This window comes from Lutzomyia longipalpis, chromosome 2, assembly GCF_024334085.1.
Source record: "Lutzomyia longipalpis isolate SR_M1_2022 chromosome 2, ASM2433408v1".
Lineage (NCBI taxonomy): Eukaryota > Metazoa > Arthropoda > Insecta > Diptera > Psychodidae > Lutzomyia > Lutzomyia longipalpis.
In genome coordinates, this window is record NC_074708.1 from 24971076 (window position 1) to 25115254 (window position 144179).

The following is a 144179-nucleotide window of genomic DNA, read 5'->3' on the forward strand; positions in this document are numbered from 1 at the left end:
AGAATGTTAGCATTTGGAGACATCAGCATTGTGCGTGGTGACACGAACTATCCAGCAATCAGCAGCGCAAGATGGAACCAGAAAGATGCACAATCTCTGGGGGCTTGTTGGCAGGAAGATAACTCCCCATCATCAGTCATTGGTTGAGGGACTATCGCCCTCAGCATAACCCCCCCCCCAGCATGTTAACGCACTTTACGCACAAAATTTGACAAGCACCCGTCACAAAATAAATTACACACAACAACTCAAAGAAGAAGAAGAAGACGAAACAAAAACAAAAACATGCCATAACTGTCAGATTCACTTCCGGAAAAAACCACAAAGAAGACAAACGTGCCAACAAAAAAACAAAGTGAAAATTCCAAGTTTTCCTCCAATCCAGTGAATTTAGAAGGACGAAGAAGTTCAAAAATTTTATTGTCCTTCAACCCGGACACAACATACACATCCACACAATAATTACAGGTGACAACACAGCGCACACAACAGTCACACAACATAGATTCAACATACACTCCACACACTCATTACAGGTGACAACACAGCGCACACAACAGTCACACAACATAGATTCAACATACACTCCACACACTCATTACAGGTGACAACACAGCGCACACAACAGTCACACAACATAGATTCAACATACACTCCACACACTCATTACAGGTGACAACACAGCGCACACAACAGTCACACAACATAGATTCAACATACACTCCACACACTCATTACAGGTGAGTGGACATTACACATTTACCTTAACAACATGTTTTTAGGGGTAGATATTAATTAGTTTTGAATCCTTGTTTATCTACAATCATTTTATGAGTCATACTTTATAATAAAGTTTTTTTTGTATATAGTTGTAATTCGATGAAAAATAGGCCTGCCACGTGAATTGCATTTAATGCTGCAATGACAAATTTATAATGAATGATTGTTATGCTATTTCTATTATTTATTCAAAAATTTAATTAGGTGCTTCTCTCCATATCGCACCGTATAATTAACATAAGAATAATTCTGGTACAGTCTCTTACAAAGAGTATGATTTCATAGAATAGTTAACAATTTGGGAAAAAAGAAAAAAGAAAAATAATTACAAAGTTGACAATAGATTAAGGAGAAAAAAAAAAATTTAAGTTAGAAATTAAAGTTCATCAAATACTTCAATATATTTCAAAAATTTAATTACTTTTGAGCTATTAGCCTCAGAAAAATTTAGTAATTCAACAGGATTTTTATTACCAAAAAAAATTAGTCTTTGTGTTTTTAGTTTTGGGCAATCTTTTAGTATGTGTTCAATAGTCAAAAAGTTTTTACATGAGGGACATTTAGGAGGAGGGGAATCTTTAATAAATTTATAGGATTGCGTGAATCGAGAATGGCCACCCATGATTGCACTCAGCGAATCTGAGGCTACAATGTAGTGAGAATTCTGATTAAAAGGAGAATATAAATTTTTAATAAGATCAAGAGCTGACTTTATAGCATGGGCTTCCAAATCAAAGACTGTCAAGGATTCATGTCCTCTTGCACTAATCAAAGAATCTACTTCAGTTGTTACCGCAAACCCTTTATTCTCATTTTGGGCAGAACCATCACAATAAAGGACTAGATGATTTGAATTAATGTTTCTACAGACAAATTTAAAGAGATCAATTAGTTCATCTTCTGTCATTTCTTTGTACGCATATTCTAAAATAGTCGTGTTAATAGTAGATTGTTGTAGGTGCCATGGCGGGAGAAATTCTTGTACGTTAAGTTGGATAGTAAAATCACCAAGTATACCAGCTATAATTGGACCAGCCCAATAAAAAAGATTTCTGTGACTTTTTTTATTCTGGAACGATACAGCATCACTGTATCCTGGGGCGTTAGAATTTGCCAACATACGGGTAACAGATCTAAGTTTAATATCTTCAAAACGTTTTTTCAAGGGGGGAACTCCAGCTTCAGCAAGCAAACATTCAACCCGGGAAGTTTTAAAGGCACCAGTACTCAATCTATAACCTGCATTGTAAACGCTGTTTAGGGTATCTAATGTAGTTTTGTAGGCGGCAGAAGCATATACCTCGCTTCCATAAAACATTTTAGCTAGAATCATAGACTCATGTATCGCAAGAAGAGAATCTCTGTGCGAACCCCAGGTAAACCCAGACAAGCATCTAATGACATTGAGGCGAATTAAGCACGATTTTCTTGTTTCTTTTACATGATATTCAAATTTAAGCTTTGAATCCAACCAAATGCCCAAGTATTTGTACATTTCTACATATTCCAAAATTTTCCCATTGAGGCAAAAATTTCCCAGTTTCCCACAGAGACGCACACATTCTCTTTTATTACAAAAATGAAGAACTTTTGTTTTATTGGTAGAAAATCTAAATCCATTTTTAGAAGCCCATTTATCTACTTTATTTATGCAACTTTGAAGTTCAATATAGCTGGTAGAATTATCTAAAGTATCATTATAAATTACTATATCATCTGCATATACCAAAATTTTACAAGGATCATGAGGAAGAAAATGTGAAAAAATACCATTTATTGCAATCAGAAACAATGTTACGGAGAGAACTCCGCCTTGAGGCACCCCGTTCTCCATAAATTCTTCATTAGAGAGAAAATTATTAATTCTAACTTTAATGCTGCGTTTACTAAGGTAAAACTTTATAAAAGATAGCACATGATCATTGACTCCCCAGTCAATGAGTTGTTTTATGATGACAACATCCCAAACCCTGTCATATGCCTTTTCTAGATCGAAAAATACTGCTGTTGTATGAGATCCTCTACTAAAGGATTCTAATATGTCCCCACACAATTGAACTAATGCATTACTGGTGCATCTTCCCGGTCTGAATCCCACTTGATTGTCATTTAGGAATTTTCCCCTTTCTAGGTGCCAATTAAGACGAAAGTTTATCATACGTTCAAAGATTTTCAAGTCACAATTGCTCAAGGCAATTGGTCTATAGTCAATACTATCGCTACTTTTCGGAATGGGAATTAGAATAGAAGACTTCCAATCTGTTGGATATTCTTCTGTAGTCCAAATTCTATTATATAATGCAAGTAGATGGTTCAATGAACGTGGGGGCAAATTTTTAAGCATACTATAAGTGATAAAGTTTGGTCCACAAGATTTACCGGAACTCTTTCTTAGTGCTACTTTTAGTTCTGTCAAGGAAAATTCTGAGTTTAGATATGATGGTACTATTGGTATATCATTATTGGGCAAACTATCTGTTATATTTTGTTTAGCAACTAATTCTACAGGTGTAAGAGATGAATAAGCAGAAACACTAGAAAACTTCTTCGCTAGCAAATCGCACATTTCTTGTGGGTCTGTAGACGATCCAAAAGAACAATCTACTTTCTTTATGCCTGAATAATTGCACCCTCTAATCGCTTTAATTTTATCCCACATTTCTTTGGACGTAGTATTCATTGTAATATTTTGTGTAAAAATGCGCCATGATTCAACTTTTGCTTCATTAATTTTTTCTTTAGTTAAAGTAAGTAAAGTGATGTAATTATTTTTATTCTCGGGTGAAGGATGTTTTTTAAATTTTTTCAATGCCGTTTTCCTTTGTTTAATAAGTAACTTAATTTCGTCGCTCCACCAAGGAACCTTTCTCTTACCACTACTTGGACTACTAGTTGGGATTGATTCTTTGGCAGAATTAAAAATCAATTCCATAAATGCTTTATAATCTTCTGAAACTGAAGAAGACAAAGTAAATTCATTATTATTTATTAGATTAGTATAAAGAGTCCAATCAGCTGCAGATTCAATCCATTTTTCACATTTTAAGGTACTACTAGTGATTGAAGATTCTAAATCAAAGAGAAAGATGGGATAATGATCACTACCGTGTAGATCATCAGCCACTTCCCATAAAAATCTAGGTCCAAGTTGAGGTACCGTCAAGGTTAGATCAACGGCATTAAAGGTCCCATGAGCCAGCGACAAGTTAGTTTTAGTTCCATTATTCAAAATTATAAAGTTATTTTCAAGTAGGCATTTTTCTATCATACTTCCCCGATAGTTTGTTCTATTACTACCCCATTGTGGATTGCTAGCGTTGAAGTCGCCCATGAGAATAAAAGGTTGTGGTATTTCATTTAAAAAATTTTCAAATTGATTTTGAGTAATAAATTCATCTGGCTTAATATAGAGAGAAACTAGTGTTACAGGAAAATGCCAGTGAATTTTCACAGCAATAGCTTCTAGATTGGTATTCAAAGGAATAAACTCAGATTTCCAACCATTTTGAACAAATATCGAGACTCCTCCACTCATAGTAGGATTATCAGATTCATTTAAATGAAAAGCCTCATACCCTCTAAGTGAGGGTTTATTGATTTCTACTGGATTAATTTTTAGATGTGTTTCCTGAAGGCAGAGAGCCACAGGACTATAGGTAGAAATTAGAAGATCTATTTCAGGCTTTCGCGGCCAAAAACCGCGGCAATTCCATTGAATGAAAGAGGGAGACAGGATATTGGTTGGGTAATTAGAGTTTTTATTTATTCTTTGGGATGTATTAATCATATCAGTGACTTTAAAATCATTGCTCCATCTCTGAAGACAGAGCAGGTGACATTGGAATTTCCGTGTCTGAATCTAAGAAGTCGTCTGGTGAGTTATAATCGGGGGATGGGGAGAAAGGTGGGGAATCGGGATCAGGGGGGTCATTGGAATGGGGGAGGGGTGTGGATAGGGGAGGATGAAGGGAAGGTGGTGAGGGTGAATTGAAATCAAAACGATTTTGCAATTCATTGTAAAGAGAATTGGTGTTTCGTAGTTGTGAATTTATGTTTTGGTTAAGTTGCGTTGTGAGTGAATTTGTGGCAGAATTTGTGTTAGAAATTTGTGAGTTTGTGTTGTAAGTTGTGGGGGTGAGAGTTGTCATTTTTGCATTTTTAGAGTTATTTGTTACTTGTTTGTTAATTTCGATGCTGTTCATCACGCGTTTGAAAGATTTGTTAGTGACTTTTGGAATATTCTGAGTTGGAGGCTTAACATTTTGAGATTTAAATTTTGAGACTGCACCTTTAGATACCCGAATTATGTGCTGATTGTCCTCTTGGGATTTGATGATTTGTGCCAATGTTGTCTGTGAAGAACTTGGTTGGGCGAATGGTGTTGAAGATTGTGGTGTTGTGGATCCTTTCCTCTTTCTGAATTCTTCCCTCGCCAAGTTGTAGGGAATCCTCATCGTCACACGAATGGCGTTAATTTCCTTCTCCTCAATATACCTTGGGCACACCTTGCTGAAGCTTGGGTGACTAGCTTTGCAGTTTACACAGCGGGGTTGAGATTGATTTGGGCAAGGTCCTTCAGCATGTGATGGTTCAGCACAGAAGCCGCAAGTGGGAACATTTTTCTTCGAATCACATCTCTTCTTCGTGTGACCCAATTTCTGACAAACGACGCATCGGAAAGGTGAGGGGATGTAAATTTCCGTCTTGCACCACAAGTAGCCAACACGGATTTCAGCGGGGCAAACAGGTGAATTGAAGGTCAAGAGATGAGTGCTGGTATCTACCCATTGGTTGTCCACTTTCCGCTTGAGGCGCTGCACACTCACAACTCCCTGTGAGGCCAACTTTTTGCAAATTTTGTCGATTTCGACCTTCATGATCTGGCTGCATCGGATAATGGCATGAGATTGATTCAATACGCCGTTTTCAGAGACATCAACCGGTTTGTTATCAGGCCCAAAGGTTTTGAGATTTTTTAGAGCTTCAATTTGCTGGATTGTGGCCGTCTGCACAAGCACGTCTCCGCTATTCAACCTCGTGTATGTCTTAAAATCTTGCGCACTTATCTTTTCCAAGCTCTCTTGGACATCAAAGACGTCCATTTCCTTTACAGTAGCCCCACTGAGCACAAAATACTTCTCGGAGTCAGATGGGTGAGTGAAATAAGAGTGTTTGAGTGCTTTGTAACTCTTCTTCTGAGAATCAGTAACGGTAGGCATTTCCCCACGATGCAGCGTATTGTAGAGATTAAATGTATCAGGGGGGCCGGGGCCCCCCGATTTTTCACTCATTTTCGAGAAAAATCACTCACTCAGAACTTTCCAATAATCAAGAATAGAATTCACGTAGAGAAAATCAAAGATCAAAAGAGATCAAATATAAAAAAGTAAACCTTTTATGGATTAAGGAACTAAACCAATACAAATATCGCTCTGTGCACTCGAAACAGGTCTATCTTGCTTGAGAGTTAACACAGGACTGTTATGCTATTTCAATGGGGCATTTCCCATTTTTCCCACCCACACACACACTCACGCGGTTTATCATGGTTAAGCCTGTCAACGTTTCCACGTGCTAATGAAATTTTAACATTGAAATTATCACACAATTTGCATAAATCATCAAATGCATTAACATCAGTAAAACAGTTTTTTTCTTTTTATCTAACAATTAATAAATTCCACTAATATTTTAAAACAATAAAATTCGCAGCTTTATCAGAGACAATCAATAAATTAATACAATGTTAATTAACCCTTGGAGCGCAGTAATATGAAATTACATTCATTACATTGACTGGGATTGTGGGTAATTTATGCTTTTTTTATGCTCGTACGGGGAGGTTTCTCTATCGAATAATTTGCTGGAATTTTCAACCTTTTTCTGGCAAATTATGTATTTTAGATTAAACTTTATAACGGAAAAAAGATTTGTTTTAGAAAATTCTGTGAGAAAATATTTCGTTTGAGGCGGTAAAATATTTTTGGAATCAATGATAAAATATATATAATTTTAAAACCAACACAAAGAGATAATAAATAGTTCAGCAAAACAATACGCTAGTTTGCTACATATTTTCACATATCTTCCCAAAAATCAAAAACAATCGGATTATAAATTTCAATAAAATGCTGTTTTTGATCAATGTTTGTTTTATCCTTTTATGTGGAAAAATAGCGGATTTTAATTATATATATTTTTACTAGTGGCTGTGAAAAAAAATATTGAAGCCCATAAAAATTATTTTTTCGCATTATTGTTCCATTTTTTTTTGTTTTCTTGAAGAACATAAAATATATATCTATTTTTGTTTTTATTTGCAGATTGAATTTGAAGCTAAGGAAATTCATTTTTTTTTCTTAAATTCTAGCTATTTAAAAAAAAATGCAACATGTTTGGAAAATTTACAAAATCTTATTTGTTTGATTTGAGCTTTCGTTTTCATTTAGATTATTTTTAAAATGATAAAACTTAACGGATATATATACATACATATGTTATGTATGTATGTGTAGTTATGTATTATACTTATAAACTCCATAAAACTTCATTAGAAAACAACAAAAAATGTTGCATGAAAAATTACAACAGCACAAGTAGTTAAAAAATAAAATGATTCATAAATAAAGATTAAATAAAGAGCTTAAATACATACAATAAATTATGTTAAAAACAACGTGCTATATAGTTCTCTAAACAAATAAAATAGTACATATTTGTTTGAAATTTAAAACAATTTTGTTGTTTCTTGTAAATTCTCCGCAAATAACATTAACTTTAATATGTCTTCAACTTTTAGGGTTTTATTGAAATTGACTGTAATATAAAACTTTTATGCTGCTGTCATCTTTGCACAATATATCTGTAAATAGTTTTAGTACTATTTTTCCGCGAAAAGAGCACAACTAAGGGATGGTCACGTTATTTTGGAAACTCGGGGACTTTCAAGAGCGATTTTCAAGCTAATTTTGAAACCAAAAATTCGAAATTTGCTTGCACTCTTGTTAAATGGCCAAATATTGATAAGAATTCAGTATTTTCAATTTAGAAAATTAATTTTTGTGCTCAAAAAAATTATTTGAAATTCTCACATTTTGGCCATTTTGTTCCTGTAGAGTTTCCAAAATAACGTGACCATCCCTTAAATTCAACAACAATAAAATATTTTGTTTTCAGCATTTTTTTCTTCTTAGCTACAAAAGTGAATCAATAAATTGGCTCTGAGATTTATTGTGCGATTGATGGATCTCATACGGTCGTGTTATGTGTGCATCGCAACAATATCTTCGCACTAAGTTTTCTAATAGGTCTCGTCAGCAACTCAAGCTGGAACTGAGAGTGATTGCCTCTGGGTAAGGTGTGTGTATTGTATAACTAACTAAACTATATATAGTTGGTATGATGAAACTTTTCCAATATATCGCAAAATATATATAATATTGTACGTCCGTGCGGGAAAGTAGGATGCAGAGAAGTTACATTTGGAGCTTTCCCCACACACACACACACTCACTCGAATTCTCTTTCTCTTTAACAACTTGGTCTGCTTTTGGGTATGATATGGTGGTGATGGCGTCGTTTGGATATCGTCGTCGTGGGGAAATGTGGAACGAGGAAGGAAAATATCAAGGGGCGTAATTGAATACTAAGCACACACATGGCAAACATCCCCCTCCCAATACCACCCAACTACTCTTCGGCCGCCTCAATGATCACTTCCTGCACACTGTGGCTGATGGGGTAGGTACCGGGGGTGGTTTGCCCCTGTGCAGGGACGTGCGAAATTGGTATGGTGGCCACTGTGGAAGGTGTCGTGGACCCTAAGTGGGTGGTGGTCGCTGATGATTGCTCACCCTGCTTCCGTCTGACCACACCGACAATCTGGGTGGTTTCCGGCGGGGTGGCTGTCCGATTCAGAAGGTAGTCCAGGTCGTGTGAGATCCTGTCTAGCATTCCCTCGATGACATCCGCCCCTGCGGCTGCGTCCTCCTCGTGCGACGTCACCGTGATGATTGGGAGCGGTGGCTGGGGCGACGAGGGAATAATCACTGTGTCTGGGGCGTCTGGCAAGCGTGTGGTGTGGGTGCGATGGTGGTGGTAGTGATGTGAATGATGGTGCTGGTGACCCATGGATTCAGTCGAAATTCGTGCCCGGATGCCGACAATCGTATCTGTAGCGACAGATTTGTGTACAACAAACCCCCGCAACACCAAATGGACCATTTGCAATGGCCCCTCCATTCACTATACGACACTCATGTGTGCAATGAACTGCGTGTGCAATATTGCAATATTTCCCAAGGACTTTACACTCACACCGTGCCGCAACCTACATATGAAATTTATGAGCCCAAAACTGGGAGAGCATTTTGTCATAATTGTGGCTTTAACTGCATCGTTATGCAGTTGCTTTTATTGGATTAATTTTAAATTAATTTTCCTCAACTTTACTGCATTGGATTTTCCCTCCTCATCTTCTCTAATATGATTGTGTTCAATATAATGGTTAAAAGAGCTAACGAAATAAGGATAATACATAATAAAAAAGTTTCCTAACAAACTAAAAAGGAAACTTTTTAATCTCAAAAGAGATTTTTTTTCGAAAGCTCAATAGCTTTCCACGGAAGTAGGTAGAATTCAATCAATTCCATTTACTAAATCACCTTGAGTGTAGTTTTTTGTTGTTGATTTTTCTTCGAAAGAAAATCTTCGGAAAGGGGGTTAATTTACACAAGAAAAAGAAAATTCTTTGTAAACATTTATCTCTTTAAAGGAGTTTATTCATTTTAGAGCATTTTGTAATAACAGAAATTAATTTTAACGTTTAATGATACTTTCTTAACATTAGACGAAATTATGGATTTTTTAAAGAAAAAGTTTGAAAATTTTTGAATTTTTTGCCGTTATTTTTTAACACGAAAACAAAAGAAAATTAGTTACAATGTGGGCGTGGTTTTTGCATAATTCTTTTGCAAATAATTTCCAAATTTTCATAAGAAAAAAAATTTCTTAAGGTTTTTTTTTTAATGATTTTTGACACTCTTCAATTTTTTTTAGTATTTGGCTTTGTGAAATTCTTACAGTGAATATCTACTTTCTTAACATTAGACGAAATTATGGATTTTTTAAAGAAAAAGTTTGAAAATTTTTGAATTTTTTGCCGTTATTTTTTAACACGAAAACAAAAGAAAATTAGTTAGAACTCATAGAACTCATTCATAGACTCCTTTATCTTTTGGCCAGTAAAATCCTTAAAAAATTCTAAGTTTAAAATGCTTTAAGTTAATAAAATAAACCATGAAATGAAAAGACAAAGCCTTACTAATTTTTATATATTATTATTTCAGAGCTTTCTGCATCTTTTGAGCTTTTATCATGAGTCTACTGAAAGATTAAATACAGAACAAAAGACACTTTATCCATAATTTAGAGTGTTTAGAATTTTATTTTTTTTTCTTCTTGAAATATTTTTTGGCTCTTAATACAATGACTCTAAACTTTTAATTTTATTACATGAGAATTTTCTTTTTATTATCATTCCGAAGCAATCGAAAACTTTGAAAAATTGAACAAAATTTTATTTCAAATTAAATTTTGAAAGTTCCATAATAAATGGAGCAATATTGGCTGGATGTTTGCCGAAGAGAATTTTTTTACTTTTAATCACCTTGTCCTAGATCTTGTTACCTACAAAATTCTCAAGAATAATGTTCAATTTATTCCACCCACAATTAAATATTTTATGTGATTTCTAAATATAATTTCTTGCCATTGGGTTATGGATTTTTATTTTGGTTGCTTTCTCCCAAAAAAATATAAAAATGAAATAGAAAATGTAATAAATAAATAAATCGACTACAAGTAGCACAGCAGGAGGTCTTTTGGAATGGTCTGGGGGGTGTTGAATGGGCAGAGAAATATATATAACGAAAATGGTAATAAATCTGAGGAAGAATGGGACAATTGCTTTCAACATTTTCCAATTTAACTTAAAACAATAAACCCCAATTTGTTACACAATCGCCCACGAGGTTTGTGGCCAAAGGCAAAAATTCATTCGGTATGTAAAATATTTTTCCACTGCGAAATGGTCTGCGGCATAACTCAGTCCCCATACTGTTTGCTTATGAGAGAACAAAGGGGGGTTCGGAGGGGTGAATGGGGGGTGAGTTTGGTACTGTGAGTTTACGAATCAAATAGAGAGGGAGAACGTAGAGTAATTTTCACGTTTGCCGCAGTGCAACACGTGTTTTGTGTTGCACAAGAGGATTTTCTATTGCAAAACTTGGGGAAAATTGTTGGAAAAGGGTGCGGAGTTATTGCAAAAACGTAAGGGATGATGTTAGGGGGTAGAAGCTGCACACACACACATGTAAAGAAAGAGAGAGAAAATTCACACTTACCTGGTGCAACACCCTGTAGAATGTCCAACCCACCCACCCCAACGAATTCACTTGGTTCCTGACCGAAGCACTTTCCCGGGGAAACTTGATAATTTCCACAGGACGCGGGTGAGTGGGTTTGCAATTCAGCCGCTGCCACGGGAAACTTGCTATCGCACTTGAGCGACTTACCCGATTGTGGGTCAAAGTTGAGTGCTTTGCCATCGAGTGAGGGCAATGGGGAAAAACTACCCGCACCAATGAAAGTTTCTGCACTCTGTTGACTCATCGGGGCAAGGGGGCACCGTGGCTGTGATTGCGTCGATAGGATCGACATTGGAACCTTACCCGATGGCGGTAGACCTTCATTGTCCTGCTCCATGTCATGATTTGTGAAATCTGTATGAAAAAAAGATCAAAAAACCTTTTTTTTCTCTCAGAGCTTTCGCTACTTCAACCCCAAATCAAATTCCCATCATTCACAGGGAGTTTTTCACCCACCCAATCTGAAAGCTCGCACAAAACTCAAAAAACCGCGTCATGTGTACTTTCATGAACAGTCCATGAAAAAAAAAATAGGTCAGTACTAGGGGAATACGTATACTTACAGCTCAGTGGACTATTTATGGATCCACTGTAGTAATTCTCCTCTAGGCTGCCATTTTTTAGCTTCTGCATTGGCTCAAACTTGAGCTTCTCCTCGGCTTTTACAACAAAGCACAGCAAAATTGATGAACCCTGCAAGTGCACACAAATCTCCCTTTATTGAGCCATTTGCATAGGAGTTTCCGGGAACATAGAAAAAATTATGCATCATCCCCCAACCCCATTCTGAAGTGAAGCTCTCTCGTTTTTTTGGATCTGTCTGATGTTGACAATTTTAAATCTGTAGAAAAATTGTGGGGAATTTTGGAGAGCTTAACTGATTCCACTTGAAGAGAATTGAGCTTTTTGGCCAGATTATTTGGAACTGTTGATTTTATTTAAAATCCAGTCACGTAAAATTGAATAAATAGGGGATGGTTTGTAGGACTTTTACAAAAACAGAAATGAATTAAATATTTAGGAAATGATGTAAAATATAGGAAAATTGAGAAATGTTAAAGAAAAAGTTATTTTTCAGTCTAAAAAAAATTAATTTTGAGTTGTTTAAAATCAGGGTATCCTGCTTTAATTTTGTAAAGATTTTATTGTATGAAAATGTTAAAATTATGATGGAGGTTTTACTTAAAATTAAAAACTAATAATTAAATTTTTTACGTCAATATTTTATTTATTTAGATCGGATAGTCGATTTCGATTAAATTAAGTTCATCGGAAAAAATATAATTGGGCTCAAAGATTTATTTCTTACAGAAAAGTTTAAATGGTTTCTTAGCCGTTTTCTTTAAACTTACAAAAAAACTAAAAGTCTTTTAAAAATTCAGACAACTAAAAAAAGGTAGAATTTCAATTTAGAAAAGAAATGAGAAAATAATAAAATTACTTCTTCCTTCAATAGCCCACTAAAATGCTAAATAGGTAAGGAATAGCGTTAGAAAGAAGTGCAAATGAGCCTTTTAAACTTTCTTTTAAGCCAATTAAGCCAATACTAAAGCTCAAAAGTCTTTTACCCAAAATAGTGCATACAAAAGTATTAATATTTATTTAAATTTCATTATATCACCGTTGCAAACTAGAATGGAATTTTGTGTTGAAAATTCCTTGCATATATCTACTCACCAGTACAAAGCAGCATAGTCCAAATATGCAACTGTTAATAAATTCGTTATAATTTATGTATACGAGAAAGGAAACAACAGTGAGTAGCTTCACAATGTAGAGAAATGCTGATCTCACGAGAAGACCAATTCTGGAAAAGATATTCAGTGAGAATTGTGTTAATATCGTTTGCGATGCGCCTTTTGTCAACTCTCCCCCCATACAGCAGAAAGGGAGCCCCATCTCATATTTCAACCTCTGTGTTTTCACCAAAAAAGGGGGCTTGGGAGGTATTGTTTCCATGAAATGGGGCTGTTATTGCTGCATGAGAGACTTAATAAGGGAATGAGAGAGAGAGAGCAAAAGGGCTTTTACCTCCGCATAATCGATGAATTATGTTTGTCGCTCTTGCGACTTAAATACACGAGCTTCCTTATCAGGGTGAAGAATAAAAGGGCAAAGAGTATCACAAATAGGATTTCCGTTCCAACAAAAAGCATAAATCCGAAACTTCCGACTTCTTGCCACCAATTGTTGGGCCACATTTTCACGATGCTATGTACCATGGGGACGCACATTGCATATAAAATAGGTAGCAACCAACTCAGCCCAATGGCACCCCGTAGGCCCGATGAGAAGTTCACTGATTGAACACGCCGCAGCTGCTGTCCCACCTCGTATTGGACGATGAGAATTATGGCAATAAGAGTTGTGGATCCCATGAGTAAGAGGCCCGCTACTGTTGAACTAATCACACCAGACCAATCCTGCAAAACGAGGATACATATACATAATTCTCGATAGGGACAAATGCATACGATTTGGCATCTGGAGTGATGAATGTTGTTAATCGACGGTTGTTAAATTTTTTTAAAGGAGCAACAAACCGACTAACGAGATTCTTTAATATGTTATGTGTAGATCAAAACCGTTAAAAATAAATTTCTAAGTCTGATTTTGATAATTATTTTGGTGCTAAACCGAATTTGAAACAAATATTTATTTAAAAAATTTATTAAAATTTGTGAATTTGGCTCACTTTGCTGCTTTCTTTGCAAAATTAAACGGAATAATACGTAAATTGCGTACAAACACGTTATGCCGATACGATTTTGACCTATTTTCATTTTTAGATTTAATCTGAAACAATTTTGATTTAAAAAGTTTATTAGAATTATTAAAATTGTCTAAGAAGCTTTTTATCTAAAACTGTTTTAAACAAATTAAACTAAAACCGATCTTTATTTAACCGATTTAGACAAATTATCGTTTTTAGTTGAATTTCAAACGTATTTCTTTCATTAAAGTTTATGAGAATTGTTAAAATCATTCAAACTGATTCTTACTTTTATTGGAACAATCTCTCCACAAAAACTGCTAGATAATTAACCGATTTTGATAGATTCTTAACAAATTTAATAAAATAAAAGATTTTTTTTTGTTGAAAAAGCATAAGTTTGGAAAGTAGAATAAAAATTATTTCTTTCATAATTAAATAGAAACAAGTTTTCAAAGCCATTTTATGTAGCGATAATTATGCAATGCACGACTATTAACCCTTTTGCTGGTTGCACCCCTCTACACAGTAAAACTTACAGTGATTAAATCATTCATTTTAGTAGAGGGGAATTACTTTTAACGACAGTTTTATTGTGACATAGCATTTTATCCGAATTGTTTGTGTGCGAATGCAGTAAAACCCCGTGAAAATGGCACCATAAAAGCCAAAGTGTTTGGAAAATGTGGCGCTGTGGGGGGAGGGGAGGAGGAACACTATGTTGTGGATTGTATTCACGCCTCAATTGGATTTTATTAATTGATCCCAAGTTCTTGTTACGCCACATAACTAATGTATTCGTGGTTTGGCTCTCATAGTTTTTCGGATGGGCGGAATTATATTCAGAGCACACTGCAGCCAAATGATACCATTTTTCTTTTCCTTCTATATATACCCACCCACGCGCATTCATGAGCTCTCCACCGCCCCATTTGCGGGGGTGTGTGGGTGCACTTCATCCACCCCCATCCCGCTGAAAAGCGTATGTATCGTGAATGCAAAATGATTTTCGCATGCAATCCCGCGCGGAAGTGCAATGAGGCGGGAGAGGTGATATAAATGGGTGCATTATTAATCAGCTGTTGCGGGGATAAGGAGAGGGAGTGGGTGTGTGAGCAACATTATGGGTCTTGACTTACTTTTGGCAGAAGCTTCACGAGTCCCAGGGTAAAAATGGCCATCACAGTCGATGTGGTCGTACAAAATTGCATCTTCAAAAATGTTACGCTACATTTACGATGGTACAGCACCGGAAGCAGCACTGCGAATGCTGTACATGATTGAATGAAACAACAGCCGCAGCAGAGGATGACAAACATTGGTCGAGTTGTTGTTTGAACGGCGGAAGTCTACGAGAGAAAATGAAATCCGTGCTCAAGATACTTTTTTTTTATATAAAAATACAATTTATAACTATTCACGCTTGCCCGGAAAAACTTTTTCCACCCACCCCATCCCCCTTTACAACTCTGTCGTCTCGGAAATCGCAGTCGATGACACACGCTCAGGGGAAGGAAAGTTGGTAAAGAGAAGCAGCAGCAAAGAGTAATAATAAAAAAAAGGTTTCTGTAGTGAAGGGATAGTCGACATACCAAACACTGCTGATGGAATTTCATTGGCAACTTGAGGACTCTGCCAGCACTAGATAAGAGAGAGCAGCAAAAATGCCAAAACCCACCCTCTCGGGGCAGCCACCACTAAATAATTGATGTGCACACATTGTGGTGGGTGGAAAGAAAAACTATCACTTAAGCAAATTCCATCGAAGAACAAATAATCGAGTTAAATTTTATATATAAGAAAACGCACTCGTCAGCGAAAATGGGATAACTTTTCGAGGTGATACACAACTTTGATTGGATGTGACGTGGATGGATTTCACCATTAGTTTGTTATCACTTTTTGCACAGAAAGCGTCTGATTGAGAAATGTTATGTCGTCTTACACAACTTGATATCACAACATAAGATGAATTAGCATGACGAATTATATGGAGCAAGTTGAATTTGATTTATAAACCAAACTTTCTACATATCTACTAACAGTTTTTCCCTTTCTCCGCTGTAGAAGAACTTTTAATCAACGAGACGAAGTAGAATCAATAAAAAGCACTAAATTCCCAAGGACCACATACACTAGAGCTTCAAGGTAAAGCTCGGAGAGTTTGATGAGAGTTCTTTTTTCATAGAAATATTGCTCGGGAAATTATTATTTTTTAAACAATCAGAAAAGAGCTTTTCATCCCTCTAAAGAAAAGCTTCTCATCCCTCCAAAAAAAGCTTCTCAACCCTACAGAAAAGCACACAAACTTTTCTTTTCATTTTATATTAACTTTTCTCAATTACATAGCTTATGGGCTCTTTTGCAAATCCCAAGTGTAAATGCCAAAAAAGGTCTTTCATTTTCCGCACACAGGAAACCATAGGAAATTTCTTTCCTGGATGTGTGTAAACATTGTTAACCCTCCCTTCAGCGGGTAGTTTATACCCTTGAGACATACATAAGTGACCAAGTTTAGCAATAAATTGTTTCCCGGTGTATTTGTGACATGTTCTTGAGCTAATAGACAATAAATGATGGCCTCACAACAAGATATTCCAATAACAATTAATTATATACACGCCACTAAACAATCGTGCGAGTAATTAATGTAGCATCCGTGTATGATTTAAGGGGGAAATATATTTTATAAAAATACTGCAAGTTGCTTGACCATAAAAAAAACTTTTTGAGTAAATATTCTGAACACGAGGAGAATATATCACGAGAAAATATCTTCAATAAACAGTTAGAGTAGAGCGACAAATGGGAACTTCTGGGAAACTTTGAGAGCTTTCTCTTCAATCAATTTTCTTTCAAATTAATCCCGTTTAAAATCAATTTTAAACCTCTAAAAAATATCAACATTCAATTACTTATTTTTATTGCAAATATACATAAATAACTTTCTTTATAAATATTTGAAACAAAAGCTCCTTAGTCCCCAAAAATTTACCTCCATTCGGGTAAAAAAAAAAGAGAAAAAAAATTCTACGCAATAATTTCCAACTGCATGAGTACTCAATTTTCTTTTGACTCTCTTAACGTCGACTTAAGCAATTTTTGGTGAATTGTTGCGGGTCCTCCTCCCGTGATGGGGACACAATTCATAAAACAAGAATAATCCTATTTCGCAGTTGAAGTAACTTTCTATATGGCACTTTGGGTGTCCCTTTTGCGTACCGCCCCCGCACACCGAAAAAAAAAATCATGCATTCGTGGATCGTCGACCCTAACATCCCCCCGGAGGTTTTCTCGCTTCACCTTTTCCCCAATGCATCAATATTTTATGACTTTTTCTTTTTTTCTTTGCAGGATATTTTTTTTTTCGGGGAGGCACAGAAAAAAAAGAGAAATATGACGATGTCCCAGATACATACATATATATTTGTAAAAGCTCCAGAGAGGGTGCGGAGGAGCTTTGAGGGCTGTATACGTATACAATGGGATTCCGTTGAGAAGCAACGTGAATACGTGTTAATAAATAAAACATGAGAGGAGACAGGAAAGTTGATGTTAGACAACACGACTTACATTGTAATTCTGCCTGGCGAGAAGGACGACATATGTCCCGGAAATGGGGCAAATGCATCGCGTGATGTTCTCCAGGAGATTCTCCGTGAGGCACAGGTCAGTATTCCACGTTTCCTGATTGCTCGTCGATGAGTCAAAGCTGAATGTTGGGTGGGAAACGTGGTGAGGAAAAAAAAGTCATAAATCATTGGCTCTTCACTTCCATTCATTCGCACAATGCATAAATTGCCATTGAAACTATATACGTGGAGAGAAATTTAAAACTTTTCCTCCCCTATATAGGGGAGAGATCCTTTATCATGCTTTTTGTACAGCTGCTTCCGGGGGAGGTAGTGATGGGGAGCTGGTGGGATGGGGAAGAAAAGGATTGAGGGGGTGGTTCGACTATATAGTGGGTGGGTTGGGAAATGTTCAATGAATTTCTACTATATATGGAACACTCAATTACCCACACACAGGGACCCATTCAGGTGTCGGGGCATGACTGTGTTGCAGAATCATTTCAACACGTGCCGAATCGAATTCCATGGGGATGGTCTGCTGCCCAGTGGACGCATCTTGAAGTGATGATGATCGATTGGTCAGGAATAGTCATGAAGAAATAATCCGAGATGCTGGAATGTAATCAATGTTGATCCCTTGGCTGCAAAGAAATCGCATTATCGTTCATCATTGCATGTATATTTTTCATCTTTCTTTTCAATTTAATATTATTTTACAAAAAGGGTATCAATTGAAATTGAAATGGGAAAAATATTACTCGGAGAAGAAAATTGAAAAATTGATTTTTCTTTAGTTTAAGTAATATTTTATTGAGCTTTCGATTTGTTATTTGTTTTAAATTGAAATAAAGATCGTCTAAAAACTTTGTTTCTTACTGACAAAGCCAAGAATATTTTGGGAAAGCTTAAAAAAGCTCCCAAAAAAAAAACATTAATTTGTTAAAGAGAAATTTCAAAACAAAGCTCATTTGAGATTCATTGAAAAATTAGAAAATTCTTTTATGAATGGAAAACTGGTTCTTGTGCCTAAAAAAGGAATAAAAAAAAGGAGTCTTTGTGTCGTATATTCCCATTAAAAAAAAACAAAATTTTCATGAGCTTAACGTGTGTTGATTAATGTACATAGCTGAAAGCTCCATGATATGAATTTTTGAGGCACTACCTTGATGAAATAAATTAAATTTTCTTTTATTTTAGTGTTTAGAAAAACTCTCACGTTCCAAGAATTAGATTTTCAAAATTTTTGGAACATTTTCTTTCTAACTTTTCTTTTAGAATTCTGTGTACATAGCGTAGGCAACTATACATACATATTATGCACATACACTACCCGACAAAAGTTTCTGAGTGAACTTAACTCCTAATGTACTTTTTAAGGCATTTGATATTATTCGTTTAATTCGAACATAAATATACAGATTTTTCATATTTAACCCAAACACCGCGCAAAAATAGACGAATAAATAGAAATTTATTAAATTTGCTTCCACGTTTCAGCTGAAAGATTAACTGAGCATCGCGTATTGATCGTAACTGAATATCAATAACTTTCAATAAATCCATTTTCATGCATACTTATTTAAGGGTGTAGTGTAATCAAATTTCTTGCCATTTCCAATATCTTTTTGCCACATATTTCACTATACGTATAAAACCAACACGTACAGCAGTGTTGGAAGTGAGCAGACTGAAAATGGAAAAATCTAATCTTCTGCAGGAATCTTTTCTTCATCCCCACAACCACCGCATATCTGGGTTAAATATTTATAAGCCGCGGAATATGAAAAACCAAAAAAAAGAAGAAAAAACGAAGAAAGAAAATCTTTAAATAGTCATCTTTGCTACGAAAGTGCGGGATTTTTCTCAATAGTTTGGCATTATATGTTTTTTTTTGGGTGAGCTTTAAAGCTCTGTGAGCGCTTTAAGTTATAGAGATTGTACCGAGATTTTTGCACCGATTTCGCGCACCAAAAGATAATTGTGTGAAACGAAGCAAGGAGTTTCTGCATGTGGCTTTTATTTGACCGAGAACCTTCAAGTTTTAACCATTCTCTATCTCTCTCCTCGTGCTGTGGAAATATGAGAAAATACCCCCATAGCTAGCACAGTGAGATACTTGCAGGATATTGTATGACTTCAACACACATTTTCGTTTTCGGGGGAAAGAACCTGGAAAAAGAGCGTGTAGTTTAGAGTCAAATGTCGTGAAATGCGATGGGGGAGGAATCAACATCTGTAGAATTGCCCCCTCTTACACACCAGAAAAAAACCGAAACGAAAACTATAAAGAAACTAATAAAAGTGTGTTCTCTTTTGGTGAGTCCTTCGCATTGTCTCCCACCCACACACACAGAGAGGGAGGGTTGATGGAGAATTTTTCAGGATCATCTGGATTTTCAATTACATTTCCAAGGCTCAGTTGGATGTATTAGAAAAGGAATTTTATTGATCTCTCTCGTGCCAAATGCATAAAAATTTATTGATATTGCTATCAATGTAATTACTTTAAGGCTTCTAAGTGGTCTAAATCAATGGCAGGAAGTTAAATTTTATATCCCTAAAAAGTCAAAAAATAACATTTTATTGAAAATTTCGTAAAATTTTCAACCATATTCATACTTATTAAGTTTTTTCTTCCAACATAATCCGAATATTTTGACTAAAATTTCATTTCCTCAGTACTTTCTCTTATTCCGCCTTTCATGCTATGTATTATATATATTTAATTTCTCATAGTAAAGAGAGAATTATATTTTGGCGCACATATAAGAACGACTAGAACAGAGAATGAGCTTCGTGGTTCAACTTTTTGTTGTTCCAAAGCGTACTCGCAGCATTTCTCGTATTCTGCAGCCACGGATATGCGGTTTTCAGTTAAATAAAGCTCGACTTTTTTTTCTCTCAACATACCCCCGGAATTTTCTCCCTTTTTTCCCTACACCAACACACTCTCTCTTCTCTCACAATGTGGTTCCCACAAAGTGATGGGAAGTGGAATTTTTCCGCGTTGCTCATATTCTTTTCACCCTTCGGGAGCAAAACACAAACCACTCATGGTGTAAATATTTGTTGTAATAAACGAATAAATAAACCGGAAATGGTTTTCAAATGAAACATATATACGCACATATGTATGCCCAAAAGCCACGACTCTGAAGAATTCCATAAACACAGAAAAAAAATTTAATTGAAGAGGATAAAGAGCATGGGATTTTTTTTTCAAAGCTGAGATGAGAAAAAATATTTTTGTTGCGTATTTACCTATTTCGTGTGATGTACATGTGGGGGAGAAAGCTCGTGAGATTCCTGTATGAGATTATTGTGACGGAGAGGGATGAATTGCCGATGAAGTCGAGGAGGGTTGTTGTGCCCTTGTTGATTTCCAAATATAGTTGATCCGAAAACAGCTGATCCCTGTTTATCAATTTGCATTTATGATGTGAAAACGTACACGTGTTGAGTACCAAAAAAATCACGCAGAAAAGAGTGTAAATAAAATTACAAGAAAATCCCATACGTACTTACATCAGAGTTGAAATCACACCTAAATTTACAGATTAAGGATTTTTTTCAAAGTTTTTATTTAGATTAATTTTTCGAATGGGAAAGATTTGTTTTTAAGTTTCTTAAATTCACGTTTAAAATTTTTATAAAAAAATAAAATAAAGATTTTACCTCAACTTCGAAAGGACATCAGAATATTAAATAGAGGATTAAAACTAGAGGAGGATTAGAAATAGAGGTTTAAATTCGTTCCCCTTAGACAGTTTCTTAAACCGCTTTCGGTTTCTTTAATAAGACTTTAGTTTCTCCAAACTTTAGATCTTCAGACTTGGCATAGGTTTCTTAGAATCAAACTTTCAAAATTTTAGGATTAGCACAAGCTAAATCAAAATTCTATAAATTTGTAAAAATCATCCACAAATACGTTAAGCTTCCGATTTAACTTGACTTGATTGTAAAACCCTAAAAATTAGACCTTAAATAAAACTTAAATATGTCGTAAAAAAATTAGGTCTAGCTTTAAAAATTTTAATTTAGACCTAAAAAACCTAAGCTTGGTTTAATAATTCTTAGGTTTGATTTGAAAACTTTTAGCCGGACTTAGAAATTAAATTTTCTAAAACGAAAAGATTTTTAACACAATTTTGTTTAAAAAAATTGAAAAATTATTTCTGTTAAATATATAGGAAAATACTTCAGATTATGGTAACTTTCCGTTCTAAAGCGTCATTATACCTTAAATCTTTTCAATTCGCACGATTTAATTAAAGAAAATGATCCTAAATGGCCTAAATGTTTGATTTTGCTCAAAACTTTGCCTTAATTCTCAAGAATTGATTTAAAATCAAAACTTACAACATAAAAATATGATTTAATACAATATTAATGATCCCAAAGCATGAAACGGAATAATAAGTAATGTTGTAAGTGTCTGATAACATTTTTGGAGATCTATTTCTCCATGAAACTTTTTAAATAAAATATACTTTTGTATTTTATTTATTTCCTACTCCTCCGGAAGAAGTATAATACATTGCTCTATATATCTTACAAACAACGTTCAATTGAGAGAGAAAGAGCTCTCTATATGATTTGTGTGATTCCAACTCTACCGAACCTATATATTTTTCGGGGTAGTGGTGGAAAATGTGTGCCACCGCATGGAAATTGGGGAATTGTACCCACATGATCAATGATATTTGGTAATACATACCCAGATATTTGCAATTCGAATGGTAGAGCTTTAACCGGTGTGTTGTGTAAACGAAATGAGCTCAACTGGTTCGACGTTGATGCGGCCAATTTTGGGCCTGACGTTGTCACACTCTCACGATTCGATGCTGCCAGCAGGAATAACTTCTGCACATGCTTCACTTGCTGATGAAAAACAATGATAACAATCAATACAATTGCCAATTGCCATAGCTCCAATTACTCATGGAGTGTGTCCCACTTGTGCTATGTACATTTGATATATGTATGTATATAGCTTTTGCATTTTCATCTGCGTAAAGTGTGTGTACAACCATCATTGAAAGGGGATGCGATAATTCAATCAAAAAAGGAAAAAAATAAAAGAACCAAATGCGAACCTTTATGACAATTGATGCAATCAGTATTTGCAATAAAATTTATATTGGATATTTTCAAGTGTCTATTGGTGAAGTAATGAAAGTAATTCGAAATGCAAATACGTATTTACACTCAATTGGAATTTTGTTCTAACAGCTGTGCTATTTTCCGAGAATTCAATTTCGTTACTAACCTGCTGATTGTTGATGGAAAATTCATTCTTGAGAATTATATCCAAGATTTGAAGTGTTGTCTCAGATGCAATTTCACGTTCACATCGTGCTCCAACCTTCTCCAAGTAGTCGTGAATCTGCAAGTAGATCAACCCGCCAAGAGATTACGATTTGTATACACCGTAAATACCCTAAATGGAATGTCAATGGAAATTGCACTGAAAAAGAAAATCTTTCATCCTTTATGTACTCCCTGAGAGAGGAATTTTGAAAGGTTTTCAAAGAGCTTTCACTTCTTATACATTTGCGATTGAATGCGTGTTGGTGCGACACAAAATTCGATAATGTTCTGTGCCATATTAAAGTGAATTTAGAGCATCATATAGCTTGAAGGGGTACATTAGTTAAATTGATAAACTATTCATTGAATTTTGGGGTAAAAATAATAAACATTTTAAACATGCAATTTGTATTTATCAACAAGCACATTAAATCGACATATCCAACAAAACAATTATTTGCTTCAAATGATTTTGATTGTATATTTTAAATCATTAAACAATGTTTTTCAATAACATTACTCTATTTTTGAAAGCTCTGTGACATGTGATTAGTGGCATCAAAAATTGAATTGTCATTGTGCTTTTGTGAATTATTATCTGTAGACAGGATACACTACAATTAACGTGACAGTGACACTCTGTGAGATTTATTAATTGATTTATCAATAAATTGAATTATTTTCATAGAAATTTTTAAACAAAAATAATCCTTGGAGCTTTTTTCATTCGATTTTTTTTGTTAAAAACTTTCAACATTAAAAGGAAGGAGGAAGAAAATATATGTTTCGTGTAAAGTTTGCATTTGAGCTTTTATGAGATTTACTTGAAAGCTCTTTTCGTCGTTTGTTTCTTGATTTCTTCTTTCAATGTCTTTTTTATTGACTTTTTATATGTTCTGTCTTTAACAACAATACCATAAAGCTTCCAGAGACAACGGAAAGCTCCCGAATTTTCCAGTTTCCCTTAAGACATTTTCAAAAAAAGTTTTAATCATTTTACTCGTAATAAAAAATATCAAATTCCTTTTTTTGATTTTATAAATTTAATCTACAAAATCGTCAACTCTGTAGTCGTTTAGAAATTCATTTCTCAATTTTTTATTAAGAAGCATAAAGTGACTTTGACCCACCAGCAGAGAACAGCTTAACATGCAATCTTCGAGAAAGGCTTGTAAATTCTCAATTTGCCTGTAAAACTTTCCAGTCTTGGTCATTTACTACAACAATGTCCTACACACATCAGAATGCTATAAAATCACCCAGATTATTGTATTGTTTTTCTGACATATAAGACATCCCACCCCCTTCCCCACAGACCCCATGGGTGGGGCAATAAACTTAAAATGCCGACTTGAAATTGGAGACAAAAAAAAAGTTGATAGAGGCAACATAAACGCCATATAAACATAAATTTCATATGTGTAGAGGTATTCAGACTATTTTTAGGACTTTTACTACGTACATACATATCATATGTATGTATATAGCAAATAGAGCTTTCAGGGATATAAAATTTTCTAGTTTATCGGAATAAGGGTTAAAAAAAAGAGATTCTATGTTTGGATTAGATGGGAGAGGGTGAGAGAATGTAGAATTTTGCAAAGTCATCCCTGGCGGTGGGAGGTGACCGCAGAAACTGCAACAGATGCGGAAATGTTGGTGGTCAAACTCACCTCTTGTAGCATCCGGAGTAGGAATGCTGCTTCCCCGGGTAGAAAATGATTCTTCCTATTGATTGAGTAATCCAGTGTGTTCTGCAGGATTACGGATGTATTGGACCTCTGGTAGCCGAATGTAACTTCGAGGAAATCATTGTAAATGGCACCTAAATGCTCGGGCACACAGTGGGAGAAGTCAGGTTGCAACCATCGTGGTTTGGCAAAGTCTGTCTGTTCGCAAATTCGCATTGATTGCCCCGCAGCGTGGTCTGGGCAGTCGGCAAGAACAGCTGGCCCCGGGGCACTTGCTGGCCATGAAACGCCGAATTTTTTATTTGCCGGACACAGCTCAACAACCCCGCGATCTATCACTGTTATGTAGACACTCTTTGACACGGGTGCCACCATGTTGGAGACAACACATGAATATCCAGCGGATTTTTGAATGTTGCGTATGTTGAGGATACTTCCGTCGGGGTAGAGATCTTCCCAGAACTCCGTGTCCGGGTCCGATTGGAAGAGTTGATTATTTTTGGTCCAACTATACCCCAATGGGCCGTATCGGTGGTCATTGTTGGGCGATAAGCACCTCAAGCGGAGAGATTCCCCACGATAGAGTGTCACGCTGGGTGGATCGATTCGCAACTGGGGTGCTGGTAGGACATACACCAGGGTGGACTGACACTCCTGCCGCCCCCAGTCAGATACCTACAGCACAGGAAGATGAGAGAGAGAAAAAATGAATCGAGAATCCCAAATGCCCATTGTTATTCAGTACGCGACAGTGAGGATTATATTATTCAAGTCACTTTTATCCGACTTTGCACCCTTTTCGCACTGCGACCCACCCCTGCCAACTATCGCACCCTCACTCCCCACACTGGCCCTTATCAAAAGTTAGAGCAGGAATAGAGTCACCATCACTACGAGCAATATATCATCTACCTTTTATGACATACAGCGCATCAATGGATAAATTTTCAAGCCACAATGAGTAAGTCTCTGACCATATATGCGAAAGCACATTCAACCAAAAAGCCCCGGGATGGTAAATCGTGTGCGCTGGCAGGATGGTATTTTCATATTGCATGCAAGCTATAACTTTATGACCATTACTGTAATGAAAATTTCAGCCAAAGGGCTTTTAGCAACACCATTGAAATTTCATCAGAAAATTTGACTAAACATCAAAATGAAATGTGAATGAGCATTTAACCCGCATTTACGTGTGAAAAGTCTATTCAGCACAATTCAATGGTAACACAGTCAAATAGAAAGTTGGGAATTATTTATCATTCATTTTCAATAAGTTAATAAGGGAGCTTTTGAAGCGCTTAGAGGGGGGGGGATTCGATAAAGCTGGAAATTTTCGGAAAATGCTCAATACTTTTTTAAATTTGTACCTGAATGTCTCTAATTTTAAGACATTTTGTCTTCAAACTAAAAAAAATGAAACGTCTTAAAAATACACGAGAATTTATAGCAAAGGAACCTGGGGAAAAGTTAAAGTTTTTAGTAAAAAATGTTTCTTGATTTCTCAAGAAATATTTAAGCTTTTATCTTGACAACTATCTTATAGATAATTTTCCAGGCTACAACTTTGTCTCAGATGATTTTTTTCTATTCCAATGGAAAAATGAATTTTCAGTTATTTTTCCAAAGCTTTATACTTTTAACCCAGATAGGAGATTTTTAAAGCTTTCGTAAAGCTTCTGACTCTAAAATTGTATTGAAAAGTCAATTTTATTGAGAAAATTTCCTGTAATTTAACACAAGAACACCAAAAAGAAGTTCAAAAATTTTTTTAAACTGAATCAGTTCAAATTTTTGAGAAAATTAGAGCTTTTTTGCTATTTTTATTCGCTCAAAGTCAACAAAGAAAATTTTCTGAGAGTAGTGTAATAAATTATATAAAATGAACAAGTCTGGGTTAACTTTCCCATTGAATAGAAGATAAACAACTTTATCTAAAATATTTCTGAAGATCCTATATTTTGTGAACAAAAATCCTTTCATTGATGAGGAAGGAACTTTATTGATTCGAAACATTCCTTTTCGAATTGAGGTTTTGTTTAAAATTCAATTAGTTGTGAAAAATAAAAGGAAAACTAAATTCTTATTACTTCATGTACCGTTTAATCATCTAAAGCTCATGTTAGTTTGATGAGCTTCTGAGGATTAAGTGCAAATTGAATGTTTTTGAAGGATAAATCAAAATTATTTCACATCAAAGATTTCTCCATCATTCCTGTAATAAAATTAAATTTATTCTAAAAAGCTCAAAAAGCTCAGGTAAAAGCATAATTGTTTTAAATGATTTTAGAAAGCTTCTAATGCATCAGAGGATTTTTTTTAAATCAAAATCCTTCATGTAAATGTAAAATAAATCATTTCCTGTGTGGTAAAAGTCAAATTAACCTATTAAATATTTAATTTTTAAGTACATTCAGTCAGTACGATGGCTCTATGATCCATACTCCTCTTAACGCATCTTCAGTGAATCCTTCTTGACTATCTGAGGTGCAGAGCACATACCAAAAGGGATGGTTCTGTCAAATATTCATTTAATGTGTCATAAACTGTAAGTGAAGGTGCAGAGAGAGCCACACAAGCACACAAATTGCCAAGAATTTCCAGCAAGTAAAACCTCAACATGTGAGCAATCTTATAGCCCCTTTCGCATCCCCAATGTCTTTGGTCTGCACCAAATTATTCAGCTCTTCACATGATTTTCACGTAGCACTTTAATTATTTTTAATGAATAAATCCTCCTAAAGGAAAATCCATGCGGATAGCTTACGGTTAGCAATTTCCTCCTCTACTTTCTCGTGCAAATTGCTTTTCACATTACCGGTGTGTGTATGTACACATGGGCACTATCTTCATAAATTTTAATTTAAAAAGATGTGTTTACAAAAAAAAGAAGGGAATGAAGAGGGATTTGTGTTTTTTTTGCATTGCACCATTGCATATCTTAAGGGCAAAAGCATAAGGGATCTCTCTTTATTCTGTTAGAGATGGTGCATAGCACTTTAATTACGGATAAAAAGGAGAAATTTTCATAAAAAGTGATGAATCTTTTAATTTTCCTTTCAGCAGAGTTGGAGTGGTGGAAAGTTAATTTGACTAACTGGTAAGTAAGTTTTGGTGTTAAGGGAGGAAACCTTTGATGGAAGGAAGAAGGTTCTTTTAGATTCAAGACTTTCACTGTACATTTTTGTACTGAAATTTAGAAGATACAGAGAGTACAGAGTGTAGAGGTACAGAAAAAGAATGTTTAAAAAAATGTTTGAGTTAAGCAGCTAAAAGCTCATACACAAAACCCTTTAAAAAACCAACAAGAATTCAAATTTCTCTAATTACAAATCCCTAAAACTCCGTCATTTATTCCACAAAGTACTTTGTAGTCAAATATTTTATCCTTTCAAAGCACTTTTTTGCGCATTTGGTATAAAACCGCGTAATGTATTTCTTGAAGCATTAAATTTATGTTTTTTATGCGAAAAAACTGATTGTTTACACCCCCCGAGAAATGAATTAAATTTTTGTTCTGTGTTTCAGCAATGTGTCTTTGTGAATAAATTGCTTGGGAATGGCGTATAAATTGTCGCCTGGCCATTAATAAAGTGTGGAAGCTATTAAGCTGTCTTCGGGTGAAACTGTTTGGGAGAGCAATGCATATCTCAGGTGTGCTACATATTCGTACACGCGGCCTTTTTATTTTCCCCCACACACACACACTCACACAAAATTCTCCCGGGAAAGTGTCTGGAAGTAAATAATTGTACTTTTCACGCGAGTGCGTCATGAAGAATAATTCTTCTTGCTTCTCTATATTCTATAGTGAGATGAGAACATTTAATAGTCAAGTTATTGTGTTGCTCTAACACATTAATTAAGAGATAGAAAAGGGATAAGAGATTGATGACAAGAGTGGAAAAGTCATGTAGTAGGAAAATGGGATCTGAATGAGCTTTTTGATGCGCAGGTCGCGATGGGAGAAAAAGCTCGCGCTACCACTCCACCCCCCAGGGCTGTTGGGGTTTTGGTCACATTGGGGAATTGAGATTAAAGTTTTATAGTATGTACGTGCTTATGGTACTTTAGGACATCTTCTTTCACACTCGCGGCGAGATGTGCAATAATGCAAAAGTTGGGAGTAACAACAAGACGGTGGAAAACTTTCAAGTCCATCATTTGGACTTTTTGACTGCATCATGCGGGAAATGCATGGAGAGGGGGAGGGGGGTTGTGGGATGAATACCAAGGAAAATGGGTTGAATTTGTAAGTGATGGTGGAGAAAAAGAGGGAAAAACGGACGGGTTTTCGGTGTTATTTTGCAAATTCCCTATTGTTCTACAAAATAATGAACTTGCACAAAGTATTTCCATCCACCATGCCTCAATTTTCCATAATTGGTTTTCACAAATGCTACCAAAGCTTCAAGTTTGAAATGACTGTGTTTGGAATAAAATTCTTCTTTGCTATTCAAACTTGATAAAAGGGAGTTATGTAGGTTTCTTTTTGTATAGTAAAGTTGTAATTTGGGATTGTTATGTATTTTTTTAGTAAGGATTGAAAGTTTGTTGTGTTACTCATTTTGAATTATTCTGCTTAAAACTTTTTAATTTTTAAAGGTGTTTTGAAGTGAGAGATCGAAGGAAAATTGCAAAGATTTTTAAGGTAATTGAGTAGAATAATTTCAGAGAATATATACTGAGGAAAGCTCATATATATTTCAAGGAAAGCCCTGAGGAATAATCAGTTATATAGAATGGACAGCTTGAGACAGAAACATTACAACTTCCCAAAGCTTTCACATCAATCCTTTTCAAAATTCATCAAACAGAATAATTTTAACATTCAACTAGCGCCTGATGAAAAGCTCAAATAGCAGCAAAAGCTCTTGTTCGCGAAATTTCCGTATTTTACGTGATAAAATTACACTTTATTACGGAGCAAGCAAGTTTGAATCCTTGCTTTCTAAATTCAATCTGTCCCGCCAAATCATTCTTTTTGCCCCACTTTGTCTATTTTCACCAATCGAATTCACCACTTCGAGTGCGCGCCAAATTCAAATATTATTTTATTTCATAAGTTTTCCGAACAGCTCCAAAAAATTACCCAATTTAATTTCACCGTGAAAACTCTCATCAAAGCATACAGGAAAAGTCCCCGCAATTACCAACACAGCGACCAACTTTTATTGCTGCTGAAGAGCACAAGATAGTGAATGTCACAGGAGAATCATTACGAGGGCGAAAATGAGGATTTATCATTTCGCACAGACACACCATTTTGGTACAACGCGCGATTTCCTCCAACAACGCAAGTCGCGCGAGACAATATTTTCAACCCCTTCGGGAGTGGAAACGATTCATCGTGACACGTGTGCAAAATTCCAAATTCAAAAGCCATTCCCACACGAGAGAGGGCGAGAGTTGGGGAGGTGTACCCACCACCACCACTTTTTCCCCGCAAAAGTATAAATGAAAGAGTAAAAGCTACCACCCTACCCCTACGGCGTGAGGGGTGCAAACCACCCACATTAATGACACGTACACACGTCGCCGTATATACATTTAATCGTAGTAAAATTCGCAGAGCCAACAACTAAAGTTGCCGACTATGTAATAAATGTCTACGCAATATGACACATAGAAAAATTAATGGACTTTCTGACATGACCCTCTCGTATTCCCTCCACACACACATCACGGACCATGCGGAGACACATGAAATGCTATATGGCTGGGATTAAGACTACGAAGGCGGGGGCGGTGGATATATCGCCCAGTGAGTTAAGCACCATTAATAATAAAGTCACGGACATTTTGCAGCTTCCTCGGGAGAACCAGAGCAAAATACTGTCGTTTATAAATTTTCAATGGATCTCCATAAATAATATAATGTTATCTGTCGACATAAAGTTAATCGTCTGCGTATGATGTGCGAACTGTGCGAATGCGAATAAAAGGAACAGCAGCACCACACCACCCAAGATATTTCAATTCTCATGGCGATACAGACATTGAGTGGCAGCATTTAGTTGAAATATACCCAGAGAGAAAAGAAAAGAAACCCTTCAAGGGTACCACCACTCCACACACCAATCATCCCCCAATTTTGAGCTTCTCTGGGAATTTTAGCTTCCAACTCAGGCAGAACAAGTGGATGAAACCGCATTTAGTACATAGACAACTAAACCCAGAGGTTTGCTAAATCATCTGCGGTTTTGCCACTGAATCCTATTTGGGTAAGTGCATGTAAATGAAGTAATAGCATTGCACCCCTCTCTCACCCCCACACCCACCCTCTCCCTCTCAGTGCTATTTGATATCATTATTGCACCAAATTACATTCACATTACTGCAAATTTCACATACATCACGGCATGTCAGGTGAGACTATCGGGGAGGATTATAGCGCTATTCACAGAGAGCTTTACAAAGCTTAGAGAATAAAATATTTTACCTAATTCCAGTGCAATTAGTGGATGATTTTAGGGATAATTTGCCAAAAGGATTCCTCACTCACTATATGGAGCACTGTACTCATTCACTGTATTTAGTTAGAGCAACGTATGCCCTTTGGAGCATTGACAAGAATTTTTTCATAATTAAATGCGCTGAAGAGGGGATGTTTTGCCTCTTTGTTTTCGAGAGATGTTTGTTGTGAGCTTCATAAACGGACTGCATGGTATTCATAGCATTTATTTCATTAAAAGAGCTTTTGCAGTGCTTTCGAGCTTACAACTCCAAGCACACTGCATGTGAAAAATTGTAGCATGATGATGACATGAAACTTTCGGCAAATGCTCTCAATTGAGGGTATTTAGAATGTTACAGAAACGACGTGTGTGAAGGAGGGCATTCATTTTTAGGATTTCATTTAAACATAATAAAATGAAAGAAAGAGAATAAATTTTGTAAAGCAAAAAAAAACTTTTAGGTGATTTTCTTTTTGGATTTAGTTAAAAAAGATAAACAAGGCAAAAAAATGTCAAAATCACGCCCCTATTCAGTTTTCCTTTTGAATGTGTGAAGCATATGCTTTTCTTAAAATGTGTTTAAGAGCATATGCTTTTCTTCTTCGAACCTGCATAATATTTTCTTCTGTGTTGAATATGATATAGTAATAAAAAAAAGAATCATAGCTGAAAAGCAAATAAAACATTTTCTCTCAAAATAAGTCTATAAAGAAATTAAAATTTTCATTTTAACCCTTTCACGACCTGACGAAATGTAAAAACGCTGAGACATTCTGTCTTGTCATGAGAATATGTGACTTTCAAAGGTTTTCTCTTACACAATTTTTTTCTTTAGCATCTTTTACTTTAATTTAAATCATTTAAAAAATTTAATTCAATTCAATTCATGTTTGAATCAGCTTATGACCCAATGAACGCGAAAGAGTTAACACGAAAAAAAAACTTTTGAGCTTAACGTAAGACACCCATGATAAAAGCTCAATAAAAGAAAAACGATTGGGCCGATTTGGTTTCAAGGGTTGATAAAGCTTCTTAAGGGTCAAAGACCACAACATATCAATTCTTCAATTCATCCTAAATCTTCCGGATTGATTTTCTTTCTTACGGCATTTCCCGGATAAATCTCTTCAAATATGTAACTTTAAAAGTCACTAAATTTGAAAATATTGTATCCTTTTTTTATCCTCCCTCTGGTGCCCCATATTTTATCAATAGATTTTAAAGGTTTCCTGGAGGGGTGTGGGCAACGTGTGGCAAGAGAGGGTAGCGACATGCCATTCAACTTGTCCATTAAACCATGGACACAATGGGAAAATGAAGCTTGCACGTGAGGTTGGATCTTTCATGTTGGTTCATCTCTCGTTTATCTTCATATCCTGGGCTATTATATACGGAATATGGGCACATACGATACATATAGTAGAGTTTATTTACCTGACAAGTGTAGAGCCCCTCATCCAGGTGGCTGGTCTTTGATATCCCCAGGAGGGCTGTGTAATGATTTTTTGAATCCAGCGGGAGAAGACGTGTCCACATATTTCTGAAATTGTTAACGTACACACAATCAGATGGAGCAACCAAGAGTACATAATGGCAAAAAAAAATCAATTTCATACACTGTTATTAACTTTTGCCTTCAAGCAAGATATTTCTTCTTGATCAGCTTTGTGGGAATTTTTTTTTACTCTCACGAATTTCTTTGTAGTTGACGTGGAAAGCTAAGTCAGGCCAGCTTCCACGCAATGGATATTGTTGGAAAGAAATTTTGTTGTGCCTTCATAAAAGCTCTGAAGGAAAATTAAGCCAAAGAGGCGTCCCTTTTATCTCTCTTTCCCACCCCCACTGTGTGTATTGTGGGGATTTTTCAGAGAGGTCATCAATGATACTTATCTCCACGCTTCAACCGCACTTCCCCGTTGGCAATAACATGCAAAATTAATTGCATATCCCCTGTGACTTGAGGAAGTTTTCGGGGAGGAATTATTTTGGGGTTTTGCGAGATATGAAAATTTCTTCTTGTGAACAAAATCTACACAATTAAATGTTTTCCGGAGGAAAAAAAGATTCTCTCTGTAGGGTAATATGGGTGGGTTAGAGCCAGCACAGCCAGCAGAAAGGGAGGAAAAACTTTACCATATATGTATGTATGTATGTGGGGAAAAGTTCCCTCAAACTCCCTGAAAAAAAAAGCTCAAACGCGAACTTGCCTAACATGATAATGAACGAGCATTGGCATGTAAAGCAGAATATACATTTTTTCCAGAAGCGGAAAATTTGAGGTCATCCGCCACGGGAAAAAGGTCCTTTATCATCCATCCCTGTTTTTTTTTTAATTTTAAATTACTCAAATCATTTTTTAAACTGTTCCCTTGTCGGGAGTATGTGAGGCTGTTTTTATTTATTTTCGTTGATTTTTTTTTTCAAATTCGCTGAATCCCTGCGGCAGTCAATCATTCTGCGTACACCAATAACCTTTTTAACCTTGAAGCAGGGTTGATTTGACGAGTTTTCAATTTACTTCCGCGAAAAGGACCCTTGTACTGCTACAGGGGGGGTTGTTAAGTAGCAAGAAGAAAATTCTAATCACGCAAAAGCGAGTCATGGTTGAAATTAAAGTTTCATTTAATGATTGAACCCCTTAAAATGCTGCAAAAAATCATTATTTGACCATTTCAGCGTGGAAAATTTCCGAGAATTTCCCAACACCCACGCATATTTATTTTCTCTTCTGTGTCACAAAATGTTGCTCTTGACGGAGGATGAGAGTGACTGCCAATGGCATGAAAATTAATTTATTATATTTGTGTTAATTAGGAGTACAAAAAATGTGTTTTTTATGTAGGGATAATTATTTATAGATGGAGGTGGACATATTTGTACGGGGAATAATTTAAAAATAAATATTAATAAATTAAATAAATATTGTGGTGAATTTTTATTAATTGCAACACATTTTTGAGGGGTGGCAATTTGAAGTAATTTAATTATTAATTTTAGATAATATTTCCTACACACTTTTGTGAAATTAGCATAATGAGCAAAATATTTTGTTTCAGACGTAATTTTTTTTGGAGAACTTTTAATGATTTTTGGGGTAATAATCTATTCCGTTTAATAGCTTAGATAATTCGCAGTTTAATACACCAATTTTCATCCGGACTTAACGTATTTATCTATCGAGATAATTGCTTTCAAAATTTCATTAGCTTTTATGCGATGTTTCGAGCCGGGACTTGTTGCTAAATGAACAAACTGGCGCGTGAATAATATTTTAATTTCTTTTTTAAAGCTTTCATCCCTCTCTCACCCTCCCTCGTCCAACATAGAAAGCTCCCGCTACTTAATATTCACACCAAACAACGCTTAAGCAATGAATAATAGTCGTTTTAGTGTAGTTGCTTTGTTGTCCTTCACGATGGGATGATCTTGAGATTAAAGCGCATCCCCTAATTAGGTTACCTTTGGGGATGAAAGTTTGCTATGCTAATCTCGTTTGGCATAATAGTGGTTGGAATTACGATAAATTCTCAATAACCCTCTGGCTTGTGTCTTCTCCCGCCCCCTCAGCCGCCCACCCGGTACACCTTTTCCTCATTAATTCCACATTAACTATCACACAGCTATTAGACCATAATAATTCTTTATGGATATTGAATTAAAATGAGTTTCGTAGATAAACAACATTGCTAATTAAATTACACCCCCGTCCTTAATCTTGTGTGTGTATGCTGGCGGAATTAACGATTTATGAAGGGAATAGGAGTTTGAAAATTCACCAAAAATTAATTTAATTTTCCCCTCCACCACACATTGCAGAATTATTTAATATTTAGTGGATTTTGTTTATTCCAACCCTCCATATATGCAGATTTTTTCTTTGAAGGGTGAGTGGGTGGGAGAAGTTTCAAGAGGAGCTTTCCCACGCAAACTGTACTTTGGGAAAAGTGCTTTGAATTTTATGAGATGGGAAGAATGCACGGCATTAAAGTATTTTCCTAGACAATGATAAAGCAGAATAAATGAGAGGGAGGGTGGACTCTTATTAAGTGGTGTATACACTTAATAATGCAAGTGCATAATAATGCGGAATATTTAAATTTGGACTTTTAATGCTGGTGCGCTGCATAATTTAAAAGTTACCTTACACACATACAAACGTTTTAATCCTCCCCAACTATATTATAACGGACCAAGGTGTATTTATTTCAACATTTTGAGGAAAAACTTTTTTCTTCATGGTGAATTAGATGGGGGGATTTTTCAGACTTTGTCTCTCTCTCTCAGTTTTTATAATTTACTTGGATTTTCTGCAAAAATATTTTCCCAAAAAAAGAATTATATGTTTTTTCTTTGTCTTTAATAGGAAAAGAGCTTTGTGGTTTCAGTGTTCTTAAATACTAATTTACTGGTGGGGATGGTTAATGTGTAATTTGCACCCTCTCACGGAAAGTACTTCATGGTAAATGAAGCCAACACAGTGTGAGATAAAGCAACCTGGCATACCCCCACCTTTTCATTTTCATCGTGAGCTACTACATTGCACACACACCTTTCTTTTCTCATAACGTTTTATGTATTCAGGTGAGAGTGTTTTCTATGTGGTCTCGGTTGACTTTTTTTTTGCTGCACTTCTTTCCCTCTTTTTATTTGAGCTTTTCTCAACTATTCTTCATTTTGAGCTTCTTGGGGGATCCTCAAGTGTTTACAGTGAGGGGGTGTCGTGTTCTTGACAAAATACTAAATGGAATTATAAATTAAAGGGTTAATTTATGGTCTACTAAACAACTGAAAAAGTCATGTGTCTGCACTCACTTGACATTTTTCCTTGCATTTCTCGTTCATTCTTTTCACATGAAATTCGCACGAAATGCAACAACATACAACTTTTGGAAAGGTAAAAGTTGAAAGTGAGTTTTTCTAGCTTTATACTGACTTTCTGTAAGTGTCTGAGTGAGAAAGCTCAGCTAGGTGCCTACATAAAATGAAGAGGGACAAATAAGTAAAATTATAGCACTATAAGTTTGAATTTCTGAGCCTCTTCTAAAGCACAGAAATTCCTTACAAAAAAAATTATTTTTGCAAAAAGACCGCAAAGAAAAAGTTCGTTGACTTTCTTTTGAAGCTTGACGTTATTTTATCCGAACAAATCATGAAAATAAAACGTAAAAAACTATACAAAAAAAATCTAATAAAAGTTTTCATATGAATTTTCCTGACATCTACATTGAAATTCTTTTTCCAAGAATCACGTAGCATTTTGTAGGCTATTATGGAATTCTTATGCAAATACCCGAGAATTGCATTTTTATGTACATCTGTAAGTATTTTCACAATAAAATTGTACAAAAGATGTTAAGAATTTTTCTAATATTCTTATTGGGTAGACGGCTGTGAAGTGAGTCGTACAAAAAGCTTTTCAAAAAGCTCTAAAAAATTGCATTTTCGTAGACATATCGTTGAGTTTTCTGAGAAGAATATGAAGGATAAGAAATTTTCAATAAAAGGATATTTTCCTTTGAATTATTTTTAAGGAATTTACACATATTCTACGTTTTTAAAGCTCCTACAAACTAATTAGAGGTATAGATAATCACTCTGTCTGAATTGATTTACATACAAATACATATGGATCTCCCTAACTATGTTTATCTACTATTTATGTATCATACTGTTCGGGCTTCAGCCGAATGCTCTGAAGAATTTAATTTAGCCAAAAATAATTAATTCACATTTTATTACACTTTGGAGACATTTATCATTTATCTATAGAAATTCAACTCTAGCGTGTATAACACTTTACGTTTTCCCGCCGCTAGAGCCATCTCCCTCGATCTCATTATAAAATGCGCTTGCATAAGCGCATCCCGGTCTCTTTTAGTCTGGCAATTGACAGTGGCAACAAGCAAACGCGATCCGTAAATTATTTCTTAAAAATTGTTTAATTTTACTTTAAATAAAGTGGCAAAATTGTTATTTAGTTTTAAATAAATTGTAAATTAAGTGCAAAGACATTCTCTTATTAATTCCGCGCCGCAAGTGAGTGCTTTCCTCCAATTTGACCTTCTTCCGGACATCCCGCCAATCTACAAGCGTCCGGGAGTTTGACCTCCCAGCGCCCTTGAGAGTCTCCAGCACTTTCTTGAGCATCCCAAGCACTTCCTGTGCATCTTGGGCACATCTTTGTGCATCCCAGGCACCCCCTAAAGGCAGCGAAGCCCCTCCACGGCAGTCCAGCCCACAGTTGGGCCACCACCACCGCCAGAGAGAGAGATCGTGGCAAGCCCAGGTCGAAAGAGGAAAATTTTTGGTCCTCGACCCGGAGGGCTCCCACTGATCACTTATTCTCTCTCATTCACAGGTAAAGCAGCTACATACTCCCAGAAGCCCAGGAGGGCATGGTGAGCCCCTTTTATTAATCCCGGCTGTTTTATCATTCAAGGTGAGCTCATCCCCAATTCACCGTAGATCACCGTGGCATCTTTAATATACAGTCCACTAATTCTCATCCCTTGTATCTCACAGGTATGTCCGCCACATACACATACTATGTACACAGAGAGTACATTTTCTCAGGCTATTTCCTTCAAACAAATAACCCTTGATTATGGGTATGGTTTGCAAGAAAATTTCCTTGTAGTTCATTAGTATAATAAATTCAATTAAAATCATATTATTTGTTGGCACAGGACGTGGGAGGACAACCCTTGCCGGGGTAATTTTCAGCATCCCATTGAGTGCTTCAAGAGGATGATATGACTTTCCTTATGTACCTCCTCCTCCCAATGACAAAATTAATGGAGATGTTATTTATTGACTTTGGTGATTTCCCATTACGACACTTGAAAATTTTCATCCGAAAAACTTTTCCTCCTTTTCGCATTAAATTGAAAAAGCAACAGATCATTAATCAATTAAGGGGCTACATTTGGGGGGCTATTTAATGGATTTTCTTTACGACTTTCCCTTAAGAGAAATCATTAATTTGTTTGTTTTCCCACCACTCATTCCATGTTTTCTCAATTTTTCTTTGTGTATGAAGAAGAATCTGTTGCACAAGAGAGATTTTTGCTGTGAATTGTCTGCTTGGTAGGTCACAGGGACTTTTCAATTTTCCCTTTTTCCTCTTTTTCATGTGTATGAACAACATAATGTCTAACCGGAAGAAAATATGCTTGTGTAGTTGTCACTGCGATAGAGCACATGAGAGGGTGGAAATTCATAGTCTCTTTGCCCATATTTCGCACAGCCCCGAGAGTACCTTTAAGATTAAATTCAATTTACGAATATGCAGAATGTGAAATTGTTGCAATTTTCTTTCCATTTTCTCACACGCAGCGCTTTTGGTACATGGATATTTTTCCAGCAAAAAGCAAAGAGATATTCCTTGAGAATATTTCCATTGTTGATTTGCTGAAGAAGATGGGAAGAATAGCGTAATACAATTGTCAGTATCTTACATATTAAATTTGCTTCCAGACTAAATACTACATACATACATACATAATACAAGAATTCTTTTTCGTATGTTGCTTTTTGGAGTTTGTGAGACTATTGTCATGATAATGTCACCCCTTTTTGTGATTTCTTGCAATTTTGAGAAAGTTGAAGAGAAGTACTTTTGTAAGGCAATTTCTTCTTGCATTTTGAAATTACTTTTTAAGATTAAAATTCTTCTCCTGCACTCGCGCAAGAAGACTAGCTTTTGGCATGTGATTTATGCAACCACTACAATCATCCAGACTTTGAGAGCAAAATAATACTTTTTTATGGAGAAAATGGGGGAATTTTCATAAGGAAATTCAACTCACCTTGTTGCTTTAGTAATGTTGATGAAGACACCATTTTTGTACCAACGAAAGATCATTTTGGGTGATCCTTGAGCGACACATGATAAGATAAATTCGGATTTTTCACGAACAGCAGACTTTTGATTAACCACCACGGACTGAAAAGAAAATATTTTTGAGATAAGAAAGAGAAAAACTATAGCAAAAATATTTTCTGAAAATTATTTTCTAACACTGTGCTATTGAAGATTTATTTTTAGAACGAATTAATGAATAAAACTAAAAACAACCTTCAATAGATTTTTATATAAAATTTATTTCAACAGGTAGAAAGATTATAATTTACACAGTATTGTTCAGAAAACTCCACGCATATTTAGACATTTCCTATTTCTAGGTGAAAATTTATAATTCCCATCAATTTCCGCCCATGAAGCTGAATGGGAATTGATTAGAATAATTTTCCTTTAATTTTCATTGAATATCCGGTAAAACAATATTACAATTATGCGGTGGGTTCTGTGGGGATATAATTTGAAATTTCCCAAAATGCATTTTCAATCAATATTTAATATCGTTTCATCATACAAAAATAGACATGATAATGAAGTCTAAAATTCATCCATTTTGCGTGGATTTAATTGTGGTTCAAAATAATGAGTGTATAGAAGCGTGAAAGATTTTGTAAATGCGTCAAAATTTGATTTTCAAATGTAAGCATCACGAATATTATTTTGCATCAATTAATTTTATATTTTACATGATATTTTAGCAGTAGACTAACCTGTAATTCCAAGCCAGGTTCCTGTCGAAAAGACTGATATGTTTGAACTAATGAAAAGTTCCCAATACGACCTCGTTCCACTAAACGATTCACAGCATCACGAACCCTGGAGCCATCCAATTCACTTCCGAAAAAGTGAAAGGTTACATCCGCGCCCCTTGACCTAAATAAACAACAAATAAAGGAATTATTATTAGCCCTAATTCGTTACTATGAGTGATTGATTTTCTGACTTACAGTTCTTTGGAAATTTCCAAATCAGTCACATTTGTTATGTTAGAATTCCTCAGGAAACGATTAATCTGCAAAGAAAATAAAAAAATATAAATTGAACATTTTTTTTGTTTATTTGTTAATATTATGAATGTTCTGTTATACTTTGAATAAAATAGAGTATTTTTTAAGCTATAAATCAGTAATAATTAAATTGATTAAGTTCATTTCAATCTTATTTTCTGGTTTTAAATTTTAAATTAAGATTTTCCAACGGAAAGCTCATCGTGATCGTTGTGCTTTTTTCTTACTTTTGTTTTGTAAGAGAAGTCCTTCAATTGTTTAGAAGAATTTTTTTTTAAGAAAAAGCTTTCGAAAAAGCTCCCTAAGAAGTTTTCGTGAATTCCATTTTTTCGCAAAGATTTTTTTAATGGAAAATTAACTTTTATAAATTATTTGTGAGCTTTTCTCCTTTACGCAATAAACAAAGAGAATTAAAAAGTAAAATTTATCAAAAAAAGTTCTAAAGATTAACTCTTATTTTCAAAGATCTTTTGTTCAATAATTTTCACCCAGATCGATTATCAAGACGTTAGGAAACAATTCATTGCACACATCATACACTAAAACATAAGAAAATAAGAAATAGTTACCAATAATTGCTGTACTACAACGTACCATTTGAGATATGAGACGTAAGTAAAGAAAAATGGAAAGAAAGGCAAAGAAATCTTGGTTCTTACAAGAAACCCCTGAGGTCATTACAAGATATCCCCTTAGGAGGAAATCCACAATCCATTCCGCAAATGCAGAAAAGAAATTCAGTGAAGAGCAGCGAAAAGCCCTGCAGAGACAATTTCCTCATTTCTACACCATCCCCAATACTCCTCTTGGGATTGGGGTAGAGGGTGGTTGAAAAAAGCAGAAAATTCAAAAGCTTCAATATAAATTATACACTCCGTTATGATTTTTCATCCGGTGCGCCTCAAGTGAAATATAACAATTTCGTTATGAGACATATTTCAGCGAAGAAAGGTGTACCGTGAACCACGTTGTCATCCAATCGACTCAATTACCTTATACAAGGCAGTGGGGAGGACCCATTGAGAAATATTTCTCCCCAGATGATGATGAAAGTCGTCCCGGTACAATTTTCCAACGCGGTCGCGAAGAAATATTTCTTCTTTTTTCTCTGTCTCTCCTTTTCCTCAGCCCGCACCCTCCTACAGTACACTCATCTTCCCCTGCTTACAATTACTATTATCCCTTACCATGGCAAGAAAAGCATACCTCTCAATTTTCTCACGAAATTCCGTGTGTTTCTTCATTTGCACGTGACGAATTTTCTTCGCCCCCGCATAGTCTTTTGCGCACACACCCCCACATTCGAAAAGGTAACTTGTGGTTTGAAATTTCATATGCAGACCTAATTTACCCAGCAGGTGGCTTCCTGAATATAAATTTATGCACACAATTGGGTTCACTTCTCGGTACTACAATCAAATGCTGACCCCATGTGAATTTCCACTCAATCAAACCGATCCCACCCCTCAACCTCCAAAAATCTCCCTTCCCCCATTGCACGCTATGTGTACAGAGATAATGTTATGTTAGCAATACGATAATAATATCAGAAACCTTACTATATCAATTTATAAGATAAGCAATCTCATTGGCAATATAGGCTCGATTATGGGAATGGTTATAGAGTTTCATTGCGCTCTATTTGATGCCCAAACAACTTTCACTTTGACGACAAAAGGACGAGCATGACGAGCATACATTGAGGGGGTGGATCCTTCACATATAAGTCTATATTTTCACATTTATTGTTTTTTTTTTGGTAAAATATGCTGAGATTTTTTATCTATAATTGATAAACATGTTGCTTTATTATTTGTTTAGATGTTGTTTGTTTTTGGGGGAAATTTAATGATTTTTCTATGGAAATTTGAAGTTATTAAGCTAGATTTTAATTATATGATTTTTGAATTTTTTATTGGATTTTATTTAATTTAAATTGCATAGAATAGAGAAGTGGAAACTAAATTTATGATTTCCAGCGACGTTTCGGTTTTGTTGTCATAACAAAATTATAAGAGAAAATCGAAGCTGAATTTTCTATTTTTTAAATTACTCTCTTTTTATAATCAAATCAAAGTAAAATAAATTTAAAAAAATCAATTAAAAATGTTCTTTGAAATAACATGAAAAGAAAACACGAAAAAAAGATTTTTTTATGCTATGAATTTTCCTCTAAAATCTCCCCTCTTTTTTACAGGCAAATTTTAACTACCTTTTCCCAAAAGAGGACACACCAAAGTTCACACTAGTATGCAAATTTTCACCTGAATTTTCCTCCCATCTATGGACTTTTTTTTTACACCCGTACTTGCGACATTGCTTTCCTACCGTAAATGCGTGTTAAGCGATTTTCCGTGAAAATTCTCACCCAGAAGAGAAAGATAATTACATTCAATCCTAATTAGCACATTATCCTGTTTTTCAGGAGGGATGAAATTATGACGCTCGCAACTTGATTACGCTTTTTTGCTCTCCATTTTGGCACTGCAAAAATTAACCTTCTGCTGTGGACCATGAAAAAAAAAAGACGAAGCGTCCTTTTTCCCACAGAGACACACAGCGGTGAGGACTCCGACCCATGGAATAAAAAAAAAGTAGAAGAGAAACCTTGTGTGCCTATTCGGAGATCAGTCTAATTTCTCTCATCAACGACGTGGCATTTATTTGAAGGACATTGACTGTGGAGGAGATACCCGAAATGCGGAGGAAATCTTTGCTCTGTCCCCAATTTAATTTCCCCTTACACTCCAATTAAACACTTTTCTTCGCGATAATTTTAATTAAATTAAATATCTGGGGCTGATGAGAGATGGGGCGAGGATGGTGGAGATTAGAAAACTTGAAGAAGGTGCCATGTCCCATATTGATTCTTTGGGTAAATAGGAAAAGGGGGCGAATTCTCAATTAGACGTGCTGAAAGATAATCAATTTTCTTATTCAAACCACCACCACTACCATCTTCGCAACGGATCTCCCCCAAATTGTATAATTATTCCCATAGCCTTTATATTGTTATTTCCCTTTAATTATTTCTCGCCTTCAATTTGTACGATATTTCTGCTATATTCCGCCTTCCATGCCTTTTTCTCGAGATACCAAGAAGGAGTATAGAGTACAAACGGTCTCAGTTGCAATGATGCGAAGTCTTGGCGAATTGAGAAAGTTTTCCTTGAAGCACTTTGTTCAATTAGCATCTTTACTATTTGCAGCAACTTTCTGCACTCTACATCAGAGTTTCAATGAATTCCACTTAATATCCTTAAAATTTATATAGAGAGGCTTCAATGTGAGAACGGAAATAGAAGATTATTTCTCGAATGATTTTGGAATTAAATTAGCAAATAATTTGGGAGGTTTCTTATATAGAAATCTTATAAAGTTTAAATTATTTTCCTAATTTTTGGAAAGTTTTATTTTGATGAATTTGGTGGAATTAACAGAATCCTAGCAAAGAAAATAAATATTCCATCTTCAGCGTTCATTCATTGAAACATCTCTACACGAATTTTCTTTCCTCCAAAGAAAGTTCAATGAAAATTAATCTACTTTTGTACCAACTTTTGAGTTTTCATTTTGAGTTTTTAATTAAGAAGGAACATCAAAAATTTCGGATTAAGTGGAAATACAACACCCTCATAGATCAAGCTTCTAAGGAACCGTGGAGATTATGATGGTTTCTGCAAATATACACTCACTCTTGGTAATTGATCTAAAAACAGCAAGAAAAATTCATCAAAAAGGTCTTGTTGTGCAAACACGAAATCTTAATTAGGAATCTTTTTCATGTTCTCAACCATATTTCCCGCATATACTGTCAATGACCCACAAGCCTCAAGTGAAATACAATTTTAGCTGTGTTTCTTTCAGACACAGCTTTTGTGTACCGAGCAAAATCGAAAGTCGTCAGATCGGGCTCAAACTTGGGATGAGCACGAATTAGGGTCCCCACATTCCAAAAAACGTATGCGCCAAAAAAATTTTTCCGGCCGGCCGTCCGTCCGTCCGTCCGGAACCTTTTGCTAAATTACAAGAGAACGGTAATAGATAGAGACTTGCGGTAAACGGCAAAGTTTAAAAGTCGACTGGAAGACGTCAGATTATGACGTCAAATTTTACCCTCCACCCCCGCGTCCGCCATTTTGAATAACCTCAAAATTTTGTTTTCGCTATATCTCAGCCCCTGCAATAGCTAAAAATCTGAAATTTTTATATGTTGTAGGGGCCATCAAGACCTTTCCAACGATACCTCATTTTCGAAAATCGGTCAAGCCGTTTAGTCAATATGGCCGCCACAATTTTTCATCGAAAATCGACCATAACTCGAAAACGGCTTGACCGATTTTGATCAACCCGGGCTCAAATGAAAGATCTCAACAAACCCTACAACTCTCTAGAACATCAGAAGTTTCAAAAGTGACCGCTAGGGGGCCAAAAATCAAAAACAAAATTTTCGATTAGTTTTCGATGAATATCTCGAAAACGCCATTATCGATTTGCTTCATTTTTTGATATGTTATAGCTGACTATATTATCTAGCTTCATGCCAAAAATGAAGAAAATCTATGTCGCCGTTCTCGAGATATAGCCTTCCAAATTTGGCATGTCATATCTCGGGTTCTACAAGTCCGATCTTGATCAACTCAAGCGCAAATGAAAGGTTTCGAGAAACCCTACAAATGTCTAGAACATTGCAACTTCGAGAAATGACCGCAAGAGGCGCTAAAATCGAAAACAAAGTTTTCGAAAATTTCGAACTCGAATTTTTCGAAAATGGCGACATAAATTTTTTTCATTTTTCGATATGTTATAGCTGACTTCAAGACCTTTCAAACAAAAAAAAATTTATGAAAATCTATGGATCCGTTCTCGAGATATGGCCTTCCAAACATTTCATAGGGTATGACTTTTCAACTTTTTTCGACTTTGCGCGTATTTAAATTAATTCGCGTTCTAGTTTGCTCTCACAAAATTGGTACACTGAAAGAAACACAGCTCTCGTAAGCTTGGTCAGCTTACCAGTACATTTAATCTGACGTCTTTTTCTTGGTGTTGAGCCAACGAACCCATACTTATAAATCAGGTCAACATTTTCTGGCAAGAGTTTGTGAATTAAGATTATTTCTACGAAAATGTCTCCTCACACACAGACACATTTTTGGGGTTTGGCAATTAAAGGGGATTTTCCTTTTGGAGAACTTTATGTAGGTAGACAGATGGATTCTACGGGGGCAATGTCCTTTTAACCACCTGTTTCCCCATTAAGAGGCAAACAGCTGAGTTTTGTCAATGATTTTTCATTTTATTTACTTTTTCTATATTCTTTTTTTTTAATATTTGATTTGATTTGAATATTTGTTCTTAAAACTACGTCTAAATTTTCTGTGGTACAAAAAAAATTGTGAAAATTTTAAATTTTTCTTAAGGATTTTAGGCTAGGTTTTACTTTTTTAAGCTAGGTCTTTTTTTTACCTAGGCCTATTTTCTAAAGCTTGTCTTAGTGTTTTATACAAGGCCTTAATTTTTTAAAGGTAAGCTTAAACTTTTTAGACTAGGTCTATTTTTTTGGGATTATTTTTTTTAAAGCTAGAATTGAGATTTTCCGGCTAAACCTAAGTTCTTTTTACGCTAGGTCTAATTTTTTTTTAAATCTTGGTTAAATGTTTTAAAGCTAGGTCTAAGTTTTTTTGTAATGCTTAATTTTTTTAATAGTTTTTATAGGTTTTTTAGTCAAGCTTAAACTTTTTAGGCTAGAATTAAGCTTTTCCGGCTAGACCTAAGTTCCTAATGCTAGGGCTATTTTTTTTTAGATTATACTTAAGGTCTTGAGGCTAGGCCTAAGTTTTTTTTTTGTTATGCCTAATTTTTTAAATTAGTTCTTATAAATTTTAAGGTAAGTTTAAGTTTTTTAGGCCGTGCTCAAGTCTTTCAAGCTAATAATTAACAAAGATTTAGTCTTCAGCATCTTTTAGCCCCTTTAACCCATCCCTCAATGTCTACAATCCATTTATTTGTTGACCACTCAATGTCATTTGAGTGCAAATAACACCACCTAGACCCTCAGATCAACGTGAGATAGATGAGGTAGTTTTGACAAATCTCATGAAATTTGATTAGCGGATGAGAGGCATGTGGTATTATAGTTGCAAAGTGCAAAGCTCACCTTAAATAACTTAGAGGGGAGACAGAGATAAACATTTCGAGCTTTTAGAGCTTTTGGTATGTATGTTAAGAGTGAGTTTCCTTGGAAATTTACCCCCCCTCTGCTTCTGCGGAAAGTCTGACAGAATTCAAATTTTTGGAAGTCAGTCTTGAGTGTGTTTACAAACTAAAGGAAGAGAATAATGTATGAAATCAAAATGTAATGTCTTCAAGAAGGATTTAAGATGCATATTTTCCTTTCGAAAGTTAATCACAAAGCCAAAGAACAAAGCTCTTCTGCCAGGATAGAATAAACTAAAAGTCTCTGTGTGTACCAGAGAATAATGTTTTGAATGCGTGGGGAGGTTCACCAAAAGTAACTGACTTTATTATCTCTCAACGGTTTAACCTGGGAAAGGAAAATTTCATTACATTGTGTGCATTTCATCATATTTTGGAGTAACATGTCAAAACAGAATTATGTGGGGGAGCAGAAGATCGTTGTAAGATGAGTTTATTTTTTCCCCAAAAAAGGGACACAAGTTTATAAAAGTTCCCGCCAGTAATCCCTTGAAAAGTAGACACATTTATGTACTTAATGAATCCTAGTTTATCCACCTTTTACTTTTATCTCTTCCGCTGTACATTACACAGAGTTTTCATCGAAACTTTCACCCAAAATCCCATCTTGACTCCACTGTGTACTCATCATCAAGTTCCGTCTACACCAACTTTCCCCCCACGGCGAAGACTTTATTTTCCACTACAATACCCTTCGTGGAAAGAAGGTGGAAATTTTTGGAAAATTTTTCCATCAAATATTTTGGGGGGAAAGCTTCTTTTTTGTTTGAGGGAAAGAGACTTGAAAAGTGTTACGAATTGTACGTCAGCACAATGTCCTTTTGATTTATTATGGAAAATGTTGTTTTATGGTGCAATTTGAACAAATAACAAGTGTGAAAATATCACATTTTCCCCATTATGGCGATACGATAGCATCTGAATTCACCCATATGTAATACGTTTTTGTCCCAACCCCACGTATATTTAAAATCAACAATCATTTATTATGATTGTTGACACAATATTGGGATTCATATCACACTTTAACGAACAATAGCACCATGGAGCATTGGGAGTAATGATTTTCTTGTTTGCACTACAATGAAATGGATTGTACCACTATATAGCCTTACCCCCCCCCTTCAATGTACATATATTTACCCCTTTTTTGCCATCCTGGGAGACATTGTAAAGAGAGAGGAAAAGGTATACCATACAGGCGATGGCGGGATATAACTTCCGACCCGAGGGTTTCCTCCATGTGTGTTGTAGAAGAGTTGAGGCGTAAGCCCAAGCTATTTCCCCCATATTGATTTTATCTCTTCACCAACCATACAGGGGTGCTTCTTAATCTCTCAAGGATTTCTTTCTCAGCGTAGTGCTTTTAGAAGGGATCTTTCGGGTACCAAAGTTGTCTCAACTCCCCATACGACCATCTATCGTGTCACATTATCGAGATTCAATTCATTTACTCTCTCCCACACTCTGCTGGTATACGGTTGTACAGTAGAGCTGAGGATTTGATGCAACACCCAACTATAAAATCCCTAAACTCCTTCCAAGGAAAAAGGGAGATAAGCGGATGGGACAGTTTTCTTTAATTGGTAAAAGCAAAAAGCTCCATGAGAAACTACTTTGACAGTTAATTAACTATATATGGATTACTTTACTAAATACTATATTTTATTGTTTTACAAAAACTTGTGGTTTGTTTTTGTTTTAAATTTTAGCAAAATTCATCAAAAGATTGGGGTAAAGTAGAACACAAAAAGATTCAGAAAAGCTCTAAAGCTTTAAAGAATTTTCAAAATTCTGTTTTTATACGATTTTGAGAATTTTTTTAATTTCAAGAATTTAAACATTCTAAAAATTCCTAAAGAATCCTTAAAAATAAATAATTGAACAAAATTAGAACAATGTGCTTTTCAACTTAGTTCTACGATTGATTAGTTTAGTAACTGTTAGAAGCATATGCTATGTATACTATATATGTTATGTATGTACATAGCAGAAACAGCTAAATAACAACTCATTGGTGATGTGAGTTTAATCCCAAGTTTTGTGGGAAAACATCAAAAGACGAACATAGAAAAGCACCAAGGATAGAGTATTGCAACATAATATAAACAGTATAAACGGAAAAACACTACTAGAAACCGATTAGTCACAGTCTAACCACACACACATACACAGAATACTGCAAAAGGGAACTTTTTGTACATCATGGCGACAGGAGAGATTAAATAAATCAGGCAGACTGGCTAAATCTATTCTATTGGGAAGAAAATGAAGATTTATTTCCTAGTCCTCAGGCGATGCAAAAGAAATAAGGAACGAATTGTGGGTAGAAGTTGCACGTTTACCCCCCTGAAACCAAGCCCTGAAGCAAACGAGGGTAGTGATTTCTTTGGGGGTTTAAATAAAATAAAAATAAAATTTCCCGCTTTATGCAAATATTGTTGGAGCAAATAAAGAGAAGAATATACAGTTTTTCCAATTTTTCCTAAAGAGAGATTGATGTGAAATGCATATATGGTTGGATATTTGATTTTATAATGTGTTGACATTCTATTTATATAACTTAAAAATGATGATTTATTCATAGTTAAATTGATACCATGAAAAGAGGAAGGTAAATATTATTACTGTAATATTGATGGCTGTGAGAGGATAAATTTACAATTTAATTGATTGAACTTCAAACTTTGTATCATTGATATTTAAATTAATGTAAAGGGTAAGTTTTTTCTCTGGGGGTAAAAGGTCGTTATTCACGATACGGGAGAAGCTTTTTTTAATTTGAGCTTTAGAGCTTTTTTATCTCATAAATAACTACTGAGAAAGATTTTTAAGGATTAAAAGTCTTTTAATCCTTAAATTTTTAAATTCTTTTCTGCTTGAAATTAGTAAAATTTGCCTGAATTCTCTTGTTCTTTGTATTGTACATAACGTTCTTTATTAGTTTATTAGTTAAAAATAAGGATTTGTAAATAAATAAAATTCAAACAATAAACAATTTTCTCAAGAGTCTTACTTTATAGAAAAATAAGTAATCCTCGAAGAAATTTTTGACGCTGAAAATTTACAAAAAAAAACTCAAAATCTCTGAAAAATTTCTTTCTAAAAAAAATATGAATCCTAATGAAGAAAAAAATTTTTAAAAAATCGTTGCGAAGACTTTCTTGAAATATTTTTACTGAAAAAATCGAATGTTTGGCAACTATAGCACACATTTAATTATTCCTCAACCCAAACATTGCAAAATTAACCCATAGTCGTCTACCAAGAAGCTGCCAAATGATCCCAAATAAATATTATAGAATTACAAAAGGACATCCTCAAATATTAATAACCATAACATTAGACTACAAGAGCCTTTTGGGGGAGATGTGAATCCAGGATCAATCACCAATTTCCTTGAGCAAACACACATCTAATTGCACTGTTAAACTATGTACAATATATATGGTAAAGAGATTACACAACACTAACCCAATATGTGTACTTCATTATTAAATGGACCTCGAAAATGGTTGTTTGCCTTTTTGTTTATGGTGAAATATTACCCTAAATTGCCCCTTTTCCCTCGATTGCACTCCCATTTGGCCGATGCCTAACTCAAAAATAACCCACTGCTGCTGGAGGAATTTTCACGAAAAATATTAGGACGAGCCGAGAGATGGAATTTTCTCATTTGAATGGAGCCGCCTCGCAGTCATCCCCATAAGAATGCCGTAATGAATTAAATGGCATCATTTTCTATATGATATGCCCTATGGGCTGAAAGGGGCTGAGGGGGTTGGTACTCCCTCTGATGGTTGTGTTCTCGTGTACATTTTGGCGAGTGGATTGTTTGGAGAGGAAGACATTTCATTTGGGCTTATTCGCGTTTGGTCCCACTGAGAGGGCTGGCTGGCTATGTACATATACAGGAGGGTGGTATCCAGATACACATCGAAAGAGAGAGAGAGAGAGAGAGGGAGCATCGTATGATGACAATTTATTTTTATTGCACCAAAAAAGATTCCACACAGAGTGAGAAATTTTATGGGACAACGAAGGACTTGAATTGGACGAGAGGCGCTCTCTGACACTCGTGGATATGTGACGGGGGGGAGGGTAAGAGGGGTGGTGAAACGAACGAGTTGAAAATGTTCAAGAGGGCGGCTGGGGATGGATGAAAAACGCTGAGCGCTTCCGATATAGAAGGGTTGTTCTGTTTTGTGGGCAAAAGCCAAAAAACGGAAAGCTTTGACATTTTTTTTTGTCTAGCTGTGAATTTATCTATGTATATGGCCATTGTCATGCTTGTGATCCCATTTGGGGGGGTGTGGGTCAGACAATATATACTCAATATGCTATGTCATGACCGAAATCTTTCTACTCGTTAAATTAAACTTGTAAATCGTTCACATTTTTGAGAGTTCTCCTATATATGATTCTCAGCTGGTTGAAAGAGTTTTTCATGTGCCCCAATTTGCTATGTTGAGGGAAATCGATTTGAAATGTGCTTTAGGGGTTGGGAAAAAAGGTATAAAAGGTGCATGAAGGAAGGCTCCTGTATATAAAATATTCGTGAAATAATGATTAATCCTAAAATGGGAGCAAACCCTTCTCCTTGCTAAATCCCATGATAATAATCATTATAATCTACAAGATGAGATTTTAGAGTGCTCTCCGTTTGAGTTATGATGAGAAATTTAAGATTATTTGATATGAAAACCCTTCAAAGATAGACAGATTGTTGAAAGCTTTTGCCAATCATATAGATATGTTGTTTATAAAAGCTCCCCAAGATATTCTTTAAAAGAAATCTATTCTTTATCCTTTCTTTTGATTCTTGTTTTACAATTATTTAAAATTCTTAGTTAATTATTCGATAAATAGAGGAAACTAGGGTAAGATGGGCCTTGTAGAAGCCTACAAGAAAGCTCAAGAAAAACAATTTTCTTTTTGCAAAAGAAGAAATTTAAAGAAAATCAACAAACAGCCATCATCTAATTCAACAAAACCACAAATCAATTTAAATATAATCTGTTCCCTTAATTCGAAACGTAGTTAAGGAAATTTTTTAGGTCAAGAGAACCCCAAGAATGAGCTTCCCACATGCCTTGGGATAAAAGTTTGCCTTCCTTCTGCCTTACATACAAACTCTCGTGTCCTCTCCATTAATCTACACACAGAGAGGATACCCTCAGATTCGTTGGCCATGAAGGCAAACACACCCCCAATTTTTCACCTTAACCATCAAAAGGAGACAGATAAGACGAGAAAAAAACTCACGTATTTCTCCAAATGGTTCGAGAGTATCGTATTGATTCTCTTTGTTGATGCCGAGATATTGTTGCCTTTATCGCCTCCAAGAAAAAGTGACGAGTTGCCAAGGCGAATTGTCACTTCGTATCTGTCCTGGCGATGATCTGCAAAAAAGACGAGAAAAAAGAAAGACGGACGTGGATGAGAAAGGAATTACAATTTCTTCCTCAATTTTCATCTCAAGGTATTTTTTTGCAGGATGAGCCCGAGGAAAGAAAAATAAATTAGCAGTGAAATCTCTGCATAAAGGTGGTGGATTAAAATCATTGACGACCCATGCAAAAAAGCAGGTGAAAATCCTTTTTTTTTGCGAATTGCAAGAATGTCGCACTGTGTGTGTGTGATGTTTCCGCCCTACAATCCCACTTCATTATAATTATGCTGTAATAACCACGGATGTTTTTCCTTAAACTATACAACAGGACGTCGGAAATTTAATTACTGCTTTGCAAACTAATGTTCTTGTTGAGAAAATTGCAGACATGGCTTTGCATAGCTAAACATCATTAGCCCACAGGCTCGAGGTTAATTAATTCAATGTCGCTGCTGTTGTTTATATGTACTTTCTTTTACCACAGAGCACTGCTTCGTTTTTTTTCACTAACAAACTCCCCACACACACAGAACCTCCTCCTCCTGCCGAAAAAGAACATTTCCGGAGGGAAAAACTCAATTCCAACCACGATGGTGGTCCGCAAGAGACGACAAATTGACTGTGCACACAGTAAATTTCTCCGCAGATATCTTTGCAAATTTATTATCCACCACACAGTATATTCATCCCGAAAAAAGCACACCCTGTGTGAGCTTTCCCCGTCAATTTGTGGCAAAATTTGAATTCATTGCCGAGGAGTAACATTGTCTCGTTTAAACTAACATAAAAAAATTTATAGCTCAGTTGTGCAATCAATGAGAGGTGGTTTGGGAATATTATGCAAAACACTGGACATTTCCTTGATGAATGCGCATCCACTTTTTGGGATGCTCTCAGCTAGAGCGTCGTCTGTCCAATTTGTCCGAAAAGATAAATAAACGCAAAGTCATTCTCCTAAATTGAAGCTCATTCCTGGCCTCATTTCGGGGGAAATGAACCACCCACCACACGTATAAAAACACTTTTAGATAAACTACATGGATGCTACTCAACCACCCTGAAAAAATCACATAAAAAAACCAAAAAACCCTCTAAAAGCTCCATTGGGAAATTGAATGAATTCTCGGGTGATTTGTTGATTTTGTTTGGGGGGATGTAAAGTTTTGATTTAAGTGCCAAAATAGATAGAGGAGATCATGATGGAATGGATTTTATACAAATAAACAAGTAAAGGGTAGAAATAAAATTGAGAAATCTGTATGAAGAAAGGAGAATTTTATGTTAAATTTAATCGAATTAACAAAGTCTGACGTTTCTTTTCTAACCTTTGACGTTTATTTTCTATCAGTTGACGTTTCTTTTTCTAACATTTGATTTTTTTAACGTTTAAAAAAATACACTGAATAATTCTTTTTGTATTTTTTAAGCTGAAGAATAAGTTCTTTAAACGTCAAAAGAAAAATCTGAAGTTTTTCTTTGTCAAATGAAAGCTTTTTCAATCAAAAGGTTTTTTCTTTTCAGTCTAAAGTTCTTTCTGGCTCAGAACTGAAATTCAGTTAATAAAATTGAAATTCAAGAACTCACCCTAGCTTCTTCAGAAAAAAAAGTTTAAAAAAAATATATATATTAAAACCGAAATTAAATAAATTATAATGAACAACCTCTTAATGAAAATCTCCACCATAATAAAATGATCAGCGATGTGAAAGTTTGTCAGTCATTCAACCATAATTTTTATTTTACTAATTTTATTAATTTTAATATTATTAATTTAATTTTCTACCTACTACTGAATTTTTATTTATTTTTTTATAATTGAATTCTTTGTAATTTCTTTTTGATCCACTTCCAATATTTAATTGAATTGTAACGTAATTTTGATTTAAATATATGAATTTATAATTAAATTTCAATTAATTTCGATATGATTTTTTTTTTCAGAAAATAAATTCTGAAATTGATGCAGAAAGTTCGTGGGAAAGTTTACGCATGTATTTCATGTTAATTTGGAGAAGCTTGATAAATAGCCGAAAGTTTCGTCAATTAGCGCAACGACCTGTGTCAGAGTGGTAAAAGCTAAAACCTAAAGATGAATATCTCATGTCACCAATCCATTTATCTTGTGTGTTACGTACACCTTGAAAAGGAACTGCACTCACTATCGGTTCCACTAAAGGACATGGGGATTTGGTTATACGGAGAAAGTTTAATGTTAATTAATTAACAACTTGGCAGAAACTACAGGGGCAAACGCAAAGTGCCAATGTTGATTGCACACAATGTGTGGTGTACTGAAAGAGCTTTTTAGGTGGCGTATCCAGGTGTGAGTGTGTGTACAATCAACAGAATCTCCCTATATATAGTTTATTATCCTCGTTATTTTTTCAATACGCCAAAGAGGAAATTCAGGGATGAAAAAAAATTCTCAAACCATTTATTTTCGCAAACAAACAAACGATTATTTTAAACAATTGAGTATTTTAAAATTTATTTCCTCCAACGTTTTTTTATGTTGCTTAAATTTGTCACAATGTGATTCATTTCAAATCGGATAAATATTGACAAATATTCATGCAAATATTCGTGACAGACAATGAATTCAATAGCCCTCCCATTCTCTTACTCCTGTATACATACATTTTTTTTTGTTTGCTAAAACCACCAGAAAATAAATTTTTCCCAAATCAATGAGCTGAATACGTGGGGCGGGGGTGGGATGTGAAATTGAGCGTGGTGAAGGAATATGCATTGATGGAAAATCGTGTGGAAAACAAGTTTGAAATATACTTGACAAAAAAATCGCAATACTTACGAAAATTTGCTGACGTAGCACGGCATTTGCAAAATTTGTCATCACCGCCATTGGATACACATTCTCGATGGCAGTTGTCAGCATTTTCGCTTCCACACTGACCTGAAAGAAAATGCCATTGGAGTAGGTTACACCCTGTGTGTGAGAAAAGCTTTCGGGGGAAAATCACAGTCATAAACTCCACTCAACACTCAACACCCCCTTCTCCCATAGGGTATTATGTACTTTTTTTCCCCCTCTCCCCTTCAAACCCCCTTCTTATGCGGAAGACCCCCCGGGGTGGAGGTGATTTGCAACCCCTCAAAAAATAACTTGATAACGTTATTTCATTCACCATGTAATGGGAGAATTAATCGTTCACCATAATTTTGGGTGAGAACATTGTATGTTGGACAAAAAAATCCTGAATGAATTTTGCAATTCATGAAAGAGAGCCATGCAACTTTTTCTGGCACTCAGATCGCACACTACTAAACGGGGCGATAGAGGGATGATTTATGCTGCACACACAGTAGAGCTGTAATGCTCAACGGAAAATTGCATGAAAATCACTCAAAGGTTAATTTTTGTGCTCATGAACACCATGAAAATGTTAAATGTGCATAATTTTGGAAGTTGCTTTCATAATAATAGTTCTCTCTGTATGTTTATAAAAACTTTGTGAGCTTTTATCTGGGATTTTTTGCTAGTTGTATCTCTGAGTGGTGCAAATTATGCTTAAGGGGTGATATTTTTGAAGCTTTTTGAACTTAATGTAATCATAATTATTAAGAAAGGTCGAATGGACTTATTTTCAAGAAGAACTTTAAAACTTCTTGGGCAAAATTAAAGAATTTTGATTAAGAATTGACATTTCTAGACTAATTTGAAGTCAGATTTCAGGAAAATTTCAAAGAATTTCTAGGCATATTTGGGTTAAGTTCATTGATTGTTCAATTGAGCCTTTGAGAAACTAAAAATCGTAAATTCTGATGTCTTTAGAGAGTAGCAATTACGACCTAAACTGTTTAAATTTTAATTATTTTCTTGTGACTCAAATAAAATTTTAAATTAAATTTTGTACAAAAAATTTTTACAATTCTTTTCTAAAATATAATTTGAGAAAATAAAAAGTATTAAATCATAGATTGATTTATAAAAATAAACCACTCAAAAGGGATTTACAAAATCCCCAAGAACTTTCTCATATCCACATTGACACGGGATTTGAAAAATAATTTCCACACAGCTTTTACTCTTTCAATTTCCTTGAAAATATAGAAACTGAAAGGCAATCACTAAAAAAAATCCTCTTCTGCTGTGTTCTTGCTTCTTTATTTTTTGTACTGAAGTTGCAATAATATATTTTTTATTTCCTTTCTCGTTCGTGAATTCGTAAGCTCGAATAAACAATAAAGTTATAAATAACTTTGAGATCAATCCCGGACGAGAAAGGAAATTCATTTAACGGTGCACAACCCCGAAAGAGTTTGTGCGATTGGAATTTTATGTCCTCCACCCCATCCTCCCTCAAAGCTATTGCTATTTTCACGAATTTCATATATATACAACCCCCTCCCTCGCAAAGTTTTCCCTTCCACGTGAATGAATGTGCGGAGAGAGAAAAATTTTGGGATTTTCTCACAGCACGATACAACTTTCGCGTACGACCAGAAGCTTTTGCGAGATTTAATGAATCACCATTTTACAGGTCAATTACAATCCAATTATATTGATCACGACAACGATGCGGGTGGGGGGTGGCGGGGGATGGGGGTGGGAGATTGAAGAGGAATTAAATGCGTTATAAAACTCACCACTAACTGAATGTACTTCGGGCACATCACATTTATTGCCCTTAAATCCATTAGGGCACAGGCACGTAACTGCCGCATCACCAATGTGCCTGAAAGTGTAAATAAATCGTGAATTTGCCATTTCTCGTGTAGGTCATGGTACGGACTACGGAGAGAGAGAGAAGATAGCATCAAAATGACAATCAAATAGGATATACGGATGGCACCATACTTCCTCTATCGTCGACTAATGTTCTCTTCATGCAAATAAGAATTTTATGAGTTAGGTGGATTTGTTGGGTAATTCATCAAGTCCGCGGATTCATTGCGTCACTCCTAATGGTGCGGGTTGGGTGAGGGGTGTAATGGGAAAAGTCTTATCGGCCTAATTTTGCATGCAAAATAGGGAAAATACGGGGAGGGGTTGAATGTTTTCCTGTCTCTCTGTGTTTGAACTTACTTGCAAATCCCTCCATTTTCGCAAAAGCTTCTGTTTGACTCCTTGCAGAGGGGCCCAAACCCGCAGTCTGTGCCGCTGAAACCGGGAAAGCAGGAACAGTAGTACTCACTGTGGATAAGAAGAAGGAGAAAGAGTGTCTTGAAACTTTTCTGATGATCTGAACATACCTATTAAAGTTTTTAAAATGTTCTTTTTGCTGAGTTGCAGTGGAGACGCCGGGTAGTATAAGTTTTTCTTTAATATTTATAGAAGTTTATGATTAAAATATGTTGGACATTTTCTACTATTACAGCTGTTATTATTTACAAAGAAAAATTTTTAAGAGTTAATTGAAAAGTTGGGTGGAGGCGCCGGGTTTATTATGTTTTAATACATTTTTCTTACAACATAAATTTTTGAATTTTTCCAATTTATTATTTCAATTAATCAAATAAACAAACTTCAGAAGATCAAAATGGGGGCGCCTGGTTATTTTAAAGATGAATAATTTGAATTTTTCTCTATAATTTTATTTTAAACTTTACTTTCGTCCCTTCAACAAAGACATAGCTTTCCAAGCTTTTACATATCTATTTAGCTGCAAAATTACTAAAATAAGTTTCGCCTCTCTCATGAACAAAATAAGCTTTTAATAAAAATGCAATTTTTACAAAATAGCAAAACTTTTCCACTATCTATTTTATTTTTTTCTATTTTTCCTACTTCCTGTGGAATTGCAATCTAAATTCCTAACTTTAACCATCATATAGGCAAAAGTGAGTGGAAAAAGTCCATTGTAATTTAAAGTGTGTGTGTGTGTATGTAGATGAAACCCCTCGCATTTAATTTAGAAGGTATAAAATTCCCTTGATTTTATGACGTACAATAATGTCAACATGGAGAGCTTTTGCCCCATCGCATAAGTTCCTCTTTTGTTCCACAATATGATGGGCTTTTTATCGTTTCAAGTCGAATAGGAAAAGTTTGACCCAGAATGAAATTTTTCCACCCAACAAAAGAGGAATTGGGCGGAGAGAGGAATGTTTTTGAGAATGCCTCTTGTGTGGCATTTCGTTGTATTATAATTTTGAAAAGCTGCATGAGGAGGGAAAAAAAAAGTTCCTCATCCAACATGATGAATACTAAGTTGTTTGGTTGGAGATGTGAATGAATGGCGGATAAAGCGGCTGGGTGGGAGGATGGGGTGTGTGCCAAGCAAACGAGAATGATGGTACATATTCCTTTATTTTTGCGAGCCCACACATTTTGTCATCCAAAATATCACAACCACCACCCATTGGGGGAAAGTTTACTTAATGCTGTGTGGATTACGATAAACTTCCGCTTATATTGTAAATACCTTTCAGATAAATTTACGAGACAATTTTTTGATCCCCCAATTTTTTGAATAATGCGAATCTTTAAGACAAATCTCAAAAGCTTCAGGGGGTGGGAGCTTAAATCACAGCCTATCCCCCCAAAAAATATTCATCTCATCTCTCCCTCCTACTTTCTTCCACTCTCTCCCTCTCTTCTTCTATTCAAAAGCATCAATAGACTTCCGGCTTCGTGTTCGTGACAGTGTGATGGTAGGTTTGTGCCATAAAAGCGAAGCACAAGGGCATCTTTTCCGAACTTTAAGCTCTTTTTGCAGAAAGATGTAATGTTTTCAAGTTGTTTAGAAGCTCTTAAGTTATTTGCTTCGTGAAAATATCCCATTGTCTTCCATTGGAGCACATTAAATTTTTATGGTCACACTTGTTCATGTCGATAACAATGTAAATGTACTGGTAAGCTGACCAAGCTTACGAGAGCTGTGTTTCTTTCAGTGTACCAATTTTGTGAGAGCAAATTATAACGCAAATTAATTTAAATACGCGCAAAGTCGGGAAAAGTTGAAAAGTCATCCCCCAAGAAATCTTTAAAACGCCATATCTCGGGAACGGCTCCATAGATTTTCGAGTTTGAGCTATCGTTGGAAAGGTCTTTACCTCAACTATAACATATTAAAATGTGAAGTAAATCGATAATGGCATTTTCGAAATATTCGAGTTCGAAATTTTCGAAAATTTTGATTTTGACTTTAGCGCCTCTCGCGGTCATTTCTCGAACTTGCAATGTTCTAGACACTCGTAGGGCTTCACGAAACCTTTCATTTGCACTTGAGTTGATCAAAATCGGACTTGTAGAACCCGAGATATGACATACCAACTTTGGAAGGTTATATCTCGAGAACGGCGACATAGATTTTCTTCATTTTTGGCATGAAGCTAGATAATATAGTCAGCTATAACATATCAAAAATTGAAGCAAATCGATAATGGCGTTTTCGAGATATTCATCGAAAACTAATCGAAAATTTTGTTTTTGATTTTTGGCCCTCTAGCGGTCACTTTTGAAACTTCTGATGTTTTAGAGAGTTGTAGGGTTTGTTGAAAGCTTTCATTTGAGCCCGGGTTGATCAAAATCGGTCAAGCCGTTTTCGAGTTATGGTCGATTTTCGATGAAAAATTGTGGCGGCCATATTGACTAAACGGCTTGACCGATTTTCGAAAATGAGGTATCGTTGGAAAGGTCTTGATGGCCCCTACAACATATAAAAATTTCAGATTTTTATCTACTACAGGGGCTGAGATATAGCGAAAACAAAATTTTGAGGTTATCCAAAATGGCGGACGGAGGGGAGGGGGGTAAAATTTGACGTCATAATCGGACGTCTTCCAGTCGACTTTTAAACTTTGCCGTTTACCGCAAGTCTCTATCTATCACCGTTCTCTCGCAATTTAGCGTTATACTCCGGACGGCCGGCCGGCCGGAAAAAATTTTTTTTTGGCGCATACGTTTTTTGGAATGTGGGGACCCTAATTCGTGCTCATACCAAGTTTGAGCCCGATCTGACGACTTTCGATTTTGCTCGGTACACAAAAGCTGTGTCTGAAAGAAACACAGCTAACTTTCAATACAGACACACCAAAGTGCAGCTTAAGTGTTTGCGGAAAAGTTTTCCACCCATCATACAGGAAAAACACGTAAAATAGATTATACCGTAGAAATTTATCTAGTGCAATACCAATTTCTATATTCTCCGAGTCCTTTTACTGTTTAACTTTTGAGTTATTTTACTGATGTGAGAGAAAGAAAAAGTTACGTGGAGTATGTGGGTGCTATTCTACTATACTGTTGCAATTTATTTGATATTTTCATAAATTTGAGGAAACCCCTAAAAAGGAGTTGCAAAGTTTGTAAAATATTAATAATTTGTCTTCTGAAAAATTTATGTTATTTTATGTTATAAAGATCAAAAATTTGTCAAGAGTGATTTTATTACTGCTCAGAAATTATCAGAAACTTGACGAATATAATTTTCTTCTAGCTTAAAATATTAGTAACTTGACGAAGATAAATTTTTCTATCTTAAGATTTCAGAAACTTAGAGAAGACATTTTTCCAGTCAGATTTCATTATCTTGACGAAGACAAATATTTCTAGTCTCAACTTTTTAAAAACATGACGAAGAAAAAATGTTCTAACGCAAAATTTCAGAAACTCAATGAGTATTTTTCTCGAACTAAGAATTTCCAGAAACTTGACGAAAAAATGTTCTAGCAAAGAACTTCAGAAATTTCATAAACAAGAATTCATAAAACAATAAATTTCAATAAATTGACGAATATATTTTTAGGGCCAGAAATTTTATAAACTTAACGAATACATTTGTCTTCTAGCCAGAAAATTCTGAAACTTGACGACTTTAGGAGTTTCTGCTTAACAATACCAGAAATCTCATTCTTTTGACAAATACGAATTTTATCTGACTAGAAATCCCACCGAAACAAAGGAAGAAAAATAATTCTGTTCAGGAATATTCAAAATTAGATAAATATGCAAATTCCCCGTAAAAAGAAGAATTTTTCAGAAATGTTAAAAAATTTGAATTTAGTGATGTGACTTTCACATAATTTGTGCAACATCCCCAATCGTTTTTCCCAATTGCTCCTCGCTCCACCCTGCAAAACGTGCAGTTCATTCTCAAATACTAGGTACATTCTGAATTGTATTTGAGTGCCAAATTACGGATTCCAAATTCAAAAACTTTTTCCCCATCTTTCTTTTTCCACCCCCACATACACAGAAGTTTTAATCCCAAATAAAGTTTGTTTTGCAAACGGACCACAAAATAAATTTTCAAAGTATTTCCTCTTCGTTGTTGTGTGCATGTTGCTTCGCGAGGAAGGAAATTCACCAATAAAGGTTGAAGGAAGAAAAAAAGAGCATATTAAATTTGTGAATTTCCTCCTAAACGGGCTTTTCATAAAATCTTTTATATTGCAGTAAAATTGCAAGCTTTATTGCAGGGCTTTTTATTATGCGGTTTTTATGCGGCCTGAGGATATCAACATATTTTGCACATGATGGTGGGCTGGGCAATTTTTTTAAATGAATTGTGCGAGAAGAATTTAATCAGAGAGAAGAGGAGGGTGTGGGTGTAGGCCTTACCTGAAATTATGTGTTGCATAGCAGTGACCGAGGAAGCGGCATTTGAGGGCGTTGCACTGGTACGTCTTTAGGGGACCCACTTCGTAGGTAATGTTGAAGCCAAAGACGTCGAGGAGACGGTCGAGGGCTCGTAGGTGGGTACCATGAATGGAGTGCATGGTGAATTTGACTTCTAGGTAGGGGCTGCTGAATTTGAGCCACGTCACCTGCGTAACATTGTCTTCGCTGATCTCAAATGTCTGGGGACTGGGTACTTTGTAGTCGGGGCTGTAGTACATGTACTCGGTGAATTTGAGACCGTTCAAGGCATACATCTGGGTCAGGTAGATGACAATGGATACATTGGCAAAGGGATTGGCGGAGGCATCAATAATCCAGACACATGAGATGGGTACGGGGAATTTATTGGGGAAGTTGGGTGTCTGGATAATGCCATGTGTCCCATTCAAATAGCCACCACATAAATTTGCCTGCTGCTGGTGTTGATTCGGCGCTTGCTGCTGAGCCCGTACACCACTACGCCTGGCTATGAGAATAGCCATTAGAAGCAGAGTCCACAGGTACGATGGCATGGACAGCAAATGCGGTGGGTAAGGGATCAAATTTGTTGATGGTGGTATCATTCGTTGCCAAGCATTTTAATACCCCAAACGCTCTTTTCTGCTGCACCTCAAATGGACCTGCAATGGCAGAGAGAAAAAAAACGTCCCCACGTTAAGGATTTCATTTAAAATTCCACGCTACTCTACGCTAGAGCAGTGGGTGGGGTTTGTTAAAAAGCTCTCAACACTCTCGAAAGCCATGGTGAAATATACGCGACCCATTCACATAAAAAAGTTTTACATTTTAAACTTTTGCTGATTTTTCTTAATTAATTCCTGTAGAAAGTTGAATGTTGTAGAAAAAAAGTTCGTTTGAATAATTGACTCAATTTTTTGACGACAGTCCTGATTTTCTAATTTGAGTTCACGTTTAAATAAAAACTGCCGGACGAAAGCTAATTTATTCAAAAGTGCATTTTTATTCACTTTGACAACCAAAAATTTCCTCTTGAATTTTTCTCTTGGAAATTGCGTTTCATTCAAGTGTACGTCACACACTGTGTGGACCATCAAAGAGACAGAAAGAGAAGCTAATAATCTGAATAAAATTTAGGATAATCAAATCAAATGAATATTTTAAAGTATCCGCCTTTGGATGAATTTTAATTTTTAGAGGATTAAATATAGATTCTTGCAGCAGTATGTTGAGAATTTTCCAGATGAAAAATATTATTTTTTTATTAATGTTATTTTAAAGCTATACAGCTGGCTTAGATTGACAAGCTTTTGTGAAATTAAAATACAGAAAATTAATATTTTCTTCCTCTCGTGATTTTTTATTATGTAGGTCATAGGGTTAAAGAGCTTTTTTCTCTCTTGGGAAAGCTTTAAAGCTGAGAAATTTATTTAAAGCTAAAATGTTTGAAAACTAATTCAAGGGATAAGAAAATAGAATTTTATTCAAAATCAGTTGAATTGATTTGGTGGCTAAAAAAATATTTTGTATTAATTCAAAAAAGAGTAAATTAATAAAATATAGTTCTATTACAAAAAAAAGTCTTTCAAAAATCTGTTTATTTATTAAAACGTTAAGATTTCAGAAATGGCTTAGAACGAAATCTTCTTTAAGAATTCATAAACTCGGATTTTTGATAAAAAATTTTTGCTTCAAAGAATTCTAAATAAAATTAAAGTTTCGAGTAATTTACGTCCTTCCTCAGGGTGTTAAATTTGATTTATTTTAATTTATTTAATGCCCCGAAAAAGGCCTAAAACTATCCGAAACGTCAGTTTAAAAAAAATCTTTAAACCAGAAAATTGCTACAGAAAATCCAAGTTTAAGAATTGTTTTATTAGACACGATAGTCAGCTTTATCAATACCTAAATCTTCTTTGTGAGTTGTTTAGATTTAAAGCTTAAAAGCTCGACTTTTGGCAATATCTCCCCCCTGAATAAAACAAAACACAAAATCGCTAAAGCTCTTATTTAACTGAATTTTACGTATTTGCTGTAACTTTGAGGGAGGACAAGAATCTCCCCAAAAAGTCGACAATAAAGAAAAACTTAATACGAGCTTTTTTGACTGAATTTTCCACCCATCCAACTCTTCGTATTGAATTTCCTCAAATTCCCAGAATTCGCTAAAGATTCTCCCATTCAAAACTTAATCCCCAAAATTGTACAAGAAACATTATTCATCATACCTCTCATCTTCTTTTATAATCTACAATGATGAAACCTATAATTTTATTTACTCAAGCATCCCCTAATTTGTCCTATTCTCCCCACAGTCTCCTTTTCAAATTGACTTGCCTTTCATCGATGCACACAGTTTATATAGGCTTGTGCGGAAAGAATGGCGACAAATTAGAGATGTATAATAAAGTATCAAGTAAAGTGTCAGAGGGTCTTTTTGATTAATATCTCTAAGGAGTTTTCCTGAATATTTTACGCCATGACAAACTTTTTCCCAGACACATAGGCAATGGCACAATTAGTCATACATCTTCCATGCTACATAGAGGGACGTTAATTTAAATATATATATGCCACACTGTGGTGGCTGTTAAAAAAAATCCACAATTTGCATTATATTAAAATTAATCTTGGTCTTATGGTGAAATAGAAACCTCCACCGCACTGAAGGGTCTCGTCAATATTTTTTGACAACAGCCCGGGGGGAAATTTAAATACTTTGCCACTTTACAGGCGGAGTTGGGGGAAATTTTGCTTTTGTGGGTGAAGTTAACTTGAGGCACAAGCAAAAAAATATGCCTCTACACCCCTAAATGAACCAATAAACATTTTCCAGGGTAAATGAGATGAGTAAATGACAGATAAATATTATTTTGCAGTGAATTATCCCTTTGAAAGCTCCGGATAAATTACCGCACTCACATTGCACTACAGGTAGTCATAAATTGTACTGCAAAAAGATTTATTATCCACCTGCCAATAGGAGGGGGGCGTTAGCTCATACAGTGGGAATTATTTGATAAATGGAAAGTCTCATCAAGATTGCATGCAGAGGCAAAAGGGGGGTAGATCTCTGTATGTGTGTACAATTGGAAAGTCGTTGAAAACTTGCAATTAGTTCCTCGTTCATGGTGAATGTAATTTGCATATTTCATTCCGTTGCACATTCACTTTGTTCGCTGATTAAATTACGACAACATTAGCACTAATTCTGCACAAAAAGCATCTTCATGCACCACATGGATTAAGGTGTAGGGAAACCTACTGCTAACGCGGCACGATTCATTGCCATTGACGTTGGAGGTAAATGTTCCTTTTTCTCCCTACTTTTCTCTGAAATCCCTCCCGCAATCTGTCCACCGTGCATTCTCCACTAGATATCGCTTTGAACTGCATACAAGTGGAGCTTTTTTTTTCTTCAGATGAAATAATAAATCCTTTTGATTCTCTCCCTCTACGTGTCTATGGGAATTTGTTGGATTTGTTGTGAAAAGTACAGAAGGGAGATTTTCTCTATATAGCATTTGTCATAGATTAAGTTTGCAAAGGAAAAATTCAAAAGAATTCTAGATTATAAGATATTTTCCAAGAATTTTTCTCTAAAGAACTTTCCTTTTGCTATATAATTTTTCATTTATTCCTTCTTGGAAAACCCTGTGTCAGGGGAAAAAATAATTCCATCTCATTGACTCTCAGCCGCAAATTGACACAAATTGCATTTTGTGGCTTCTTAGGAGAATTTTTTCAAAAAAAAACTCCCGCTGACAAGAATAAAATTTATTTAAAACAGAAAGTAAACATTTTAGCAAAAATTTTTGAGAAATGAACCATCTGGAAGGTTCTTTTGGTAATTTTTACACAAACTTTTTTACATATTTTTCCAAACTTTTTCCCCTGCTTGACAATATTCTCTTCTTTGGCACAATATACTCACACATACGAGCAGGAAAAAAAATTGTCGAAATATTGATTTTGCCATTATTATAAACATTTTAAGAAGTTTGTTCTTTCCTTTAGATAAAAATGCAAAAAAACACGCTGATTTCCCACCGAAAGAACTTTCTAAAAAAACGAACAAACTTCCAAGTCTTCAGGAAAGATTATTCTCTGGTGGAAATTTCCACGTAGAGATATTTGACGTTTTTCACGGGAAATTCAATTTTCAAATCAGCTTCTGTAATTGAGGGTTTTCCGCATTGAACTTTCGGGGAATTTTTTTTTTGAATTAATCTCAATAGGAATTTTTTGATTTTTTGAAATAGAATTTTTATCGGCTTGCCATAAATTCACGCCTCTATTAGCATTCCGTGACATACCTACATATATATAAAATTGTTATGTATTTGAATATTTTTGCCAATATTTCCTGTGTTTTGTATTATTGTTGTGTTTTGTGCTACAACCACAGAGCGTAGAATGGCTGTATTTTATTTTAATACCAATAAAATATTAAATAATAATTGTTTGCATGAAATATAGGACTATTAAATAAACTATACATTCATATTATATACTTTTATGCTCTATACATAACATATATGTATGTATTGTGTCACAGAATGATGGTTGCGGATTGAAAATAAGTATTAAAAGTTGCATTGGAGTGAATAAAAGAATTAAATTTAATATTTATTTCTATTTCGTGTATGAAATATCTACATACATTTATGTATTTTATATTAATTTTGCAATTGGTGGAAAAACCAATGAAATTTTTGATTGTGAATGAAAAATAAAAATAGAATGAAAAAGAATGGTGCCGTCATGCGAGAGAAACGTCTCATTTTAGTTTGTTGAGTGGAAAACAAGCTGATGGGATGCGTGGATGGGGGTGGAATTGATGTAGTTGGGTTGACTTTGTGATTAATGATACAATTTTTCTCAATAATCATTCAAGTCCACTGATCGGCAGGCCCTCCAAGAGTAAATTTAGGGGTTGTATCTTCAACAATCTGAAGAAACGAAATGCGAAATGTACAAAAAGAAGTTGCCAGAATTCACAAAAATTATTCTATAGAGCATAAATGTGCCTATATATGTACACAGAAGCATATCTATATAGGAAGTAGTACTTGACTGGAGAGACGGAAGAGCTTGCTGGCTCAAGATGGGGTGAAGTTTGGCTGGGGGAAAAGTGGGTTGAATCATCCATTTTTGCCACTCCGCATATATAGATTCAATTTACCATTCCGTGTGCGCCTTTTGCTAACCACATATAATCCAAAAAAAATCAATTTCCGGACCATCAAGATTGAATCCAATCTCAGTGTCTATGGTGGCCTCACCCCCCCACGCCCCATTCGCAAGAAGTGTGTGAGTGTATGAGTTGATTGAGATGCTGCCATGGAATTCCTTCAATTGCGAAAACTTAATAAGTCAAGGGTTAATATCGATGGCGTAAATAATTTTCCCCGTAAAGGTATGAATTTCCGGCGTATGCTTAATTGTCACCCCAGATCGTGCTACTCTCGCCAGAATGTACTAATTGTACCCCTAATGGATGTTACGACTCTGTCTCCAAGGTACCCCCACACCCACCTTGGGGCATTGCTATGTGGAATTCATTACAGAAATTCAATTATCATCTCCTTTTGCTCCTTCAATTCAGGGAATATCTGGTTCACACTCCTGTATTAATATTACACACAATTATAAAATCATTCCTTGTGCAGATGGCAAAGAAGAGCTTTCACTGAGCTTTCTTAGCTTTCTATATAAGGATTTATTTGCAAGATGATGAGAGGATTTTTAATAAAGGATAATGATGACGACGTTTATATTAATATTCTCTTTTAGAGTATTACGTTGAAACTACTCTTAAGAATAGGGGAGACTTGGGTTGAATGAGCTTATATTGGCTTGAAATTTGAAGTAAAATTCTTCATTCTTTTCGTCTAAAAGTTTTTTTTAAGTCTTTGCCGAAGTCTATTTAATTTTTTATACGCTTCAAGGGCTTCAAGTAAACAAATTTGAGTAAATCTGAGCTAACCCCAATCTCACCTATATATTTGTATGAATAGCTTTAAAAGCTTTCAGGATATTTTTGATTCTCAAAAGTTGAAAAACTTTAACAATTATCGTTTGAAAGTTTCCAATTATCCGACAAAATTGATTTTTTTCGCAATTTTCAATTTAAAAATTTTATCGTCTTTCACATAATTAAATTAAATTGTAGAAAAACTGTATAATACAAAACTAATGCAATTAATTGGAAAATGAAGTTTGATCAAATAAATACAATACTGTTTTGTTAAAAGCTCAATTAAAGCTATTGACTTTCTCTACTTAATTCTATTTATTTCAAACTACATATAGTTCAAATAGAAGCTTTTCTAATAGAGCTTTCTTCATACTTCCAATACATTTTGCGAAAAATCCAATTAATTTTTCTAAATATAAATTGAGAAATTGTGTAAATTTATTTACTTTCAATCTGATGGTGCTTGAATTGAACGAGGAAAGGAAGCTTTTTTCTGTGGAATTCCACATAAACTTTCCAAAAGCGAACAAAATACTCCACTGAAAGTTTGTGAAAAGTTATACGAATTGGTCTTTGGTGTGCAACACTCTTCCCTTTGAGGTAACAAAACTCTCCCTTAACTATGTGTTGCATTTAACTTTCAATGCTTCGCCACTTTTCACATTTTTTACGACATCCCCGTGTTTATGTGTTGATTCCGTATCCAATATATTTTGTATTCGCATAACCAACAATATGAGGAAAAACCTTCAACAATGGTGAGCACATCAGGCAAAAAGGAGGATGAAGAAAAAAGAAAATTCAGAGAGAAAAAAAAACTCAATAATTTATATTGTGTATTTTACAAAACCCTATAAGGATGTTTATTTAGCGGGAGAAAAAAGAAATTCAATTGAAAATTTCACTCAACGAGTTTTCCCCCATTGAGTGGCTGACTGGGAAAACACAGAGAATACTCCATCAGCTTCCTTCTTTTTTTCAGTATTCTCCTTCAACTATGCAGTGGAAATTCAATAAGGACAATGGAAAGGCTCTACTTGAAAATGAGCACTATTGCAACGAAAGAATTTCTTAGCCAACATTCAAGGCAGATGGACGATGAACAAAAGGAATGTGTATTGTCTTTGTGACTCTATTAAAGATAATATTGAAGAAATTTTGTGATTGTTGGAAAATTCACATCTGGCATGGATATTTTAAGGACATTTTTTTTTTAATTTTTGGTTGTTTGAAAGCTTTTAGATGGAGTTAGAAAGCTTGAGAATTTTGAGAATTGAAAAAAAAAATTAAAGTTTTGTATTTCAGCGACGTTTCAGGAAATTTTTATTAACTTTTCCAAAGAAGTAAAACTAAAGGAAAATAGAACATACCGCAAATTGAATTTGTAGAAAAATTGTATAGTGTGTAAAAATCTGAATGGAATGTGAATAAACAATTATTATTATTATTATTATTATTATTATTATTAATTATTTTCCAGGCGAATCTGTGATTTAGATTTAATTTTATACTTTAAGTTATTTAAAGTTATTCACAAAACCTTAAAAAAAACTTTAATCTTTCCTTAAATTTCATCTAAATAAATTATTATTTTTAAATTTTATCAAATTTTTTCTTCTTCAACAAGAAAACAGTTGCGTGTTTGTATAGCGTCAAATCGCCTTGTGAAGCTTTGGAACTATAAGAAAACTTAAAAACATAAGCTTTTCCACAGCAATTTTAGTCACAGTTCCGGGGAAAGCCGAAAAGCTCCTTTACTTCCTTGTAGTTCTAGCCTCTCTATACTGCGGAGTGTGATAAATGACAAAATGCTGAAAAATTGTTTCTCAGCAATCCAATCCACTCCACTCACTGCCAAAATCTAAAAGAAGGAAAAGCACTAAAACTTTCTAATTTTGTTAATGCAACTTTTTCGCACGGGCTCCATGTGAAAAATATAAAAGCTCAACACACTTTGGAAAAATCTCTGTGAACAGGCGGAAAAATTCAGTGTGCGATCGGCACCAGGCATGTCCGCCATGTGGGGTGGTTGGCGTGTGAGAAAAGAAAAGCAAGAAAAGTTGTGTATAGAGATGTGTGTATGTTTTTGCTGGGTGAGGAGAAACTTATCCACTTTGTCATTCCGACAAACAGGAAAATGACAATTTTATTCAACCTTTTTATACGTGCCTCTGGTGTGTGACTGTATCACTCGTGCAATGGGTCCCCCACGCCCGGGAAATTTCAATACAAAGCTTTCGTCCTATGAAGCTTTTGGGCCCAAGTTGATTGTATATATAGCAAAATGTTGATACATTACATATGTGCGTCATTCAAAGGAAACACGTTTATTCTTTTTTTCTTCTTTTGCTTCTTCTTCACCTACTGCTTGGGAGGATATATTGTGTGATTTTCTCCAAGGGTGGTTTTCCATTGGACGAGGTGTGTAAGTCCATTTGCTACACTTTCTCACCTTTTGCCATGGGGCACAATTGGCCCAAAAAACAGCCCAAACACAATACCACCCAATTTTTTTTGCTCTCTCTACAGAAGGATGGAATGAGAGACAAGCAAGCAAAAAACGCAGAGAGAGGAATCTGTGATGTGTGGACCTCACAGAGGTTAGTCACATTTTTGAACTTTTTCCACATTCTGGTGCGAAACATCAGGTAACATGCATGATGAATGGCTTTTAGTACAGAGAGAGAGAATATTATTGCAAGAGTTTGGGGTTTTTTTGAACAGGTGTGCGATAAATTTTGAAAGGTATTCACGTTGAGGTATTTTATCAGGACAACCCTTCATGTTTTCATTCAAAATTAAAGAGAGAAAAAAAGAGTTTTAAAAATTGCTTTGCATGGGATTCGAACCTAGGAAACTTTTTTTGTAGACTGTTGTCTAACTAATTAGTCTAATTAATTACATTAAAAGGAGACAGGTAGTCATCATGAATTAAAATTTAAATTGAAGATCTAATAGAAAATGAATTAATAAAAAGTATAATTTATTTGCATTCACTATTTTTTTCACAATGACAAACCCCTTTTACTACACATAGGTAGGCACATTGTACGCCGTATGGTGGGTTCATCTTCTTTTTCTGTTTTGATGGCAAAACGAGACAGATTTGTCAATATTTGCCGTAGTTTTCATTCAATCTCAAGGAGAAAAAAATATCGCAGAAATACTTGGCATTTCGAATGGGTCGTTGAAAGGAATTCCAATTGATATGTTTCCATTTGATGGGAAATAAAAGAGAAAATTCCAAAAATGATACCTTCACCCACACCTTTCGTTGCCAAAACTCTGAGAGTATTTCACAGGTAAAAACTACCTGTTAAAAAAATTCTACCAGCACTGTAAATCATCCCTTAAATTTTAAATGTAAGCTACACGTTTCGATTTAACACACAGATACAATCCCCTTTTATTGCTACACTCTGAAATAAATAAAATATCAACGAAATTGCTAAATTGTTTCCTCTGTGATTCGTCAAAAAAAATAAACGAGAAAGTCAATCATAACGCGTCCAGTTATAAGAGTTGGTGTCCCACAACGTGTAGAAGTTTGTTTATGCGTTGTAATACTATTTGTGAACAATATTAGTAGGCAAAGTTGATTTTTTAGTGAAATTCAGCAATTTGATGCATAAAAATTGTCATATCTCTTGTTCTATAACACCTACAGAAATTTCATGACTAGTTTTGGAAAGGTCTTGAAATAAGCTATAATTTGACATATATCTCAATAATTTTCAAGGTCACCTCCAGAACACAAAATGGCGGATTTTTGTTTCACCAAAACAGTTTTTCGCATTTTTCGTCCTGAAGGAATGGTTCTAGAGGTTTCTGATGTTCTAGAAAGTTGTAGATAATTGCAAAACCTTTAATTTGATACAAAGTTGAGTCAAATCGGACAAGCGGTTCAAGAGATATGGTTCTTAGAACTTTTCAAATGCAAGAATTATTCAAATGGCCATATCTTCTAAACGGCGACATAGATTTTCTTCATTTTCGGACTGGTGACAGATATTGAGTCAGGCTACAACATATCAAAATTTAAAGGAAATCTATAACAGATGTTGGGAGATATTGCCTCTTAAAGTTAGGCAATTTTTGTTTTTGATTTTAGCGCCTCTTGCGGATGTTTTTGGAACTTGGAATGTTCTATACAGTTGTAGGGCTTCTTGAAACCTTTCATTTGATACCAAGATGATCAAAATCGGTCAAGCCGTTCTCGAGTTGTATCGAAAAAACACTTTTTGCTTAAGGCCGCCATATTTGCTAAACCGCTTGACCGATTGTCAAGTATGAATTGTTGATGAAAACGTCTCTCTGAGCTCTACAACATACTAAAATTTCAGACCTCTAGCTATAAGGGAAGTGATTGATAGTATTTCAAAATGGCGGACGGCGGCCATCTTGGATTTTGAAAATGCGAAAAAATGAAATTTTACACCCATATTTCTATAGAAAACTTCAAACCGGAAGTCTCTATCTCTTACCGTTCGAAAGTTATAAGGCAAAGTTTAGGCGACCGGCCGGCAGGCCGGCAGGCCGGCCGGCAGGCCGGCCGGATCAAAAATTTTCCACCACCATTTTCGTAATGTGGGATGTCTAAAACGTGCTCATACCAAGTTTGAACCCGATCTGAGGTGGCCGGTTTTTCCGACGATTACAATACTTGGTGTTGGCCACGAAGTGGAACACCAACTAATAACAAGAAAAATTGTGGCAGAATGAAAATATATCGTGAAAAATATAAAACGCATTGTTTATCTTTAATTATGTTGCAAAATATAAAACCTTCCCAATGGGGGAAATGTATGTTCTTTCATTCATACATACACACATTTTTTTAGGCTTCTTCTCTGCAAATTGCCCCTTGTCGCAAAATTAGATTTCACATTTGGTAGGAAGCAATGTTATGGCATGGAAGTATATGTAGCCATTTCAAAGGGAATATGTAAATAAAGAATAAAAATTTATTGCAATATTTGATGGATATGTACGTGTATGCCCCCCTCTCACATCTCTCTTCTATATTTGCTGGCTCACATTTTTCCTTTCTCTCTTGTGACGTTATTTGATGATGGGAAAAAATCCTTTTGCCTTGCAGGAATGCCCTATATTGCTCTAAAGTGGATTTCTAATGGACATTCCGCTCCATTCTTTTGTAATCTCACTGCTATTGTTCGTTTTATATGTTGGATAACACACAAGATACGGTTCGGGACACACTTGTCGAATCGTCTCTCCAATTTTCCATGCCTTTTCTCACCCCCAACCCCCCTCCCCCTCCCCGCATCCTCTTCTCTCTTTGCAAGGATATCGTTTGAATATTGATTCTCAATGAATGATCTCAACATTGCTGTGTTGAACTGTAGTGGATGGGTGGATGGTGGTTTTTCAATTTGTAACATAATTGCAGAGTGTATTACTAAAACAGAAATAGCCACCCACCGCCGTGCGCGAGGGAAAGCTCTGAAAAGCTTGTAAAAGCTCTCTTTCATTTTGCTACTATTAGTAGGGAATGGATAAACAATTGTGTGGATTTGTGCTAGTTTAGAGGCTATTTGTATTAATCTAGTGCTTCACAATATTGTGCCTAAAATAGATAATTGCAACAGTACTCTGATCAAAGCCTCGGATTTTAGGATGGTATGGATATAATTTAGAGGAATTCTGGGAATTTTAGCAAAGGGTGTACTTCTGTGGAAATTTTAATGAAAGTGAAACATTTTTTTTTACAAAGTTTTCATTCGGATTTTGCTCATTTAACTATGTGTTTTGTACGCTGTTTTATATAAGCTTTGAGAATAGAAATGGAGTATAAAAAATATTTTCTTTATAGACGAATAAATTCGATTAAAGGAAAAAAAAATAGAATTTTTTTAGCGTGGAAAAGTGACTTTAGGAAATTTTAAATTCATAATTTGAAAAAATAATGAACAAATCCAAAAGAAAATCTATGTTAAGTAATACAAAAAATTTAAAATAAATCAATAGATTCAATGATTCAATAGATTTTATTTATTAATGTACAGAGAACACAAATAGAATAAAAGCAGAAAGAACAGAATAGAAAACAAATTGAAACCACCATTGAAATATTTTCAATTTTTTGATAGATTTAGATTCTAATTAGAATTGAAAATTCACCCAATTTGTTTAAGAAATGCGAAGAATATTGACAAAAGAAACTCACAAAAAAATCTGAATCAGCCTGAAGGTCAGAATATTAATTTTCTCACAGACTTCTGGATATTTTAGCACAGAGGCCTATATATTCTTGACATATTTGACTCAATCAATAATCATTCTATTTGAGATTTTTATATATTTCAGAGCACTTAATCAAGAATACCAAACATCACGAATTCATATTAATTTCCATTGTTACAATTAAGACAAATACATATAATGATGGTGTATGCGTTGAATATGCTCTTTGTTGATTCCCATCATCGACAGTCTATTATTGAATTGTACTCGAATTTCTCCTCAATATTGTATGAAATACACACAACTTCTGGTACTCAAAACACGGGCTTGAGTCTCCATTAAATGATTGGAATACTGTCAAATTCAGACATCCCATTGAAGGAAATATTGAAGAGTGAAAATGTAAATGAGAAATATTTTCACATCTAAACATTGCAATGTATTGTTGTTTTTCCCATTTGCTGAATGCGCCCCATTCGGAGAATGATTGGCAAGCATTACATATTCTTAACACTGTTTTTGGAAGGAAATTCACACACACACACACACACACACACACACACACACATTTTGCAAGATTTTCACCCCAAAAGGAGCTTTTCAGAATTTGTACTTGTTCCACCAAAAAGCTCTTCCCCCGTGCGCTTAGCGGGTGCAAGCAAATATCCTGCCAACAGCAACTGTGGCAACAATTCAGAAATATTCATTTTGGTTGTATTTCACAAAACGTGATCCCTATGACGGTTGCCAATACATGCTACAAAATTCAACCATTATAGTTGCAACAATGAAACGTGTTGTATATTTTTGGATTTAGAAATGTTTTGATAGCACTTTGTTTGATTTATTTGAGTTATCATTTTATAAGCTTGCTGTGTGTGCAATGGCATATCCTTGTTGTGGTTGAAATTTTAGGTTAATTAAAGATTTAGTTTATCCCTTGGGCGTGTTTCAATTTTGGAAGGGAATAGATTTTTGTTTGTAATAAATTATTATTCAGCAGTGTTAGTCAAATTCAGATCCTTTACGAATCAATAATATTAGAACTTAACTATTTATTTAAAACAACCTTTTTTAATCAAGAAAAGTTAAAGGTTTAGCTTTTAACGGTTTTGAAAAAAATACGAATATTGGTTTGTTTTCTGCGTCCAAAAAATCTTTGAAATTGTTGAGATTTCAGAGCAAATTCTTGAAATTTCAAATGTTTCTTGGTGCTGAATTAGACCCATTCTTGATAATTTTAATTTTCGTTCATGTTTTAAGTTCCTGGGTCTTCTATTCTTTCCAATTTTCTCCCTTTAGGAAGAAAGAAATCTTTAAATTGTCTTTCTTATTCACAAAAGTCCTCCCCCAATCAGACCCTCATTGGAAAACGATTTTGAGATAGCCAAACTTTGGAGAAAACATAACATTAAAGTTTTCATAATTTATGAGACTTCACGACAATGGTGTCCTACGTGAGTGAAATTTTCCATCAGAAAAGTCAGTTAGTTCAGGAGTTGGGTGGCACAGGGGGTGGCTCCCCTAGCATTGTGTGTCATTTGAATTTTGAGAGACTCAATATAAATATGAGGTATGGTCGAATATAGCAAAGTGGTGTGACACAAACACCACATCCCCGCGCGAAATATGTTTTCATTGAAGTGGGTTTTTGGTTGAAATGCGCCCTGTATCTGGAAATAAGCGTCGAAAACCCCATCCGATATCGCATTTTCATTCATGCACTTGGGGTACACTTTATGGGGAAAGCCGCATTGTTATCATTTTGATCCGCTACATATGTTGGGAAGGACCATAAATAATTGGTTCATGACGATGAAAATTTGGGTTGACCCGAGTAACCTCCGGGTTCCGGTGGTTCGGGTGGGATGGGGTGCACGCAGGCAGACCCTAAAAAAGGGGGGAGGAATCTAAAATTCGGACATACGTTGCCTATACATTTTGTTTCCTACAGTATATATAAACGTATAATTTATCATATAGAATGGTACATGGTATGCTCAAAAGTAATCACATTGTTCTCAATCTTCTTTTGGGGTGTGCTTTTTTATCGTCGGCTCCACTTTTTGTTGAATGTGCGTGCTATATATGTATGTATGTCTTCCTTCCTCTAGGTTTTGGACCTCTCGGGCATGGGGTGAATGAAAGAGGTGTTAGACCGCAATTTATTCGCAATATTTTCTCTCACATCTTTTTTCACCATTTCCACACACACACACATTACACCTAAAAGTTCCTCCCCCCTTTCTCACCCACCCACGTGGGAGACCTCTAACTTTATATCACTCCTGGCAGGGATATTTCTCTCCGCATATCTCTGTTTTATTGCCCCATACTTTCAGCGAGCTACACCATGAAGATGGTTTTATTCAATGAACACCCCAACATGAGCTTGATTTACGCCGGGTGGTAGGCTTTAGGTGTGAAATGCCGTGATTTAATTGATAAGCACACACAGACAGGGGCAACTGCTCTGTGGTTTTCGGTGATAGCGTCTTTGCATATTGCTTTCACCAAATGGGTTTTCTTTTACCACAAGCAGGTGTTTTTCGGTTGGAGTTTATCGTATACTTAAAAGGTTTTATGGTGTACAAGACAAATTTTTAGGAGGATACCTACAAAGACTTTATTTGCTTCAAGAAATTTTTCATTTTCTTTTAATAAGAAAAGGATTTTATGCATAATGTATGGAGGAAGTTCATAAAATTTAAACAATTTGATGTTATTAAATTTTATGGAAAATAATTAATAAGGATTCAAGAAAAACGTTGAAATTTTTCCAATATTGGGTCGTATTCTGCGACCAAGAAATCCTTGAAATTGTTGAAATTTTAGAACAATTTTCAACGATTTCAGCGATTTATTGGACGCTGAGTAAGACCGATAGTCAAACTAAAGGTGAAGCTCACTCATAAATGTTGCATAGTTCTTTTCTAAAACCAGACTTAAGTTCTTTTTAATCGGAACGTAAGTTTTTCTAAAGTCGAAAATATGTTTGTTAAGGACAGGTCTCTAAGATGCATTTACTCCCAATTCTCAGGGCCTAACTTAAGAAAACTAAGGTCTTATTTAGGAAAACAAAAGTCTAAGTTTTATAACTTCAACCCATCTTAAAATAAAACTAAAATATGATTTATTCAAATTTAAGCTTAGCCTAAAAATTTTGGAACTAGCTTAAAAACCTAGGCCTATCTAAAAAAAAATAACTTTAGGTTGACTTAAAAAACTATTCAAAAAGAAAAAGAAAGCCTTTCAAAACTTTTGTCTGGGTGAAATAACTTAAGCTTGATTTAGGAAAACTTAGGTCTGTCTTAAGAAACTAGAGCCGGATTTAGTAGTTTTAAACCTAAAACTATTTTGCAAATTTCTTGAATTAATTAGAACTCTGTAGCATATCAGAATTATATGCATTTATTTCGCAAAAATCCTAATTAAAAATTCTAAGTTACAAAAAATTAGATTTTTTTTTATTTTAGAAAGAAAAATTCTTTTTAAAAAACCCATTTAAGAGAAAATCAAAGCTCCATTCTATGTGAATTTTTTTCTTATACTTTAAAGAACCTATAAAAATTAATTAAAGTTTTTTCAACCTTTGCTATTTATTCAAACATCGTTCAAGCATTAAAATTCTATTTTTTTTCACATATTCTGCTTAGAATAAGAAAATCGAAACAATATCCTTCTCGTAATTTTTTTTGTAATCCTTTCTAAAGCATTAAAAACATTTCAACAGCAAAAACAATCCTTTAGAAACCAGGAAACATAATACAAAAGACCATCAATGGGTTTTCCACCCCCGATATCTGTTTTCATTTATATACAAAAAGCAATCAAAATTTATCGGAAATATTTTCACCGCTCTGTCGAGCCGAATTCTCTGGTGAAATGTAACTAAATACAGCCACAAAATAATATTTAATTTATCTCCCAGTATATATTGAAACTTGCCTCTTTTGTATTTCAATCACTGCAATCCGCAATTTTGAGCACAAACAGAGAGTTATTAATCCACTGCTGCTGAATTCCATGAAGTGGTAATCCTTTCGGTATTGCACAGATTTTCCCCCGAAAAACACCGCGCACACACACAATTAGCTACCAATTCACATTTATGGAAAATATCCAAATGTAAGTATATATAATTTTATCAATGAATTTTCAAATATTATGTATGCACCAAGTACTATGTATTTTTTTTTGTTAGGGGTTAATTGCATTGAGAGCACCTCCCCAATGGCCTATAATGCAGATTTCTCTTTACACAGTGTTGTACGGGAGAGCTTTATGCTGTTTTTGTGTGGGAGGTACAATATGCACTGCACACAAAGTACGATTTTACTAATTAATTCATAAACCGTGTGTGGGATGCTTTTCACACAGATTTCCACACACACAGTCCTCTTTTTGGCGAAAAACGTATGTATAATGTGGGGGATTTTCTCCTCAGAACTCACCCTAAAGGGGCTTTAGAGGATGCAATTCCAACACAGTGAAATCTCAACGAGGGAGTGAGCTTTTAGCTCCTCAATAATGTTAATGGGATTGCGATAGTGATCACTGGGTACACTGCATCCACATTGTATCCCTTGCGGCACTACCGGAGAATCAACGCAATGTAATGTGATCTGCACACTCTTATTGATTTAGCTACCATCCACATACAAACGGTGCGGATTTCCAATTCAATTCCAATGTGCGTTCCCCACTATTTGCTTATACGCGAGTTTGAATTTCATATTCAAAGAAATAAAAACACCACAGATGACGGTATCCGGCTAACAATCGAATTGCTTTTTCCCATCAAACATCGAATTTTGTCACCTCCACGGAATACATTTCATCCTCACCAGACGATATATACCTTTTTTTGCCTTCACCCCCCTCGTGGGAATAGAGACGCAGTTCTCGAATTTTTTTTTTATCTCGATTTCACCTCTTCCAATTCACACCGTTTCACAGGAAAACTTCTCGTTTTTTTCTACTTCATTCAAAATCTATTCCACACTTGAGAGTTGTACACAACACACACCTTCTGAATGGGAACGGGGGGAGGGTACACCCCAATGATTGTGGAGATTTATGCTATCGGCAATGCGAATCCCGGGATAATCGTAAGACCGACCGGAGTGAGGACCGACACTAGACTAAAGCTCAGACTGGCTGGTGGCACGGTTTTATGTCTTCACGCGGGCACAAGACAAATTCCAAGTGAGGAAACCTCTTAAATTGCGAGAGCACCCCAGCAGTGTCAGCTGAGTACTGAGGATTGCACATAGCATACAGCATCCACCGCAGATTCGCTCTCTCGCTCCGCACACTGAAAGCCCTCCAACGCATGCCCCCCTGGAAAGTTCTCTCACGCCTACCCCTTCGTACTGGAATGCCGGCACAGTGGCCTTCCGTCCGCCCCTTCGAATGTAGTTTTCAATGAATTTCCAGCCTCTATCTTATCAGACACTCACCCCCGCCGCCGCCCCAAAAAGGTGGAACACCAAATTACCACTTCCCCACAATTGAGCGCACACATGAATGCCAAAACTCCTCAATTATATTTCTCATGTGTGCATTTTATTAGGCACATGCCGTGGAAAAGTCACACAGAGAACCCAGAAGACATGTTCACCCAGAGCATCTCTAAATTTATTTACATTCATTTTCAAGGTGGGAAGGGGGGAAATGCGGAAAATTTGGTGGAGGGAGTTTGTTTCCCATTGGTTTACCCTAATGATGTTTACCTGCTATGTATAATACGATGGGAATTTTTAACTTTAAGAATTTGGCTAGAATTTTCCCTAATTGTGAAAAAATCCTAAAAATAAAATGTTTTTAGGAAGACTTTGAGAGAAAAGGAGTTGAGTCACCGTTGTGTGGGAAAATTTCTCATTCATTTGAAAATTCGGGACATGGTTAGTCTTGTAGAAAATTAAAAAAAAGAAAATTTTAGGACAATTCTTGATGATTTTGCCAGTGGTAAATATGAAGTTCCTTTGGCAATTTCTCTTTCATTTTCGATCCTCTACAAAATTAACCAAGTCTCGATAAATCCCAAAAATAAAGAATTTTTTTATACAACAGTGACTAAACTCCTTCAAGTTTTTTTCCTTCAAGAACTTTTGAATTTTTAATGAATAGTTATCAAGTTCGATGCCAAGATTTTAGAATAACTTAAGTTTGCGCTATCTCTCCATATTTTTCATGTAAAACTTTCCAAGTACGTAGGTAACTATGTGCATGCCTAATGCTTTTTAGTTGTGATTATTTCGAAGAAAAGAATAGCACAGCTTTTGTGTACGACCTAAAATGCAAAGTCGTCAGATCGGGCTCAAACTCTGAATGAGCACGAATTACTTAATTTTTCCAGCCGTCCGGAGTATAATACAAAATTACAAGAGAACGCTAATAGATATTTTTATTTTCGATGAAAAAAAATGGAGAACGCCCTTGAAGAGGAATATCAGGTCATTGTAGACCTTAAAATGACTTTTATGGAAGCATTGCGCGTAGCAAGAAAACTTATTGAAGAGAATTTGGAACAATTTGACTCATCCCAACTGATGGCAACTAAGTAGTAAGACAAAGGTATCCAATTCTCTCAACATTGAACGAAATATAATATTCAACTGATCATTTCGAATAGTTTCCTGACCAAAAGAATTATGTTCTGATTACAATTTTTTCTTCATTTATTACATCAATTTATTACAAAATTTCTCCCAACTCTACGATTCGACCTTTAGTTCACAGAGATTTTTTTTCAGTGCAAAGATTTGGGTGTTAAATGATAATAAATAATGCGATAGTTCATCAAAGGTCACGAAAAAGTTCATTATCAATTTTTTCATTAAATTTTTCGCGGTCTGTACTATTTATTTTCATGCAGCAGAAGTAATTTTTCAGTTTGTCTTCAACTCCCTTTCCATTACAAGGCAGTTAAGCCAAAAAATAGTGATGAAGTTTTTAATTTTATGTGCTTTTAGCATTGTTCTTGTGCAACTGGGTGCTTGCACAAAGTTCAATGCTCAGAAAATTGGGGATAGAACAGTTTTCCTGAATATGGATGAGGTTTGTGTAATCTTTTGATGGATCATTTTGAAGGTATTTTTTAAAGTAATAATTTTTTCCTGATGTTTGCAAACAGAAAGAAAATTGGGCCGATGCTCTGGAGTCTTGCAAGCGCTACAATTTGACATTGGTCTCCATTCTATCGGCCAAGGAGCAAAGAGAATTAAACAATGTTGTGCCTGGGAATCCTGATGTGTGGATTGGTGGCTACAAAAGGGACAAAGTTTGGCGTTGGATTAACGATGGAGAACCCATGAGTTATACAAGTTGGAGTGCCGGTGAACCGAATAGTCTTGAAGATGACAACGAGAATTGCGTCCACTTAACATCGTGGGATGAAGGAAATTGGAATGATGTTCGATGCTCTGATAGGAATTTCTACATTTGTGAATTTGTAAAGCCTCCCGGATCACTTTTGCAAAAAGCTGAAGATTTGTACAAGACAGTCTCGCAGTACTATCGCTCCAAATATTGAGGATTTTAAGCTAATCATGATGAAAATTCAGGGATTTTTATTTCTATTAGTTAAATCCTCTTAAAGATTTTTTTAATAAAATTTTTGAAAAGAAAACGTTTAATAATCATTTCCTACATTATTCTGTGACTTTCCAATTGCTTTAAAAGCTTTAAAATAAATGTTTTATTGACTTTTGAAACTTATTTGTTTCCTTAAAAATATTTTCAAGAAAATTTTGGGAATGAATACCTAATATTCTTCTTCGGTTTTTATGTTTTCCTATATTTTGGAACTTCTTTTTTTTTTTACAATAATTCTATATTTTAGGTTACTTATTTTTGAATATTCCCTATGAAACTTCTAAAACATGAAAGAAAAATTGTTAAATCTAGCCAAAATATTCAATATCTGATAAAGAAAATAATCAAATTCGAAACATCCGAATAAAATTAAAAAATTGTTCAAAATTACATCAATTTTCCTACCTTTCTTGGCCCTATTTTTTTACATAATAATTATTTAATTAATATTTTTTTTCACTCCCTTTACCCACTTTTTTGTAACAAATAGCAACTGTCGGTAAAAAAATGTATGAGATAGTAATATCAAGGGTTACAGAGGTTAGTTATCTCTTGACGAAATATTTCGCTTTGTATGTTCTTTCATGGAAATAATTCTTCAGTTTGCTTCAAAGCTTTGCTTGAGCATTATAAATTTGGAAAGTTGAGACCAAATCATGTCTCTTTCAATTTTTACCGTGCTAGTTCTTAGTCTAATGCTTGTGCATAGAGGTGCTTGTGGATTCTTGGATGGAATTATGATTGGTCATGTTCCGGTGTTTATGAATATGGAAGAAGTTTGTTAAATTGAAGCTTTTTATTCTCTAGTTTTTAGAAGTTTAATTGAGTTTTTAAATATTTTTAATAGAAACTAAATTGGGCAGATGCTCTGGAATCTTGTCACCGACACAATATGACCTTAGTTTCCATTAGAACAGCTGAAGAGAATGCAGCTATAACAGATTTACTTCCGGGTCGTCCTGATGTCTGGATTGGGGGCTACAAGAAAAATGGAATTTGGCTTTGGACAGGTGATGGGCAACCCATGAATTATACAAATTGGAGTGCAGGTGAACCGAATAGTCTTGAAAATGACAACGAGGATTGCGTTCACTTAACATCGTGGGATAAAGGGAAGTGGAATGATGTTCGTTGCTCCGATAGAAATTTCTACATTTGTGAAAATGTTAGTTATTTAATTCAAAAAGTATTAATTTAGTAATTATTTAAATTTATTTATTTTTCAGTTAATACGCGATGAAAGAGATCAAATAGTGGTGGAGCATGTGAACAAGGCCAGCAATTTTGGCGGTTTAACATTGTTACATAAGTTTGCTGTTTGTTTTGCATGTTTAGCTACAATAATATTTAATAAAAACATCCAATAAAGCTTATCGCGGGAATAGAGAGGGGATAAAAAATTAAATAAATATTTCTTATCTCTCTAGGATAATTTGTGACCCAGTCAAATCTTGAAACAAATTAAGAAATTATTGATATAAATTGATTTTAATTATGCTGTTTTGTTGCCCTTTCTTCTGTTCATCTTTTGTGGTAAATAAATTGTTAAAGAAAACTCTAAAAAAATATTTATTTTGAAAGAATTATTCTTGAAGAAAAATTCAAATTTATCAATGAAACTTTAAAACGACTTTCAATTTTAAATTTCTCACTATTAAATGGACTATTTGTTGGTAGTGCAACCGTGGGATCCTTTAAATATTGCAATTTCATGGAGAATAAATCCCAAACGAGGATGCAACTGAAACACCTCTCCCTCCTTCTTCTCCTCCCTTCTTTACATCCCCCTTTTCTGCTTTCTGATAAAAATAGAATTTCTTACAACGCACCAAGAATATCCTTTCGTATTCATATGTAGCTCATTTGCAATTCTTCATTCTTGACTTATTCTCATTCCCATCCCTTTTTTGCCCAGCACACATTCGTCCCATTCTAAATCCGTGAGAAATCTCTCTCTCTCTGTGTGGGAAAAATGAAAAGTCTTTTTAATAGAAAAATCTTCATTTCAATTGCAAATGCACAATTGAGAGTGGATTGTATGTGAAGTTAACTAAGCATAAAGTACTTTCTATGTGAAGGAAAAATTATATGGCAGAGAATATTTTTCACAGGATTTAGGGAGCAGGAAAGGAAGAAAAAAGAATGTCTTCGCCATAAGAGATTTTCTTCCTTCTAAAAAATCCCATTTCTTTGGTACATTTCAGTGCATTTTGCACCGATAGAATTGCGAAAATACTAAATAACGATGCCACACACTCACGTTCCTCTATGCTTCAGCGGTATTGATTTGCAAAAGGGAGCTATATACACCAAAACCCCGTGGTTATTTGCCTGAAAGGAAATACAGCTGTTGCAATGCATTGGTGGTCTTTCTAATGGATATGCATGCAATCCTTCTTAAATAAAATATTTCAGCATAAATTTTAAGAAAACTCTCTAAAAACTATTCTCATTATTTATTGCAATAAAATTTAATGTTATAAAGAAGATTTTTTTGAGGAGAAAAGTCACCCTGTGATCATTTTTCTTGACGATTAGATGAAAAAATTCAAAAGGCACGATAAATATCACGTTCAGATGCATAAAACATGTTCATATGCAAATTCCCTCAATCGCACGGGATTCAAACACCGCAAAAGCAAAAAAAAAATTCATTCACATTGATTTAATTTAAAAATTCTCGCTGTTATTTCGCATATGAATAGAGGGGAATTAATTTGTAAACGATCCAGGAGGTGATGTGCCCCAATTTCCTATGAAAATGCATTTAGAATTGAAAATTATTTTGTAACCGTGGCTGCATTAAATTCGCAAGAACTCCCCATGTTCACTTCCTTCTATGTTAATTGAAAAGCGCTCTTTGTTGGTTGACTGTGTTGAAATACGCATTGAAATTGAAGCATATTGTAGTCAATTCTTGCCTATATAAGATGTATCAGCAATTTCCGGTTGATCTCACCTACATAGACAGCTATGTCGTGAAAAATTCAATAAAATGCAAATTACCATTTGAATTATTTGCGTCTTTGTCTCGGATGCTTTTGATAAATGCACAATGCGCAGATTTTCTCGTAGATTTTTTTTTATTTTGTATGTGTGAACAGCTTTTTTCCATGGGAAAATATGGAAATAAAATTTAATCACATTACTATTGCTGTATTTAATATGTAAATATATTAATTTTTAATATGTAGGTAAATATATGGATTCACTGTTAATCATCCCATATTATAATCGGATTTGATTTGATTTACGAATGTGGGAAAAACACAGGAAGATTAAAAAAATTCCCGCGTAGTCGAATTTTTATTATTATTTGATTTTCTGATTGATAAAAAATATTATTTCTGGATAAATAGTAAATGTCACTGTATTGGTGGTTGAAGGGCATTACTGTGAGGTAAATATTTGGCGGTATTTCCTCATTTTTAACTATTTTTTATCAGCTTTTTTTTTAATGTTTTTGAATTACATTTGAAAATGTTTAATGGTTTTCAATACAAAGATCTGTCAAAACCTCCAAAACCGCAGAGAAATTCTTTTTTATTAAACAAACAATATATAATTTTCTTCTCCTTAACAGCTTCAAGTATACAAAAAAGACAAAACCTAAACTTCTCGAAAGGTTCGTCTTTTATTTCACAATGATATCAATCATCTGTGCGATATCTGAAACTATCAATCCACATCCCGACACCCAATTTTCCAAGAAAAATTCCTTTTCAGCCCAAAGACACCTCCCCATTTGTTTTCTTCTCACATTTCCCTGCAAGAAGGATCGAAAATACATACATGTGTACATACATATTTTGAGGAGAGAACGTATAAATCTCATTTGTAGATTAATTCCAACACTTGCTAGAAATAAAAATCCTTCGAGACATTTTTCTTTTACAATTTTTCACGGTGTAAAGGTGTCAATTTGCACACACGCACGGTATTGAAATGCGATTTCTCGCATTGAAATAACATTTTAACCAACATAACAAAGTTGTTGACAGCCTTGTGATTTGTCGTGATTAATTGCAAAGTCGCAAAAGGAGATAAGGAGGAGAAGAAGAAAAATCTGCAGATATAGAAAGAAATCCGAGAAGGGAATTTTCTTTGCGACGTAAAATCATTTTCTTGGTTTCACTCTATTTCTGATCAAATGCCTAGACAAGGGTGGAGAGAACACATCGTGGGGGTTCTCACAGTGCGAATGAAAATACGTAGATAGGTATATTTTTTATGGAAAATGTGCACGTTCCTTGTTCTCAATGGTAGACAGGAGAAAAACAGCTTTTCATCGCTGCATCCTTCAGGTTTAAATAGACTTTTTTCATTGACCTAATTTCCACGCGACAGCCAAAGAACTCTTCTATGGTTTCATTGAAATTGGATTTTATTGCGTAGGAGAAGAAGAAAGAAAAAAACGGACGTGCAAAGTTATAAGAAATGTGATAAAATAGACTTAAGAACAGCAAGATTTTCCTTATTATATTTTATAGAATTTTAATTTCTACATATTTTAAATACTACGCTTGTACGTCCTTGTTACCACGTCAACAGCAAAGAATCCTCAGGATGACTTCTAAGGATGTAAAAGGGCAACAATTTTAATTCAGATAAGTTCCATTTTTGGTCAAATTTATCCTCCCAGGCGGAAGCAATTAAAATTCATTTCATTACAGCGACTCTCCCTTTGGCTTAATGTTCTCTCCTGTTTTGCTCTATCATAAGCAAAAGGTAGAAAGATGATACAAAACTCCGTGGAATTTTCTCTCTATCTATTTTCTCCGTAAGAATCTTTGCCAAGGAGAATTTTCTCATCAACATATGTCATAATTAAATTCCGCAAATTATGAAGATATCTCGGAAAAACAGAGATAAAAATCCTTGAATGCTACACTGAATTCTCCGTGGACTTCCTACTTTCGTAGCTACATAGAGTTAATAGAAAAAGCTCCTTTTAGTATTTTCCCATTTTCCCCTCAACCACACCGAAGAGCAACAAGGAAGACAGGATGCTTTCCCACCTTAATTGACAACAGTACTCGAATATTTAAAGAAAAACACAAAATTTCAGGAATTTCAGGTGATTATCATATACATGCCCCCAACATTCTACTTCAATGAATAAATTATTTGTTCGTTTAATTAATTCCAGGCAAACCACGAAATTTTTTTCCTTGTGGTTCCTCGCTCGTAGCTTCCCCCAAAATTTTGTACAACATCTAAACCAAAGAAATTCATGAGCATCCTCTCTTCTCCAACCCTCAACTTCCTCTTCTCCCACCCCAAATTCACCATCCAACCTGTGAGACATAAAACTTTGCAATCTTTTGTTGTGAAAATTAATTAAAGAAAATTTATGAAGGATTGATTCAACATCCTCACAGGCACTCAATCACACCCCATTGACATCACTGTGAGGACCGAAAAAAGGAGGACTTTGGGTCGTGCAAATCGATAGAATTTTAAATGGATTTTCACGATTACATGCGTTTCATAAAATTTTACCGTCCATAAAAATCCGTTTTTGTGTCAAAACGTGAAGTGTGCTAAAGTTGATAATTTTCTCTCTGTGGCAACATCCTGGGACCATATACTGCGTGTGTTTTTTTCACGTCTGACATGACATAAATATGGATTCATGGCATATCAATTTCCCACGAAATGTGAAAAACAGTAAATCAACATTTTGAGGCTAGGAAAAAATAGTATAATGGAAAATAAGACTTTTTTTTCTCACCCACAAAGGTGGGAGGTTAAATGCGCATTGAATTGCTCTAAAATACACCCCATATACCCTATGTGCCCTGGGGCATCGATAGTGCAGAAGAAAAAGCCCGCAGAATTAATGTGGAATAGTGTTAACGTTGCCTTTGTAGTGTTATAGTAAAGTTTTAATTTGAAAAGTTCTATTTATGACCACTGTAGTAAGTTTGGCGCTGATTGTTAATCTTGATTAGTTCTAGAATGATTTACCTTTATTAATTAATTGATATTTCAGAAACATTAGACGGTTTAGAAGGTTTTATTACAGATTTTTTTTCTCCGATAGAGGGCTTTTGCAAAGAGAGCCATCTATTGGCTAAATAATATTGACTTGAAGAAGGAAAACGTTTAGATAAGGTACAGTTTTTTTAAATTTGATCACTAAGAAAGCTTTCAAAAGAGTTTCAAAAACTATCTCTCTTATCATTATACTTAATTATTCATTAAGAAAAAACAACAGCGCCATCTCTCGAGCAAAACCTTATCTCATTCTTTACTCTTAAAAATCTCCAACTATTTTCTCTAAAGCGCAATGATGCAGTAAAAGGGATTTGATGAAATTGGAAAATACAGAGAATGTTCATGGCGAAAAATGATGGTAGAACAGAAGGCAATACATAATAAAAACGAGTAGAGAAACCATTATCGAACAAATCAATACCGCGACATTCGTACAGGAAATGAAGCGGAAATCGCCTATCGAATGAGTTTCTCCCTGAGAGAGGAAAAAAAAAGAAGTACAAGATATATAGCAGGAGACTGTCTTGGTCTCCCCTTTCCTGGTAGCCCACCACCACCACCAGAAAAAATCCCTCAACGAAAAGCATGGAAGAGACAAACAGAAATTAGAGCTTTTGTAGTAATTTATTGCGGTTTTTTTTTCTTCTTCAGATGGAAAATAACAAATCCGTGAGCATCCCTTTCCACGCAGAGCTTTGTTGTTTCTTTTCGAGCAATCACGTTTTTTTTAAATTGCGTGATAACCAAAAAAGGAATTCTTGCTTTTCACTTTCATTTTGGGGCATTTTTTGTGAATAAAAAAAATCTTTCGAAGGGAAAGTGAGAGATTTTTTTTTCAGGAAAAATAAGGAGAGTTGTTTTAAAATTCTAAAAGCTCTTTAAAAGTTTTTTTCTTTTCTTTAAAGAATTCACGAAAAAAAAATGATTTTTAGACTTTAAAGAGAGTTTACATTCAAACCAGGGTTGAAACCAATTAAGAGGATGCTTGTATTTTCATTAATTAGAGAGATATATGCAATTACTTATTAAATAGAATGTCTTTGCCAAACAACTCAAAAGAGCGACACCAAATATTTAATCACCTGCTTGTCGTGGCTGCTCCCTTTTGGTTTCCCATCCAGAGCACATTTATGATTTGCTCAAGTATCTCCATGGGAAGTAAAGCAGCGGGTTGACAGTCACTCCACCCCCCTTCGCAACCGTTTAAGTGGAAACTCAAACAACTCCTGTACAATTGGTGCGGGTACTTCAGCAGCTTCCGCATGCCGCAAAAGTGGCAAAATCTCCCCTAAAAATCACATTCAGCACCCAAGCATCCAAAATATCAACATTTTCCTTCCCCCCACCCCCTCCTGCAAATGCCCCATGGAAAGTGTATGATAATAAAATATATTTACGTGTGTGAAAATGGGTATTGTTTGACATGCCCATGCCACGGCGCGCACAAAGTCTCGCAGAGATCTTTGAATTTATCCTGGAAACGAGGGAACTCTCTTAACTTGTCACCATGAATTACGATTAGAATATTTTATGTGTGGCATGATAATACGCACAGAGAGCAATATCTTGGATTTCCTTAACCTTTTCCTCCCTCATTTTTATCATCACTCCCTGTGGCATTATTGTTGTGTTTATATCGCATGAGGGGGTGGTGTGCGGGCGTGTACTTAAAATCACTTTATGTGTAATTTGATGGGATGATGAAAAGTCAACATCCATTGAGTTCTCTCCCGCATGGCTCTCAAGTAGCACTTATTTTCCCCTTTTCGAACATTTGCTTTGATGATGATGAAAAAAATAGCTCCTCCAACCGTATTGCAAAGTTCACCAACAAAGGATATAGAAATTATATATAATTTTGTTCAAAATGTATTTTTTTCCCTAAGAGAGACTTTTATATTATTTGATGAGTTTTTTTTTCCTGTTTGAATGTTTAAAGGATGTCAATATGCAGTGACGTAGGAGGGATAAAAATCACATTAAAAAAAATTTATAATATTTTTACACCTTATGTATTTCTTTAAATGTTGTAGGCCCTGAGGAAGGACTCATAGAGTCCAAAACGTCTGCACAGAATAAAAATAATTAGCCTAAAAACGACTGAAAATCCGACTTCTTATTTTCTTGATTTTCAATTTTCTTGACTAGAAACGTCAATCGTTAGAAAAAATCCTTTAATTGTTAGAAAAATAATACTAAACGTTTAGAAAAGAACGTCATCGTTAAAAAAGAAATGTTAAGCTTTGGAATTTCTACAAATTATGTATCAAAAGCTTTTAGTTCTAATGCTACTGCCGTAAAAAGTTTATTAGTCTGTCTCCTAAATCGTTCTTTTAAACTTTCTTTTCGTTTTTGAATAAGAAAAATCTTCAAACATCCCTTTACAATTTTGACTACGCCCCTGAGACTTAGGCAGTTTTTATTCTAAATTCGCAATGAAAATTCAAAAAATCTTTCGGAAATTACATTAAAATTTGCCTAATAATTCATTTCCAAGCTTTAGAGAAAAAGTTTCAAAGCCTTTAAAAATTATATAAAAACACCAGGCGCCTCCATTTCACTGCAATATATGTAGATTTTACTGGGAAAAAATAATTTTATTCAGCTAAATTCCCCTTTGGTTAAGCCTTTGGTTAATTTAATCCCATAGTTAATCAAATTTCACTGAATAAAGCAAGTGGTTTGGCTATTTTGTGGTTCACAGTTGTGGTTGTAAAAATATCCACCATAGAGTCAGGCAATCGGTTGATTTAATTAAATTAAATTAAATTAAATTAATCTGATACTATATTCATTATTTCACCTTTGAAAAAAATCATTGATAGATTTTTAATGTCCCACTTTTCTAGCTGTAGGGGCTGGTAATGACTTGCTCGTCAAGAGTGCAGAAAAGTGTCGAAGGTATGCAAGAAAAAATGATCCATCCTGGAGGGAAACACTCCATCATGAGAATAATTGACTTTTTTATCACCTCTTACCCATCAACTTTACAAAAGAAGGAGCAATTAATGAAAATGAGCTTGCAATATTCAATTAATCCCTATATCGTGCAACATGAGCTGCACAGGAAAATTAATTACAGAACCGGGTCAGGGGTAAAGAAAATTCCATCACAATTGCTTCCTCTTTTGCCTTTGCCACCCTCCGGGGGAGGAAAATAGTTGGATACGAGCTTTTTCATTGGGGATTTTTATCTCTCTGGGTGTAGTAGTAGTAGTAGTAGTAGTAGTAGTTGGGTCGTTGGGTGGTTGATTGAGAGTGATTTTGAGGACAAGTTTCCTATTTTTCCAACATCAGACAATTTGTGGTGAATGATTTTCTGCAATTTCTTTGGGGTGGTGGGTGGGAGGATTTCTGATTTAATGGCTATAACGAGGTTGTGGTGGTGGAAAAGTGTTGCGGAGAGTGCCTTGAAGTAACCCCACAATGCACAGGAGTCACATGCTGAGAATCTGATAACTTGATAAGCTTATAGTGTTGCTTGTAAGACAGCAAAATGATTCATGTGGCACTTTGGACTTTTTGGGGTGGTGGTTGTGTGAAGAGAAGCTGCGAAAACACGATGAGGGAAATGGGTGTACAATTCACCCCCCAAAAGTACATTAAAAACACTCTGCTGCGATGCTCCCATGGGGATCAACACCCCACAACTTATCCTAAATGTATATAGGTATGCTATATATAGCAAAGTTACAGAGATATTATATTCAGTATACGTCTTCGTCTTCACGATATTGAAACTTATCCCCTTCTTAGTGGCTGAATTAAGTGCAAGAAGTTGAAAATATATACCAACACCACTCGCTGAAGGGTTGAGGGGTAGTACAACTGAAGGAGGATACAAATTTTCTGGTCATAAATCGTTGCCAAACCTCTGTCTTTTCAATATATTTGCCCAAAATGAAGATTTATTCACTAAATGCTGCAGCAGCATTCCTCAACTTTTTGTTATTTTTATTTCTTCCCATTTGCCCTTTGTGCTACATTATCTACATACATATGTGCCATTCGATTCCCGCAGGACCAACCTCATTCTCACTCATCCCTCTTTGGGAAATTTAATAGAAAACTCCGAATGACTTTGCCAATTTTTTTTTTCACATTTCCAAATTTGTCAAACAAACCTCCCCGAAATTGCATCCAACTGATATTTTTGGCATCAATTAGCATACTTTTGCACTATTTCACTGCATCTACAGCAAGATTCACAGTCCCCGAATGCCAATGGGGGGAAATAAGCAGTAAAATCTCTTGCCAAATTGAGAATTTTGTCCACAAAATGGTGTCAATGTAAATGCAATAAAAGAACAACTAAAAAAAAGCTCTCATTGAAAAAAAAAATCCAACAACAATCTTTTAAAAATACAATAAAAACGCACAAAAAATCCTTCAAATTCAAAGAAAATTCCGTCGTGAAAAAAATGTTCTTCACAGAGGAAATAAATTGTTAACCCCTCTGTGTACATCCATTATATTTACTCAAGTCGAGCGTGATCTTCATTCAGGATTCTCTGATTTTATTTAACTGTCTCTCCGCTCCTTTTCTTCCACCCATGGATGCGGGAATAGTGATGCAATTTCACATCCTCAACAATGGCAAAACGTACAATTTATACTGACGCTTTTCACACACAATATTCCCCGATTTTTGTACGTCCATACAAATTGCTTAAAGCACTGCATTCGTGGAAAATTCCAAAGGACTCCCTCCACCACTCTGTATAGAATTCCATTCCACATTGGAATTGCTTATCTAGAGATCCACTGAAATGTTGCATCAAAGTCGGTTGTGATGGATTTACTGGAATTCCTAAAAAAAAAAATAACCCTCTAATGTTGATTCTCACACATAGCAAATGGGATTGATCTTCGTATTTGTCTCCGTTTGAACTTTAGACACAGATAGAGAAAGAAAGAGAGATGGTGGTAATGTGTAAAAGAAAGTACATAGCATTGGTACATATGTATGTAGCTATTTGACACGTGGAAAATACAATTTATCTGAAAAAGAATTTACATTAGAAAATTCTACTGACAAAAGAAACTTTTTTATTAGATTTTTAGCTTTAATACAGAGCTTTGAAATTAAGCTTTTCTCGGAAGAAAATTAGGTTTTTAAGGGAAATTTTTAGAAATGATTTTTTAGAATTTTAAAAGTGCAAAAATGTTTTTTTCCCGAGAAAATTCATTAGATAATATTTTTAAAATAAAACTTTAATTTCAAAGGGAGTTTATCTGGCAAATATTAGGAATTTTTTAATGGAATATTTTGAGCAAATTACGAATATTTCTTGTTGTTTTTTAAGCTTTTATTTCACTTTAAATATTTCATAAAATTGAATTAAAAGTCGGAAGTTAAATAAAAACCTTTTTAGCGTTTTTTTGTGAGCTTTTATATCTTAAAAGATTTTTTATGCAACTTACATAAAAAGATATAAAGGAAAAGCTATTTTTCTCTATTCATTCATACTTGTTTTACACTTTTTGTAGAATTTACCGCCAAATTTCTTCTAATTCTATCGCTGTTTAAAAATTAGATTTTTCTACTCTTTTCTCTATTTTAGACATTTTTTTGTATTTTACAATACTTTTTATTTTATAGTTTTTTTTTCAAATTAAAATTTCAAGCTTTTGTGTTTTTTTTACTGCAATCTTTGCATTTTCTGAGCACTTTCGTGTATTTTACTTTATTGTTAAAATATTGAAAATTTAACGTAAATAATTTTAAATATTTCCCATAGAAAAATGAAAAATGAAACATTTTCCATTCAAACATTGTACAATATATCTCTTGATTGAATCATATGCTCTGTTTCATGAAAATTCTTTGCTTTTCCCATTTTCCTTCGCACTTCGCTTGTACCCAGACTTTATACTTCTTTATTTGCGTGCGCGATGGGAATCTGTATTGTAGCAGCATGTAAACACATTGTGGGCTGAATTTGATTGTTGGGTGATGATATTCATGCTTTCAATGTTTGGTGGGGGGGTATATGAATCCCTATCCTTCAATTATTTTCTATAGGTATATATGGTAAATATATGTATTTTTTCCCATTGTCGCTGTCTGTTTTTGTCAGCTCACCCACAACTAGAGTATGAATTTAAATTGAATATAATTCACGAATCAGACGTACACGTATGTTCGCATTTTTTTTTTCAGGGGGTGTGGGGTATGTTGAATATGCAAATGATGTGCCTCCCGTGTGAATTTTCCCTTCAGTCTCTATTTTCCCGCGCGGTGTGATCCCCAAAATCATGCTTGAGATAAACATCGGAAAGATTTGTGGGTCTGAAAAATTGATTGAATCCCATTTACTTCTGTGGCTTAGCGATGAAAAGATTTTCCGGGGTTGCGCATGAAAAGTTCAATCTTGGTAAAAATTGAAAAGCCTTTTCGATTAATCAATCTCCCTCTCGGCATTTTTGGGAGGCTAACAGTTAAATGTCAATCTCTGTGACTCTTCCGAAAGATTTACCGAAGTAATCTTTTCCACGTATTTTTCCGCCAATCTGTGTTTGAGAGGGGTGGGAGGGGGTTTAGGGGTGGTTGCGGAAAAGTGAGTTGGAACATGAGATGTGATTTCAAACAATAATACAGCACCGTGCACAAATTAAGTTCACCACAAGGACAATCAACACAATGCCGTAATCTCATTACACAACAAAGTTTCCCCCTCACCCTTGTTCAACCGAAACTCTCTCTCAGCAACAATCCACCCCCACGGAGAAATTTTCCCACCCCCAAACGGTGACCGGGTGAGAAAATATTATTGAAATGTTTTCCTACTTTTGCGCACATTTCCACACCGCAGGGACATTTTCACTTTTTTTTCTTCTTCTCCCAATACATTTTCCTCAACTGACTTTTCCTACCCCCACCCACCCTTAACCTCCTCCACCCCCAACGGAGAATTTGCCTTGGGAGACAAAAAAACTTTTTCATGGTCTCTATCAATAGAAATCCCTTAATTTACCCCCACGAACAATTCATTCCCACGCTGTCTCCCCTAATATTTTTCCTTTGCGCGTTGTATTTTGCGGGAAAATTCACTTCCGCCAACGATGGGAATGTTGGTGTGTAAAAGAATTCTTCATGGGGAAATTATCCGATGCCCTTATTGCAAAATTAAAGTCATTCCTTTCAATTTGCCCTCATGTTAACAAGATCTTTAAGATAGCAGCTGGATAGGTTCCATTGCGAAGAGACCAAAAGTACTGGGCTTCTCTTCTCTCCCACATAAGGGTAAGAAAATAGAAAATACATGCGGCAAGTTCTTATAATATTCCACTATGTTCTCTGTATTCCATTCCATTAACTCGGAGCCATTTAGTGTTGCGTAAGTGCCACCAGTACCACAATGTTGCTCATACTATCGCCTCTCTCCCTTCTTCTGTACATAATCGAAGGAGGAATTTAAGATTCTACTGAAGGAGAGATAGGGCAAGTGGTTGATTGTTTTTGTATACCACGATCCCAATATGCCTCTTTCCGACACAACTCCAACCCCAAAGGGGTTTGTCATTTTTCCTACACAAATACCCCTCAAGCTTAATAATTCCCCCAAAGAAATAAATAGAAAATAGTCATCCCACTCAATTTCTTGAGAAGAAAAAAATAAATTTAAAGATAAGAAAATGATTAAAATTGAATGTGAGAGAAATGTTGTGACGGTAGGCAAAAGGGACAAGACCTCGGCTAAGAAGTTCCGTATGAGCTTTTATTTTTGAATGTTGAATGATTAAACATAAAACAAAGAGCTTTACTCCCTCAAAGCATTTCGAGCTAAAAAGGGACAAAAGAGAAACATCCGGCTCCTTTTTTCCCAACGAAGAATTTCTCAACAGATTAAGGAAGATAAAAGTAAACGAAAGGAAGAATTATTTCATTATGTATTTTGAGAAAGAGATGAAGAAGAAGCTTTTGGAAGGACAATGTTTTTTATTAGCCTACAGGACCCTGAGTTAGAGGCTTCAAATTATTTCTATATTTTGAATTTCATTTTGTTGAATTTGATTAATTTTTTATTAAGGAAAATTCAAGAAGAAGAATTTGGGTTATTAGGTTAACTAAACTCAGACTTGTCTTTACTATTCAAACGTTTTAAAGCTTTTAACGGCAAATTTCAAGAATTTTAGTAAAGAATTAGCTATTCTAGATAATTTTGAAATCAGACTTAATGAAAAATTTCAAGAATTTCCTAGGCATACCTGGGTTAAATTTCAAAACAGAAAAGATTAAATATTTTTACCTTTAATTGAAATTAAAGCAAAAATAGCAATTATTACTAAAATAAAATAAAGAATAAAATATTATTAAAAAAAAAATTAGGAATTTCGCAAAAATCCGTAAAGTTTAGAGAATATTTTCCTAATATTCTGAATATTATTTAATAAATAACTTCACAGTATTCCCCTTTAATTTTAAAGTTCATCCTCTAAATTCTCCCAATGTTTAACGCAATTTTTTCAAATTATTTTATTACTCATAACCTGACTTCCAAAAAATTCATTTCCTTTTTATGCCAACAAAAAAAAATGAGAAAGAATTTCAGCAATATCATCTCCGAATTGAAATTTCTTTTCCGAGAAATTGAACAAAGTAGAAAGCTTTTCAAAGTGAGCTTTTCATGAGAATTTTTCCCTGAATTTCCCTCGAAGGATACCCCTTGACTTTCCACCCAAGTACAGAGAGATATTCTCGGAAGTGATATGTGGTAAATGGGTCGGGTAGTGGATGCGGAAAGTAGTAAGAAATTTCGTTTACTTTGAAGCAATCATTATTATTCTGATAGACTAAATCACGTTGTGGGTGGGCGTAGGGGGAGGCCCGTATTATGTATACAAAGACGGGGTAGATGGGTGGCTTAAGACACTCACAAGGGAGCAAATGAAGATTTGAGTAGAGCCAAAACCGTTTTCCGGATTAAACAAACATATTTGTATATGGGAAGAACTCACCATGTATCTCAACGTTGAATTTCTCCCACGCGCGCCCAACTACTACACGAGGGCTACCACCCCCCACTCACCCCCGGCTCGTGCACCATCCCTTAATGACGTCAATTCTCCGTGATTACACACAAATAAAGGATTTTGGGGATTTTATATTGGATAGTCATACATTCATTCACACTCTTGCATGATGTACAAGAGACGGAAGTTCTCATGCGAGAAAACACATATCTGTATATAAAATACACTCCAAATGCCTTCCGAACTTCCTTCATTCTAAGCTTATATCCACCCCCAGCCCCCCACAGACTCTCTCAAAATCTCTCGGTCCTTCGGCTAGGACTGACTACCATGGGTGGGTGCAAAAGTAGAGTGAAGAAAAAAGAAAAGAAAGGGGGGAGTTGTTAGAGAACATCTTATGGCGGGCAAATGAAACAACATTGCACGAGAAGATAGGAAGATAGGGGCGAAGAGCATTCTGTAACGCGTAACGAAGAGATTGTAATCCATCTATTGTTATTTCGTATTCTTTATTGTAATAAGGGCAGCCAGGGGTGGGTGGTGGTAGCGTAATCTCCCCCATGCGAGAAAAGGAGGAAAAAAGGCGGCAAAGGAAAGAAAATGGGATATAAAATCAGTCTCATTGTTTTATCTAATTTAACAGTTTCTCAGAGCTTTGCACCCCCGCACCGTCCCACCCGAACACCATTATCAGTCACAATGGGACCTTTCTCGCCTCTTCCGTCCGCGTGAATAACCCAAGCAATCATAATTGTGTGTTCTTGTCTCACTCCGACTTGCAAACAAATTAATTCACAAATGGCTTAAAATATCTAAAAGAGTCTTTGGTGGATCCCATCTCACTCTCTCGAGGGATTCCCGGGACTAACTGAAAATGTTAGACATGCACTGTACCCAAAAAGTTGAGCTTTTGCTACCTATAAAGCTCCACATGGGTGTATCGCAACAAAACATTCATTGGGGGAGGTTTAAAATCTTCGCATCATGAATCACGAGACACGATTTTGTGTGAAACATTTGACCTACAGAAGATGAACTAAAAGAGGGGATCAAAGTTGGAAAAGATTTTTGAGGATTAACTCGTTTATGTACTCACAGTTGTGAGAAGGAAAATGTTGGTCCCAGAGTACTTAGAATGATAAGAAAAAAAAAGGACTTAAGGATTTTTTTTAAAGTAAACCACAAGTTCTAAGAAATTATCCAGCTTGCGAAGATTTAGACTAACGTATTTAGACTTTTTAGAAACGTAACTTATCGATTTTGGTAAATTTTAGTTATTATTTAAATTAATTAAAGCGCCATCATTCTTCAGACGTTAAAGTGGATGTTTAGGGCTAGAATTAGCAAAGAAAGACACAAATTTTCACAGACATTTCGGAGCTATTAGTGCCTTCATCAGGTGCTTCAAAAAATTAACATTTACAAGATTTTTTAATTTGTAAAATTCAATAACAGATTTCAGTCTAAGATTTACTACAAAATAAGACAACTTGTATTAAAAAAAATTAATGCCTTAAGGGTATAAAAAATCAATGTATATTTATGAATTTCAGTCCAATAGTTTATCACCTTAATTCCTAGTGGCACTGGGACCTTACTATAGTATCTTGTCTGCCAAAAACAATTTTAACAAAAAGCTTTTGGCTTCTGCACTAATAGTCACCACGACAAACGTCTATTTGTACTGCTCTCAGCAATCAAAACATATCAAAAAGAAAGTACCAACAATTTGGGCCGAAAGTGCCATTGAGTTTGTCAAACAAATCAACCAAGAAAACATTTCACCTATCCCCATAAGGACCCACGCATGCACGCTATCGAACCCCGAAAGTCTACGAATTAATTCAATTTTGCTCACCTCGACGTTGAACTACTTTCGAATCTTCCGCAGATTGTTGTCCTATTATTTTTTTTCTGTTGATTTTCACGATGGGAAAAGGTGACAAACTTAAATTGGAAAAACACCGAGGAAATAGAGGCACAGTGGGTGAGCTTTCAATTCAATATTCTCACTCTTCGGGTGTATTGATTGCTCAAACAACAGAAGGGGATCTGCATAAAAATTTGATGACCACTTTGGGTAGAAAAAATATATCACAAAAACTCCCGCACTATCGAGACTGTCTGATTGATGAAAAACAACAAAAAATGGGGAAGCTCTGCACGTAGCTACAAGTAATTTAAAAGAAATAGAGGAGGAGGAGCAGTATGGAAAATCATGAGACCAAAACCATCACTAAATTAAGCATAGTTCAAGCATCTCCTGAGGCCACCTTCTGTGTTTCCAATCAAGCACCGATCCCTCTATTGCGGCTTCTGCGGGTACTTAGGGCTAATTAGGTGTTTGTTGCCTGTCAATGAGCAAAATGAGCTGCACCCTCCGCACCCTCCCACTCGTTGTATGTTTGATTTTCCAGCAAACTTTACCCTTAACCAAACAAGAGAATTGTTCAAAATGAATTTTGCTGAAATTTCACAAAACTCCATTTCATATGCTGGCAAAATTTTCTTCAATTCCACAAGCAAAGACTTAACTTTCTCATCCTTTTTGCAAAAAAAAAGAATAGAGTGGAAATTTTCTCACAGCTTCAGGCATTTTTCCCAAGAGTTGAATATTTTCACGCCTCAACTTCCTATGGAGCTTGTTTGAATGTTCATTCAAAGGCACAAAACTTTCAACTGCTTGGTGTTTTACATTAAATTTGCGCCAATAAACTAATTTACATGGAGTTAAGGATGAAGGAAAAGTTAAATATATGTGTGTGAACATATTTTCCACATCTATTAGGCATCAAAATTGAGTGAGTTTAAATTCTTTAAGAATTTGAACAATTCGTTAATTTTAATGACAATTTGTTTTTCTTCTCTCTGAAGAATAATACAAAAGTTTGTAGACTTTCCTTTAGGGTTTTTTAAAATGGGAAATGGTGAGAAAATTAAAGAGCTTTTAATGCTTCTTAGATTATTTTTAATGTTGATATTTAATGAATTTTATTTTCATGTATTTTGAAGAAGCAATTTTAATTATTTCTAGTTTTTATTGAAGAAATTCTTTAAAAAGAATCCTTTCAAATAATTCAAAAAAGTTCATCCTAAAGCTTGAAAACTACATCTTGTTTCAAGAGAAATCTTTTTTTCTTGGGAAAATTATTTTATAAATTAAAAAAAAATCACTAAATTTCAGTTCACAGAAAAAAAGTCAATCATAACGCGTCCAGTTATAAGAGTTGGTATACCACAACGCGGATGGGTCAGTCTATGCGTTGTAATTTAATTTTTAAGTAGTATTAGTAGGCAAAGGTGATTTTTTATATGAAATTCATCAATTCGAAAGACAAAAATGGTTATATCTCAAGTTCTATTGCACATACAGAAATTTCTTGACTAGTTTTGGAAAGGTATTCAAATAAGCTATAATCTGACATATATTTCAATACATTTCAAGGTCACCTCCAGAACACAAAATGGCGGTTTTTTGTTCTACCAAAACAGTTTTTTGCACTTTTTGTCCTCAAGGAATGGTTTTAGAGGTTTCTGATGTTCCAGAAAGTTGTAGATAATTGCAAAACCTTTAATTTGATACTAAATTGAGCAAAATCGGACAATCCGTTCAAGAGATATGGCTCTTAGAACTTTTCAAATTCAAGAATTTTTCAAATGGCCATATCTTCTAAACGGCGACATAGATTTTCTTCATTTTCGGACCGATGAAAGATATTGAGTCAGGCTACAACATATCAAAAATTCAAGGAAATCTAAGATGGGGATTCTGAGATATTGCCCCTTAAATTTAGGCAATTTTTGTTTTTGTTTTTAGCGCCTCTTGCGGATGTTTTTGAAACTTGAAATGTTCTAGACAGTTGTAGGGCTTCTCAATACCTTTCATTTGATACCAAGATGGTCAAAATCGGTCAAGCCGTTCTCGAGTTACATCGAAAAAACACTTTTTGCTTTAGGCCGCCATATTTGCTAAACCGCTCGACCGATTTTCAAGTATGAATTGTTGATGAAAACGTCTCACTGAGCTCTACAACATACTAAAATTTCAGACCTCTAGCTGTAAGGGAAGTGGTTGACGGTAGTTCAAAATGGCGGACGGCGGCCATCTTTGATTTTGAAAATGCGAAAAAATGAAATTTTACACCCACATTTCTATATAAAACTTCAAACCGGAAGTCTCTATCTGTTACCGTTCTCGAGCTATAAGGCAAAATGGGGACCAACGGCAGGCCGGCCGGCCGGATCAAAAATTTTCCACCACCATTTTCGTAATGTGGGAAGTCTAAAACGTGCTCATACCAAGTTTGAGCCCGATCTGAGGTGGTCGGTTTTTCCGATGATTACAATGTGGTATACCAACTAATACTTGGTATGCCACGATTGTGGTATACCAACTAATAACTCATAAAGAGAAAAGACAAAGATTTATTTGAGAAGTTTTTTTTTTCTAAAGCCACTAAAGGTGATTTTTGTGACTAAATAATGGCTCCTAAATCTAAATTTCCTTGCTATAGAGCAGGACCTGTGACACGAAACTCATTTTTTAACTTTCTCCGCGTCTATCGTCCGGAAAATTGTGGAAAATCGGTCATAACTATCGCCGTTGATGGAGCAAAAATTTGGAAGAAAATGAGTGAAGATGAAAAGAATTCTTTTATTCTTCAGGTGAGTTTTTTATGGTTTTTCTTTAAGAACTTTTTAGGTGAATATTAAGGAAAATTCTTCCTTTTCAGGCTAAAAGTGCTCCAAAGTATCAATATCGCGTCAGAATGAGGGAAGGGAGAAACAAAATTACGAAAAAACGTCCAAGAAAATTCACATATGGCACTCCTGGATCATATATTAGACGCTTAAAATCTAAATCCAGAAAATCTAGAACTTCAAGAACAAAATCCAGGACTTCTCGATCATCAAGAACAAAATCTAGATCTCGTAAGCGATCTAGGCAGCAATCTTCTTCAAGGAGCAACAGGGAGTCAAGTAGTAACCGAATAAGCAACGTTAAAATCGTGAAAATGAATGAAGAAAAATTCCACATTAGTTATGATTTAAACGTGGAAAATTTGTACTAAATTGAATGATTTTGGAAAATTCGGAGACTTAAATAAATCTCAAAAAAATTCCTCAAAGATCCAAATATTTTCTTCCTGGAAAATTTTGAAAAGAAAAAAATCCGTTGTAATTATTCAAAATCTCTCCAAAATGCGCCTTAGCTTATTTTCCACACAGTGTGTCTACGCTGCGAAAAGCTCCGGAAAATTCGCACAGAAAAGCTCTCTTCACATCCTTCGGTCCATTTTCCGACCACCAACATTTCCATCGCGCTTCCCTCCGACGCAATTGAGAGGATAACTTGAGCATCACTTGGTTCTCATTTCCTGAACAAGAAGGTTGAACTTTGCCCGTTGTGCCGTGTACACAGTGACTACCTCCCCAAAAAAAAGGGAAAAAAGTGAATGTGAAGGACCAAGGAGTCCTCAGTGTGGAAGAAAAACTTTACCATACGCTGCGAAAATCATCAGAAAATGTAGGTGTGTCCGCAAGGAATTGAATTTGTGCAAAAATTCTCCGCAAAAACGGGGGCTTGTGTGGAAAATTCTGTGGGGCTTTTTTTCCACTTCTATTGTGAAAATTCTGTGCTTTGTTGCGATGCCACGGGAGGAGTTTGCGTGGTGCGTGAGTGGGGAGGAAAAGATTTTGTGCGGATGGTAGTTGCAAATGGGTGTGAGCAGATCAAGTTCATTTTCGGCAAAAGAGGAAAAGCCACTCTCGTTTATTTTCACTCTTCAAAATCTCCCGTAACAGGGGTGCCTCCCCCACTCTTTTTTTTTTGAAGTGGTTCAAAGGGGTGCACACTTTTCTGCCACCCCTTGCGGCTACCACCCCCGCATGCCCAATATTTTTCATGCACTGTGCATTTTTGCGAACATCGCCCTTCGCCTCTTTTTTCATGGTACATTGGAAAGATAAATTTTTGCAAACCCCTTTTGATTAGGGGTTGTACCTCCGGGGGGTTTTTGTGCAAAAAGAGGGAGTTTTGTGTGTACCATACACACTCGAGAATGTGGATGAGCAAAGTGCATTAAGAGGATTTTAAAATTCAGGGAGAATTTATACGGCTATGCTCTTTTGCTATGTATGTATGTAGCTTGCGAAATCCCGAGGAAGTTCGTGCACGAATGAAGCAGAGCAAAGGGAGGTAAATTGGTTAATTTCGATGCTGCGCCAGGACGCACCTCCGGGCATATACACTGTTTTATGTATTCCCAGGGTGTTTCCACCATACACTAGCTCCTACATCCCAATTAGAATTCACATATCATTTATTCCTTTTCCTACACTCCTAACCAAAAAGCTCTCGCTCTTTGCCAATACATACCAACCCTCATCGTCTACTCCCATGTCCAATTAATTATCAACTCAAACCACACAAGTACTCAAATTCACAGCAACAGCTCTAGGAGATCATAGACTTGTAACTTATTGGCGTATGTTGCGTGAATAGGGACAATTGCAGCGCATTTGTATGCCATTGTGTCGAGACAATTTCCTCACGCCATGATTTTTATGGTCGAATTTACACATCTCTCAAGCATCATCACCTCACCATTCAACCTCCCCCTTCAACCTCCCCCTTTCATGTACGAAGCACAATTTGACTTTCCCCGGCAAAGCAGAATATCTCCCCGGGACTGTAATGCCAGCAAATCTCACATTTATCCCACTCACTTTGCCACCCCTGCACCATTTTATCTCCCACCCAAATGCGGAAATTTTTCTTCCTAATATTCAAGACGTCCCACCACCCGCCATCAATATAATGACTAAACATTATTCCTCGTTATTATTTAATATTGGCTGCAGCACTTTCAGCCATATTGTTTCAGCAGCACCCCTTTTTTTCGGCAGGAACACCCTGTGAATATTGAAAATCTCTTTCATGATTTTCCTCTTTTTTTTATATTCAAAAAATGCAAATTAATATTTTGCACCAAAATGAATAAAAAAAATGTCAAATGTTTTAAATACCAGAGGTGGAAAACAATGGAATTTTCATTTTTTTGTTAGATCAAAACACAGACATATTAATAAATAAAATATCTCTGTTCTGACTGTTAAATCTAATCCTAAGTACATACCAACATACATGTACAGGAGAGTGTGGAAAATAGTGGAGCATTAGAATATTTTGTGGGAGGTTTTTCTCCGTTTTTTTCTTTTAGAATATGATTTTAATATCTTTTTGGAAAAATGTTTTTTTTTTTAAGAAAATTAAATTTATTTTCATTCTTAAAGCAACGAGTAAAGAGCTTAAAAAGGACATAATTTCAATTCTTTTTTTTAAGCATTTCCAGATGGACGTTATGCTTCAAGAATTATTCAAATTCACATAAAATTAATTTAATGTTTGGCAGAGAAAATGTTACGACGAAAGAATTTTTTATTACGATTAAACAGAAAAAAATTCGGCTTATTTAATAATTCTACGAATGAACATAAAAAAAACGTCATGCAAGAATATAAATAAACTAAAAGCTTTGCAAAATGAGAGATGCTCTCATAAATTAATTAATCATAAAATCTTTGGGGCATTTTTCAAGTTCCACGAATTTAGGCATTCTCATGAAGCTCAACAAATGATCAAACAACAATTTTTTTATTACCTACATTTTGAAAATAAAAAAGTTTCCCTTTTAATTCTCATTTTGGGAATTAAATAATAAATTCTGTGTATTTGTTTGTTAGTTAAAATTTCATGGAAATAAATTCAATCGTGAAAAATGAATGAAAATTCGGTTTAAAAAATAAATGAAGCGAAACCGAAAAGGAGTTTATGCATTTTATAGATTACAAAACAAACATGAATACAAAACAATAAATATTGTTGAGGATTATAAAATATTTGAGACGAATCAAATTGATTTTTCATTTTTAATTGAGATTAGTTGGAAAATATTATTTTAAACAAATACAAACAAATAAAAACCATACCCCTTTTAGTACATACTGCTGCATTATTTGTGTTGATTGGCGCGAAAATTTTTTTTTAAAAGCAAGAAGAATTCAAAAAATTATTAAAATTTTTACAAATAATTATCCAAATTGAGCGTATTTTATAAAGTCCACATTTTTAAATGTAAATTATTTTCCTCTCAGATCATAAAATTGTTATTTAAAAAAAAGTCAATCTCATAAAATCCTTTGAAATTTATTATCCTCGTACTGTACATAAAAATTCAATAATTCCAGCTGCAATAAAAAATCATATCTCACAGAAACTTTCAAATATTTTTTCCCACAATCCTTGGCTGTGTTGCTTTTCTATGTTGAATAATTAATGATGATATGGGCTCCACTATTTTCAGCACGTATCGCTCTCCCTCTGTACCTTCCTCAATAACATGCTTGAATATTTAATGGAGGAGATTTCATGTGAAGGAGTCTCTTGAGCTAAAATCAAATTTGAAAGGATCATTTTGCATTGTGTGTCAGTGTCTGGAAAAGCACTGTCCCCTCGAGATTCCTACATGTTCCTGGGCAAGGAAATGGGTGGGTGGGGTGGTGATGGTTCCATCTTAGTGGGAGGGAGGGGGTGGGTGAGGTTCTGGGAGCAACATCAGGAGAATTTCCCTCTGTGTATGCTTTTCTGTTTTTTTTTTATTCTATTCATACGAGCATAGGATAGAAAATTCCTGGCTCTGTCCAAGATTCTGTCAATAGTGGCTTTTGTGTACATACTCTTGAGAGATTTTAAATTGGTGTATTTTTCTCTCTGCCTCCCCTCGCCCCCAATGTCCTACCGATCCCATTTTTTGCAGAAGACGAATTGCTGTTTACACTGCGGAGGCGAGGTCTGTCCAGAAAGCTACGTGATACATTGCAAAAAAAAGGGGATCATCCACAGTGGGATTGTGTTTATATATATTGGCAAAGAGTCCGCATGATTGATTGAAGTCATCACACGACGCCAAGATACATCCCTTTGCTACTTCGGAAAAAAAAGGAAACTTGTCATACATATTTGGAGAAGGAGAGAAACTACAAGCGGATACAGCCCGTGGGGAACGCTTATTTCCGCTCTGTGTGTGTCTGGAGGATGTAGGCTGGACTGCGTGTTGCTATACCACAGGAAGAGTCAGTGCTGAATTGTGGTCGTGAGACGCGTGACCAAAAAGCGTCAATTCTCTGTGAAAAATAAGGGGGTGGGTTTGAGTTTTTTTGGGTGGGATTTTTAAATTGGAATTAGGAAGGAAATTGTCCCGACAATATGGAACGTCGATGGCCGTATCTTATCCTGATTCATTTCACCCTCACCATCCTATCGATTGGGAGTGCTCCGACAACGGAAGTAGCATACACCCATGACACGTTCAGTGGGTTGAGTGAAAATAAATCCCAAGTGGATATGACACATATTCCATCTACTGATCACCCCGATGATGCCACTCCTCGCAATTTGTCATCCCGGCCGACACAGCGGAGCGCAGGTCGGGTGCAAAGGGACCCCGAGAGTGATGGAAAATTTGCACACGAAACCACCACACATTCTTCGGGGGATGCCATATTGACGACTGAGGGTGGAAATGGGCGGGCAAGTACGTCGTCGTACGTGAGTGAATCATCGAGGGTGGTGGAGAACATTTTGACCACAATCCTGTATGGCTCTTCGACGGATGCTGGTGGTGCAGATGATGGCACGGCCAGTACGGAGCATCCGGTAGTGACGACAACTGAGGATGGTGGGCGGTGGAAGTCAACAGAGACGTACTTTATTAATGGTCTATCGGATTTGTTGATGGAGAATAGTGGTATCGACAGAATAGCTGAATTTGTTGATGAAATTGCCAATCAGCACAATTCCCAGCTCGAGAAAATGGACTCATCAATTTCCACCACAGACACTACACCATCCACCACCGATCCACCCGTGAATACTGACCCAACCACATTCTCCACCACATCCGATTTCACACCAATACCCGTCGCCACCAACCCATCCACGGAATCAGTTGAGAAAATTCGTGAACAAGTGACTAATTCCATGGCGAAAAATGCCCTGAATACGGAAGTACACGATGGTGGTGGCAACACCGTGGAGTCTACCACAAATTTCACACCAACCGAGATGGGGAATCACATTGCAGAGAGTACGACGGAGAAAAATGACTCAATAGTGGAAGATCCACGAACTGAGAGGCCCCCAGTGACTTCAACTATTTCTCAATTTATCCCACAATTTGATATATTAGCAGAAACAGGGAGTAGCACAAATGCCCCCGAGGGTAGTTTGGGGAGTATTCACAGCCCGATGGGCACGTCCACGAAAAAGCCCAAGGGTGGCAAGCCAAAGAAGAAAGTCCCAAAGACAAGTGTCGACACGAAGAAGCCCTTTACGCTGCTCAAGTCAACTGCTGCGCCTCTGGGTGATTTAGTGCACAGCACGACACCCAACCCATCCACAACCACCACCCTTGCTGATACCTCCTCCAGTAGCACCACCACTACCTCTAGCAGCAGCAGCAGCACCTCCACCCCCAGCAGTAGCAGCAGCACAATCACCACCACCACTGGTGCTTACGCAACAGAGCCTCGTAATGAAATTCAGCAGACAACAGAAGCGGCACCGTCTACGGCAGCAGCAGCATCACCTTCAGAGGCGACAACCCCCAAGGGGCGTCGCGGCGACTGGGCTGGGGAAACGGGGGAGGATTACGTGCAGCCAGAGAATGAGGATGATGTACTAGTGGTGGAAATTGAGGATACAGACAACTTTACGGAAGTACCGGCGACACGTCGTGTGGATGCGGCGAAGAAAGATGATGAGGCACCAATTGAGCAAACTAAACCCGATATGACGGATGAATTGTTCTTCCCAATCCTCGTGGATCGTGGTGGTGGCACCACAACACCACCACCACCGCCACCCCCAAAAGTTGCCCAAGATGTCCCCCCGACACCGCCGCAAAATGCGGTAAATCGCGATAAGGGCGACACACCAATTGATCGTGATTCGGACACATTTTTCTATATATCCAATACAGAGGTAAAAGTTCTTGAATCGGTACCAACACCAGACACGCATAAGGAGATAAATTTTTTTCCAGAAATCTATGAGGAAGATGTTTTTATCGATTTTTCTAATAAAAATCATTCTCATAGGGGTATGGCATCAGATAAGCTAGAGGAAGACATTATATTGTCACCCCTCAATTTTGATCCTATGCCAAAAACAATGCAAAAGCACCCTTACAATGATTATGGCAAATTAACAAATTATAATCGTAACAATAATTATGCAAGCCGTGATGACGCCACTTTGGAGCACAACACATCCGATGAAAGTAATTTGAGCATTAGCTACATTGGTGAATCCTTTATTGAAATCAAAGAATCAACAACGGAGATGGATAGCAATAATCTCATAAGTCCCCTCAATTCGGACGTTATCATCCAACCAGTTGCCATGCCCGAGGTACCTTTTGGTATTGGGGTGCCGATTATTGGTGAATTGCCACCCCAGATTGAGTTGATGCCACCGGCGGATGTGCCGCATGAGCATCAGCTGCATCATGACTTTGATATTGATCTGCGGGACACGTCGCACGTTTTCGCCCACCCTGGGGATTATCTCGTGAAGAATCCCTCAATTTCGGCGGAGGTGCCCATCCTCGAATCCAGCACAGCATCCCCCATCAAGCGAAACGGCTCCCAAGCAGCCACGGGGCAGACACCCTTCGTGGATGATGGAGACCTTGACACAAGTAACTGATTGCGTGATTAATTGTCCGATATGGCAACTTTTGTCATTCTTTTGCAGGTATGTCAGACCTTCAGACACTCTTCACCGCCTGCCTGGCCACGCTCACCCTCCTCATGGTTGTACTCGTGATTGTCTTCGGTGTCAGGTGAGAACAGCAATTCAATTAAGCACTCAATTATTCCCCATCCCTTCATGTTCGCGCGCGCGGTAGCCCCACAGGTGCGCGACCTTTGTTTACCGCAGCATTCAATTTGGCGCGAAGAATAGGGGACAACACACCCCCAACCCCTAAAACAGCGCGCTCCCCTTCGACACCAGGGAGCTTTTAGCACGGAGCTTAATTAAAAATCCAAACATTTCCATACTGTGCGGGCATTCAGTTTAGTAGCAGCAGAAGCAACAGAAGCAACCTTTAGCTCCCCGTTGAGGCCTATAAAACACCTTCCCTGTCAATATACGTATAGTGTGTAGGTAGATAAAATGACGTGCGTTCTGTACAGTTCTATATTTATGCCATTTATGCTACATGCCACGAATAACCAGCATACAGAAATTACGAAATAGCGAGCTCAACAAAATACAGCTCTGCTACTTGCTCGTGGGAAAATAAACGCGCAAAGTGCATGGGGCGCCATACAGGAAAAGGGGGGTGATTAAGTGATTAGACAGAGAGACTCATAACAAGCAAGTTGTTGGGATGGCATAAAACTTTTGATCTGTTTCACATGGGATTTTCTCGTAGCTCACCCTCATCTTTGTTGGCTAATTTCCCATCGTCTGTGTATGTGTGGTTTTGATTGCCTTTCAAGGGGCAATTAAAGTACAGGTCAACACCTCTGAGATGTGGGTCAGGTCAGCAAAGGCGAGGATTCTTTTTCCTCAAACACATAATGACCAACCCCCAGGGGTTTGCTTGTTATGATGCAGCAAAACGTGGATGAATTAATAAATACCTCATATCCTTCAACTATTTTCGGTTAGAGTGGCTAATTAGGAAAATATGTACCACAGGAAATGTTGCACACAGAGTTTATTTATGGAGTTGATGCAATAACAACAACAAAAACCATTATTCAACAACACAATGTGTTGTATATATTAGGGAGCTTGAGGAGTGTTCAATGCAACAGGATCCTTTTATTGGTAGGAGAATAATAAATCATTTAATCTGTGTATTTAATTGGCAAAGAAGATGTTCAAGAATTGAGAATTGTTTAGGAGAATGCGGAGAATGTTTAAGAGCTAGAGAGGTTGGGGAAGAGTCCTGTAGTTTATGATTTACCCTCATATTGTCCGTATTGTCCATGTTTATTGTATTGAATTTGTAGTATTAATCGTTTCAATCTTCTTAGCACTTTGTTAAGGTTGTAAATGTTAAACGGAGCAAAATTCTCTAAGGGGATGAAAAGGAACAAAGAAAACTATTTAAAGAAAAATAAATAGTCTAGGTTTTAAGCACTAACTGCTCGTCTTTGAAGTTATAGAGCTTTGCACAAAAAATCTTTAGACAATTCTAAGAACATTCTCCAATAGAATAATATTTCTTTTCTTTTAAATTAAATTTTTTTTCTTTAATGAAAGTTCATTTCTTAATCCTTTTTCTGGGTAAAATAAACGATAAAGTTTTTAGTAAGTGGTAATAAGAATCCCTGCTAAATTAAAAATATCGATTAAAAGCCTAAACAATCTAAATAATACAAAAATCTAAAAATAAAACTATTTTACCAATAGAAAATACAAGGGGTGTTTATCAGTCGAATATTTTGGATTTTTTGGCGAATAATACGAATATTTCCAAAGATCTGAATATTTTTATTCACATTAACATTTCTTCCTAAAAATCGAATGACTTGAAAGCGAAAAATGAATTTGAGTACTTCTTCGGTTTTAATTTAATGCTTTTAGGCTTGAATTTATTACTCTTAGGATTGAATTTAGTACCTTCTTGGGCTCGAATTTAATCCTTTTTGGGTTTAAATAAAGGATTTTTTAGGCTTTTTTTCCTCAATGTCTTTTTAGGACTGAAAGCTAAATATTTTTTTTTCGGTTTAAATTTAGTCATTTCGCGACTCAATTTTACTCATTTCTAAGGTTAAATTTATAACTTTTCGGTCTGAATTTACACTTTTTTTAATTTAAAATTTTTTAGACTTCAGAAGCGGAAGCTTCTCAAACTGAGCTATTTCAGATGACTAAAAAACCAATATTTTTATTTTTTGGCGAATAATCAGAATAATTGACTAATAAACCGAATATTTCCGAAGATCCGAATAATAACTTCCGATACGTCATACCAATTAAGGAATTTCACTCACCAATTAAAGAATTAAAAAAATATAAAATAACCGTCCTTGCAATTTTAGACTATAAATTATAATTTTAATTTTCAACATCCAATCACTTTTATTAAATCTTTTTTAAATTCTTTAAATAATAAAAGACGTTGTTAGCTGAAAATGCTGAACGAACTGAACGCAATTTCCTGTCCACCACTGTAGTCATGCATGCAATAAATTCCAATACATAATCTCCTTCAACATATTGAACGATATGGAATCTCCATTTCCTTGTTTTATAGTTAAACAACAACACCCTTTGCATTCTTGATGCCCACGTCTTTTCACAAGCGAATTAAGATTGAATCTCTCTCTCTCTGTGCAAGTTTCAAATAATTAATCTATGTTTTTACAAAGGGAAGTGGGGAGGGGGTGGAGGATTGAGAGGAAAATGAGAAGCCTCTTGACCCAATTTCCCCTCCTTCAATAGAAGTAGATTATCGCGTTGGGGGGAATATTCATTCTGAAATTTTTATTATTCAACTTTTATCAGGACTTTTATATCGAGAGAGAGAGAGAAGCAAAGTCTTTTAACATTATCCACAGAGAGGCTCAAAATGAAAATTTTGAAGAAAATCATGTTCTATAAAATCTCTCACTCATTGGAGCCACCAAGAAATTTATGGATGGTGAAATGTGATTAAGAGGATTTCTTCAAGAAGTTTTCCGCTATGAGGTGGCGCCAGGGATGAAAAAAAAGGAGGGCAAATGATGTTTATCTCGGTGTGGAAAATTCAAACAGGAACATTTTCACTTGACTAACTAATTAAGTATTTTAATGCGAAGCAGAAAGCTCAACAGCACTTGACGGTCGTAAAAATAAGTCTCGTCTCACAGCTTTTGTAGGCTATGTGCGGAAAGTAAAGGAGGAAATGGGAGTAATCTCCAAAATATCTCCTTTTTGCAAAAAGGATGTGTTTCACAAGTAGTGAGCCTACATCATGTTCGGTATGCAGTTGAACAAAGTGCCTTCTCGGAAAGGTCATTATTTTCCCTCTCGAAAGCTTCTCTTGTCGAAATGTGCTGTGCACGGTGATAAATAATCTTCCTGAGCTGGTAAAAGCTCATTTCTCTCCCATCCACGCGGGGGAAGGAAGGGGGTGGGGAAAGTACTAATTTATGGGTGAATTATTGAAAGTACTTCCAATTGCCCTGTCGTGAGCGACTGCACAAGTTGAGCCTCTCTAAGTGGGGGATGTTAGTTGAGGGATTTATCAAACTAACATATTTTTTTTATTAATAATTAAAATAATTTTATTCATTAAACTTCGCAAATAAATTTTTAATTATTATGATTTTTTTATTATATGGGAGAGTGGTTTAAATGCGACCATCTGGTGTTGATTTTTAAACGCATAAAATGTTTAAGGAACTATTTTAATCAAGAAGAGTCATAAAGGCTTCTTTCGATAGACAGAAAAATAATAATAATCTGTATTAAAAACTTTCGTTATATTTGAACCATCCTCCCCTATAATACAATAATTTTATTTATTTTATTAACCAAAAAAAAAGAGAAATAAAATCAAATTGAGGTTGATTTCCAACAACTAATTAAATGAACTCATTAAACTTTATGATTTTTAATTTTGTACGCAAAATTCAACTTATCAAAAAGTTTAATTTATCAGTTGATGAAAAAGTCCACTTGTGCTTTAATATATAAGAAAAGTTCTCTAAAAGCTCTCACAGTGAAATGAGAAATAATTATGCAAAGAATATTTAATGAAGGAAAAAACAGAAACATTCCTCGAATGAAAAAAAAATTATAGAGAAGTTATTAAAAAGTTTTGCAAAATAAATTAGATAAAATTCTGAGCGGTACGAAGATTTTTTTTCTCTGTAAGTTTTCTTGAAAATTATGAGACAATCTTGAAATATTTTTACAAACTTTACCGAGGAAACTATCCAAGACTTTCTGGAATAAAATAAAAAAATTCTGAGACTGATTTTTCTCTAAAATTCATGTTTATTTTATGAAAGATTTAGAAGGAAAATTCTGTAGTGTGCAGGAAACACTCTTTAGTCAAAAAAATATATGGAAAATATTTTGTACCTTCGTTCCTTTTTCTCATAGAGAAAAAAAGAGGATCAGATTATTTCAAGAGCCTGTGGAAAAACTATCCGTGGAAAATTCCATAAAATAGATCCTTTCATGTTGACTTTTCGGCTTAAAAAACAAACTATATTAAGTCTCTATTTGGAAGCGAATCGATGCCCTAAAATGCACGTACCCTGGGGATTTTTTTGAGGCTCACCGCCGTGTAGAATATTCCACCCACCCACTCATCCACCCAGAATAGATTTACATTTTATGAATGTTTTAATAGCAGTGTCATATTTCGCATACAATTGTTCCAGGTATCTCTGGCGAAAATATCGACCGGACCAATTAGCAGTTAATGGATTGATTGCGGACAGTAGCACCGACCCATTGGCGATTAAATCAAGAACTTTGTCCACCGACGAGGTAAATAACTTAATTTAATTTGTTCTACCCATATTCAACGATGGGCAAATAGTTTGAATTGCATTCAAAACATTTATGTTTATAATAATATGCAAATTCCAAACCACTTGCATTGGCAGCATGATTATATATGCGTTATTATGCTATAGATCTCTCACAAATCCGCATTAATTTCGTATTCATTGTCTGTGAATAATATTTAAAGTTACAATATTGAGGTATTTTCATTTTGTATAGAATAATTTTCCCAATTTTCCATTAATTTTTATTGCAAAATTTATTTTATTTTAAACCTCTTTCTTTTGCTTTAGAATTCTCCACAAAGAAACTTATTTATTCTGGGATTAAAAGTAGCTACCAGAAAAGCTTTTGAATTATTTTAAACCTCCATAAAGCTCATCCTTTGTGCGCAAATTGCAAAACTTAAAATCAAAATATAGATCTAAATGAAAATTAAATGAACTCTGTGTGAAAAGCACCAAGAATCAATCCCAATGTTAGTTATCTCAATGGCAATTAATAATGCCCCGAAGACTCCGCATTGATTTTCTCTCTTTTCTCAAAAGGGCACACAAAATGTCCTGAGTGTGCAGATATACTTTTTTGTAGGTCACCGGAGAGGAAAATTGACGATAACACCTCTGAAGAGTGATTGTTGCTTTTTCGCTCTTCACACAGAATTATTCCACCATCGAGCCTTGCGAAAAAAAAACCGTGTGCTGGAAATGCCCATAGAGACGTGATATTGTCCTCCCCCTCATCTATCATAAACTTTTACGCCTCATTCGCTTATTTTTATCCATCAATTTCTGCGCGAGAATTAATTTGAGGCGCTCCAAACCACTCGAACGCTTCAAGAAATCCCTCCTCTCAACGTGCTGAAAGGAAATTCTGTCAATTGCTAATTATGCACCTGAGCTCCAATCAAGGGGAAGTTTCTTGGAAAATTTTAATGCATAATCAGATTCTAAATTTCCATGAAAGTTGTGTGTTCCTGTCAAATATGAGGGGGGGGACTGAAAATATAGAGCTGAAACTAGATTAATCTCTTCTTATATAGTTCTTGTGATAGTTTTCTTTAATGAATATTTGGGGGCAGAGAGAGAATTTATTCATGATCATGAAAACTATCAAAGAACTTTCAAAGCTTCTAAGACCATATTGTTTGAGGAAATTCAATATTTTCCTTTTATTTAAAGAGTTTTTTTTCTGTAGGAAAATCGATTTTCTCCAGACTTCATACATTGTGAGCTTTTATGAACTTTTATGAGCTTTTATGGGAGCTCGTTTGAATTTTGAATTCCTTAAAATCATTGAATGAAGGATGCTTTTAAAGTCAAAAGCGGTGCATTATCGAGAAAGTTAGGGTTTTGTGTAGGAAGGATGCAATTCAACTTTAATATCTTGACTTTAATGTTCCGAATTTTAAATTTAAAGTATTTAGTTGTATTCTGAGTCCAAAAAATCCTTGAAATCGTTGAAACTTCAAGAGAAATTCTTGAAATTTTAAAGATTTATTGGTCGCTGAATAGGACCGAATGTCTTAAATTTTATTGAAAGCTTTTCTTTTGTTTATAAGTTCTAAATATTATTTATTTTTATTTCTCTAGCTGTACCAAAATATATTTTAATAAAATACTTTTAAAAATTAATTTACAAATTGAAAAAAAAGGAAAAAAAATGATTTTCTACATTCTATTTAGAATAACTAAATTATTTCTCTTTAAATAAATTTTGTGCCTAATTTATTTCTAATAATTCTAAAATTTATTAATAAATTTATATCTTAAATTAAATCTATATCATTTAGAACTCTGATTTAATAATAATTTATTATGCGAAAGCTCCCAAGAAATTAATTTATTGATTTTATTGAGAGCTTGTGAAAGGCCAGAACTTTGCTTTCCCAGAAGAATCTTAATTAATTATTGACTTAAAATAAATACACAAGAAAAACATTTTCATAGAGAAAATGAGAAAATTCACAAAATTATGTGAAATTCTCCCCAAACCAGCATAATTTTTCCCTCAAATATTTCTCTGAAAATATCTTCTTTAGAGCTTCTTTTGTTATTTTTGCACCCTTTTCGCAAACAGACTGTATTTGTTTAACGTTAGCAAAACTCATTGCCTTGTAGATGTTGAAGTCTCCCCATCAAGGAATATTGATGTTAACTAACGGGGCTGTTTAGAGAACCTTTTCGATATTACCTCTTCTATTGATTTTCCGGCCTAATTCCAATTTATTGGAAAAGTCTGATGGCGGAGATTTCGGGTGTGATATTTATGCGCATATTTTGAGGTCAAGTTAGGCCCCGAGGAAGGTCACATTTTGGGGGGGGGTTCTGATACAAATGTCTTCGGTGTGTCCTCTCCCACACACACCGAGGAGGTTTTATGGTAAAATATATATGCATGAGATACGCGCGATGATGTAAATTATTTTCCGTTTTCACAGCAAACACCCCCCGCCCTCTTCTGATTTCCCCGAAAATGGTGAGATAGAAAATATTGATCAGCTACGCAGACTGCACAGAGTGCTACACTCTTACCCCTTTCTGATTATCTTACAGGAAGTCTGCACACGGGGTTGGTGTTTGCTCTTCTCTTTGCAATATACATTTATGCAAATAACCAAACTCGGAGTGGATTAAAATTTAAACATAAATCATTTTCACACATATTGCATCGATTTATTTACAATTTAGGATTAAATGTGGCAATTTAACATGTTATTAAGGCGATTTATTATCAGACTAAATATTTATTAGGGGTGTATGTATATTTATTTTTAAACATTAATCATTGAAGGAAAAGCATGAATTTTATTGAAAAGTTTTATGCAAAAGAACTTTTTGCACAACTCAAACTTTGAAAAATCCACACAAGGCGGCCCTCGCGGCATCTACACGTGAACTCTGTAATCAGAAAATTAAACTCCAAACCGTTGCCGGTATGAGTACATATATAGCTAAAGACATATGTATGTACATATATAAAAGATAAATCTGCTCAATGTTTTATTTTCCTCTCGCATTGAACGCGTAATGCTTGCTAAAAACTTTTTCGTGGCTAACAGGAACTTGTCTAACAAAACTCCCATAGAACGACGAACATGGCAATGCTGTCAGTGTTGCATTTGAATTCACTTTTACAAAACGGGGGTGGGAGTGGAGAGTTTTGCGGGGAATTCAGTGTTGAACACACGAGTGCACATAATTTTGGGGATTTTAGCAGCATTTTCTAAAACTTCCCAAAAACTTTCATGCCTCGATACCCTCGAGTTAAATCCAAATTGTGCTTATGTTTGGCTGGTACTTTGTGCTATCTCTTTGGGCACTATTATCTTCCTTATATTTCGGCTCTTTTTGCGCTAACCCCTTGCATGTTTCCTCAATAATTTCTTGTAGATGGGTTAATTTGGGGTCCTCGTGGTTTCTCTTTGCACAACTCTCCGCACATTTGCTCCGAGGTTTTTGTGGGGAAATATTATTTGGACTTTTGTGGGTAAAATTATGAGAAGTTCCATAGTTCAGTGGCTTTGTTGTTTTTTTGTCTCTTTGGGCTATAGCAAATAAAACTTGCATAACTTATGGTGATTAATATTGTACCATATTTTAGTTTAAGTTGAGAAATATTCAAATTATGTATAAAAGCTTTAAAACTTTGAAGAAAAATTCTGGAAACGGAAAGCTTTTCAATATATTCATTTTTTTTTAAATTACTTTCAATCAATATCTACGCTTCAAATTAATTTTTATCCAATCGCAATCTAGCAATTCCTTGCACATATCACAAGATTAATTTAGTTTTCAAATGACATTTTAATTAAAAAACCCTAAAACGGGGAAAAAGTGGTCTATCGATTAAAGTTGTGTCATTGTTAAACTCTTCAGGCCACATCCAATTCTGTTCAACTTGCCAAAATCACTGCTGCTGCGTAGAATGATGGGGAAATAAAATAATATTTGGATCGTCAATAATTTTGAATTAAATAAATAATTAGCTTTTAATCATACAACCCAAAATTCCAGGCAGAGAGAGAAAATTCTCTCCATTGTTTGGCAATTTGTATTAAATTAAAATCAAATTAATAGAGATAAATTTCAAATTAAAATGGAATTTAAAGATTTTCAAATAAAATTATTAATTTCTGTGTAAATGTTTTTATTTATTATTGTTTTTTTTTTAAATGTTTTTGTACGTTTGTACATAATGTAATATTTTGTAACAATTAATTAAATTATGGGATTAAAGAGTTGAAAAGTTCAGTTAAAGTTATATATTTTTACGAGAACAAAATCCCAGATAATCTATTTAACATTAAATCATCATTTTATGCATTATCTTTCATTAATTAAGCTCAAAACGTGCAGAAAATGCACAGCTAGACCACAAAAAGATGCATGAACTACGTGAAATATTTTATTTCCAGTTTGTGCATTTTAATGGTAATAAAAAGCTCATTCAAATAAAACAAAGCTTTTAAGCTAAATAAAATTATTTAATTAACAAAAAAATTACTCTTTTAATGGCCAAATTTTTTTTAAACTAGTCAGGTTAGTCTAATTTTCGTTTTAAATTTTTGAGACTTTCTAAGGCTTTAAAAGAACATTCCTAAGAATCTCAGGATCGGAGTAAAATTGCGATTTTTTGCCAAAAAATTTTATTTGAGTTCTAAATTAATGAAAAAAATCATTTTATTCATATCTCTGGATGAAATAACCTTAAAGGGTTAAAATCAATGACAAATTCCTCCTATTACATACAAAAAATTGCTAAATAGCTCCCTCATCTGCTGGAAATGCCTATATAGGTTGATTCTAAAAGCTCAAAATTTTATAACTATTAAGGCCCAACTTTTATGCTTTCATTTCAACTTTATTTAAAAGCATAGTAATGAATTTTAGCACAGGTAAACACTAAAATATATATTGCTTTTTCGAGTAAAAGTTCTCATGCAAAGAAGCTTTTAAATTAATTCGTAACTACGGTAACCTATATATGGCTAAAAAGCTCAAATTTATCAGTTGAAACGTAACATATTGGTCAGAAACTTTCATGAGCAATCACTCTTGCTCCAACTTGTGTAAATTCAACGAAAATAGTTTAAAATAGAGAGAAGAGTTTGTTTCGTAAAAAATTTCACTCAAAATGTAACCAATTTTAGTAGAGTTGTTTGCCCACACATTCTGTACTAAACATAAATGCACATCTCTGTGAAGGAACCACAGAAAGAAAAATATAACATTCACTATGCGAAGGAGAACAAGAACACACCGACACCGCAAAAGTAAACAATTGAGTTCTTCCTCTTAATTAGTTGTTTGGCTTTCAAGTGCAAATTGGTCCAATGACATGTGAAGGCATTTCGCATTTTGCGGGGCCCCTGGGTTGGTATAAACATCTAGTTTCTCAAGAATTGCCAAAAGCCAGAAAAATTCGCTCTCTTCGCTCCATTCTCTGCCTAAAAAGCAAAAATATATATGAAATTTTTTTTTCTTGAGTGCCTGCATGTTTGGAAATGCATGTATGTGTACATATTTTGCCCAGGAGGAATAACATACATCCATCTCAGAGCGATGGTTCGATGACCGGACATTAACCGCTAGTATAACCATTCTCTACATACTGAGAGAAGTTTGGTTTTTGGGAGAAGAAGTGTAGGGAAGTATGAAAAGAGCAAGAAAAAAATGCACAAAAATACCTCCAGAAAATTTCAAGAGTCTTCTTCTGCTCGTCTTGAAGAAGAAGAAGAGAGCTGCGCGCGTACATTGTAATTTTAGCGAATTTGTAGGATGGGATGGTGTAGATTAGAGTCCCCGCGCGCCAGAACGAGTTTCACAGAAACACCTTATTATGCTGGCATGGCTCAATTTCCTCATGTCACTGCACTTGGTGGCAGTTTTGCTTGCGAGGGGTGATTGCAAGTGTGATTGAACTTGGTCATATTTTTGCGAATGAAAGAGGAGCATAAATGGAAGACATAAAATTACCTACAAAAACCTTCCCTTTCCCCCATCTATGTCGTATTTTATTTTATTTATTTTTATAATTTCTCTGTTAAAGAAAATTTGGCATTATTCGTTTTTTATTTTTCTTCATATTTTTATAATTAATTATTTTTTAGTTGAAATCTGCCGATTCCGAGTACACAATCAATCGCAGCAGTGACACTTTGGAGTCAACTGCGGATCAAATCCGTAACACATGCAATGGTGCTGCCCCAAGTAGTGCCCTCGCCGCAAAGTCCAATCACACCGGTGCAAATGGGTCCGTAATTACCATGACGCTCAAAAATAATCACCTCATTGTTGAGACAGAGGAAAGAAATGTAAGACATTTGCGGATTTTCTATCCAATTTTAACTTTTTTGTGTGTTGTGCAAAATTTCCTTTAATTTTATGTTAGCAAAAAGAATTCCTCCAAAATGGCTCTTTGTGTTGTGTAGGATTGTTGGCTGTACCATCTCTTAATTACAAACAAAATAACCATCCTCTTTTGAAAAGTCTTAAGTTTTCGTGTATAAGTCTGTATCATGTTTAGAATACTACTTGTCTTAAAGCGCTGCTACGGCTTTTTCTTCCTCTTGTGAATTTTTAGACCAAAAAGGACCTACCTACAGCTGAGCTTTTGAGGAATTTTCCGATGAAAACTGTGGAGAAAATTTGAAAATTTTTTAATAAGAAACTTTCATCAGGGTTTGCAGAGCTAATACCGGAAAATTACTCAAAATTTGCTTCGTCTAATAAACTTGAAAACTTAATAATCGGAATCATAAAAAATTAAGAACTGGGTTATTTTCTTATATTTTTTATTAAGAAGAAAAGTCTTTATTTGCTAAAAACGAATTTTAATTATCATTCATTAAACTTTCACATAGGTTGTTTGAAAAATTGCTAAAAATACAAAAATAATAATTTTTCAATTTCTTTTCTATTGTAAAAATAGGAATTGCTTATTTCTTTGCTTGCTTTTAGTTTCTAGGTATCTTTCGTAGCTTTTTTTTTAATTTTCTAATATTTTTCCTAAAAATCAATTTCCAAAATAAAATTTATTATCTTGAGTGAAATAGAGCAATTGAATTGAGCAAAATTATAGCTCTTGTTCCCATCTATTCGAGAATGAAAGCAATAAAATAAACAGAAGCTACGTCTGTGGGAAAATAGATGAAATAGAAAGGAAATTGGGAAAAAGAAATAAAATTTTGAATGATCAAATAAATTTTGTCAAAAGAATGTTTTCTATTTCTTATAAATTCGTTTTATTGATTCTCTTTGAAAAAAACTGTCAAAAGCTTTTAGACTAAGCGTTCTAATGAAGTCAATATTTTAATTAAAAAAAATAAAAGGAAATTGAATAGTTTTCATTCAAATACTTAAATAATTTGTGAGTTTTGTATCAAAGAAAATTTTTTATTTTATTTAATTAATTTTGAAAATAATTATTTTTCAAGCTATGCATTTTATTATTTAGTATGCAAACCTGAATTTTTAATAAATACCTACATTATTGGGCCTTATTCAGTGACCAAAAAACCCTTGAAATTCACTTGAAATCTTGAAATTTCTGTGCAAAATTTAAAGATTTCAAGGGTTCTTAGGCCCTGAATAAGGCCCACATCCTACATTAAGAAATATTTAAAATTTTTGCAAGTTTTTTTTAGAAACATTTTTTTTCTGTAGCAACTATATTCTGATTAAAAAAATATTCTGTACATAGAGGAGAGAAGGTTGAGTTAGTCATTTCTCAAAAAATTTCTCTGAACTGTTTAAAGAAAATTCCTTGTGAAGAGAATTCTTTAAAGAACTTTCATATAAAAATTCTCTCTAATCTTTTCAAAGTATTTCAAAGACTAATACAAATTCATCCAAATTGACTAACTTTACCTCCTTTACCCCCATCTTTACCTATTTAAAAAAAAAATAATTTTTAAACTTTTTTTTTTTAATTAAGGAAAAATACTTTTCTAATTTTCCAGGATATTTCTCGCGACGCCAGGGAGACTAAGATGCACTACTCGCCATCCGAGAAGGACGGAGTGTTTGTCGTGGAGGTAGCCAGAGGAGCAGATAGCACAGGGTTGGCTGAGGAATTCAGCAAGAACAGCGAGGATATCCTGCAGAAATCAAATATTGAATTTACGGGTCCTGGCGTTGATCAGGAGCCTCTGATTAAGATAAAAACCGACGTGAGTGACCATCAGGAGGTGCAAATTCACGATCCACCACCGCCGGAGAAGACCCCATCAGATGGTGATGATGGGAAGAATGAGAAGCTTCTGAATCACAGCAAAACTGGCCTCACTCAGTCTGTGTTGAGTATGTCATCGTCAAATGGGAGCAATAAGGACTACTGCTATGGCTCCCAGGAGGCCTACACGGTGGACTCGAAGGGCTACAAGGGATCCTCTCCGCGATATGGGAAAAATGATGGGCGCAATGACCCCGAAACAGCTTCAAACAGCGAAGAAGGCGAACAGACATTCATAAATCGCAAACCCATCGTAACTGGGGCAATCTACAAACAGGACACATTGGACTTTGAGTCGAGCATCCCTCTGGATACGAATGACGTATCCCCGGGAAAAGTCGTCAAGGGGGATGGGGGGATGAAGATGGAGAAGAAGCACGAAATGGGAAATGGAGTGATCGATGGGGAGGCAAATGAAGAAACCTCCAAGGATGGCGGTGAACCCATTGTGAATGGCGAAGCGGAAAAGGAGAGCTTCATCTACCCCGAACCACCAACATCTGAGGAGATAAAGTGCCTCAGTGATACGACAATTATTGAGAACAACATGGACTCCCTCCCACCCCCACCACCCATTGACAACCCCGTAAATCAAGCAGACGAACAGCTGGTAGTTAGTGAGAGTTAATACGAACCACCACGACTTTTAACCCTTCCACAGTCCACTCCGGGACTAATAAACTAAATTTTAATAAAGAATTCTTTAAAAATGAAATGAAAATATGACAAAAAACTCTACTTGGATGTGTAGAAAAAAAAATGTGAAAAAAAAATCAGAAAATTTGTATTTCTGTTAATTCTCTGAGAAATTCTATCGAGTTATTGGTCGAGAAATTTTTAAAATAAATGGAAAAACCAGCACCACGATGATTAATAGAGTTGTAAAACGTTGAAAAAGGAAAATTTTAATCTTACCAAAAAAAAATGGATGAATGGAAGATCTTTATAAACTCTTTTTTTTTTGTTTTCTAAAAGAAAAAAAATAATGAAAACCACGAAATCCAAAATGGCGTCATGAGGACCAAAGCAACACCGACTACAGTTTTGATAGTTCCAAATGAAGAAATTTTGATGCATTAGTTGCGCATTTTTTAAAGAAATGAATTTTTGTGAAAAAGGTTTTGAGTATCTTATAACTTATTAATAACAATTCCCGTCCTCTTGCGTGTATTGCGTCTTCTTTGTATACGTTTTTAGCAGTGATTCCTTGAAAGTTAAGGGTTGTAGGGGGGTTGCAAAAGTTCTGAAGAACATGAATTTCTTAAAATTTGTTTTGAAAATAATATTTTCTTAGAACAAAAATAAAAATCTGGATGAAAAGAAAAGTTAATTTCCCAGAAAGGATTGCAATAATTCAAAATTCATTGAAAAATTATAAATTTTCAATATTTATTTCTCAAAAGAATTAAACAAATTGCAACCCGTCTTGATAAATGAAGGAGTCACTGTTTTCTCATTCAATTCAAATGCAATAATTTTATATTAAACATTTAAAAAAAATCAAGGAAAGTTTTAAAAGGAAACCTAGAAGCTTCCCCCTCTCAAGAAGTTCTCTTGAATCCCTTGAAACCATTCACCAAAAAAAACCCAAGTTACAAACCCACCTAAGTCTCTAATTTTTCTTGTCTTTTGTAAATTTAAGAACAATACTAAGAAAACAGTCCAACTGTGGCAAATAACATTCGAAATGTTTACCTTACTATTAGGTTAAAATAGACGACACAGTGTCGAAATTTTGATGAAATAAGTGATATTTTTGAAACACGAAGTATAAGCTTAATATTTACTAAAAATAAAATGAAAATGGTAAAGAAAAAAACATTATGAATGGTAACTATTGCCAAAGAGAAAAAAAATGGAGTAAGAAATACACTAGAAAATAGTCATTAGGATTTTTACATTACATCTTGAATTAAATAATATATAAAATTTAAATAATGAAAAATAAAAAGAAAAATGTGAAAAATTCGTGTACTTAAACGTTCATAAAATATTCATAGAAATATTTGACGAACTCACTAATAATGAAAAAAAATCCTCATACCTATTTAGCCGCATTATTAAATGTTTGTATTAATTTATAAAAGAAAAATTAATGTTATTAATTGAAAAAAAAATGTGACGTGTCAGCATTCATACTCACACTTTATCCTTCAAAATAATGTAATAATGTAAAGGAAATAACCTTTAAAAGTAAGTCTACTCTCCATAGGAAAAAAATAATCAAAAATGTGCAACATTTCTATGAAAAAAAACCTATTGTGCTAAATGTCTTGGCTTTTTTATTACTCGGAGTAGATAATGCGACTCATCTTCTCTATAATCTCCAAAAAAAAACATTTTTTCAATTTAGGCAAAAACATAGAAAAAAAACCAAAAACAAGGAATTTTAAAAATTATTTAGTAAAAAAAATGAGAAAAGTAGTACAATATATAATTATAAAATTTATACTTGTTAAAAGTAATGTCAATTTCTTGTCCATCGTCACATTAGTAATAAACAAAAAAAAAAAATAGTGACAAAAATATGAAAAATATGAATAAAATAATTATAGGAATAAAATAAAAGAAAATCGAGAAAATTCTGAATGATTTAACAAACCAAGGATTAATAGAATGGAAACGGAATATTTAAGTAATAATTTCTTGAAATTTTCAAACTTTTTTCTTATTTAGTTCCATAAAAAACTCTCATAGCACAAAATATTTATAAAACAATGTCTTAAGGAGAAAAATTTTACGAATGTGAAGAAGGAAAAAAAACGAAAATTTGTAGAGATTTTATGAAAATGGGACTGAAATATTTTAATGTGAAATGAAAAGGAAATTTTTCGTAAAAATAGTGTAAAGACTAATTCACAATGTGGTGGTGTCATTTGATAAATTGAAAATGAAAATTATGAGTCCAAGGCAAGGGGCATATAACTGGCTGAATATTGAACACAAATACAAAGGAATATTACATTATTCTTGAATTTAAAGCTTATTTCAAATTGACAAAAAAATATTTGTAGCAAGTTTTATATTTATTAAATTCTTTTCAAAATTTCTTAATAGAACTTTTTCAAAGAAATCTTTTCTCATTTTTGCTGTATTTCAGAAGAAAAAAATTGTTAGGCTCCTCTTAAATTACTTTGTAGTTTGTTTTAACTCACTTAATCTCCTCTATTATTTAATTAAATTAACTTCCCTTTCACAACAAAAAGCGAATATATTCTGTTCGAAAAATTCAACAAAACATAAAAAGACTACAGTTAAATGCCTCTTTAAGTCCAAATTTGACCAGCTTGATTACATCAAGGATTACGTAGTGAAACATTTTTGCTCAAAAAGCATTATCGATTAGAAAAAAAAAGAAATCTCGAACAGAAGAAAACTTTTTCAAAGTAATTTTCCATTTTTTAGGTTCTCGCAAAAGAATAAGAAACATAACTAAACGGAATAAAAAAAATGAGAGAATGTAAAGAAACTTTTGAGAAATCATCGATAATAAGTTCCCCCCAAATGTCATCCAAAAATTAAATTTTAATACATTGATAAACATTCAAATAAATAAACAATAAATAGTCGTGATGCTGAGCGTTTTGCTACCAAAATATTCAAAAGAAAAAGAACTCAACGGTCATTCAGCCAAGTCGCAAAAATTTTCCCTTTAAAGGGAAAATATTTTCCAAGTTTTTCCTTCAATATAGGGGATGATTTTCCCATCAGACTAGACACAATCCGAATTTTTCCTCTCTGGGAAAAATTTTTCCGGGAAATGCTTGTAGATGGCGCCATTGGGTTGGATATAGGCAAGTTTTTCGCGTGCATGTCCTTACCCGTATATGCACCCAGGATCTGCGTAGCACACACTCAATGCACATATGTAAACACATGCTCTCATGTTCTTCTAGAAAAAATTTCACTTTCATCGCTCTTATGTACGCCCCGCGCGCTCCTATTTATTTTATCCTCGGACGTTTGTTTGCTATTTTTCAATAGACTGATTCGCCTCTTTCGCATCCAGCTTTACCGGGTTTTATGGCACACTTTTTGAAAGTGAAAAGTCCACACGTTTTTTATGCTGTGTATGCACCCACTACCGATGCTAAATGGAAGCCGATAGGATTTTGTTGACAATGCAATTAGTGGGAAGTTTTTGGCTTTTTTTTTTGACAATCCTTTACAGCTCAATTATACTTGATGCGAGGAGCTTTTTAGATGGATTTGGAAGCTTAGAAACTTTTAGTATGGAAAATTGACTTATATAGAAAAATTATTAGATTTATTATATAATTAAGTTTAAGATTAGTCTGGGGAAAACTTTCTTACGAGAATTGATTTGATTTAAATTTTTTTCTATATATTCGTTAGAATTAATACTAGCAGAGTCTGTAGATAAAACATGAGAGCTTTTAGAAGTAAATTACATATGTGTGAGTTTTTAATGTAGATTTAAATGCATTTTCATTTTACTCGGGTAGATACTGACGGAAATTTAATGTTTTTGATGTTTTAGGACAAATCCTTCCGAATTGCGTCAGCCAAGGGACGGTAGGTCAACCCAAACACATCCTTTCAATTTTAGGGGCCAGAGCTTTCGACGCTACTGTGTGTCTTCCTCAGTGGTCAATTGTGTCTTTGTTTGGGAATCGTCAAACGTCAAAGCACAGAAATCACAGGAAACGATTGATTTTGGAGGCAGCTCACATCAAGAAGAATCTCTCCCGGATCGTCAATCGACGTGAGGAATGCGCGGATATAAACATTGCTTATGCAGCATTGCTGCATGAAACATGAAGGAAACCGCCATGCCATTATGCCACTTATGCTTATCTCAATGTTTGTAGGATAACCCCTTCCCCTATAATTTCAAAAATTGTCAGTTATGTCTCAGACAATTGCCAAGAAAAGTCAGTTACAGTACAGTGAAAGAAAATCAAAGAAAAAAGAGAATCCCCCTACATGAAAATCAGCAAGATCATTCAATTCAGACGTTTGACGATTCCCAAACAAAGACACAATTGACCACTGAGGAAGACACACAGTAGCGTCGAAAGCTCTGGCCCCTAAAATTGAAAGGATGTGTTTGGGTTGACCTACCGTCCCTTGGCTGACGCAATTCGGAAGGATTTGTCCTAAAACATCAAAAACATTTTCATTTTATTTAAATAAAGTTTTAGGTTCATTGCACAGCTTTCATTAAAATGTTTTTTTGGTGAAGATTTTAAGCGATTTTTTTAAAAGCTCTGTGACCCTTAAATTCGTCGAAAGCTTTGGATAAGTACTTGATTGATACATTCACCTTGAAGTTCACGCAAAGAGCACAATAATCATACTAAAGTTCTTAATAATTTTCAACACAGAATCTAATGAAAAACTTTAAGAAAAAATTAGCAAAAAATCACAATTGACGAGCTTTAGTGAGTTATGTTGATAATCTAAAAAAAAAATCAATAGAATTACATACAAGTGTTGCGGGGGTGTTGAAAGACTATCCATTTGATTTATTCATTGGCTTTTGGCTTCGGCGAAAATAAAATCTTTTCTGTGAAACACCGATACGCACTTTTGGTAAAAGCTGATGATAGGATTGGTCTTGCAGTGCCAGTCTAAGTTTATTAATGCTTTGGGATTTGTATTGTGGCGTCTAGACTTAATTTATTGTGATAGTATAGAATATTTGAGTGGAAAAAGCTTTCGGTTTTTTTCTCTTCTGTCTTTCTTATTTAAGTTTTGTTTATTTTGAAAAGTTATCTTACTTTTTGAGCTTTTAAAATGTTATTTTTTTAAAAATTTATTTGAAGCATGGTTATCCAATAAAAAATCTTCTTCCTAATGAAATTTTTTTAGGCTTTCCTAGAATGTATTATGACTCTTTTCAAAAACATCTTTGTTCGTCTGTTTGTATCAAAAGTGAATAGACTCCTTCATATAAAAAATCCAAAATAATTTATTTAAAGTTTGATGATCAACTTGGATTGTTCTTCATCTTATTTTCATATTCTTTCGGCCTTTTAAAAAACCACAATACATTGTAAAATGTAAATTTTGTTCCCCCTTTTCCAACATTCTTCCTTAAGTTTTTATGCTTTTACTCATCTATTAAAACCGCGTGATCTTCAGTTTTTTTTTCAACATTAATTTTATAATTTTTTTCCAAAGTGCAAAACTTGTTTTCAAAGTAATTAAAAAATATATCACGAGAATATTTCGCGGTGAGGGGATATATGAAGCTGATATATCCCAAAGACTTTTATGGGATTTCTCTTTTTTTCTGTATGAATGCCATTGAAATGTATATTCTGGGATATGCCACGTCCATTATGTAATCTCTGTGTGAGAGAGAGAGGAGTTTTATTAATGCTGCAATAATTTTGCTTGGGGATCGTCCGTTTTTGCGAGAAAGAAGGGAAGTGAAAGAGGCAGGAGTGGAATTAAGGCACTATAATACTTTCTAATGTGAAATAACATCATATTTCGGGATGGTGGGGGGAGGCGGAGGATGAGGGGGTGGGTACGAGGGTGATGGGGGGATGGCAAAGTGGGGAGATGGTTGTGCTGGTATACAAACTTTGGGCTGTAACATCAATTCTTTTTCGCATCTTTTTCAATGCGACATGAATATGATATTTCAGAGGGTTTAAAAATAAAATTCACATAAAGCCATGCCATAAAAACGTGAATGTGTATGCGTTGGTGGTGGTAGGGTATCCTGTGTGAAATGGAGAAGCTCTCCGGGATGGAGATCTTTGTGTCTGTGTGTAGTTGTTGGAGCTTTTATGGAAAAATCATTACCCAGCGCACACAGTGGTGTCTCTTTTTGCGCTATATTTTATATTCATAAAATATAATTCAATGCGGAGTTTAAATTGTACATAGAAAGTGGCATAGGGTGCTACGGAATAGGGTGGTAGATGAGGAGACAAAACCCTCCCCGGGCTCATAGGCGGGGGACTCGCGCTCTGTTCTCAACTCTTCATCCGTATAGGCGGCACTATACATTGTCGAACAAACAGTATACCAACAGAATTATATATAATACATACATACCTACATATATATCATCATATTTAAATTTAAATTCGCATTGCCTCCATAGGGTCGACATGAAATATTTTCTAAACACTGCAATAGATGCTGGTTTCACATTGTAATGTCGCTCAAGTTTAGCGATTTATGCGGGGTGTGGGCAATCTCCTCCCTCCCACCAACCCCATCAAAAAAACCACCATAGCTGCTTCTCATCAGCAGCCACCACCACCCACCCTCCCCCGAAAAGCACTCCTGCTATATTTGTAATGTGTACCAACACAGTATAAATATATATAATCAGGCATTGCCAAACTTTTTAACAAGCGGGCTAAATTTCTGTCACAGCTACCATCATACGGAGAGACTAACATATCTCTTCTATGTATCGTAAATTAGATACTTATGAAACATGAGGATGTATCCCTGGGTTGAGAAATCATATTTCAAGCATAAGGAAAATTCTTAATTCCTCGGTTAGTCCCCCATGTGAAAGAATTTCAATAAATTCTCATTTTGATGCTAAAAGAAACGAGATAAAATGTTGTGAAAAATGAGAGAGCTTTTGAAAAAAAAAGAGCTTATTATGTTTTTCAATTTAAAAAAAAAATATTAAAATTATTTTATTTTACAATTCTCGTAATTTTTGTTTTTAAGTTGAGCATTATGCTGCAATTTCGGAAAATTATTATAATTTTTTTTATTAGAAAGTTTGAAAAGCTTAGTTTCGTTTTCTTTTAAAATCTAAGACTTTTCCAAAATAACTACAGTGCTAGGACTCTCCTTTAATTCAAAATTCCAAACCAAGATCATTTTAATTATTCTTTGATAAGAAATACATTGAGAATTACTTTTTTCTAATCTGGTTTTGTTATAGATAAAACAGTTTTTAAAAAACTCTTTTAACCTCAAATTCTTTAAATAAAAATCATAATCAAAAGTAAGAATTCTCATTATCTTTTATTATTTAATATTCTGTTTGTTCTTAAAAGGAATTCTTAACGATTATTATTTATTCCTAAATACGTTTGCTGACGTATTTGTACTTTAACCACTTTTCTGGAAAAACAGCAGGATTCCCAAATTATTGCAATTCTTGCTGTTTTTCTTACAGAAAAAAACTAAAATTTTCGATTTTACCTAATGGGACCATTAGAAAGACTTGAAATTCTGTTCTGAATGGCAAAAAATCTAGAATCAGGTTCAGAATAGAATCACAAAATCAAAAAAAATTGAGATTTTGTATCAAAAACCTTAACTTTTGGAACTTTTTTCCATCAATTTTAAATAAAAGAAATCTTCTAAATAAAATCAGGATATTCCTATTCAACTCAATTTAACGATTTTAATTCTCTCCAAATCTCTCTTAGAATTTTCTTGATAGAAAATAAAGAAAAAAAAACGAACTAAATCAATATTAAGAGCGAGAAGAGAATCAGAACAATGAAGCAAAGTAAATACGGCCCGCAGGCGATAGTTAATGCATTTCTGATAATATAGTGAATTTTATGTACCAAACTCCTATTCTTTATTTTCCCTTGAGAGTTTGCGAGGTCTTTCGGAAAGAGCGAACACTCGAGAAGAGTAAGTAACCATCCCATCCTATCGCAACCCATATATTCTTTATTGTATAGCGTCCTTTTTCGGCATAGCCTCGTCGTCCTTATACTCCCCGTCCCCACGCCCAAAGGAGGCGACGCGGTGTGTGGATGCTGAGCGCGCCTACCCCCACGATCCCGCATTCTACACTATAAAATATATAAGTAAAAAATATATACGTATAGACGTATAATAAAAGGAAGGCGCATATATCTCTGTGTGTAAAATACAATAATAAAAAAATATGGATTCTGTTTATTTGTAAGTGTATGGCATGGGGGTAGATGGGAGGGGGTTGGAAGGAGGATGTTGAGAGGGTACGGGGGTGGTGTAGGCTGACTTGAATTTAGCGGCTCCAAGCAAATTCCCCGTCATAAAAAGCAAGTTTTTGGGAAAAGCGTATTTTTTATGTTCATTCCGCCAGTAACTCTCCCGCTCGCGTATTTCTATTCCGTCGCCCCACACCCCCGAACCCACTGTGTATACCCACCACGGTTGCTCGGGCCAACCTCCCCCCGCGCCTCTCGCTTTTTGTTGAGTATACGAAGCAGAGCAGCATCCCCCTCAATTTCTAACCGCCAATCCACCCCATCTCTACGCCGCTCATCGAAATGAAAATTAAGTATGTATTCGTTTTTAGTGCTCGTTGGGAGTTACATGAGATGTGGAGGGTGCGCGGATGTAGTTTTTAATGGCGCCCAACGCCTATATACAAACACATTTCGCATCACATTATATACCCGGGTACACATAGTATAGCCCTTAGTGGGGAAGCGCGTCCCTTTTTTAACAACTTTCGACATAAAATTTTTTTATACTTTCGATATAAAGTGTATAGAAATGTGCTACCACGGGGGGGGGGGGGGTGGGTGTATAACGTAATAGGCTCGGAGGAACATGATACATAATTTATTTTATAGGAAAGAAAAATAACGGAAATAATAAAACTTTGCAATAAAAAGAATTTTAAAATTTTACGAATACACGGAGGAGAGCATGGAGGACGAATAGGAGAACCTTTTCGTTTGCTCCTTTACCTCGATTTCCTTTTTTTCTCTATTGACTCACATTGAACAAATATTCTTAAGAGAAGAAGAGAGAGAGGGAGGGAAAAAAGTGCGCGATTGTTGAGATAAAAATCACCTCCTTAAGATGCCATTTTTCGCAATTTAACTTTAATTTCCAGCAATGACGCAGGCGAAGGATGAGGGATGATTGAATATGACTGCTTTTGATAAAAGGAAAATGGATTGAATTTAAAACGGACAAAAACGACGCATATAGATATACATATTAAGGGGAAAAAACTCGGCGAGTTTTGAAAAGTTTTCCTAATGAAAAATATAAGTATTTAGGTGACGGAGTTTTCCTCAAGATATCCGATAAAAATTGGAAAAGAAAGAAAAGAAAGAAGGTCAAATAGGTGTCAAAGTGGTCCAAGTTAGGTAGTTAAAGTCACTTGAAATAACAAAAGGGGTAATAAAAGAAGAAAAGACTTTACTGGAGATTCCTATCTTTTTTTTTAAACTCACAATGCTTCAAAATTTTTAAAAGAATTGTTAAACTTTTTACAGAAAATCTGGGATTTTTATGAATAATAAATTGAAAAATTCCTAAGAATCTGACCTAATTGACTGGAATGTTTAGCTTCTTACTTACTGCTAGGTTTTCTCCTTTTTATATTTCTCATAAACTTAAGATTCTTTACAAGCATTTTCAGGAATGCTTTAATAAAATTCAATCATTTTAAGTGGCTCAAGAGCTTCAGAAAGGACATAATGCAGAATATACGAAAAATAAATAAAATTTTAGAAATATATTCAATTTAAAATTGTTTTAGAAAATGTTTGAGAACTGTAGAAAAACTTTAGTTTTCCAAGTAAATAAGGACAAAAATATTCTTAATTTTTATTGAAAAAAAAAACTAAGAAATTGCAACTAATAAAATTCAAGAATTGAAAACCTTCATTTTTTTTATCTCAAGAAAACGTATTTTTTCTTTAAAGATAAACGGAAAATAACAAAGTTAATCAAGTAATAAATAATAACTTTTAAAAAAAAGTTAACACACTTTAAAAACGTTCTAAATCAGGTTCTAAATTGTTCTTTAACTGATTCTTATTTTTAATCAAAAAAAATATCTCAAACTCCTTCAATGTCCTTGAAAAGTTCAGTTTTTTCTTCTGAAAACTCATAAATTTTAATCATTTTCTCTTGAAGATTTTTGCTGAGAATTTTTTCCTCCATATCTTGTTATTTTATTGAGAATTTTCCTCATTTCCTAGAATCAATTATAAATTTCCCGGATGAAAAATAACTCAAAAACGTTGCGTTCGATGCTTTCTTCTGGATTGAAAATTATTCTTTTAATCATGAAAATATTTTATGTAATTTGCAAGTAAATTCTTTTGTCGTTAAACGTTCTATTGGATAAAAAAAATAATTTCTAATTCTCTAGTTTTCTTCAAATTTAATTTTTCTCAGAATCTTTATTATCCTTTAATTGCTAAAAGTATTGGTTCTCAAAGTATCCCATAAAGACCCCTATTCATTTTTATTTTAAGGATGAAATTCAAATGCAAATCATCGATATTTTCCTTTTAACTGCTAATAAAAAATTAAATTGTTCAATTTATTACCCATTCTCACCTTGACATTATAAGAAGCATTTGGATTGTAACCTTTGTAGGAAGATGAAGAAAAAAACGTTTAAATATCTCACATTCCTTCCTCCATCTTCCATCTGTGTGCTAAGTGCAGCCATAACACCGCGATTTCTCATTATCCTTTCAAATTACCTGTGGGCGGATAAAACGGATATCTTTCCATCATTTTCAAGGATTTTCCCAAATACTTGTATTAAATAAGATGCTAACGCGCGCATAGCAGACGCGTGGTAATTTAGTCTTTGCGACGATGTGGGCATGCCAAGGCGACAAACCAATCAACATTTAAATTCAAATATGAAAATAATTTCCGTACTTAATATTGGGAATTCCTTTTAAATATAATAATATAATTCCCTCGATGCTTTAATTGCAATATTTCCTTATTTTAGAAAATTTTAATTAGTGTGGAACATTTTGTCGCAAAACAATTCAATTTATAGTATGTCTTGGGTCTGGGGGGGTTGGGGGTGGGTTTTATAATTTTTGCCAAGCGTCCATCCTCACACTACACGCCTATTATTGCCCGAACCACATCTGTGCTGTGTATAGATAGCATATTTGTATGCATAGCTCAAGTTATATGAAAAATTACTGTGTATAGTCGGGTCTATACAAATTCGAGCACCCTCCACCCCCACACTCCCTACCTAACCGTACACCCACCCCCTATGCTCTCGCCCCTGGGTACCCCGGGGAACGTACAGTGGGGTAGCACAGTGCAGGGCGAAAAAAAACATGAGAATGATTTTTTTGTGATGACGATAAATGTAATGTATATAGCAGTGGCCACGCCCAAAATTTTAGAAAATTTTATTTTATAATACATACACTTTTCATGATTATAAATATAACAAAAAAAAAATCTCACTACATGCTCTCTCCCCCCGGTGGGGTAGACGAGAGGGATGTGCTCATGTTGTGTGGAGGGTATACCATTCAATGGTGAATGGCCTGCGCCTATGAGACGGGGGTGGTATGAAAAAAAGGGATGCTGCTATAATATGTGTGTAGTGGTTTTGATAGCGACATAGAGGCAAATGAGCTAAAGTGAGAAAAAGAGAGAGTGGAGGTAAATCTATTTTTGGTGGGTATAGAGTACACTCTTTTTTTTCCCTACAACCACCCCAAATCATCCCACACCCCTGCCCTCCGCCACCCCGCATGTACCGAATTTATAAAACACCATCCAGCACAGCAGCCTGACATAATTGCGCACACAACCCCACTTACATATACATAATGCTTTATTTTATTATTGATTTTGATTTATTTTTTATTCCCGCCTCATTCCTCCCCCCACACGTTCCCCCGTCTCCCCCGCATTTGCCGAATAACGCGGCTCTCGGATGTAGGATTTTTGGAGAGGCGAGTCTTTGTACAGTACGACTCATGAGCCTTCCTGTAATGTATGGAACCGTCGGTTCCGGAAGTTGAAAGCCAACACTTTTTTTTTGTGTCTCCACAATATGTTACTTCATGCAATGAATATGCTTTTTACATCCTCAATACTCTATATGCAATAAAATTTAGTGTTGAAGATAAAACGGAAAAGAAGAAAGTTCAGTTGAGTCTCTCTACTAGTTTAGGTTTTATATATATAAAAATTCGTACACTTTTGTAGAATAGGGGGATAAAGTTGTGGGTAGTTCGGGTGGTTCACAAAAAAAAGTAAAAATCAGAAGAAAGGATTCAAATGCAAATAAATCTGTTAAATCTTTTTGGGATTTTAGTCTGCAATCTGCAGAGAGTATCATTGGCGTAATTTAATATTTTTCTACGTAACGAAATAACAGAATATATAACAGAAAATAATCTTCTAATACATATTTAAAAACAAATTGGGAAATTCATGTTAAGAAGTAAAAAATATTTAAAACGAAAACGATAATAATAAATGAAAACAAGTAAAAAGAAGAAATAAAAAATAAAGAAGGAAATTCACATTAAACCGGAAAAATAAATAAATCTAGGTAGTAAGGAGTAAGCTTACGCAAATTTTTTTTTCTTTACACGACAAAACGATTTAACTTGAAAGATTTTTTACAGTGTAACCAACATAGCACCAAATTATTATTATGCAAAGATTCATTGCTGGAACTTTCTCAGGCTTTATGGTTACCAACATATTTTTTTATTAGACGGACTTTCGGTCTCAAGCTCGGCTAGACCAAAAATCCGTCTTTTAAGAAACCCCATTCATTGCATACGGTCGTCTCGTAGACGGTAGATCTATTTATTAAAAAAAATTATCTTAATTCAATAATTTACGTTAAAAAGAAATAAAGACGTTCATTAGCATGTAAAGGGTAAAAAAATATCTTAGCTAATACGGCTAACACTTACTCTATCTCATTGATTCCATGCCCTTTTACATTCTCAAATAAAAATAATATTTTTGATACGACAAATGCTGATACAAGCGGCGAATTGTTGCGCATTCCTCTACATTTTCTCTCGTTGAGAAATTAATTCTTTATGAGTCTTTATCTATTGCGATTATTTTTGGAATATCCCTAATAAAATTTAATCTTAATTATTTTAAAATATTTATCTTTGGATTTTTCTCAAATTAATTTTTGGAAGATCATTTTGTTGCCAACATTGAAATATTCATGAATATAATTTATATGAAATTTCCAGTAATATTATGTAGGGGAGGTTGAGGTTAGTTAATCGTCATATTTTGAGTTTTTATTCCTTTTCTTCATCTCAATAAAGAAAAATTCTTTCAAGTCAATCTTGAAGAAATTATCTGATTCCTGGAATCAGAACAGAAAAAATATTTTTTTTTAATCAAAGTTAATTAATCGCCTAAGTAAATAGTTTTTCCAACTTCACAACAGTTTGAAGAATAATGTAAAACATAATAAAATTAAGTAAAATAATACCAAAAGTAACTAACTTTGCCCCCATATTTCCCTTTTGCGCAAAGGTTTTAATTTATTCAACCAAAAACTTACCGAAAATGGAAAACTTGATACAAACATATTCCACACAATCAAATCCATCAGGTTATATTTGCTGCGGTGCTATCCTTTTGCAGCCTAATTGATAAAGAGATGTGAAATGCATACCATCGTGGATTATTTATCCATTTATTCTTCGGTGCGCGCCATTTATTCGATATTTCTAATGGAAGGCAAAACTGAGAAATAAATTTTGGATGCAAGTTGAGAGCAACTTTTATTTTTAATGATGATTTAACCGAATCCACCCTGGGTAACTTTCTGCTACATATACCTACATACATACTTTCTCATATGCACAGCAATATATGATGAAATTACTCCGGCGGAAATTCTAAAATTATATATTTTTCTGTGAATATTTTCTGTTTTGAATAAATTATTATGAAAATATCTACACGGTGGCTGGCTGAAATACATTTGGTTAAGGGAGGAGGGTGCCAGGGTGCGGGGCAGAGGCAAAAGCACAAAAAAGAACCGACGGTGAAAAAAAGAGAGACATCAGGGTGGAACGATAAGGAAGAATTCGTCATGTCAGTGTCGGAGGGAAAGGCGGTCGAAGGCGGAAAAGTGTGAGGAGAAGACTCCCTTCCCGCAATGACGACCAAATGGAAATTTGTCTGGGGGATGGTGTGAGTGGAGGCTTTTTCGGGGGAAACCCTTAGCCACAGATCTGGCGTAGAATCAGACGTTTTGTGTGAAATTCCCTCAAACATATTGTTTCTCCGGGATCCCCAGGGGTGTGGGTAGTCGTATCTGTTGCACGCATGAAATAAACACATTGTGTATGTGGATGCCTTTCCCACCCACCCCAAACCAAACCACCACACCAGGGGAATGCCAATGGAGGGATGTTTGAGTCTTTAACCTAATGAAGATAAATAGTTAATTAATTATACGCACATTACATTGTGGTCAAAATAGTTTTGTGGAGAACTTTTATTAAATTGTGGACCATCCCCCTTCCCACCCAAACATTGGTATTCTGGGAATTTGAGGAGGAAAACATTAATTATTTTATGTCGTTACATTTTGATCCTAATTTAATATCACCACAATGCATGTGAAAGATAAGTCCAGTTAACCAGGAAAAAGGTATCTAATGTAAGAACTTTAGCAAGAATTTACGACATTAAATTAAGTAATAGGAGAGTTCACAGAAAGGAATACTGCTTTGACTTATTATAGAGTAGGTACATAGTTTTGGGTTAGTCAGTCTAAGTTGGACTAAACACTTTAGGATTGATTTAAATTTTTTTCTGCTGATAAAAAAATAACATTAGGCTTCCTTTAAAGTAGATTGATGATCTTCAATTAAAAATTTCTTTTTTTAATTAGGGATTAAGATGGAGACGCCTGGTAGATTCTATAACTTCATCATTGTTTGTTTCAACGAATTGTTAAATAAAAATTCCTTTAGTAATAAAAGCTGACCCCTTAAGGATCATTGAGATGCTTTTAAACCTCAAAAATGTTTCGTTTTCTTCTGGAAAATTATTAAATTCTTATCAGAGCATTTTCTGATTCAACGAGAAATGAAAAATTAGTCGTTTCATCTCAAAAATAACTAAAAAATTATTTTCCCAAAATTTATTTTGCCGTAATAGTTGGGGTTCTTAAAGGGTTAAAAGAGAATAATAGGAAAATAAATAAAATACAATTGAATGACGCAAAAATAAATATTTTTTCTGGATAACAAATAGTTTCAACACATTTAAAAGCTCTTTTATGTTTTTTTATCAAAAGCTAAGTAAATGAATGTCAGTCCTAAAGGAAAATTCTGATTGATTTTATTTAAATGAAACGTTCATTAGTATTTGTCAATCACTATTAGTCTTATGTCGTTGTCTCTCTATAGATTTTCTAGCTATGATTTTGCTGCATATTTTCCCTTCAAATTTATTAAAATAATTTTTCCGGTATTGTCTATATATTGTAGAGAAAAATAACTAAAACCAAAATTAGATAAAAATTTTAATTTTTCGATGATAAAAATAGAAAAAAAAATAATTTGACTACATATCATTTTATTATGGAATAGTGATAATTTTGAAGGCTTAAAATGTAAATCTTTTTTTAATCGAGCAAAGCCAATTGCCAATCAACTCATTTTTTATTAGCTATATTATACAAATATATACATATATTTGTAAATAATCCGCAGTGCCAATTACTCCTTTGATAACTGGCCGAAAAAAAATGAATAAGCGCAATTTTATCGTGTTCAATTAATATTTTTTCCGCTTGAAAAAATAATGCTGGAGTGTGTGCAGCATTATACAAAAAAAAATATTAATAAGTATACCTACATAATGCGCATTACGTATGAATGTTAACGAGGCTTATTACCAATTCTTTGAAAAATAAATAATAAAACAGAATTATCATGAACAATTTTTTTTACAACGTCATCTTCATATTTCAAACCATCCACCCGTACGCCGGGGGGGTTGAAGGGTGGTGCAGCATGGCGAAAAAAAACTACAATGAATAATAAATACTAATTAAAATTTTTTGGCGAAAAAATAAATAAATTCTCCATTAATTCGGAAAATCAAATTTCATCAGGAAATAATAAATTATCAGATCCGCTGATGATAGGCGAAATTTTTAATAAAATGTCAAACAAAAAATTCATAAATGTTCATACAATGCATATGATGAAAATAAATAACGTTTCGGCTTCACAACAATATTCCACCCCACCCAAAAAGTGGGCGATAGGTGGTGAATAATATTTTGCAATTGATGTAATTACATGTTTGTGAAAATGTGCAATATCCTTTTTCCATACTGATCAATGTGCATATAAAAATTACATTTCAAAGCACTTTTCCTTTATGAAAAAAAAAGCCGCACAGCAATATTTTTTTGCACACACACTGTCCCCCCACGTCATTGTGCGAATTTTTCAATTTAAAATTCTCAAGCCAATTTTTTGCATGAAGTGATAATATTTCGCATTACCCCCCCAACTATTGCTTTTATCAGTGTAGCAACAATGTAGGTACATATTTATGTAATTATGTATAGGTACTTGATGATGATGTCTCCGTGGAGGAATTTGCTTTTGCACACCTGAATACTTTGTCAATAAACTTGAGAATCCGGACGTTAATCTTTTTCCCAGAACTTTCAACTGATTAGAATCAATTCTCTATAGAAGAATTTACAATTGAGAATGGGAATATTTTGCAAAAATCGATAAGATAAGTTGTATTCGCATTTTTAGAGTGAATGAAGTAAGCAAACTAAAATGGATTTATCAGTTGAAGAGGAACTGCGAAAGAAATTGGCACAGTTCAATGGTTTTCTTATCAAATATTTAGTTAAATAAAAGATTGACTTTGTAGAGCTGACGAGGAAAAATAATAAAAGCTCATGATTAAGTATTAAAAGAATTTATTAGAATTGAAATCATTTGAAAATTTGACAAATAAACCAAAATTCTTTCAATTTTTTCGAGTAAAAAAAGCGTTTAAAGGACGTTATGCATTTTAAGTATGAGAAAGTCCATTCAATCTGAATCAATCTGGAAGATTTCTAGAAAAGCTTCCAAGGACTCGATTATATAGTCAAGGAATTTCAGAATAATTTTACAGAGAGAGGAAATAATTCGAGGTCTACTTTGTAAAAACGGCTAAGTCGGTTCGGAGCTCATATAAAGTTAGCCGGTTTTATACAATGTTGCTCTCGAATTGTAAAATACAGTAGTTCCTTGCAGCATTACGTCCTAATATTTTCAGTTTCAGTTACTATAAGGATTTTCTTTGATGACAAATAAATGACGTAAAACTAACTAGAAGAATAACATAAATTTTCATTCATTTCCGGCTTCTTAATTCAATCTTAATTCAGAATGAAACCGAAGAAAAATGTGGGAGAAAAAATATTGAAAATTGAAACTTGGAATTGAAAAATTATTATTTTTCAGAAAGTTTTAAAAGAAATAATTCCAAATTTAAGGAGCTTACAATTATTTTTTTTTAACTACTGAACTACTTAATTTTGTCTTAAAGCTGTCCTTTAAAAAAGAATTTTTTACAGTCTGAATCTTTAAACATATAAAGTTCTTTTTCAATAGCGTTAAATATTCTTAACTTCAATACGAGTTTCAAGAGAATAGAATTGAACTTTCTTATTCTGACGTATAGATTTTTTATGTTGCTATAGGCTTCCGGTGTTCGTCAGAGGAAAATTCCCGCTCACCCAAGGAAAAGCAGCAATTTATGCCAAAGCTTTCGAGCCCAATTGTGGCTCTTCTTCAGTGGCTGAAAGGACACATTTATTTCAATACATTGAACATAAGTTTTTTACATAATTACATAATTTTACTCAAACAATTTTCAGAACATAAATCTTTCAGACAACTCCCTCCCACTCACTTTTGCTTGTTATTTTCTTGGGGATTGTCCTCCACTCTCGATGTTCTAACACTCATTAGGATTTTCCGCAGCTTTTTCCTTTTTCAATTTTCAAATTTTCTTTTTCACTCTTTGTTTGTACGTTTGTATTTGGCGGATACTCTTTGTGAAGTGCGCAACCTGTATTTCTTCTTCTTCTCCCTCCTTCGTAATTTTTGGCGCCATCGTATTTCCCCTCTTTCTGTGTGTCATACATCATCATCATCACTCGCCGTGTTCGCCGTCACAGCTCTCCTGTCATTGTGCATGTTTATCAAATTGGTGTAAACACTGCTCAATCCCAGGGTGTCGCTCCTTTTGTTCACCAATTTGTGTCTGTTCTTCCGGATATGTAACATTTCCAGGATTGCCAATTTTCCCGGATGTCTGTGCATGTCTACTATTTCCACTTCATCGAATTTAAAATCGTGTCCGTTTTCCCCGGAATGTGCGCACAATGCAGTTGATCCTTCTCTTCTCACCTGGGATCTGCAATCTCTCCTGTGTTGATCCACACGGGCTCTCAGGTGCTGTGATGTTACACCCACGTATGACAGATTACATCCGCCGCACGGAATCCAGTAGATAACCCCCGATTTTTGGCCCATAGGGACTGGGTCTTTCACCTTCGTGAAGAAACTCCCATTCCTGCCTGCCACCGCGAAGGCAACATCTAGCCCGGCTTCACGGACTACAATCTTCTTTATCCTCTCGGAGACTCCTGGGATGTACGTGATGGTGTGGAAATAAATCGGAGGATCTCTTTGTACACGCGCAATCTCTGAGGATCTCATGTTTGTGGGGCACATAAGCTGTCTAACTACCCTCGTTGGAAAATCATTGAGGTGTAAGATGTCATGTATTCTCCTCTCTATATCCGTGTCTGGTTTTGTTGTTAATGCCTGAACCCTCTTTATGAAATTTCTAGCGACGTTCATCACCACATGGGGGGCATGTCCGCTGTGATAGTTTAGCATCCGGTTGGAGGCACAGGATTTTGAGTACCACACTGTTCTCATGACACCGTCCTCCCGGCGGTGAATTGTGAAGTCCAGATATGGAATCGTACCCTGTGATTCTCTCTCCATGGTGTATTGTATTTTTGGGTGGAAGGCGTTGAACACCTGGAGCACACGATCGACATCCTCCTCATGTACCGCCAAAAGTAAATCATCTACGTACTTCTTTATGAATTGAATTCTCAGTTGAGCACTCTCCAGTGCCCAATTAATGGCTTTTTGCATTACAAGGTCAGCCATAATGGGACTTATTGGACTTCCCATCGCTAATCCTTCTTTCTGTACGTACATTTCTCCCTTATAGGTGAAATATCCTGTTGAGAGACACAGCTGTGCAGCCTCTACGAGTCTCCTCACTGAGATGCCGCCGGGGGTGGCCACTTCGGCATACCGTCTCTCCACTTCCGTCAATGCCAGATCCACCGGCACATTTGTGAAGAGTGAGACGACATCCAGGCTAAGGAGTACGTGGTGCTCTTCAAGTCGGAACTCATTGATGAATTGGCAGATCTCCATGGAGTTTCTAATGTTCATAGTGCATATGCTCAGAGGGGAGAGCACTGAGGACACAAATCTGGCTAAGTGATACGTAGGGCTGCCCACATATGAAACCACTGGGCGAAGAGGGACTCCGGACTTGTGAATTTTTGGGAGCCCATAAATACGAGGGGCTATTCCGTTGTACTTCGTCATTCTTTTCTTGTCAATAAAATCAATAACCTTCTCTTCCAGCATCACCCTCACCAGACTGTTGTTCTTCCTCGAGTATTTCTCCGTTGGGTCGCTCCCGATCTTCTCGTAGGTGTCCGTGTCGCCGACCAAAACTGCCATCTTCTGATCGTACTCCACACGGTCCATGATGACGGTTTTGTTGCCTTTGTCGGCGCTCGTGATGACCAAATTCTTCCCCTTTTCTTTAATAAATGCTGAAGTTTCTTTCATCCAGTTTTTAATTTGTTTTTCTACTGGGGATGGTGTCTTCGGGGTAGTCAGTCCATTTTGGATGATGTTCACGAGTCTAGCGCGGATGCCATCCCGTTTATCTCCATCCTCAATGTCCTCAACAATCATTTGGACATCCGCGATCATATGGAAAACCGATACCTTCGGTGTTGGCAAGGCAAATTTGGGACCCAGCGACAGTAATTTGGCTACATTCTCCGGGATCTCTTCACTGCTAACGTTTACAATAAAATTTGATTTATCTGCGAGACTTGGGATTCCTTCTATTGGTCTGCAGAGAGAGTCTAGCTTCCGGGTGACTCTTTGCATATTCTTTGCCAGTCTTTGGGAATATCTCCTATCTTGGCGGTTTAGAAATTCAAAATTCTCAATGGAGATACCCAGGAGTTCGGTGATTCCTCTTTTGTATTGTTCCAACTTTCCCCTAATCTCATTCTTCTTCCAGTGAGTGATTCTACATTCTAGTCTTAAGATTTTGGTTCTGAAATTGAGCATCAATCTACCGGCCTGACGTGAGAAAGGTGTCTCGCCCACGATCAAGCTCAGCAAGCAATTTGTGTGAGACAGTATGTGCTTCGGAAAAACTCCCTTCCGTTTGCACTGTAGCAAGAACCATCTGCGCGCTTCGCAGTTTGCTAGTCTGTCTACCTCCTTCACATAATTCCTTAGTACCAAGGCATTACCTGCGCCAAACCTCTGTTCCATCTGATTGAAAAAACCTCCTTCCTGCCCTAATTCGTGAGTCATTTTGGTCCGGATCTACTTCTATTTCCTTTCTTTCTTCTTTCTTGCAATTGTACCGAACGAATGGGGGGGTGGCGGTGTCTCGCGGAAACCCGGAAATGCGCGGAGGAAATAATGAAATTTGACTTACTTTGAAAATAGTAGCGTCTGACCGAATCTCTGTCCCGACTGTGACTTATGTTCAATGTATTGAAATAAATGTGTCCTTTCAGCCACTGAAGAAGAGCCACAATTGGGCTCGAAAGCTTTGGCATAAATTGCTGCTTTTCCTTGGGTGAGCGGGAATTTTCCTCTGACGAACACCGGAAGCCTATAGCAACATAGAATTGAACGATTGAAAAAATTCTGCTTCCGTTTTTGGTTATTCTGTATTTTATTGCCTCAGAAAAATTTCTGATGGTTCTGCAAATTTCTCTACTGTTGGCTATTTTGGCATAAGGACTGTTCTGACGGAATACAAGACCTAGTGATCGGTTCGTAGTGTAATCCTGAACCACAATTTTGCAGAGTGGGTTTGCCATTATCACAAAGGAAGAACCTATAAAGGAAAATAAAATGTTAAAAACGCAAAGTTTTCCTCAAAAGAATTTCTCAACTTACGCAGAACAATCTGTTGGATGTGGGATGACTTCATTATATCCTGGAAAGGCATCTTCTGAGCAAACAATGTAAGGACAGTCAGAGAGGAAATTAAATGTACACTGTTGCCTAACACTGTCCCAATGAAGGGTCTTCTCGCACTGTCTTATTGTGATTTCACCGTGAAAACATCGAACGTATTGGTTGCATGTCATTGGTACTCGTTCTTCCCAAAAATCCTCAGGTTTGCACTCCCTTCCACTGAGATCACATCCAGACTCCTCAGGATACGTACAGACTCCCACACCGGGGCTGATTGCTTTAAAGTGATAACTGTCGCCACAAGTACCCCTCATTGGAACTCCGGATTCTGTGCACATGATGAAGTCATTGCAACTCCTTGGCGAAGGATGCAATCCGGGAAGTAAGTATGCACAGAAATCAATTGGAGGTAACCAATCCTCACTCACAATATCACTCACTTGGAGGCACAAAAGACCCCAAAATATCACTAAAAAATCCAAAAATTAAATAAATTATTTTTCAGAATGAAGATTTAGAGAATAAGACCATTTAAAAACTTACAATTCTTGCACTTTTGCATTCTGGATTCTCTTTTTTGGGATGTAAATAAAATTCACCAATTGATTGCTTCCACCTCATCTTTGAAACGTTTCACACTCAACACAATTTCACAAAAAAATAATCAGCAGCAATGAAATCTAATCAAATGTATGATGTAATACCTGGGATTTTGATAGTGAATTGACTTCTGAATTAATTGTTACTGATGCATACAGCGGTGTTCCGTTTAACGTATTTATCGATTTAAACTTTGAGGATATATTGAGATTTTCCCGAGATGCCGAAAATGGATATTTTTGATTTTTTGGTGACACTAAGCTATCGATTTAACTCAATTTTCAGGTAACTAATATTGTCGGAAAATTAGATTTTTGACCTAAAATGAAAATTGAAAAATACGCTAAGCGGACCACCACTGTATTCTATCGTTAATGCTTACCTTGATTAGACATTATAAGATAGATCGTCAATAAATTTCTTATCGTTGTTTAGATATTTTTGGCTTCTTGTACACAAAATAAAAGAAAGAAGTGACGTAGTTTTTTACGTGACTTCATTCAATATTAGTTGAAATTCCTAGTGAGCTTTTACAGCTTTTAAAGAAATTATTTCAATTAACTAGTTTGAAGTTAATAAGGCAAAAAAATCTACCAAAAAAAGAAAATATTTTTGGATAAGAATCTTTTGAAATTTCCCTTTCTGTCAGAACAAATTGTAAATCATTTTCTCCTTGCAGAAGATTTAAATAAAATTCTGAATAAATAATTTCCACGATAAATTCTAATTTTACAAAATATCCTGCGCTAGTAAAACTATGTTGGAATAAATAAAACAAAAAAAAATGCTGACTGATTTTGCTTCATAAATGTTCAAATTTTCGGTATTTAATACATTTTAATCTGATTCATTTTATTCAATCATTTTTGCACACGTTCATATAAAACTTTTAGAAAATTCTAATAAAAAAAAGAGACATAAAAAATTCATCAAAAACTAGCAATTTTTCACAGAGAGTGTAATGGAATTAGTAAAATAAAAAAAAACCTGCATATTCTATAATCAGTCAATATGCAATTTATTTCTCC

The 144179-nt window shown here is 35.1% G+C and overlaps 6 protein-coding genes across 7 annotated transcripts; 3 read left to right on the top strand and 3 right to left on the bottom strand.

Annotated features, from left to right (window-relative positions):
* Positions 1-910: 910 nt before the first annotated feature.
* On the bottom strand, positions 911-6071 carry LOC129789274 (uncharacterized). Its single transcript, XM_055825927.1, has 2 exons — positions 5079-6071; positions 911-916 (listed from the first exon to the last, which is right to left on the bottom strand). The coding sequence occupies exons 1-2, from the start codon at positions 6069-6071 to the stop codon at positions 911-913; spliced, it is 999 nt and encodes a 332-aa protein (XP_055681902.1).
* Positions 6072-8172: 2101 nt separating this feature from the next.
* LOC129789275 (uncharacterized) lies at positions 8173-78392 on the bottom strand. Its single transcript, XM_055825928.1, is given in 22 exon segments — positions 8173-8951; positions 11184-11561; positions 11771-11900; positions 12885-13014; positions 13239-13630; positions 15060-15269; positions 17494-17632; positions 17942-18136; positions 20757-20909; positions 22213-22376; positions 22765-22881; positions 24479-25171; positions 32389-32494; positions 38763-38899; positions 39526-39688; positions 39763-39827; positions 51307-51443; positions 54246-54347; positions 56042-56130; positions 56481-56588; positions 60957-61636; positions 77107-78392. Coding segments are annotated over 21 exon segments (4713 nt in total). The 5' UTR covers positions 61580-61636; positions 77107-78392; the 3' UTR covers positions 8173-8469.
* Positions 78393-80059: 1667 nt separating this feature from the next.
* On the top strand, positions 80060-80791 carry LOC129789772 (perlucin-like protein). The gene is made up of 2 exons (XM_055826823.1): positions 80060-80220; positions 80297-80791. The coding sequence occupies exons 1-2, from the start codon at positions 80107-80109 to the stop codon at positions 80693-80695; spliced, it is 513 nt and encodes a 170-aa protein (XP_055682798.1). The 5' UTR covers positions 80060-80106; the 3' UTR covers positions 80696-80791.
* Positions 80792-81357: 566 nt separating this feature from the next.
* On the top strand, positions 81358-82323 carry LOC129789771 (perlucin-like protein). Its single transcript, XM_055826822.1, has 3 exons — positions 81358-81533; positions 81605-81922; positions 81984-82323. Exons 1-3 carry the CDS (start codon positions 81414-81416, stop codon positions 82122-82124), a joined length of 579 nt encoding a protein of 192 aa, XP_055682797.1. The 5' UTR covers positions 81358-81413; the 3' UTR covers positions 82125-82323.
* Positions 82324-101123: 18800 nt separating this feature from the next.
* LOC129789576 (uncharacterized) lies at positions 101124-124126 on the top strand. Of its 2 annotated transcripts, XM_055826463.1 has the most exons (6): positions 101124-101260; positions 104553-107495; positions 107552-107639; positions 112192-112300; positions 118431-118634; positions 120282-124126. In XM_055826463.1, the coding sequence occupies exons 2-6, from the start codon at positions 105002-105004 to the stop codon at positions 121179-121181; spliced, it is 3795 nt and encodes a 1264-aa protein (XP_055682438.1). In that variant the 5' UTR covers positions 101124-101260; positions 104553-105001; the 3' UTR covers positions 121182-124126. The 2 variants fall into 2 exon arrangements, with proteins under 2 accessions (XP_055682438.1, XP_055682439.1); XM_055826464.1 differs by lacking the exon at positions 118431-118634.
* A 15287-nt stretch (positions 124127-139413) lies between these two features.
* On the bottom strand, positions 139414-143113 carry LOC129789276 (uncharacterized). The gene is made up of 3 exons (XM_055825929.1): positions 143095-143113; positions 142531-143020; positions 139414-141400 (listed from the first exon to the last, which is right to left on the bottom strand). The coding sequence occupies exons 1-3, from the start codon at positions 143111-143113 to the stop codon at positions 139414-139416; spliced, it is 2496 nt and encodes an 831-aa protein (XP_055681904.1).
* Between the last annotated feature and the right edge of the window lie 1066 nt (positions 143114-144179).

Excerpts from the sequence above, each read along its gene's own strand:
- LOC129789274 (XM_055825927.1), bottom strand. The coding sequence starts at position 6,071 with ATGAGTGAAAAATCGGGGGGCCCCGGCCCCCCTGATACATTTAATCTC.
- LOC129789772 (XM_055826823.1), top strand. The coding sequence starts at position 80,107 with ATGAAGTTTTTAATTTTATGTGCTTTTAGCATTGTTCTTGTGCAACTG. Across the intron at positions 80,221-80,296 it reads TTTTCCTGAATATGGATGAG|AAAGAAAATTGGGCCGATGC; the intron begins GTTTGTGTAATC and ends GTTTGCAAACAG.
- LOC129789771 (XM_055826822.1), top strand. The coding sequence starts at position 81,414 with ATGTCTCTTTCAATTTTTACCGTGCTAGTTCTTAGTCTAATGCTTGTG. Across the intron at positions 81,534-81,604 it reads TGTTTATGAATATGGAAGAA|AAACTAAATTGGGCAGATGC; the intron begins GTTTGTTAAATT and ends TATTTTTAATAG. Across the intron at positions 81,923-81,983 it reads ATTTCTACATTTGTGAAAAT|TTAATACGCGATGAAAGAGA; the intron begins GTTAGTTATTTA and ends TTTATTTTTCAG.
- LOC129789576 (XM_055826463.1), top strand. The coding sequence starts at position 105,002 with ATGGAACGTCGATGGCCGTATCTTATCCTGATTCATTTCACCCTCACC. Across the intron at positions 107,496-107,551 it reads TGATGGAGACCTTGACACAA|GTATGTCAGACCTTCAGACA; the intron begins GTAACTGATTGC and ends ATTCTTTTGCAG. Across the intron at positions 107,640-112,191 it reads GTGATTGTCTTCGGTGTCAG|GTATCTCTGGCGAAAATATC; the intron begins GTGAGAACAGCA and ends CAATTGTTCCAG.
- LOC129789276 (XM_055825929.1), bottom strand. Across the intron at positions 141,401-142,530 it reads CATCCAACAGATTGTTCTGC|CAGTGAAGAGATCCCGGAGA; the intron begins GTAAGTTGAGAA and ends TGTAAACGTTAG.